The sequence below is a fragment of the Haemorhous mexicanus genome, chromosome 24 (assembly GCF_027477595.1).
Source record: "Haemorhous mexicanus isolate bHaeMex1 chromosome 24, bHaeMex1.pri, whole genome shotgun sequence".
Taxonomy (NCBI): domain Eukaryota; kingdom Metazoa; phylum Chordata; class Aves; order Passeriformes; family Fringillidae; genus Haemorhous; species Haemorhous mexicanus.
This window is the reverse complement of record NC_082364.1, coordinates 6764389-6870006: the sequence shown is the minus strand read 5'-3', so window position 1 is coordinate 6870006 and position 105618 is coordinate 6764389. Positions and strand designations below refer to the sequence as shown.

The following is a 105618-nucleotide window of genomic DNA, read 5'->3' as shown; positions in this document are numbered from 1 at the left end:
GGCCATGCTGGGCACCCTGATGACAGCGCTCTTCTTCGTGGTGAGGGTGGTCAGACAGGTGAGTCCTCCCAGAGGGAGCTTCTGCTGCTGCAGTGCTGTTCTCAACTGCCCGGGGCAGGGAGAGGAGGCAGCAGCTCCTGCCTGCCCTGCTGGGAATGGCTTCTGTGCCTCCTAAACCACCTGGGCAGGAGGGCTGGGAGCGCTCGGGGGTCGGGGAGGGCTGGCATCTCTGGTGCTGAGCGTGGCTGAGCAGCTCTTTCTGTTCCTCTCCTGTCGTTTTCCCTGCCGAAAAACCTTCCCTGTGCAGCTGGGGACCAACCTGTTCCGTGAGGAGCCCCTGCCTTACCTGGTGTACCAGCCCCTGCCCTGGCAGATCCAGTGCGTGTCCCAGAGCCGCCGCACCAGCCGGGACAGCGAGGTGAGGGATGCTGGCACTGCCAGGAGAGGGATGCTGGCACTGCCAGGTGAGGGATGCTGGCACTGCCAGGACAGCCAGGTGAGGGATGCTGGCACTGCCAGGTGAGGGGTGCTGGCACTGCCAGGACAGGGAGGTGAGACTGCTGGGACAGCGAGGTGAGGGATGCTGGCACTGCCAGGACAGCGAGGTGAGGGATGCTGGCACTGCCAGGACAGCCTGGTGAGGCTGCTGGCACTGCCAGGACAGCCTGGCGAGGGATGCTGGCACTGCCGGGACAGCAAGGTGAGGGATGCTGGCACTGCCAGGACAGCCTGGTGAGGCTGCTGGCACTGCCAGGTGAGGGATGCTGGCACTGCCAGGACAGGGAGGTGAGGGATGCTGGCACTGCCAGGACAGCCAGGTGAGGGATGCTGGCACTGCCAGGAGAGCCAGGTGAGGGATGCTGACACTGCCAGGAGAGCCAGGTGAGGGATGCTGGCACTGCTGGGACAGCGAGGTGAGGGATGCTGGCACTGCCAGGAGAGCCAGGTGAGGGATGCTGGCACTGCCAGGAGAGCCAGGTGAGGGATGCTGGCACTGCCAGGACAGCAGGCTCAGGGGGTGGCAGTGCTGCTGCAGGGGCAGCTGTGAGCCAGGCAGCCTGGAGGTTTAGGCAAAGGGGAAATGTAGTGCCAGGAGGGCAAGGTAAGCTGGAAAATGTTGGAGAGGTATTTGCAGACAAATTCAAGCTTATTTTTAGAAATGGGAATATCCTCTGGAAGACCTGGCAGCCCAGGAGCTGCAGGTTCATGGTGTGGGGGCTGTCTCCTTCCTGGTTTGAAATGCAGATCCAGTGAGGATAGCCTGTGCCAACATCCCTCCGTGGACTGGAGCATCTCACTGCTCTGAGTCTGGCTGCAGAGCTGTTTCCTGCCTCTCCTTGGAGGTCCTTCCATAAATGCAGATTAATTAATCAGCGCTCTTTAAGGGAACAACAGTAAGCATGTTCCAGTTTCCTAAAGGGAATGGAGAGTGGAAGGTTCCTGGCTGGCCTGAGCGGGACTGCCCTCACTGCCTCTGCCTGGGATAGAACTAACTTTTATTTTATTTCCCTACCTTTCTAGAGAGGCAGGAGCTCCCGGCACAACAGCATCTACTCGCTTTCTGGAGAGAAAGGTGAGTGTGGAACAGGCAGGGAGGCAGGAAAAAAAACCCCAACCAACACAAGAAATGGGTGGAACTCAGGGCTGGGAGTGTGGATGCAGCAGAAGAGCAGGCATTGCAGAACCTGCATCCTTCTTGGCATCTCTCTCCTTCCCATCCTTCTTGGCCTCCTTCTCCTTCCACAGATCTGTCTGTGATGTTATTAAGGGGTATTTGATGATGAGATATTTGTTAGTGTGTGTAGCATCAGCCAGAGAAGGTCCCAGTGCTGCAGGGCTGAATTTATAACCCCAGTGTGTCTGTGCAGACCCCAGTTCCCCTCTTCCCTGGAAATCTGCCCCACTGACTCACCTGGGGCCATGCTGTCCCATGGAACAGCCCCCTTCTCCTGCTTCTGGGAGAACCACCTGGCATTCAGCCCTCCTCCCTCTGGGCTTGTCTCGAGGCCCTGCAGTGCTCAGCAAAGAGGATTTGAGCCCTTCTATTCTCGGTGCTGGATAACGGGCCTGGGGGCTGGGGCTGCCTCCCCTCCCCATGGCCCAGGAGCTCTGCCCAGCCTGGCTGCTGGGCTGGGGCTCACTGCAAACAGGGGCAGGTCCGGGGGTGCCAGGGCTGAGCCCCTCGGGCAGGTCCGGGGGTGCCGGGGGCTGAGCCCCTCGGGCAGGTCCGGGGGTGCCGGGGGCTGAGCCCCTCGGGCAGGTACGGGGGTGCCGGGGGCTGAGCCCCTCGGGCAGGTCCGGGGGTGCCAGGGCTGAGCCCCTCGGGCAGGTCCGGGGGTGCCGGGGGCTGAGCCCCTCGGGCAGGTCCGGGGGTGCCGGGGCTGAGCCCCTCGGGCAGGTCCGGGGGTGCCGGGGGCTGAGCCCCTCGGGCAGGTCCGGGGGTGCCGGGGGCTGAGCCCCTCGGGCAGGTCCGGGGGTGCCGGGGGCTGAGCCCCTCGGGCAGGTCCGGGGGTGCCGGGGGCTGAGCCCCTCGGGCAGGTCCGGGGGTGCCGGGGCTGAGCCCCTCGGGCAGGTCCGGGGGTGCCAGGGCTGAGCCCCTCGGGCAGGTGAGCTCGTGGCAGAGCTGCCCAGCCAGGGCTCGCCCTGCCAGTGCCCAGCAGTGCCTGTCCTCAGCCTCTGCCCTTGGGCAGGATTCACAGCTGGCAGTGTCTTGTTGAGCAGGGCAGGGGGGAGCCCGCTCCCTCCTTTTATTTATCCTTTAACTCTGCAGTTTCTTTCAGGCAGGAAGGGAGATGGGTTCAGGTGGCAGCGGTGAGTTTATTCAGCAGCATCTGGCCCCAGGATTGCTGATGGCTGCTCGGGGGGTGCTTAGCAGTGACACAGTGGCTTAGAGGAGCACCGCTGAGTGGCTTTGATGCAGTTCCTGTTGAATTTCACAATACTTCCCTAATGCCACATTAAGCGGGAGTGGGGAGGGCTCCCATTTGTCAGCGTGAGAGCTTTATTGCTGCGCGGGGCCGGGCTCGCTTCTAATCTTATTTGTGTGTGCGAAAGTAAGTGAGCATCCTACGTGGTGATTAAACGTGGGGAAGCTGCTGCCTTCGGGGACTGGAGCTGGGTAAATAGAGGGCTTAGCCCTGCCAGGGAGGCTGGGCTTTGCTCTGCCTCCTGCTCCCTGCTCCTTCTGCCCCGGAGCTGTCCCTGTGAGCCGGCGGAGTGGTGGTTTCGTGCTGTGAGCTCTGCAGCAGGGACAGCTGTCCTGTCTGGGGAGTGGGGAGGCCGCTGATCCCATGGGGGTGATGCCAGAGCCCTGCCCTGCTCCGTGGAGCTTGTTCAGGGCTTCTGGCACTGTCTGTGCTCACTGTGATGCTCTGTTTGCCCCCCCAGGCGACGTGACCCCTGATGGCAGCAAGGAGAGCAAGGTCCCTGACCCATCTGAGAGGGCAGCCATCACCATCCAGACCCACTTCAGGAGGTACCAGCAGCAGAAGCAGGAGAAGAAGTAGCCCCAGCAGCCCCCTGTGGTCTGCACTGTCCCTCCTGTTTGTGTGTTCTGTACCCCAGAGGCATTTGGGGCTGTGGTGACTGTGAGCCTGCCCCGATTCGTAGCTCCTGCTGCAGGTGTAGGTTCTCTGCCCTTGTGTTGGTGCTCACAGGGAGTCCTCTGTCCTGCTCAGTCCTTCCCCAGACAGCATCACTTCGTGGCCAGGTCACAGCTGCTGAGGGGCTGTTGGGGACAGGGCACGGGTGTCACAGCACGGCTGGGAGCCTTGGCCAGCCCTTGAGTGATGCTGTGAGCCCCAGCAGCTGTGTGGGTGGGAGGGGGTCCTGCACAGCACAGTCTGATTCTGCAGGCTGGTCGCTGCCCAGTTGGGGCTTGCTTCACCCCAAGGACCCTCCCCTGTGCCTCCACCTCCTCCATTCTGCCTCTGGAGCTGGGTAGAACAGTTGCCTTTGTCCCCTGCTCTGTGTGGCCAGCAGAGAGGCCAGCAGGGTGCGTGGGGCCAGCCTGGAGTGGGACATTGCCAGGGGAACGTGCTGCAGGCGAGGAGGGGAGCAGGAGGTGAGCTGGGAGCTGCTCTTACCTTTCCTGGGGAGAGCTGCTTGGGGTGTCCTTGTTCCAGAGCAGCACTGGGTGGGACCCTGTGTCCTGAGGGTGACCCCCCTTTTCTTCTCCAGGCAGCCCCCTGGCAATGCTGGGGTTGGGCTTGGAGCCCACCCAGCCCCCTGGCCTGCTCCTCTGGGGCATTCCTGAGCTTGGTGGCTTCTTTGCTGTTGGGAGGCAGAGCTGGGCTGGCATGGCCTGAGGGGGCTGTTCTCCTTCCCACCCTGCTGTGAAGGGCAGGGGGCTCCCTGGGAGCAGGGGGGTGGCAGGGGCTCAGGGGGACTGCTGGAAACTCGTGCTGTGTCAAAATGTGCAGGGCCAGGGCTTGTGCCTGCTGGGGAAGGGAAGGGGGCAATCCTTGCTGAGATGTAGAAGGAAATCTACTAGGCAATTCCAATAAAGTTGTATTAATCTCTGTTAATCTGTTCCTCTTTTTATCTTGCTAATCTGCTTACTCTCACGGCTGAATACGCTTGCCTTTTCTTGCCTCTTCTATTTTTAATTCTGTTTTCCCCTTCTATTTCTATTCTAAGCCTGGGGTTGGTATTTTGGAGGTGCTGCCTGGCTGTGACCCTGGTTTAAGGGCTGGGCACTTGGTTTTCTTTAAAGCCTGTGTTGTACAATGGTTTATAAATGTTATGTGCTCTGATGCCTCCCCACCAGCCTGGCTGGGAAGGGTGCTGCTCCTCTCCATATGGGATCTTCCTTGACAGAGGCTGGCTCTGAGTGCTACCTGAGTAATGGCCAAAAATTATAAAAAATGGGCACAAGAAATTGTCTCAGCAGCTTGTTTCTCAAGCCCCAGAGGTGAACAGCTGCCAGGCTCTGGCCAAGGCACTTCCTGCCCTGCAGGATTCCAGGAGATACCTTTGTTAGGAAGAACCAGATGGCAAAGGAGGATCTGCTGGCCAGTGTGCCAGCAGGCTGGGAAGGGCACTGCAGAGCTGCAGTAACATCACTGTATTTGCATGTCATTTTAATTTGGGTACTCCAATTAAAAAAAAAAAATCAAGGAGAGAGAGAGGTTGAAAAAAATGACCTCTGCAGTGCTTGATTATAGCTGATGAATTAAACCCTGTCAAGAGCAACAAAAAAAAAAAAAAAGAAGGGTACAAATCTGTGTGTAGATACTCCAACTGCTTTGGGCTGAAATAGAAAATGGATCTGTTAGTAAGGAAAGAGCTGGAGCCAGCTGGTAGCCTGCATGGATGGGAAAGTAAGGGAAACTTGAGCTTATAAATTACAGGAAAAAAGGAAATTAAAGTGCAAGTAGTTAACTACACCTCAGACAGCACCAGAAGCTCCTCAGAAAGGGGAACTTCTACTTTGGGTAACTAAAACAAGAGTTAATAATGGCCTGAGCTGGTTTTTGCCTTTGGAGCAGGTAAGGAGGGCTGGCAGCCCTGGGGTTTCAAGTATTCTTGTTTTCACAACCTTTTGTGAAAGGGGGGATGTAGCAGCAGCATTTCTTTGGTCTGATATTGGCGTGGCTTGTGGTGAAAACTAAGGGGGAAATAAGAACAAATTACTGGGTGAGGCGGTGCTGGGTGGTTCTCTGTGCTGCCCCGTGTCCTGGGGCACCTGTGCAGTGCTGTGCTGCCCTGAGCCACCATTCACCAGGATTCAGGGAGGCAGAGACAGCAGGGGCAGGGCTCTGCTGGATTCCCCGGGCTCCAGGCTGTGCTGGATCCACCACGGCGCATTCCAGCGCGACCAAGGACAGCGGTGCTCCTTCTCCCGCTCCCAGCTGGGGCTGGGACACATCCCAGGGAGTAAGACCCTGCCTGGATGAGCTGCTGTGCCTTGCTGGATGCTGGATGCCATGCTGGAGCCACCCTGCACTTACCGTGAGCTGCCAGAGCTGTGCTGTGCCTCACAAGGGTTGGGCAGCCGTTCACCCCTCTGGATGAGCTGGACCAGGATTCCTGTGTGGCACCATGGTTTGTCCTGGGCTGGAGCTGGACTTGGTACTGCTCCCTCAGTGCTGTGGCACACTCTGGTCTGTCCTGCTCCATGGAACCATTCCCAGGACCCGCTCCAGTTCCTGACCCTCCTGCTGCCCTACAGCTCTGCAGGTGGATAATTGCCTTATTATTCTTTAATATTCAACCCCTTGTCTTTGTATTTCTGTACTTTGGCTGCCCTGGGCTGTCCCTCTCCATCCTCCTGCCCTGTCCTGCCCCAGCCCTGCTCTGGCTTATTCCCTGCTCACTTCACAAACGCCCCACATATAAACATAACCTTTATTGCACACAGCGCTGGGTTTTTTTTCATAGAAAAAGGTATTAACACATAAGCATTTGCAAATTGAAGCAACTCCTGCTGTTTTCAGAACAGTAAAATAGCATGCAATGTCTCGGAGACGTTCCTTTTTTAAAACCACCAACAAGATCAGGGAGAGAAAGAAAAAAAAAGTCGCTGAGTCTTTCCTTGTGCCCCTTTCAAAATGATGTGAAATATATATATATGTTTACATATATATTATATTTTTTAAATCTGTAACATCAAATTCTTTGTGCCCTGGTTTCTTTTTCTGTTCGGAGAAGAAGAAAATAGCTTCATTTATACAAAAGAGTCCGTTATGTACAAGTTTGTTAATTAAATATAAACGGCGCGGGGAAACGAGCAGCATCCGGCGGCGGCCCTACACCAGCGTGTAGGACTTGGAGTAGGCTCCGGCCCCCTGTTTTTGAGACCTGCCTACCCCCGACGTGCTCATCTCCAGCAGCGAGTCCCTGGAGCCCCCCACTTTGGAGTGCGTGGGCACCCGCGCCTCGGCGGCAGCGGCGGGCACGGGGGGCTCGGCGGGCACGGGGGGAGCCGGGGCAGCGCCGGCGGCGGGCGCGGGCGCGGGGCCGGCCGGGCCGGGCATGGGGAGAGTCCTCTGAGGTAAGGTGGTTGTGGCGGAGGCCGGGGGAGGCAGCCCCAGGGGCTTGGCGCCGGGCTCCAGCGTCATGTGCCGGGCCTGCGCGTGGTACGCCCGCGCCAGGTTGCGGATGGAGGCTTCCCGCGGCGGCACCACCGGGCACGGCTCGTGCGCATCGGGCTTGCGGAAGAAGGCCTCCGACTTGACGTACAGCGGGAGGTTGCAGTAGTCACCTGCCGAGGGAAGAGCAGGTAGGTAAGGCTCTGCAGGGACCCTACTGACCCCCACCCTATGGATGTGTTGGCGTTGGGCAACGGAGAACCTGGGCTGTGGAGAACACTTTGGGCTACGGAGAACATGGTGGGCTACGGAGAACATGGTGGGCTACGGAGAATGAGCAGGGCTATGGAGAATGAGCAGGGCTATGGAGAACACATTGGACTACAGGGAACACTTTGGGCTATGGAGAATGAGTAGGGCTATGGAGAATGAGTAGGGCTATGGAGAATGAGTAGGGCTACGGAGAATGAGTAGGGCTATGGAGAACACATTGGACTACAGGGAACACTTTGGGCTATGGAGAATGAGTAGGGTTATGGAGAACATGCTGGGCTGTGGAGAATGAGTTGGGCTACAGAAATCACATTGGGCCATGGAGAATGAGTAGGGCTACAGAGAACCTGTGCTGTGGAGAGCACGCTGGGCTACGGAGAACACATTGGACTGCGCAGAACATGTTGGGCTACAGAGATCACGTTGGGCTATGGAGAACCTGCTCTACGGAGACCCCGCGCTACAGAGAATGCGTTGGGCTGCAGAGAACGTGTTCTGTGGAGAATGTGGTGTGCTACAGAGAACACGTTGGGCTATGGAGAACCTGTGTGATGGAGAACCTGTGCCACAGAGAATGCGTTGGGCTGCAGAGAACGTGTTCTGTGGAGAATGTGGTGTGCTACAGGGAACACGTTGGGCTATGGAGAACCTGTGTGATGGAGAACCTGTGCCACAGAGAATGTGTTGGGCTACAGAGAACATGTTGTTCTACTGAGAACATGTTACGTGACACAGAACAAGTCCTGCTGTAGAGGGAGAACGTGTTGTGCTGTAGAGGATGTGCTGTGCTATAAAGAATGTGTCACATGATCATCCCAAAATTGTCCCACTCCACACACCACCATGCCTGGGATGCGTCAAGCTCTAGCATTCAACGCTGTACACAATGTCCTGTAATGTATCATGATGTAATCTGTTAATTATAACGCTAAATGTACAGTGATAGATGTTATAACGTGAGTAATGCTGAATGTGCAGTGTAACTCTGTATAATGATAATAATAATAACAACGTGATGCTGATAATAATAACAAAGTTCTGACACAGGACAGGCACAGACCCCGTTCTGTAAAGGACGGAGGGAAACATTCCTTGTGCTCTGTGTCCCACCTGTGCCAGCACCCAGCAGAGGGATGTGGCATGTCCTGCACCCAGCTGTACTCTGCCAAGGTGAGTGGCTGTGCTGCCATAAACCACAGAGACTGCTGTGTTGTGTTATGGCATCATCTATAGTTAGTGCCCTAATTTAGGGGTTTTATGTCTATGTATGGATAACCTCTGTTGTTATATTGGCTGTTATCGGTGTTATGGGGTTTTATTTCTGTTCTATTACCGCTCCCTTTGTGTTCTACAGCATCACCTCCAGCTGTAGGGCCTTAATTTAAGGATTTATATGTCCATAGATGTAAAGGCCTATTATTAGTTTGCCTTTTATATTTGCAATATATAACACCTCTAGCCATAGAGCATTGCTCCTTTAATTGTGTATATTGTGCAGTGTGTGCTGTAAGGGCACGTGCCTCTCTTCACAGGATGTGGAGAGAATGTGTTGCAGGATCAGTGGTGTTAATAGGATACAGTATATATATATATATATATATATATATATATATATATATATATATATATGGGATTATATTTATTACTACCTCAATTTTAGGAGTTATGATTATGTGTATATATATAAAGCTTTGTATTAAAAATAGAAACATTATTTATGTAAAATAAATATGATAAATAAAATAGAAATATTATATGTAATAAATACTATTTTTATATAAATGTACATATATCTCTATACAAATACATATAAATTTCTATAATAAAATAGAAAAACTTTTCTATATAGATAAGTACATTAATCTATATATAAATATATAAAAATTTACATATAAGTATACATAAACCTATATAAAAATGTATAAATTTATATATTTGTATGGAAATATAGAAATTGCTAAATGAAATATATAAATTTATATATCAATATATAAAATCTATATTAAGAATATAAAATTTATGTATAAATTTATTTTATATAAATGTATGCATTGGGAAATAAACATATAAAATATATAGTTAAATATATTAAAATTATATAATATATATTTGTGTATATATATAAAGCCCTGCGTTATTATATTGTCTCTTGCAGGTGTTGTATTGGTTTTATTATAGAACTATTGCCTTAAAACTTGTATGCCTTATTATAGGTTCTGTAAATTCCTTTTTTTTAAGGTTACAACCATGTTATACACTCTGTGCTACCTAAACTATGCCATAAAAATATGTGGTCTAATTTGAGGAGAAAGATGATCCCATTATATTGTGTGTTATATAATCAGTAAATAAATTCACTATCAATTCCCACCTATGTATTTTTTATATATCTTCCTAGTGTTGTTCTATTTTGAGGTAATAAAACTCACAGGGGTGGGAGATTGTCGGGGTTCTAGCACTAAAAAGGGGAGAAATACTGAGGAATACAAAGGAATACTGATGAACACTAAAGCAGCAGGGAAAATACTGATAAACACTGAGGAATACTCAAAACAAGCCAGGGAAATACTGAGAACACCAAAAAATGGGGAATGTACTGAGGGTCTGGGACAGTGCTGAAAAATGGGGGGGGAATAACCAGGAATACTGATGGGTATTAAAAAATGGTAATGAAGGGGAAGGAAGAGTAAAGAATAGCCGGGGATAATAAAAAATGGGATGGAACACCAAAAAATGGAAAAGAACACTACAAAACACCAAAAAAATCATGAAAAATATCAATGAATGAGGAAAGAACAGTAAGGATACAAACAAATAGGAAGGAATCCTAAAGAATGGGAAGGAAAAGTAAAGAATAGCCAGGGATACTGAAAATGGGGAAAAAAAAAATTAAAAAAGCACGGGGAAATATTGAGGGATGTGGAAAGAACAGTAAGGAATGCTACCAAATAGGAAGGAATACTGAAAAATGGGAATGAACAGTGAAATACAGGGGAAAAAATACTAAGATATGGGAAGGAATACTAAAGAATGGGGGGAAATACCAAGGAACTGGGCAAAAAAATACCCAAGATTGGGTGGAATACCAAGGAATGGATGGAATGCCAAGGAAAGGATGAAATACCAAGAAATGGGGAACATTAATCAGCGGAGAAAGAACATTACAGCACGGGGAGAAATACCAAGAATGCCAAAGAATACAGGACTGGGAAGGCCTCTTAAGGGTTTTGGGAAGCTCTGGGGTGCTGAGGAAGGGCAGGACCCCCGGAGAGCCCATGGGAACCTACTCTTGCTGGCGCGGTGAGGGATGGGCACGGCCACGCCCTTGCCCCGCTCGCTGTCCTGGGGCTTGGGCGGGGAGGCGGTGAAGCGGCAGATGCCGGGCTCGGACGGGGTGCTCATGGAGGTCATGCTGTCGGCGTTGTCCGTGGTGCCCGTGGTCATCTGGTCCGAGGAGCTGTCGGAGATGAAGCACTCGGTGATCTCGAACTTGGCGTGCTGCAGCTGCTCCTCCAGCTTGGCGTGCTCGTAGGCGCGCGCCAGCTCCTCGTAGGTGGACGAGGCGCTCTCCGTGGACACCATGCTGTTCCGGCCCTTGTCTGTGGGGAGAGGAGGTGTCACCCACCTGAGAGCTTTCCCTGGCACGGGAATGCCTTTGTCCACGTCATGGGAATGCCCAGGCTGTCCCTGCTGGGGTACACCTGGCCATCTTCAAGGCCAGGTTCAGCGGGACATAGAGCAACCTGGTCTAGCGGAAGGGTGGAACAAGATGAGCAAGAAGGTCCCTTCCAACCCAAACCAAAGTGGTTTGGGTTGGAAGGGACCTTATTAAATGATTCACATTTTTAATGATTCTATATCCCCAAAGCTGGGCAAGGCCCTGGCTGCCAAAGCCACCAAGTCATGGCTCCACAATCCCATTGATAGGTTCTGCAGTCACCCTGAACTCACAGTTTGGGGTCTCTGTGCACCCCAAAGCAGCAGACTGCTGCCAGCAGCAGCAAGGGAGGCGGTGGCCCTGCATACCTGTGTCCTGCGAGAGGCTGGCGCTGTAGCTGTCACTCTCAGTGACGGTGATGCCGTGCTGGGAGCCCACTGTCCTCCAGTCCGAGGTGAGGGTCCGTGCGGGGGTGGACGCCTGGCACTTGGTGAGTGTCCACTGGCTGGAGTACCGGTTGCGGGTGCTGTGCGCAGACTTCACGCTCTTCCTTGACACGGGGTCTATGGTACAAAGGTGGCAGAATCATGGTGGGTCCCTTCCACTCACCCCCAGCATGCTCTCCCCTCTCCCTGGAGCACAGCCTACTCCTTCTGCCCCCCACAGCAGCTGCTTTTGGGCACAGCCAGTGCTGGGGGACAGTTCCCCCTGCCCTGCCCTGTGTGTACAGCCCCAGCACAGCCAGCCCGGCCCCACACACTCACTGGTGCCAGGGCGGATGTCGGACATGTCGATGAGGGGCCCCGTGTTCTGGATCAGGGCCGGGTGATGCAGAGAGACGCCCGTGCAGAAGCTCTGGGGGTTCACTGCCTGGCTGAACTCCGTGTCGGTCACCGGGATCGTGGCTTTGTCATCCCCTGTGGGAGGGAGCTGGAGCTCAGACCTCTCCCTGGCCAGGCACCGTAGGCACCTGCTGGCCCACAGTCCATCCATGGGACCCCAGCACTCTGGGGCAGCAGGGGATGGGAGCTTTGCCTGAGCTTACCCAGCTGCTTGATGCCCTCCTTGTCCTCGATGAGGAGCTGCACCCGTGGGATGTCGATGTGCAGGCGGGGGCCCTGCGGGGGCCCCTTCACCGGCGTGTCAAAGCTGCGGTTATTCTTGCTGTGAGGTGAGAGGGGACGCAGACCCGCCCATTACCGGACAGAGCCCCGGCGGCTCCAGCCTGCCACGGGCTGGGGATTGCCACCAGCCAGCCCACCCGGGGCTCAGCTCTGCCCAGGCAAGCTCCAGTGTGGCTGCTGGGACCCTCGAGGGGGCAGGAGCAGCCAGCAGCACTGGGCTGCTGTGCCACAGATTCACTGCCAGTACCTTCACAGGTGTGCGTGCGAGAACGTCTGAAACTGAGTGAGGGCTGTACCCGGGCTTAAAAGCAGCCACGACCATCCCCAGCACCACCTATTCCCTGCCTGCCCACCCAGTCCCAGCCACAGCAGATGTGAGACTCACCTGATCAGCATTTCTGCCAAACTCTTTGCATCTGTGCAGGAGACACAAAAACCAAGAAGTTTTTTGTAGGAGAGCAGTTTAGGGCACAATGAGGCAGCCCAGGAACACAATGTGGGGTCCCGTGCACTGTGCCTCTGAATCCCATCTCACCTCGAAGCCTCTTCAGCCGCTTCTCCTTCCTCTTCTTGCGGATGATGAAGAGCAGGGCCACTCCCAGCGTGGCCAGGATCACGGGGCAGGCGATGGTGAAGAGCTTCTTCACGTCGTCACCTTCCCCTTGCGCAGACTTGATCGGGGGGATGGTGCCTAGGGCAGAGCAGGGGCGGGTGGGCACTCAGCGTGCCGGGACCCCCCTCTCTGGTGGCACTTCCCCCAGCCCGTGTCCCCACTCACTGCCGTCGTAGTCCAGCGTGGCGAACTGCGTGGTCTCGTTGCCGCAGCCGGCGCTGTTGCAGGCCTTCATGCGCAGCTCGTACCAGGTGGCCTCGCGCAGCTCGGTCAGGAACACCTCGCTGGAGCTGTTGGTGCGCAGGCTCTGCCACACCCAGTTGCCCTTGGGCCGGTACTCCAGGACGATGGCGGTGATGGGGCAGCCCCCGCTGCTCCAGCCCTGCAGGTTCAGCCGGGCGTGCGTGGAGTTGATGTGGGTGAAGAGGTGCTGGTCCTTGCTGAAGGAGGGCTCTGCGGGACAGGAGCTGTCAGGAGGGTGGGGAGGGGACCCTCGTGGCCGGGCAGGGACACCACGGGCCAGGCTCACCTCTGCCGTGGGTCTTGGCCTCGATGATCTCGCTGATGCGGCCGGCGCCGACGCTGTTCTTGGCCGCCAGCTTCACCTTGTACCAGGTGCCACACTTGAGGCTCTCCAGCTTGAAGGAGCGCTCGGAGGAGCTGATGAACACATCCTTCCACTCCTCGCTGTTGTCCACCGAGTACTGGAGCACAAAGCCTGTGGGAGCAAGGAGGGGGTCACCTCTGGGCACATGGGTGAGGGGAAGGGGTTATGGCTGGCACAAAGCCTGTGCCCACATCCAGCACAGCCTTGCAGTGACAGGGCACGCATCACACACCAATTCCTGCACTACTCTGTGCTCAGGAGCAGTGGTGGAACTTGCCTGCTGTGCCCACCACACAGAGCCAGGCAGGAGCCACGGACAAGAGGAGCGTGGGCACACCCAGAACCTCCTGAGAGCTCTGCCAGCGTCCCTGGTCACACCTTGCCTGCCCCCAGCATGCCCAGGATGGCCCCACTGCTCACTTCCACATGGGAGCACACGCTGTGATTGACTGGTGTGAGGCTATAAAGGGAAAGCCGGAATTAAGCAGCTCCCTCGGGAGGCTGCAGGGAAGTTGCTTCTGTCATTGCAGACCGCCTCCTCTCCCGTGATGAGGAGTATTAGGAAGCACACTGTGTCCTAGATGAGCAAACCTGTTACGCTGCCACCAACAAGGCACCTGGAGATGGCTGGTCTGGGCTTCCTGGGAGAGCAGGGGACACAGGGACAGCCCCAAGGGCATGGGGGCATCTCGGGACAGCACATCCCCGCTGCCTCGGCCGTGCTGACCAAACTTTCCTGGTGACAGGTTTGGCTATTTCTGCAGGATATTTGCCAATTCTCAAATAAAAATAGCAGGGAAGAGTAGGCTTCCTACCTTGCTGTGTGCATAATGAGCTGCACAAGGCAGGGCTGGCAGGATGGCCCCGGTGCCAACACCACCCAGGTACCACCGTGGCAATGCCACAGGGTTCAGGGGAAGGAGCTCTGTGAACACCCAGCTCCAGCTCGGGCAGAGCCGTGGGGACACTTCCCACACCTTCCCACCACCAAGGGCTCCCTGTGGATGGTGACACCAGGAGCTTCCCAAAGCCATGGGCATGTGATTCCCAGCAGTGTCAGCACCAGCCCTGACACCCCCACACCACCCACCCTGGTGCCTGCTACTGCTTATTTATTTATTTTGTACATGCGGTGTGTTTTTAATATTTCTAATCCAATTATAACCAAATTTATCAACAGAGTCCGCTGGAGTGAAAGGCTGCTGGCTGGGGAGATTTGCTTGTAATTACTTTCATGCTTTTAATTAATTGTAAGCGAGGTCTCCTTCCTCGCTCCCCGCTCCCCCCTCCACACGCAGCTGTTTCAACCTATAATTCATGAGATGAATCAGAGCAGAAAGGAGACTTGGGAAAGCTGGGATGCTCCTGGAGCCCTCCCAAAGCCCCCAGCCTGTCAGGGATGTGGGACAACTCCTGCTCTGGTGGGTTCTGAGTGGCACCAATGCCAGGAGACACGGAGCAGCTCTGGGGCTGGTCCTGGCCACCACCACCTCAGCACCCAGTGATGTGCCCTTCTTTAGCTGCATCAGTCCCTGCAGCTTGTCCAAAACACCTGACAAACCCCTCATCAGGGCTGGCAGCCCCTGCTAGGAGCTCAGAGGCATCAACCTTACTCTGAAGCATTTCTGAGGCATTTTGGAGAGGGGGAAACTGAGGTGCAGATACAAAAACATGCCACAGTGTGCCTGCAAATACGTTCCATTAGAATGGAACCAGTTGTGATTCTGGGATGAGCTGCTGGCAGCAGCCCCATCACCCACAGCAGCCCTACCTCGGATGGAGCTGCCCCCATTGTCCCCAGGGATCCAGGCCAGCGTGATGGACGATGCCGAGGTCTTGGAGACGGTCAGGCGGGGCTGGTCTGGGGGCACTAGGGAGGAGGGAAACCCATGAGCACCTCACACATGCAGAGTGCCCCAAACTGTGCCCCCAGAAGTGGCAAGGGTCCCTCACACTCATGCCTGGGCCAGCAGGAGCCCCTGGTGCAGGACAGAGCCCGGGCACTGGGCAGTGGGGATGGAGTGTGTCCGTGCAGGGCAGCGCGGAGCTGGAACCCTCACCTTGCACCAGCAGGTTGATGATGATGGTGTCGAAGCCCCAGGTGTTGGTGGCAGTGCAGGTGTAGTAGCCAGAGTCCTCGGCCTTCACCGAGCGCAGCACCAGGGTCCCGTTGGCCTGGATCAGGCGGTGGCCGTCCACTGTCACCGGGATGGCAGAGTCCTCGCTGCCAGGAGGACAGGGGGCACATCAGCCGTGTGTGGCACAGCCAGGGCTGGCACCAGCCCCCAGCAGGGCTGGCAGCCCCCTCCATACCTGTCCTTGGTCCACTTGATGGCAGGGACGGGCTCCCCGACGGAGTTGCACGGCAGCCTCACATCCTTCATCCACGGCGTGGTGACCGTGCCTCCAAAGGAGATGATCTTGGCGGGGGCTTGGGGGCAAGGAGGAGATCAGCCTGGGCGGCTGACCCCCCCGAGGTGTACAGACCTCCCCGAGGTGTAAGGAGACCCAGGACCCTGGTGCTGCCCCTCCTCTGCCCTGGGGTCACGCAGCCATCCCCATGCGGGCCGCAGGGCAGGGCACAGCGGCGGGGGTGTCCCCCCCAGGCTGGCAGCCCCCCAGGCTGTACCTTTGCCCGCAGGCTCGATGGTGACCTTCTCGCTGATGTTGCCGCGGCCGGCGGAGGTGACGGCGGCCACCCAGAGCAGGTACTGCTGCCCCCGGTTCAGGTGGGCGATGCGGTAGAAGAGCTGGTCCGGGCTGGTCTCGTACTCGCTGGGAGCCTGCGGAGGGGGACACGGGAAAGGGGGAAGATTCTGTGAGACCCTCAGCCCCTCGCCCTCAGTGCAGACCCCACAGCCCCTCGCGAGTTTATCCCGAGCGCAGCGGCTCGGCTCCGCTCACACCCCTCAATGCCGGGGAGAGCCGGCTGGGGTCGTGATTCCTCCGGGGAGCCGGCTGCAGCCCAGGAGCAGATGGCTGAGCATCCCTGCTCCCGGGAAAGGACGCTGCCCTGGCACCGCCGAGCTGCAGCAGCGCCAGCCTGGAGCCAACCCCAGCCGGGATGGCCCAAACCCACGAGAGGCCAAGGGGGTCCCCAAAACCCATGTGGGGTCACCTCATCACCCACAGCGCCTGCCCCAGCCCTGCGGTGGCCCTGCGGACAGGGCTGGCTGTGTGCAAGCACCGGGGACAGTCCCCATCACAGCGGGGACAAAGTCACCCTGCCCCGAGAATGCCACGAGGGCAAGGGCTGCCACCCGGCTGTGCCACCATGCCAGCAGCGGGCAGGGATGGGCTCCACGACCCCCGTGGCACAGGATGGGTCTATTAAAACATGACTTGGCAGGTACCTGTGTGCTCACAGTCGGCACATGTGTGCCCTTGCGGGGACACGGAAGTGAGTGTACCCCAAAGCAGACACACCTATATGAATATTGTGTAGTATACATAATTTTTTTTACCCAAATGACAGTTTTGACAAGATGCCAAGAAAACAATATCGGATCCCAGCGGTTTTACCAGTTGCTTTGATGAAAAGATTATGTTGCCCTGGAAACCAGAGGCTCAGATAGTGAAATGAGTTTGAGAAGGAGCTTTTGATAAGCACTAGTCTGCAGACCTCCCATCAACCTCTCCCTCACCAAGGAGGGATGGGGCCAGGTTGGATTTCTATTTAATTTTTGGTCAGCTGCTGGCATGTTTCCCTCTCTGGAGCAAGTGCTGAGCAGGGCAGATGCCAAAGAATGGGAACAGAGAGAAGATGGGACCATTCCCTGCTGCACAGTGCCCACGGATGCCCTTGGACAATTCCGCAGTGCTCCCCAAGAGGTCTTTGCTGCGGCTGCTGCCTTGCATCAGCTCTCCCTCCCGTTCCTGCTTGGCCAGCTCAGCATTCCCTGGCACACTGTGGCGATTCCCAGCCCCGCTGCCATCCCGTACCGGCTGCCCCGAGCCGGGGCTGGAGCAGAAGATGGTGTACTTCCGAATGATGCCGTTGGGCTTGGCCGGCGGCAGCCAGGACACCACCACGCTGCTGGCAGAGGACGGCACCGCCTTGATTCCAGCCGGGGGACCTGGAACTGAGGAGGGAGAGCGTGGCAGAGCTGGTGCCAGGAGGTCTCCAAGGTCTCTGCCCAGCTGGGAGATGTGACAGCACCCTGCTGTGGGGCTGGCATCCCAGCCACACCCGGGGGAGCAGCTGCGATGGTGGTGTCACACACAGGCAGGGACGGGTCTGCCTGCAGGACACCTCTCCACGGGTGCCTCTGGTCCCCGTCTGAGCCAGAGGCAGGAGGGTTAATTGCAGCCCAAGCTCTGCTTTAGAAATCATGATTGGCTTTTAATGGCCATCTCCTTAATCTGTCAGCCGTACCCTGCCCAGCTGCGCCTCCCTCCCAGCATCTGGCGCTTCCTAGGACACAGGCCCAGGGATGCTCTGCTAGCGAGCTAATGGCATTAAAGTAGGGCAGGCGGGGTGTAAATATTTAAATATCAGCACTTAAGGAAAAGGAAAGAAAGGGAAAGGGAAATGGCCTGCCCATGGCTGTACACGGGGGGTTTCCCCTGTGCCCCTGCAGCCGCTCCGGCCCCTGGGCACGAGCGGGTGGCAGAGCCACTTACTGTCCTCCTTGGTCTGGATGTAGAGCACGCTGCTGCGGACGCCGTCACCCGCCTGGGTGTAGGCCAGCACCTGCACGCTGTAGTTGGTGAATTTCTCCATGCCCCGCAGCTCCACTCGCTCCCGCGTGGTCGTGATGTTCTGCATCTCCCCCCACTCTGCAGGAGAAGAGCCTGTCAGCCCCTGTGTCCCCCAGGTCCCCCGTGTCACCCGCTGCCCAGGTGTGCTCACCTCCATCCATGTAGAGGGACCAGAAGATGACCCGGTAGCCCTTGAGCACCCCGTTGAGGGTGCTGCGCGGGGGCTCCGACCAGGAGATCACGGCCACGTCCGAGGTGATGGAGATGGCTCGCACGTTCTCGGGGGGCTGGCTGGGAACTGGGGAGTGGAGGGATGAGGAGGACAATCAGCAGGAGGCTGGAGATGCCAGGCTGAAGGAGCTGTGTCCCACACAGCCACCCTGACTGCACCCACACAAACCCCACTGTGCTGCTGGAAGCCTCAGCCAGTCCTGCCCAGCAGGGCTCTGCCTCCAACGTGCAGTTTTCCTTCTCCTAGGCCAGTGAGGTGGGTGTGAACCCTGTGCTGGTGGTGACAGGGAGGATGCTTCCCAGCGAGGGGAGAGTGGGAGAGCTGGCTGGATGCGAGGTAATTAGATCCCATTGCCCCGCAAGAGGTAACTCTAATTTTTATGAGCATTTAAATGATAATACATCACCGTAACGATCCTCTTTGAAAATGATTATTGTTTCATATTACTTAGGTGCAAAAATATAAGCACCATGTAATTAGGGACAGAGTATAATAAACTAATACAGATAGTCCGTTTGAACAAAATGAAGGTAATATAATTATGGAAAAGACACTATTGCTAAAACAGGGGCCCTTGAATACCCCGGGAGGAGTGCTAATACAGCCAGGAAACGATGGCGGTTTGACAGGCTAACGAGAGCCTTAATTAAGTCTGAAAAACTGCTGAGCAAACGCATTGCAAAACTTTTTCCTCATTGTTTTTAAAACGACCAAGGCCGTCAGTGACTGTGTCCCAGATGGAAACCTGCCTGGCACTTCAGCAGTGCCAAAATCCACCTTGCACCCTTTGGCTGTGCCACAAGCCCAGCACCACGGGTGTCCTGATAGCGCTGTGCTCCTGGTCCCTCCCAGGGAGCTGTGAGGGCGCACACAGCCACCACCCCAGACCTGTGTGACAGGATGGGCATCAGCTGAGGGTGCCCTGGGTGGGACCTGGACCTGGCTTGTCACTGGGCCGTCCTTACCGTCCTCCAGCGTGGTGGCGTTGATCTCGCTGGACGAGGGCCCCGTGCCCGCGCGGTTGAACGCCTGCACCACCACCCCGTACTGCGCAAACTTCTTGAGGTTGTCCAGCGTGTAGACCTCGCTGTCCCCCGTGGCCTTCATCTCCACGATGCTGTACTGCCCGTTGCTGCCCGGGCTGTTCTCCCGGTAGCCAATCTGGTAGCCACGGATCACCCCGTTCTGCAGCTCCTTCTTCGGGGCCTGAGGGACAACGAGGGCAGGATGGAGCAGTGTCACAGGGGTGGGAGGCTCACAGGACTCCGTGCCCCAGCCATGTCTCCCCAGGGGCTTTTCCCAAGGCTTTCAAGTTGTTTTCCCTCCCCACTTTTCCCTGAGTAGCAGAATAGGGATAAAAAAGGTCCAGCGGGTCCTCAGAGCAACCAGAGAGGAAAGTGCTGCCTGGACAGCACTAATCCCCAGCTGGAGCAGGAGAAATCCCAATTCTGGCAGCCTGGGAGGCCAGATTGAGATCAATCTTAACAATATTTCTCTGAAGCATTAACAAATCAATAGGGTTGATTGCAAATTTATGTTACAATGCCAGGGCGATCCATCTTGCTGAAATACTCCTAAAACGAAGTGACTTATCTTTCAAGTGAATCTTACTTTTCATTAATCTGTTTTTCAGTGCTTAAGGGGAGGTGGGGGGAGAAGCTGGAACCCTAAATTTATTGACTTAGCAGTTCATTCCCAAGTCCTAACTTTGTAATCAATTTTATTTTTCATTAGGCAGCTTTGGAAAAATAAATCCGATTCTAAGTTTTATTGATCTCTGCTCAAGCACTTTGCAACCCAGCACCTGAGTTTTTACATATTTATCCTCTCTGCCCCATGGTCCCCCACGGACACCCTATGAGATAATGAGCATGTTGTAAAACATGATTGATAAGAGCCCTGAGCAGTAAGGTGAGCTGCTTGCCCAGCCTGCAGGTTTTCCCTTTTCCTGGGAGATTCTTCCTGATTCTTGTAACATTGATGACATGCTGGATCTCAGGACAAGCTGGGACAGCATTTGGCCAAACCCTCATAGCCAAAAAACCCCACACACCACCCCAGCCTCACTCACCTTCCAGGTGACCTGGATGCTCTGGGATGTGATGGGCTGCAAGGTGACATCCATCGGAGGGCCATCGGGAGCTGAGAGAGAGAAACACAAAACAGCACAGTGAGAAGGCTCAGGAGCTCCTCACCAGGAAATCCCCTGGCTGTACCTCAGCCAGCTTCCCCCCAGGCTGCAGCCCCCATGTTCCCCCTGCCCACCATCCCCACCAGGAGCCCTGGGAGGCACCTGCTTCCTCGGTGCTGATGGTGAGCTCCTTGCTGGGCTCGCTGCGCCCGATCTTGTTGAAGGAGTACATGCGGATGCTGTACACCGAGGCGGGGTGCAGGTCCACGATGTTTGCCTGGTTGATGGTCGGGGAGATGTTGCGTGTAGACTGCTTGAAATCCCAGGAATCTGGAAGAGCATTGGAGTGAGGCAGAAGGGTCAGAACCTGAATCCCATCCAGGGTCTGCAGTGCTGAGGGGGCCATGATCAGGCAGGTGAGGTCCCCAGGCACCTCCAGCTCTGGTACCCCTGGAGAGGTGCTGCTTCTCTCTCTCGCTGTTGTGCGCTGGGGTTCAACTTTTTGCAAATATTGTCTCTTTTAATATTCCCTTTCAAATGCTCCCATCCAACAGAAATTTCCATATTTCATTAATGCTGCTCTCTCCTTTCTTCATCAAAGGAACCGGGATGCAGAATATTCCCTTGGAGGCGCCGGTGGGGCAGTCCCACACCTGCCTGTGCAGGCCAGCCCCAGCCCCACTGTGCCGTGGGGAGGGGACATCACTGTCACCTACCCGACTTGTTCTTGTACTCGATATCGAAGCCGGTGATGATGCTGTTGCCGTCAAACCGCTGCGTCCACCGCAAATTCATACTCCGGGCTTTCACCTCACGGATCTCCAGCTCCGGCGGGTCAGGGGGCTCTTGGGGACACGCAGGCAGGTTAGGGACAGAGGCAGAGGAGGCCCCCAGGAGCAGGGGGACCCACTCAGCAAGGCAGGGCTCAGGCAGGGGGGATGGAGTACCTTGGACCGTGAGCTGGATCAGGCCTCTGTCCTCGCCGTAGGAGTTGATGGCGTGGCAGGAGAAGAAGACGGAGTCCCCGCGGTCGGCTGGTTTCAGCTGCCAGTGTTCCAGGGAGAGGAGCCAATTCAGACAGAGCTGCCCCAGCACTGTGCCCTGCCTTCCCCTGCCTGCTCCCACCACAGTGCCGCTCACTGGAGCTGCAATCCCTCCCATGGCACTCCTAACACCCCTCTGGGCTCAGCTTTGCTACTCATGGAGCCCAGCGCAGTGCCAGGCTCTGTGACACCCCCTGGGGACCACCACACCCTCCCTGCACCTTCCCTTCTCCTCTCCCACACCCAGCGAGACCCCCGGCAGCCCGGGCAGGTGCAGGACAGCCGGCCCTCACCTTGAGGGTGGAGATGACCTCGTCGCCGTTGTCCTTGGTGGTGATGGCGTAGCGCATGTTGCGGTCGGGGTCGATGACGGTGTCCCCCTTCTCCCAGCGGATGATGATGGGCCGCTCGCCCCGCGCCGTGCAGTTCAGCTCCTTGGTCTGGCCCTTGATGGCGATGGTGGTGTTGGGGTGGGAGGTGATCATGGCCGGGACTGCGGGGAGGCAAAGCATCACCCGCGTGCCCGGGGGGACGGGCAGGTGCCACCTGTGGCTGCCGGGCCCCGCAGAGCCCACGGAGCCGCCGAGGACGCGGCGCACGCGGCTCTCACCGAGCGGCCGCGCAGCCCCGAGCGGAACCGTCGCGCTGCATTATACAGCTCAGGATCATAAAATAATGAAGCAGATAAATTTTATAATGCATAGCATTACACCGGGGTAGACAATAAAACGTGAAAGACAAATAACCAAGTGCACACTATAATGAAGAGAAAGCCTCCAGTCTGAGACGTGCGGGTATGAATTATTGACTAAGGTTTTACACTCCCGAGGATGAGAGGAAGAATGTTTTCCATCACGGATTTGCATAATTCACTCGTATAAACCTGGGCAGAATACAGAGTGTGATTTCCCATCAGCAAGGCCGCCTTTGCATTGCAGATGCCAGAGATGATTTCTTTTTCATAGCCACCCCAATATACAAACGGGGCCAGTGGGGACACCACGTGCAGTGGCCACCCCCTGGCAGGGGTGCAGAACCCAGAGGTGCTCGAGCAGGGGGTGCAGCCCAGATGGATATGGCTGATCAGTGCTGTGAGGATGCTGTACTGATCCCTCTCCTGGCTCTTCCCTGCTCCAAGAGCCAAGCTCTTTGTGCCACCCCAGTGCCATGCAGTGGGCAGGCTGTGGCAGGCACCACACAGGAGGAACGGGCTGAGGGACCGAGGGCAGGCTGGGTAAGCAGAAAAAAATGTAATGCATAAACAAACAGCAGTGCTGAGTCCTGCAGTAATGTATGATAATGACAATCCGCAAAGGCAACACACACTGTTCTAATGGGACACAAGAGGCTCTAATGAGCTACGACTCCTCGGCTTTCTGTGGCAATGTAATTCAATTAACAGCAAAGGAAACCTTTCCTCCTGAGCTGCTGGAGTTTGTGGGGTGCAGGACAGTGCAGTGCCCGTGGACATTCCTGCCCCAAGGGGGGCATGGCACTCCTGAGCTGGCAGGGATTGCAAAGAGCAGGGATGTTGTGGCAGTGCAGTCTGGCCCACCAAGGGTCACAAGAAGCAGCCCAAGACTTCTCCAAATTCTGCCCTGTCCCATCCCCAGAGCTCTGATACCTCTTCCTGTCTCAGCCCCAGGTCAGGGACACACCAGGACAGAGGCAGGCCTGGGAAGGACCAGCACCTTTGTCCCTTGGGGTAAGGACAGAGCACAGGGACAGCCGGGGGCTCTTTCACTTTCCCCAGGGCAGGGCTGACTGCACAGCACAGCACAAGGGCACACACAGCTGGAGGAGGGGCTCAGCACCCAGTCCTGGCTGGCCTTGCCAGGTTCCTGCCCACTGTCCCCTGCTCCTGCCATGGGAAACCATCCAGGGGCCACCCAGATATTTGGCAGACAGGGCCACTGGGGATGTGGTCCCTGCACTCAGCCCTCATTCAGCCCAGGCTGGAGCACAGTGCAGCAGCAGAGGGTGAGGCCATGGGGCTGAAGGGGCAGGACAGCCCCTCAGGGCTGCAGCAGCCTTGGCTACACCAGCCCCTTCCCAGCAGAGAGCACAGGCCCCGGGAGAGGAGCTCTGTTTCAGGCTCTGCTTCACTGAAATGCACTTATTGATGTTTGATTAAAAGCAGCTCCTTGGATGTAAACATATCAACTTCTCTCAATTGCCAGGGTCCCACGGGAGCTGCACGTAGTCCAGAGCAGGAAAAGAGCACAACAAACCCCAAGAAAACCCCAAGCAGCTGTGAGGATAGCACAAATTAGGCATTGGTGCCTGACACCTGCCCTGGAGCAGCTCTGCAGCTTGCAGAGGGACCACATTGCTTGGGACTGGCTGCAGAGACCTCCAAGGGTGGCTGATGGCTGCTCCTAACCAGTCTGTGATCCCTTCCTGGGTGCAGGGCATCAATAAGGTGGCATCAGCCAAGCTCAGTCTGGGCAGACAGGCTTCCTTCGAGGAGAGCTCACCTCCAACGCCGCCTGTGCCCTCCATTCTGTGCCCACCAGGGCACACCCTCCCACCCAGCCTCTCCCAGTGCCCACGGCCTTGTTCACAAGGCCACAGGCAGAGTTGGTGCCCCTGGCTGGGCAGAGACAAGCCTGGGAACAAAGGAAGCTGACAGCCAGCAGCACGCTGCCGTCCCACACCTGGCTGGGGCACGAGCCGCCTGGCAGAGCACTGGTGACAACTGAATGAGAACAGTGACAAGGGTGACAAGGGCTGTGCCTGCCTCCCTCGCCCCCCTCTTTCTTGTTTGGAGCTGGCTCTGTGATGTTAATTTGATTGCACCCGTCTCAGCTTCCTTTCTACACTGATTAGCTGAGTTTCACCTGAAGCATAAGATTAATTCAAATTGCATGGAAGCAATCAGTTATGCTCGTGCTGCGTGGCAGTGAACTTCCAAAGAGGGCTGTGCCACGACCACGGACAGAGACCCCTCTACCTGCCCCCTGGCTGGACCCCTGGCACGGAGGTGCTGGCACGGAGCAGGCAGAGGAGCCCCCTCCCCAGTGCCCAGGGGGCTGCCACTCTGGCACAGCCAGCAGGACCCCAGGGATGTGACTGTCCCCATCCCATACGCTCCTGACACCCGGGCAGGTGTGCAGCCATGTGCTAAATGGCATTTATCACGCCCTGCTGGGCCCCTCACCTGCGCCCAGCCCAGCCTGCTGTCCCCCCAGGCACACACTCAGATACTCCAGCACTCCCCACCTTCCACTCCCTGCTAGAGGCTGGTGAGTTCCTTCCCAAAGCAGGGAAGGACAGACTGCCATGCTGTGGGAACCCAGGGGCGGTGGCACCCATGGACAGGAAAGCCTCAACCCCGTGGGTGACACTCCCCAAGAAAAGCTGGTGGCTTTCCCCACCCACCACCCCCTGATAAAAACATCATCCAGCTGCTCCTGGCTCTGCCCAGCCCAGGAACTCAGGCACACGCTGCCCAGTGTGCCACCTGGCTGTCCCAGCTCACCCCTGGCCGTGGTATCAGGGCAGGGGACGTGTGACACCAGCTGGCTGGGGCACTGCCCTCTCCCCTGCTGACTGCCAGCACGCTTTGTTTGGGCTCTGATTAACTCTCATTTAACTCAGTCCGCAGTGGCCTGACTTTCAGGGAAAGCCAGTGCTGATCTCCCTTTAATTGGGCTGACATTTCGCTAAACAAACAAAAACCCCAAAATGAAACAAAACAAAGAGCCCATCTAATGCTTAATTGGCTGTGGCGCTTCGTCTACCTATTCATCCAAACCTTTTCAAAGGCAGCGAGGGCTCCGAGGGCTCCGGGAGATGCAAAAGCACTCGCATAATAAGGTTATGTGCTATTCAAGTCAGCAAGCAACCTGTCCTGGGATGCAATTACAGGAGCTAGCAGGGACACGGCACCAGTCCGGGCTCCCAGACTTGGCATGCTCACTCGGGATTAATCGCCTTGACTTTGTACCTGCACCTCATTGAAGTGCCTTGTTTGAAGTGGCTGGGTTTGATTCATCAGTCGCAGGGATAAATTAAACAGCTGACAGCCAGGGGAACGGGAACCTGGGAAGGCAGAGGCTGGGTGGGGAGGGGAGAAGCCCCTGAGAGAAACAGCTGCTGGTGTCAGGGAAGAAAGCACCAGGCTGGGGAGGGGAGGCCAGGGCATGGTGGTGACCAGAGAAGGCTGCACGTCCCCTCTGCCCACAGCATCCTGGGTGGGCGAGCAAGGGGTCATGGCTCCCATGGCTCCACCAGCAGCCTCCATCCCCTCTGGCACAGTGTGCTCACTGCCTCATTCCCAGCATGGTCAAGTCAAAGTTTCATCCTTCTGAGCCCAATCCTGACCCCAGCCCCTCCTGGAGACACCAGGAGTGAGGGTGATTGTTTTGGACCCCCTCCACCACCTCCTTTTGGAGGCTTGAATGCTCCCAGCAGCAACGAGCCCAATAACTAACAGGGAGCTGGCAATTATACATTCTGCTGATAGCAACGGGAGAGCAATCCAATAACACACACAGTTCAAACACGGTGTCTAACAACACTTCCCAGCCCATCCCTGTCAAAGCAGCCCAGCTATTTCCTTTCCTCCTGGATGATGTAGATTGATTGCCTGGTTTTATTAAAGACAAAGTGTGTTTAATAGCAAAAGGGAAGCAGGTCCCTGGAGGGGAGGAATCGATGCCCTCCCGTGCCCTGCATTGATCGTGGGGATGCGTGGGGCTGAGGCTGGAGCACGGCTGGTGTGGGTGGAACCCTCAGAACAGAGAGGGAGGCTGCACCAGACCAGGCTCTGCTGGTGACCCCATGTCCCACAGCCACCCTCACCGTGCTCCCCTCTGCTCCCCAGGTCACCGCTGTGGCCCTGCCAGGAGCAGGTCCCTGTCCCCGTGACGATGCCCCGTGGCACAGCCCTGGGTACCTACTCTTGACAGTGAGGAACATGGACTTGCTGATGTCAGTGCCCACGCCGTTGCTGGCCTGGCAGAGGTAGTAGCCGATGTCCTCCTCCAGCACGTGGCGGATGAGCAGGGAGCTGTTGGGCAGGATCTGGATGCGGCCCGTCAGGGGGATGGGGTGGTACTGCTGGGGGTTGCCACTTCCTAGGAGGGGACACAGAGACACAGAGCTCAGCTGAGGCAGAGCAGCTCTCATGAGGCTCGGAGCTGGGGTGGCCATGCCTGAGGGACTCTCCCCAGCCTGCACTGACATCCCCACCCGCTGCTGTGACCCATCCCTACCTTTAGCGTGCTTCCACATGACTTTGGGAGGGGGGTACCCATCAACAGAGCAGTTCAGCACCCCGGCTTTTCCATAAATGCCATCTTGGTTGTTGGGTTGGACCACAAAGCGAGGAGGCACTGCGGAGTTTGGGAGGAAGGACGGTCACTGCAGGAAAATCCCCATCAGATCCCCACAGCTCCCCCCTGCCTGCGAGCACAGGGGTGCCGTGGCTCAGCCTTGCTCCTCACCCTCCCAAATTCCCCCTGCTGCCCACTGTGCTGCCTTCCCTCTCTCCCTCTCCTGCCAGGAGCGGGTGGGATGTGGGGGCCCCGGGCTCACCCCGCACGATGAGCTGCCGCTCCCGGCTGACGGTGGCAGCGTCGTTGCTGGCGATGCAGGTGTAGTTCCCGTTGTGCTTGAGGGACACGCTGGAGATCTGCAGGGAGCTCATGAACTCCTTGCTCTCGATGGTGACCCCAGAGCCAGAGAGGATGACGTGCCCGTCCTTCCTCCAGGTGATGTGGATGGGCATGTCCCCGGAGGAGACCACGCAGGGGATGTAGAGGAGCTGTCCGATGGAGGCTGGCGGGAACTCGAAGGGCTGGATCAGCGGAGGGACTGTCGAGGGGAGAGGCAGAGGATGCTGGAGAGCCCATCCCAGGAAAGCCTTCCTTGAGTGGGGATGGGCTGCAGCGGGGCTTGGGGAAGATGCAGTCCCGGGAGGAGAAGCTCAGAAACTAAGACAGGCTTTGATTCCACCAGGAACAAGGCCAGGGGACAGCGGGAGGTGCCATCAAGCAGAGAACAGCAGGAAGACTTCTCCCACCTGGCAGGGCCACCCTGCTGAGATTGGGATGGAGAAACGCTGACCCTGCACTGGGGAAAGCCCCAGCCACCTCCAGCACGTGCCACCCGAAAATCCACCTCAGCATTTATCCACTCCCAGAAAAGCCATTATTAGATGGATGCTTTTCTTAAAGGTGCTGGATTCAGAACCAGCCATTATCTTTCTGATAACTTAATTAGGCAACTGCAGCAGCATCTCTGGCAATGTGGGAGGGGGAAGAAAGCAGAGAGAGGGAGACAATTAGCTTAACAAGGCTCAGCACCTGGTAGATGAGATCCTCGTTCTGCAGTCTCCATAATTAAATTAGCAGCCTGCCAATTGTCCCTTCGGCAGCAGGGAGCTCCCCTCTCGTGCAGGCACACGGGCAGTTCCCTGGACCCCCACGCACTTCCCTGGGCTCCCACCTCCACCCTGTGCCCATCCCATCACTCAGGTATCACTGCTGCCTGGTCCAGAGCACAGCAAGCAGAGGCTGTCACTGTCCCCCAGGTGGGAGTCCAGGTGGGCAGGCAGGTACAGGCGGGGCTGGCCTGTCCCTCTGCTGGTGACAGCAACGTGGCTCGAGCTGCCAGAGCCATAGAGCCAGTGCTGCCTGTTTTCCATAATTAATGAATAATTAATTGGGAATGCACTGCAGTCTATTGCAGAGCGGGGATGGGCTTGCGGACCGCGCCTCTCCAAACACGCCCCTCTGGCCCACAGGCAAGATCTCCCTGCTCCAGCTTCCCACAAACAGAGCTCACAACTCCCCTTTCCTTCCCAGATCACTTCCCACTGTGATTCTCCTTTCTCCAGAGCTTCCAGGCTCTCACTTGCCTGCAGCCTGGAGCAGCCTGCTCCGCAGAGCCCATCCCAGCAGCTCCAATGCAGAGGTGACCCTGTGAGCAGCCTCTGCCTTCCTGCAGGGCAAAGCATCACCCCACAGTGCCCTGGTACTGTGTCAGCCCTGTGCTCCCCTAAACTGCAGCTTCCTGAGCAGGGCTGTGTGGGAGCCCCCGGATGGCACCAAAACACAGGGGAATAATTAAAACCTTCAAAGAGGTCTGCAGGAGTAAGGAGCTGTCAGGGCACCTTGGAGGAGGCTGGATTTTGGATTGTGCTGCTGGGGAAGTGCAGGGAAGAGGCCCCAGAAGCACCCCTGATCAGCAAAGCCCTGTGGGGCAGGGAGGTTTGGAACTGGGATCCTGGGGGTCCCTGGCTAAGCAGCAGCAGCTACACCTGGGCAGGAGCTTCCCTCAGCACGAGATGGGGATGAGGCCTCACGAGCAGGGCTGCACATCCCCGTTCCTGGGGGGAGCAGTGCCAGAGGGAACTGTAAAGCTTTTACTGCTGTGAGATCGGCAGGACCTGCATAACTCACTGGTGGCATTTCACGTGGTCACCAGGCACTTGGGACTGTAAAAGCTTTATGGTGCTCCACGCCGCCCCGCGCTCCTTGTGCTACACAGTTATGTTTATTCACTCCCTGACTCTCTTCTAGGGCCTTTGCTATTCTTTTCCACAGGGTTTTTATCCAGGGGCCAGAGGAAATGAGGAACTCAGCCAGCGGGGCTGGGTGTAAATCTCCAGCAGGGGAATGAAGACGTCTGGCCCGTGCTGCACCAGGCTCCAGCCTGCTCACCTTCCTCAGCCCATCACCAGCCACTAATTGAGGCAGTAAATCCATGCTGGGAAGGGTTCAGTAGCAGTTGCTTCCCAGGATACACAAATCCTCAGCTGAACTTCAGCATCCTGCACCCTCTGAGGGCACCTTCCAGAGAATCCCATTATTTAAGTGCTCACAAACACCCGGAGGTGATGTCCCCACATCAGCCCTGCCTGTCCCAAGACAAGACCAACATCTCTGGCCTCTTTCCAAGCCCTGGGGCTCCACATGGACAGGGATTTATGTGAGGTGAGAAAAGCAGGGCGGGCCAAGCCCTACAGACCCCAGGGGCAAGAAGGCCTCCCTGCACCCCCCTCAGACAGGTTATCCACAGCCTCCTCTCCCCTTTGGAAGCCTGGGAGAAGAGCATTAGCTAATCAAGTGGTAGCATCTCTAATCAGCTTGCTCTCTCTCTCTAACCTGATTCCTAATAAGAAAATGGTGGCTGGGAAGGGAGGGAGGGGGATCAGAGTAAATCCAGTGCACGAAGCCCCCGCTGGGTGAGAGGCAGGATGACAATTGGCCGGCTCTGTCCCCAGCGCCGCCGTGTTTGTCTGAATGATTTACGGCCAACACCGACCCCGCAGCTCCTGAGGAGGGGAGATCCGGGAGCTCCCAGCGCAATCTCAGCCAGTCACTGGGAGGGAATGCATCCGGCTCAATTCATTAGGACTGATAGCTCCCTCAATGGGGCTGAATAATTGATGGCCTGGAGAAGCTTTTAAGATGTTCTGTGTGCTCGGAAGACCGAGAGTATTATTTTTTTAAAAGCTAGCACACACAGAAAAACATCGGTGAAGGTGATCCAAGCAAAGGTTAGATGCTTTAATACGTTATGTTTACAGCATAAATCCTTGCTCCATCACTTGTAAGGGGAAATGGATACGGCGTGGCTCAGGGCAGCTGCTGGCAGCTGGCAGGACCAGGTAGCCAAGCCAGGTCCTGAGGACTGAGCTCCCATGCCTGGTGACTACAGAGCATAGCCACCACCTGGCCACGCAGGTGCTCCTCTGCCTCCATCCCACTGCAGGGAGACCCCAAAAGCAACCTGGAAGAGCTCACCCTGCCGTCCAGGAGAAGCCTCCCCACCCTCTCTCTCACCTTTGACGGTGACGTGGACGCTCTGGCTGATGGAGAGCTGGGGCTGGATCAGCACGCTGCACAGGTACTCTCCTTCATCCATGCCTTTCTGCACATCCATCAGCTTCAGGGTGCCGTTCTCAAAGACCACTTGGCGGTGGTTATCGGGCAGCAGCAGGGAGTCCTTGTACCACTTGATGGAGTAATAGGGGTACCCGATGACCCTGCAGTTGATGAAAGTGTCCCTACCCGCGACCGCTGTTATGTTCTTCATGGCGCGGATGCTCGGGGGACCTACATATTGGGGAGGAAGGAAGAGGCAGGCTAGGTTAATTCCGAAGGGCCACTTGCTTGCATGCACATCTGCTGCTACTCCAGAGCGAGCTTCACAGGCAGAGGAGGTGACCAGGGCAGCCGGGAGCCAGCCTGGTTTGGGTGAGGAGGCTGCACAGGCTCCTCTCAGCTCGTGTGGGGACGGCTGCTCTCAGGTGCAGCCTCCAGCTACAGCTGCTCTCCCTCACCTACCAACAGGGCTGTGCTCTGGGGCACAGCCACACTTCGAACAGCAATCCCACCCCAGTGCTGGGGTAGCTGAGCCCACGCACACCACTGCTGCCCACTGTGGGAGGTTGGATGGTGTCTGTTTTCTGCTCTGGGCACTGTGCCTGCCCAGGGTGCCTCCACCTGGCTCCTCTGGCAGCACCAGAGGTATGGGAGAGATGGGGAGAGCTCCCCCACCATCACAGCCTCTCTCTGCGTCTTCCAGGAGGAAGCTGCCTGCATTGTGCCAAACATCCTTGGCAAGAGCTGCTATGGGAACCTGACTTCCACTGGCAAAACCACTTCACCTCCTTGAACCCCACCTTTCTGCGCCCCCCACTGCCAACCTGCGTGTCACTGAAAAGCCAGACAGCCACCAGTCTCTGTCTGTCTTTGGAGCTGCCTGAGCACTGGGAGAATGCTGCAGGTGAGCCTTTAAACGAGAGGTTTCATGCATCAATAATTACATTGTTCTCCCAGTCGCTGCATAAAATAGCGAAGTAATCTAAAGATTAACCCTGTCTTGACTCCTCATCCTGAGGGTGTAGCAAGATAACAGCTTAACAGGCACTCAGGATCAGCTGATGGACAGTGTTTTTCATTCTAGGACACGTTAAGAGAAGGAGCAGGAAGAAAGGAATTAGCATCTCGCTCTGTAACCACGTCTTGGGCCTGTTTGAGGGACATGCTCTGTGCCACTGAAAAAGAAACCCGAATCTTATCTAGTGACAGCCCATCAAGAGCTGAGAGAGGGGAAAAAGGGAGACAAGGGAACATCCTCATTGAAAACGCTGCTCTGGCTTCTCCTGGCTGAGGGATGAACTTCCTCCAAATTCAGCAGTAAACGGCAGCAAAATTCCGACTCTCCTGGGATCCCAGCCAAAAAGCCACTAGATCCATTTCAAACCTGAGACACAGACAAACACAGCCCTTCAACCCTCATTCTCAGCAGACAAATAAACGCTCCCTTATCTTGTCTCGCTCCCACCTGTAAACCTGGGAGCTTTAATTGGGGATTATTAATGGGCAGGGGCTTACACCACAGCCCGTGCCCGAGAGCGCTCCCCGGAACACACCGAGCGGCGCGCTGCAGCCGTAATAACACGGTGATTAACGCGGCCATGGCTTTTAGCAGACAAAGAAAATACAGACATGACAAATCAAAGCTCATTTTCCACAATTTCACGTGCTGCCTCATCATCGTTTGTCATGGAGATCCTGGTGCCACCAGGTGCGGTGGCTGCCAAGGAGTGGGGCTGCAGGGGGGAACGGGGGCAGCTGGCAGGGCACGGGGGACCTGGGACACTTCACTCCTTCTCCATGCGTGGGGTCCCTCAGGGGGTGCCTGCCCACCCTGTGCAGACCCCAGAGCAGGGCTTGGCAGAGTGAGAGTGGACCCCAGTGTGGACAGTGCTGCCCTTTGGCTTCTGCAAAGCCACGTTCCAGCTCTCCAAGCCTCTGGAATTGCTTTCCACTTTGCTGAACTCCCTGCTTGAAGCATCAGAGAAGCTCAACCCTGCAGGTGTGCGAGGAGTGGGGCAGGGCTCAGGGGGTGAGGCTGGGGTAGCCAGGGGAAGAAGAGGGAGAGGCGAGGAGGAGCGACCAGCCGGGGAACAGAACCAAAACCAAAAAAGCCCAGTAAAAGTCCTATTCTGATATTTAAAAGTAGACAGGCACCTCTTACGTTTATTCGCGCTTGGTATTCGGCGCTGCCCACCGAGTTCCGCGCGGTGCACCGGTACACGCCGCCGTCCTTGATCTGCGGGCTGCTCACGTTCATGTGGCTGACGGTGGTGCCATCAGACATGGTGTACTGGTTGGAGCGGTGCCCGCTGTCCCGCGGGATGGGCTCGTCGTCCAGCGCCCAGGTGACGGTGGGTGGCGGGGCCCCCTTGGCGGCACACATCAGGGAGAACTGCTCCCCGGGGTTGACCACCTTCTCGCTGAAGGAGGAGACGATGCGGGGGGTCCCATCTGGGGGGCACCCAGCGGGATGGGGGTCAGGGAGCGGCAGCCACAGGCAGCAGCAGTCACCCGCCAGCAGGATGGCACTGAGCTCCCACCCCAGGTTCAGCGGGGACAGGAGCCCAGCTGGTGACACATGCACGGCTGTGCTGGTGTCCCTGTGGCAGGGACATGCAGACAGGGGCGAGGGGACACTGATGCCAGCTTGAGGGGACACCTCCCTCAGCAGAGCCCATCCCTTATTCGAATACTCGGTGGGCTGGATCAGGGATGGCTGCCAGGTGAACAGGGTGCCCAGGGGCTGGGGATGGCAAGTCAACACTCATTTTGGTCCTTCCCCATCCCGGCCGTGCTGTGCTCCTGCTGACAGCACACAGGACCCAGGAACAGGCTGGCAGCAGCCTAAGGACCCCCACCCCCGCGGGTCTCCCTGCCCCCCAGCCATGCACAAAGCATCCCCTCAGAGAGGGGCAGAGGAAGAAGCCCCCAGCCCGGGAAGCCAGCTCACCCTCCAGCGTGATGATGGAGAAGTCCTGTGCCGTCTGGGACTTGCGGGTGGCGAAGCACTGGTAGGCGCCGGAGTGGCTCTTCTGGGCGGCCGTGATGAGGAGGGTCTCGTTGCTGATGCCCCGGATGGAGATGTAGTCATCCACCGCCACCAGGTCCGTGTTGCGGTACCAGCGGATGACGTACTCGGGGGACCCGCTGAGGGCACAAGAGAGGATGACGGTGCTGCCGATGCCTGTTTTGAGCTTCTTTGGTGTGAGGGTCACACGCAGAGGGTCTGTGAGAGAGGGGAGAGGCGTTGGCGGTGCCGGGCAGTGCCGCGGGAGGCGGCGCATCCCCGCTGAGCGCTCTCCGCTCCTCCTGCCCCGGGAGGACCAGCCCGGCTGCGCGGTAAATGTCACCGCACAATGAGGCAGGTGGCCCTGCCACCGTCCCCGCTGCTGGCAGCCCCTGCTTTTAACGTCAGCCCCAGGCCCCCGGCGGGGGTGCTGTGGGGAGGTGGCAGGATGGCTGGAAGATGTGGTCCGTGTGACAGGCTAGTGCTGAGCTGGGGACACACCAGGCTGGCTCCCAGCAGGCTGACGGTGCCCGGTTGGCACCGTGCTCCAGGTAAGGCAGGCACAGTGCCTCTGCTACTGCCAGGATCCCGGTGACAGGAGGAACCCCCAGGAAAACAGCACGTGATAAATACTTGGCCTGCCCAGATGGTATTTACTGTTTGGCTAGAGCTTATTTTATGTAAATCGACATAAATTTTATGTAAATCAACAAAGCAAAGCACAGAAACACCCAACACGTCGGACATGTGCAAGACAGTGGCTTCCAGCGAGCCGAGCACTGTGCCAAAACACAAGGCTGTTGTTTATACAGCTGTATAAACCCCTAAAGCTGTATACCGATAAAGGCTTTACGTGTCAGAGGCAGCAGGACTGAGCCCCCCCCGCTGCTCCCGCCGGCTCTCACCTATGACCGTGAGGGTCCCCGTGACCTCTGCGGAGCCGAAGGTGTTGGTCACCTCGCAGATGTAGGTGCCGCTGTCCTCCACGCGCAGGTCGCTGATGGTCAGCCCCGTGATGCGCTTGGTCCAGCGGCTGTCGGCGGGGAGCGGCCGCCCGTCCTTGATCCACCGCACGGCCGGGTTGGGGTAGCCCGAGGCGATGCAGGGCAGCTCCACCAGCCGGCCCGCCTTCACCTCCCGGGACTGGAAGCTGTCTAACATGGTGGGGATGGACTCCGCCGGGTCTGGGTTGGGAGAGGAACTGGGCTCAGCCGGGGAAGAGGAGGAAGGGAGGTGTCTCAGGGACACTGGGAGACCCCCTGGCATGGTGACACCGCGCCCAGTCACACCATCCACGAGAGACTGGCTCTCCCCACTCCCCTGAGCTGCTGGCTCTGCCATACAGGAGTGCAGGATGCACCCCCTTATCCTTGCTGAGCGCGGGGTGCCCTGTCCCACCCGGCCACCTCAGCCCTTGGCAGCCAGGACAACGATGAGGAAAACCAGATCCTAAATAGCTGATGGGAGGAATAAACTCAGCATCGGAGGAATTACTCAAGGTGACACCTAATTGGTGCAAAATACACAAATTTTGTGGCACATTTCAAAATTTACAAGCAAAAGGGCCCATCAGGCAGCTGGGAAAGGAGAAAATTAATCACTAAGTCTCAGGCGTGAAATTAAATTCCAGGGGAAAGAAACCTCTTTCATTACTCCCAAGCAGAAGTAAAACGCCGTGACGTGTAAATAATGACAGGGACCGGGAGGGGACCGGGCCAGACCGGAGCGCGCGGATCGGGGATGGTACACCCGGGACGCCCCCGCACCGCCGGCAGGACGGGCACAGCGGGACCCGGAGCCCGCGGGTCCCCGAGAGGCAAGATCCGACAAGCCCCGCAACTCTTCCCTGCCCTCCGGGGGGTTAATTCGAGAGGCCGGTGCGGGAGCACCCGAGGATGGAGCAGCATATGGCAGGGAGCGGGCGCGCCGCGCCGAGCGGCTGCGAGCCGGGCGAACTCCCTCCCGAGCGGAGTAATTTGGGCAGTCAGCGGAGCCGGGAGCGCCCCGAGACACCCGGCACTCCGGACTGCACTGCCTCCGCCGCAGTATCGCTTGCATGTTCGTCACATCGCGTCAGGCTGCTCACATCGCGGGCTGTCACATCGCATCGCCGCGCGCCCCGTCGCCTCCCGCTCGGGGTGACGCGTGGCACTGCCACCGCCGCGCCCGGCTCGGGGGGGCTGCGAGCTGGGGGGCACGGCCCGGGCACTGCCAGCCCCCTGCTCAGCCCCCACGGCACCTCCCGCCCGCAGCGGGATGTCCCCTCTCCGCGGGGACCCGAGGGGGCGATGCCAGCGCTCCCTGCGCGGGATGGCGGCGCTGCGGGCAGGCGGGGCAGCAAGAAAGGGAGTGGGCAGCTGGCAGGGCCGGGACCCCTCCCGGGCACAGGGGCCGCCCCCCGCTGACGCCGGCAGCCTCCCGGGCTCACCTGAGACGGAGAGGCGGGCGCCGTTGCTCTGCCGCGTCTCCCCGCTGTACTTGTGCTTGGTGATACACCTGTAGGTGGACAAGGCATCTTCCTTCTGCACGTCCGATATGTACAAACCTCCATAAGAAGTAATAAAAAACCTATTTTCTGGAGACACAAAAGGAGGAGAAGAGTGAGCGAGCCTCCCCCTGGCCCCAGGCTGAGCACCCGGGTCGGGCAGAGCCCCTGCACTCCGAGCTGGCACTGGAGCTGTGGCAGGGAAGGAAGGACCCTGCTCCACCTCCCTGCCCCCCACCACATCGGGGTGCAGCTCTGGCTGAAGTTTCAGGCAGCCTGGTGAAGTTGGGTGAGCCACAGGAACCTCGTGTGTGCAACAGCAGCCCCGGCGTTGGTGGGCAACGCCTCCCTCCATCACTCCCCCTGGCTAAGCACACACACCTGCCCAGGTGTAAAGGTGGCTTTGGGTGTCTCTACACGCAGCTGGACTCGCAGGGCTCGGATTCAGGCGGGCCGTGGCTGCGGAGGGGGAGCAGAGCGTGTGGCACAGCTCCGGCACACGCTGCTCCGTGCCACGCGCTCCATGGCAACGCGGCAATTAAAAGTGAATCCGTCCCGCTGAGTTAATAATTAGCTTAACTTACTTAGAATCATGTGAAAACAAATAAGGGCTTGAGCTGATGTTTGAGCCCCGGGAGGAGGGTGGCGGGAGAGCAGCCCCCTCAGGCCAGCTGGTTTTGGAGCCTGGCACAGGGGGAAGGAGTCTTTGGCTGGCTCCTGACCCCTGTAATTCATCATGAATTATAACAGTAATTAACACCAATAGAAAGGCCTGTGTAGTGGCTACGTGGAGAGCAGGACAAGCTGAGGCTCTGGAGAGGCTCCCTGCCCACCTGGAAAGCACTTTGCCCTGCCCCTCCGTGCCAAGCAAGGCTTTCACCCCCAGCTCTGTGGGGCTCTGGGGTTTATTCCAGCGCCAGTCTCAGCTGGGATGGGATGCTCCATCTGCTCGGCTGCACCGTGCTGCCAGCCAAACCACCCCCTACCAAACCCCACGGCTGCAGAAGGTAATTTAGTGCAGCTGAATGCTCAGAGTGAAAACCTTTAAACCCAGCCTGTAAATCAGCAACATCTGCAAATGGCTCCCTCAAGCCCTGCACAACGCTTGCTAAGCCAGGATCTAGCTGATGAGGCCAAACAACCGTTTCTACTTCCAGCACCTTTTGGAAGCACCTGGATATTCTCAATTTAGGCGAGAAGAAAGCTCCATGGTCAAACTCAGGAGTGCAGAGTAAGCACGAGTGAGAGAGGACCAGAGGCAGATGCTCCCAGAGCACTCTGGCTCCCACAGCCTGGGCAGGACCCCAGGCCCAATTCCCTGCAAATTCTGCAGGTGACAGAGCAGCAGAAAGCAGGGATCCTCACCCAGGGAACCAGGGAGGGTCCCTGGCACGAGCCAAGGCAATGGCAGTGCCGAGCTGTGCTGGCATCACCTATTCCAGCTGTGGCTCAGCCAGATGTGAGTGTTTGACTCCAATTGCTCCATGCAAGGCAGTGGGGGACTCCAGACAGCAAAGAAACAGCAAATAATTAATCATAATGCCACTCGAGTGTGGCCAACAGAGGCACAGCACCCGCCAGGCTGGCACCCTGTGCTGATACTCCCTGGAAGCAGCGGGAGCAGGAGCTGGCAGCCCCAGCCCCAGGAGCTGCCGTCCCCACACCTCCAGCAGCACCTCTGTGACTCCATCCCTGCCGGGAGGGTTCTGGGTTTCACCAGACAAACCCTCAGCCCAACCCTCCATGCCACGGCGTGTCGGCCCCAGCAGGGCAGCACATGCCCCGCAGCAGCCCGCAGCTGGCACCGGAGGGGCGGGATTTGTGCTCCACCGCCCCGGGAGCAGCCCCGGGGTCTGTGCGACCCCGCGGAAGGGCAGGGGGAGTGGTCCCACAGCACCGCAATAAGATGCAAATCAAACATTAATTTTTCATCTCCCATCAAACCAGTAAGCGGAGAACATCGGCTGCACTGGAATTTGAGCTGGGGGGAGCCGGTTTCCATGGTAACGGGGCTGTATTTTGCGAAGTGCTGGCAGCCCCAGCCCACACCCTCACACGCGGCCGTGCCTGGGGATCCACAGCCCTGGGCTGCCGTGCTCTGGGCTGGGAACAAAGCCTCGTGCCCGAGATGCCGGCTCTGCATGGGGCTCCAGCCACAACAACCTCCCCGGGGACAGGAACAGGCAGAAATCCTGCGGGTTTAGGATCCCCCTCTCCACCGTGGAGTGACGGGAGACATCTGCCTCTTGCACGGTGTGGTGACACTGTTCCATCACGTGTGAGATCCACCACCCAAGCTGACAGCACAGCTTCCTTTGCTTTTTTTTTTTTTTTTTTTTTTTTTCCCTGGGAGGGGACAAGGGGCTCTCTCGAGGGCCGTTCTGCTGGCTCAGGGGAGACGCGGGGCTGTAACTGATGTAACGGCTCCAACAGACCTCACCCAAGTGACTTCTTGTGAGTTTGCCAGGCAGATTAACGTCGGAGGGCTCCAAATAAAATCAGATCTCTCTGCCTGCCAGGAGGTGGAAAGGCTTTACAGGAAGCAGAGGATTAAGCACGTCCGTGGCCAGGCTGGAGCGATGTGCCTCTAATAACTCTTGCAGCTAGACTCGAGCTGCTGCCTTTGGAGATATCTCACCAAAGCCCTTGGATCAAGCCAAGAGCCCAGCACGAGCTAAATTCCACCTAAATTCCCAGGACCTGCCCCCCCACCAGGGAAAAGTATTAGGGTGAGAGGGGGCTCTCCTGAGTGGTCTCGCTGAGTACACACACACACCTCTCCCACATCCAGCTGCCAGTGGTGGCCCTGAAACCCCAGCATCATTCCCAAGGGGCTCCCAATTCCAAGAGAAAGATTACAGCCCATGCACGTTACCAGCTCCTGCTCTATCCAATACAGATTTATCAAGACAACGGGGTCAGGGCTGCAGGAGGGAGCACGTTTATAGTTCATAAGACTAATGAGATAACTTTCCCCTGGTACTGCTGCAGAATCAATAGGTGCCAGCGTTTATGAATTAGCCATACTCGGAGCATGTGCATCCCAAGGCATCCCAAACAAATCCAATAACTGTTTGGTGCTATTTGTGGCCGCGTTTAAAGTGACAAACGCCTCCCGGGGGGAAGGGATGGAGGGGGAAGCCCCAAGGAGCAAAGCCTGTAATTTTCCACGGCTGCCACAGCGGCACTTTTATGCTGTGGCTACTGCTCCAGGATGCCATTTGCCCGGCACGGAGCTCGCCTGGGGACGAGGAACATCCACAGAAAATCCAGCCAGGATGGGAACTCCTGCCCTCCCCACGATCACCACCTCCCTCCCGGGGACAGCCGCAGCCCTGGGACGCCGTGCCCAGCGGGGCAGGGGACACAGGGCACAGGAGGGGGCTGGCATCGGTGCCCACGCACCAGAGCTGCCTTTCATCTCAGCAGGCTGAGCCCAGCTCGTGCCACAGCAAATGCTGAGAGCAGAGAGGGCCTGGGCCGGGCACTGAGATTAAAGCTCTCTGCATCCCTCCCTGGCGGAGATGTTAAAGAGGAGCTGTGAGCTGAGCCCGATGCAAATTTCATAGGACCTGCACAAATCTGACAGATTTATTTACGTGTTTGCCTGCCGTGGGGATCCCAGGGGAGCTGTAGGGCCGTCGCTGCTCCCAGCCCTTCCAAAGGCAGTGGAGCTCTCCCGCAGCGCCGGGGCAGCAGAGCTGTGAGCTCAGCCAAAGGTTCCCACCTGGAAGAGTCACGGGCATTTGTAACGCGAGCGGCGCCAGCTGAGCCCGCAGCTCGGGCTCCTCCTCTCCTCCTCATCCTCCTCATCCTCCCCCAGGAGCAGTGGCCTCTCCTCCTCATCATCCTCATCCTCCCCCAGGAGCAGTGTCCTCTCCTCCTCATCCTCCTCATCCTCCTCATCCTCCCCCCGGAGCAGTGGCCTCTCCTCCTCATCCTCCTCATCCTCCCCCAGGAGCAGTGGCCTCTCCTCCTCATCCTCCTCATCCTCCCCCCGGAGCAGTGTCCTCTCCTCCTCATCCTCCTCATCCTCCTCATCCTCCCCCCGGAGCAGTGGCCTCTCCTCCTCATCCTCCTCATCCTCCTCATCCTCCTCATCCTCCCCCAGGAGCAGTGGCCTCTCCTCCTCATCCTCCTCATCCTCCTCATCCTCCCCCCGGAGCAGTGGCCTCTCCTCCTCTCCTCCTCATCCTCCTCATCCTCCCCCCGGAGCAGTGGCCCTTTTCCCGACAGAAGGACCTGCTGGTTTCTGCGGGGCTCGGGGCAGAGGGAACAGCAGAGGAGGTGCGGAAATCGGGGAGTCGTGACGGGCTCTCCCCCTCCCCTCCGTAATCTCCTTAATAAGCATGGCTCCATCTCCTCCCGTTACAGGATTAACACCCATCCCTCATTCTCCTCCCGCAACAAGATTTTATTTCTAATTACGCTGTAATAAAACTGGGCGCGCTCCCAGGGCTCCTTCCAAATGACTTGTCGGCACTCGGCGAGATTGAATCCTACTCGGGCCGTTTCCGGCACCTCTGCCGGCTGTTCATTAGGCATGCATGAGGGAGAGGGCTTAAGAACAGAATTACATTTAAATGGCTTTTCTGAGAGGGAGACGTGAAACAAGAGAGAGAAGAAAAAGCAGGAAAGGTTTACAAGGAGGATGTCACTGTCACCTCCGTGTCACGCTGCTGTCCAGCGGCTGTTGTGCCAGGCCCCCACTCCTGGGGCTCCGGGGATTTGACAAACCAAAAAATCCAAAAGGGAGCACAGGAGGGGATTTCTGAGCATCAAATTTTTGCAACAGGATGGCAACCAGGGACATGTGTCACCGAGCACTGCCACCCTGCCCTGGGGGTGCCCAGGACACTGCGCACCGACTGCTCTGCTAGCGGAGAGGTTTTCCAGCAAAACCAGGGATTTTCTTGTCAGGGCTTAGGAAAACACACATCAGAACAAATATGCGATGGCCGTAATCAGGAGGTGACACTGCCAATCTTGCATCCGGGTGTGAGCAGCCAGCACGCGGGAGCACCGTGTTTCCCTGATCTTTTCCATCCTCATTGGATTCACTGGCAGTGGGCAGCTTCTGCTGCTTCCCAGATCCAGGCTCACGAGTCGGCAAAATTGGGCAAACAGATGTTAGGAAAGATCTCTCTCTATTAGCTCCCTCGGAAGTGAGGTATCCTGCAGGGCTGGCAGGAGTTATTAAATCAAGAGTCATTATTTACCCAAGGGCCAGTCTTGCAAGTCATGTTCCTAGAAGTAAATCCGGAATTATGCTGCCCACGGAAATGGATTCACACCGGTGTGAGGGAGAGCACAGTTTGCCTCTCCGGGTTTTAATCCACCTCTGAGTCACCGGAGCGCTTGGCAGTGAAACCCAGCAGTGTTTGGGGACACTTCGGTTTGTTTGCGTAAGCGACTTTGGGAGTGGCACACTTTCACCGAACCAGAGCACGGAGGAGGAGGAGGAAGAGGAGGAGGAGGAATCCCCTGGTGGGGGCCACGGGGCCGGGGCTTGCCCATGGAGCAGCCCCTGTCACCAGCCACGCTGGCACCGCCAAAGGAGGAGGAATTAGTCTCCCGAGGTGGTCCGGAGCCGCCTAATACCAGCAGAAAATTACAGAACAGGATGAAGAGCATTACAAAATGAATAGGAGGGGACTAGAGATTTCCATGGCTAATCCTGTTAACGAGACAATTTCTTATCAAACTCATTATGTGGTGGAAAGCAGCGGGGAGGGAGGGGCTGGGCAGGGAAGCTGGAGAGGGGGAGGGCGATGCCAGGCAAGAGGCATTCCCGGAGCATCGGGACGCTGGCAGGGGAGCAGGGCAGCTCCGAGCCCGGCTCAGCACGCCGCACGCCAGCCAGGGCTGTATTTCTATTTCCGAGCGGAGCTGAGTATTACTAGAGTGACATTTAGCACAACACAGTGCCGTCTGCTCCGGCTCCACCAGCAGCCCTCTCCCTGCGCTGAGCTGCAGCGGGCTGGGATTACGGCAGGCATAAAAACGTATAAAATCCACCAAGAGAACACTCAATTCAAAAACGGATTTTTGGAGCGTCGGTTTTTTCTTTTTCTATTTTTTTTTTAACCTCCTGTTACGACGAGTCTCGTTTTCCTGGAGGAAGCCAAACAAAACGCTGCGGTCCACAGGCTGGACCTGTGTGTGCCCAGCTCAGGGTGGGTGTGCTGGGAGGGCAGCGCAGGGAGCCGGGGAGCTGGGCACGGGCTCTGCCCGCCGGCCCCTCCGTGCTCATCCCCGCATCCCGCATCCCGCTCAGCCACGCACGAGCAAAGCTGAGCAGCCTGGCGTGGAAAAACGCGGCTGTGGCTGAGTGATTCCCAAAAATCCTCACCAGCCCCTCCACCTCCTGCCCCCGAGAATGACGGGGGGGCTTCGCCGCTACTTTGTGCGCAGCATTTAATTTTCTTTCATTTTTCATTTTTTTTTATTTGCTATTTAAAAAACCGCGGAACTAGTCAGATTTCATGCTAATGAGGAGAAAATCTGGATCGAGGACTGTGCAAAAATTTGCATCTCAAAGAGGAAAACAGGAAGTCGCTAAGAAAGGAAATTCCACGCAGAGGTAGCGGGTATGGCCATAATTAGGCTAATGCTGCCTGTGTTCTGTCAGCTCCTTTCCATCAGCCCCGGGGTGGCAGGGGACAGCAGACCTCCCTGCCACCACGCCGTGCTCTGTTCCCTGCCACGCTCCCAGCCCGAGAGGGATGCTGAGGGGTGCTGGGCACCAGGCTGGCAGAGCAGGACGGAGGATGGCACGGGATGGAGCATGGCATGGGAGGGAAGATAGCATGGGATGGATGGCACGGGATGGAGGATGATACGGGATGGAGGATGGCATGGGAGGGAAGATGGCATGGGAGGGAGGATGGCAAGGAATGGAGCATGGAACAGGGAGTCTGGTGACCACACTGCCCTGGGAAGGATGGATCACAAAGAGTCTGGAGATTCTCTGACAGCACCCCCAATACCACGGCACCGCCTGCAGCCAAAGGCAGAAACCCCCATGGCCCCAGCCCCAGGTGCCCGGCCCAAGGCAGGTGAGCCCAGACCAAGGTGCCCGGCCCAAGGCAGGTGAGCCCAGCCCCAGGTGCCCAGCCCAATGCAGGTGAGCCCAGCCCAAGGTGCCCAGCCCAATGCAGGTGAGCCCAGCCCCAGGTGCCCAGCCCAATGCAGGTGAGCCCAGCCCCAGGTGCCCAGCCCAATGCAGGTGAGCCCAGCCCCAGGCAGGTGAGCCCAGCCCAAGGTGCCCAGCCCAATGCAGGTGAGCCGAGCCCCAGGTGCCCGGCCCAATGCAGGTGAGCCCAGCCCCAGGCAGGTGAGCCCAGCCCAATGCAGGTGAGCCCAGCCCCAGGTGCCCGGCCCAATGCAGGTGAGCCCAGCCCCAGGTGCCCAGCCCAATGCAGGTGAGCCGAGCCCCAGGTGCCCAGCCCCAGGCAGGTGAGCCCAGCCCCAGGTGCCCAGCCCCAGGCAGGTGAGCCCAGCCCCAGGTGCCCAGCCCCAGGCAGGTGAGCCCAGCCCCATCGCCTGCCTCAGCACAGAACGAGCCATCACTGTCCCCCATCTTGAGAGGGGCTGATTTGCAGTTTTGCATCAATTTTCCTCTGATTTTTTAATTGGGTTTTGCTGCTGCTGCAGACATTACTGTGCAAACAATTCCGAATGGCTCGAACCAAGATATTTGCTCATAAAAATCCATCACCAGCGCCGAGAATGACAGAAATGGAAAATGCCTAATGAAAACAAAGGGGAAAACAACAGGTACCATGGTCCTTCGCCATCCATCACCAACCTCGGATTATTGATGGGAGGGGAAAAAAATTCTCCCATCTGCAATCAAATCTTGAGAAATCTTGAAAAGCCAAACACCACATAGGAGGAAATTCTTTGCCCCCACTTCAGTCTGCAGGAGTTTCGCCATAATTATAATAAGAGTGAGGCTGCTGGATAACACGAGAATTATTTTCCCCACTTACATTGTCAAATGATCATTTTGCCCTGCAGTGAAATCTCAATAATTATAATGCCGAACCGTGAAAGAACAAAGAAATAAAAAAAGCAGTGTTTTCTTCCAGGGAGCGGGGGGAGGGGGGAGCCGCCATTGCAGAACTCAAAGTGCATCCTTCCTCTAATTATCTTTTCCAGGGCTGTGCATCCCTCACCCTTTCCCCACGGCCTGAGCCCCCCGACAGCTCCCTCAGCTGAAGGGGGTGGTGTGGATGGAGGAGCCCAGTGTGGCAGAGCTTCCCCACTGAGGAGTGAAGGGGGAGCATGGTCTGGGCTCCGTGGCATCGCCCCCCAGCCCCAACCCCAGCCCCAGCCCTGCCAGGAGCTCCCCACGAGGGCTGCCCACGGGGTCTGGGGAGTGCCATGGCCAAGCCAGCCGTGGCCCAGTGTCCCTTCACACCCATCCCGACACCGACAGCCCCTCAGCAGGGGAGAAGCAAGGAGAGAGGAGAGAAAGGGGACAGAAAGCAGAGGGGGGTGTGGGGGGTAAAGGAGGCGAACAAGAAAAACAAGACGACAGAACGCTTGCTCCACAGCCCTCGGCTAAATTACAAACCAGTTTACTGAGGTGGAAAGCTGCAGTGAGCTGAGGAGGAATATGTGGAAACCATCTGCAGATTTAAAAATAATCTATTTTACGATCACCCTCGAACATATTCTTTTGCAGAAACCAAATAGGATTTGTTGTTGTTGTTTTGTGCAAACTGTTAGGGAAAAATTACTAGAAACATGCAGGGGGTTTTGCCTTCTTGAGTACTGAGAGGCTAAATATGCCCTTCCTTATGTTTAGAATAGTAACAGTCATCTTAAAATTAACTTGGTCTGCATCAGAGCTTAAAACAGTTGCAATTCAGAGCCTGCAAAAGCAGGACAAACCTGCGCTGGGATATCTAGCGCTTGGAGCTGACAGATGTCTTCCTACATACAGTAAATATAGGTCGTCTTTTCCTACCCAGAGAACTGTAGATCTTAATTAACCAGGCCACTAGCAGCATATGTAATGATTTTTTTCAGCTTGCTAAGTAAACCCTCCCGTGATGAGACGGGAGGGAAACGAGAGGCACGTGAGAGGGACCCCCTGTCTGTGTGCCGCGGTCAGCGCAGCCCTCGCGCCGCGGCGCCCGCTCTTATTTCACGCTATAAAATCTGGCTAACGAGATGGGAAGGGTGTGGAGTGCCACATCCCCCTCCCTGAGTGCAGCCCAACCGTGCCCAGCCAGCCCTGAGCCCTGAGCCCAGCTCGGCTGGCGGTGGCCAGAGGGGCTGTGGGGCTCCGCAGACCGAACCCCGCTTGGCCTCCTGAGCCACTCCAGGATTAGATTATCCCCGGGCTCAGAGGCAAATGAGCTAATGGAATTCATGCTGCATTATGATAAAGTCGTGCCGGGCCCTCGTGGAGGGGCAGTGGGTGCTGGGGTGGGTGAGGGAGGGTGGCAGGGCCTGTCACCCCCGGGCACAGTGTCCCTGGGCTCAGGGGCTGAGCCCGGGCTGGCTCAGAGGAGGGCAAGAGCTGGGTGAAGTTTTACCAGACCCCGCCTGATCGAGGGCACCCAGCGAGCCCCCCGCCCTCCAGCAGCTCTCACATGCAGGGTGCTCTGAAATGGTTTTTAAAGCCGCTGGATTGGAAGGCAAGGAGAGCAGAGCCCACGGCCACATCCTCACACACTGTGTGTTCCTACAGCCAGAAGTGTGCCTGGCAGGGCAAGGACAGCACCCAGAGCTCTGTGAAGAACAGCACTGGGGCAGGCTCCCCATAAAAAAGCTACCCAGAGACTGTGGGAAGAAGTCGAGGTCAGAAACTCCCTCTGCAACGTGGAAAACTGCAAGAGAGCTGCACATCACTGCCCTGCACCGGCTCTGAAAGAATCCTGCTGAAGCCAAGACCTTGTTTTGATGTGACGAGAGAACCCAAAAGCCTCCCAAAAGCAGCTCTGTCACCTGAAGCTCAGGGGTGAAGCGGAACGATCCCGTTCGCTGCCGTGGTCCCACGTGCCCAGGCACGGAGCCTCCCATCCCCTCCTCCCCTCCCTGCTACTCGCTGGGGAAAAAAATTCAGTGAACGCGACTCGAACAAAGAGTAGAACTTCCTCCCTGCTCATTAGTGCTGGAAAAGCAACAGAAAAAAAATCCCCAGGACATAACCTCCTCTTCAGCTCTGAAGTCTGAGCGGCTTGGAGAGGGTGGTTGGATTTATTCTTTGCCTTTCACCTCTCTGGGGTTGGTCTGCACGCTTTGATTGTGGAGGCACAGAGAGGAGCCCACGCCGAGGAGGAGACCCCAGACCCACTCACCTGGAGTGCTGGCTCTGCACAGCCACAGGTCCCCCCACGGGTGGGCACAGCCCCAGCAGCAGCTGCCTTGGAGGCCAGAGGCAGCTTGGCACAGCTCACAGTGACCCTCCCCAGCCCTGGGACACTCTGCTCCTTCCTCCCTGTCTCCCACCCTCCAGAGGGGGTGACTCCAGAAGAAAACCACTTCTCCTCGTGTTCCCTGCAGCCAGGAGCACTCATGGGGCTGGTGGCAGGTGAGGAGGGAGGTGTGGGGTGGGACAGGGGCATCACCAGCACTCACCTCCCAGCAGGGACCAGCAAACACAGACTGGAGTGTGTGTGAGCCACAGCATCCCTTTGGAAAGGGGCCAGAAGGGAGCAAGTTTCCTGCAGCCACAAAAGCCACCGGTGTGCCACCACCAGCCCTTCTCCATCCCCTTCCATTCTCCAGTGCTGGAAAGGTTCTGAGAGAGCTGGGGGGGCTGCACACGTTCCTGGGGGGAAACAACCCTGGTGTTCCACCAGAGCCAGGGCACAAATCCTCTGCAGAGCATCTGCCAGGGGCGGGGGCTGCATGGGCAGTGGGGAGCAGGAGCAGCCCCCTCTGCACCACTCATGATCCCCTGCAGCTTATCAATAATTATTAAGACAAGGCAAATGGATGTTGACCTAGTTAGACGTCCAAGAAGAAAAGCAGCCCCGGTGGCTTTGTTTAGCAACCTGGCAGTGCTGATGGAGGCAGGCCTGGCACGGACCCTTCCCATCAAAATAATTCCCTCCTGGCATCAGGGAGCCTCGTGTGAGCACTGGGCATTGTGAGTAACAGTTTAGGCTTCAAAGCCAGCAGGGAAGTACTCTGAGAGTTCACAACGTGACCACAAAATCATTCTGGGCCAGAAGAATTAGTCAGGTGCTGTGGGATGCAGCACAACCCCCTGGACCCAACAGGGAAGAGATATCCCACGTCCTCCTGACCCTGACACAACATCCCTGAGCTCGACTTAGGCCAGTCCAGCCCTGCAGTCAGATGTGATTTCCTAGCAACGAGCGACGAGGTGCTGGGGCAGCTCACCGGGAGAGCCGCGGCCTCCACATGGCTCCAAGTCCTTAAATGAGGTGAGATCCTGTCACACCATGCTGTCACCTGCCTTCCAGAGTCCAGGGGAAAGAGGGGGCTGCCCTGGCTCCCAGCACTGCCCTTAGCCTGTTCAGGTTTAGTCTGGCCACATCCCACACAGTTAGTCTGTGTGAAAACACGGAGCAGAGCACGAGGGCTTGGCACCCTTGGGTACTGTCACCAGGCTGGAGGGGGAATGTCCATTTGTCACCGTGGTGGCACAGACAGCACACAGCCCCTGCACCCCCACACTGGAGTTCACTCAGTTTGGGTGATCAGGGAGTGCTGGGAGCCCGTAACTGTCCCGTGAGTCAGAAGGGTGACCTGCATCTCCCTCCCTGTGTCACAGTGTATGTGAGACTCGAGCTCGCTGGGTGCTGCTCCTGCCTCCTCTGCCTCCCTGCAGAGCCATTCAGGATGAATTCCCCTCATCTCGTGCAAACTCTAAAGGCTCTGGGGGTGCTCCTGCCAGGTCGGAGCATGGCTCAGGCAAGGGACGTGGGGACAGTGGGGACACTGCCACCGCCAGCCTGGGGGACACCTCCTCAGCCCCTGGCCTCCAGCCCAGGGCTCCCTCCTGCTCTGCACGGTTCAGTGGTGCCTTCGCAGCATTGGCTGTGCCAGGACAGCCCGAGGCCTCAGTGCCAGCTCCAGCAGGCACGGCTGGGCTCGGGGGCGGGCAGCAGCCCAGCCCAGGGAGCCACCGCGGCTGGGTCCCCTCGGAGGGCAGGCACAGGAGGGACACGGGGGTGCAAAGGGACAGGGTGGCATGGGCTGGGGAGCGCCTGGCTGGCACGCAGCATCCAGCCTCATGTGCCCAGCTCCAAAGGTGACAGACCCCTGGGTACAGCCCTTCTGTCGGGGCAGGCACCCAGATCTCCCCCATCAGCAGCCTGGGAACGCTCGGCACTTCTCCCCAGCCCGGGTCCCTGTGTCCCTGCAGCGCTGCAGCCAGATCCCGCCTCCAAGTGCCTCTCAAAAGTGACGGGATGCAAATTATTCCTCCCTTTCAGCTGCTATTGAAGCCTTGCTGGCCGCCGCTCCGCTCCGAGCAGCTGCTGCTGCCTCGCACACGCGGGAAGGGCGGGCACGGGGTGATTTTGGGAGCCAGGAGGGGCCACTGCAGCATCCAGCACAGGCACACAAAGAAACTCCTCCTCGGCAGCGCTGAGGAAGGCAGCGCAGCCTGCCCGAGGAGTGCAGCAGAGGGCTGCCGGGCAGGAGGAGCTTTCACTACAAAAAGCTGAGCTGTCCCAGCGAGGGTGACACGGGGACAGTGGCACAGGCCAGGCCAGGATCTCCTCACTGGCAGACATGGGTGGGTGCACAGGCTAGAGCAGCAGGGCCAGCACCCAGCCAGCTCACACATGTTTTATTCATAAAAACACCGCAAAGTTCACGCGCCTTCACTAATTACTCAACCTGCTCCTCTGTCAGGTGAACAATGAGGGGAAAAATAATCAGCAATTTGTTCAAAACCACATGGAGAAATTCCGAGTGCGTTGTGGCAGGGCTGTGCTCTGCATACTGAAACCTGGGGCTGATGTGGTGCTGTAAAAATCCTGGGGCACTCGCCAAAGGGACCCCATTGTAAGCAGTGCACCCCCAAATCCCATCCTGTCCCACACAGTCAGGGGCATTTCCAGGTGCTCCAGGGCTGTCACAGCTGCAGCTCGGAGGGGGAATGTCTTTAAAAAGCACCAAGGAGCTCCTGCCTCCTCAAAGTGCTTGGAAGCCCAGCCAGGCCTCGCTCTCTGCAGCGCTGCTAATTACCACAGCTTTCCAGAAGGCAGGAATAATTAAAGCACCTTCCCTTTCCCTGGAGAGTGAGAGCAGGAGCCTTAGTGGATGGCACAGGGAAGAGAATCCATTCCCCAAACTTCTCTGCTTTCCCCAGGAGCTGAGCCTGGCAGCAGGGCAGAGCAGCCAGGAGCCTCCTGCGGGGATGCTCCCGTCAGCGACCCCAGAAGTGGGGATGGAGCCAGGGAAAACCAGCCAGCAGCAGAGCTGGATGGGGAATCTCAGCCTCTGAGCTGAAGGAGCACTGAGGAGCCAGCACATCTGCTCCCAAGGAGCCACTTCAGCCAGGGGACTCCTGCCTCAGCACAGCAATTATTTTAAAATAAAATGATCCTCTGAAAAGGCATGATTGAGCATTAGCCCTGGAAGATCCCACTTGCCCACCCAAATATCCCAGCGTGCTGTGCCACCCTGCTGGTTTGGTGGGGAGGGGGTGGGTGTAAAGACAGGGCCACCAAGAGGGAGCTTGGCCACTGAGAGGCCTCCTCTGGCCAACACTGCCTTTAGACATGGGCTCTGCAACTGCAGCAAAGTTGCAGCCAAGCATCAGCATCTCCACAGCAGCGAGCAGGAGCGTAATCACGGAGAGGTGAGGGGAGGGAGGGAACAAAAAGCAGCAATAAATCACTTCCCTGCTGCTACCCGAGGAGATATAATTAAGTTTATGCTTAGAGTGGCATTGCTGACAGTAGTCCTGGAATGAGATAAACACATGGCATGAGGTTAAGCTGTGTGCTGAGTGGCAGGTGACACGTGTGCTCAGGAATGTCCTTGATTAGGGAGTCCCCAAACAGGGAGAGCAGCAGGAAATGCCTGCAAAGCTGCACCCTGCCAGGCTCAGGGCAGCAGTGCACACCCAGCACGGGAGAGCAGCCCCTGCTGAGGACCCACTGCTCCAGTCAGCCTCACCCCCCTGCCCGGGGTGTCCCCCCTTTCCTGGTGCCCACCATCACCCAAGGGTGCCCAGCTCACCAGCCCGAGTCCTGTTCGTGCTTAAGCACAGGCTTAACTTTAAGCACATGAAATGTCCACTTATCTCCAAAGGATTATTCGTGGGCTCAGCTGCACACACCAGGGGCTCAGCAGGCTGGGATGCTCAGTGTCACCTCCTGGGACAAAGGGCAGAGACAAACCCTGCAAAAGGGGTGTGAAATGACAGGGGTGCCCAGCCAGCTCACAGGGACAGAGGCTGGACACTGAGCTGGTGCAGAACTCCTTACAGAGGCCAAGAACACCCTGGGCACTGCAGAGCATCTACTCAAACACACCTGCACATTTTCAAATGCTTTCCTTGATTCTCTTAAGGGAAATTCCACAAGCCTGTATGAATTTCCACTCACAGAAAAGAGCTTGCTGTGAGTTTTCTGGTAGCATGCAGTAATTGAAGACAATCCCCAAACAGGAGCAAGTTTTCCTAATCTAGCCATGCAATCTATTTCAAACCTTCTTATTTTAAAGCATCAGCAGAACCCTCATTCTGCCCATCGCAGAGGTTTGGTGAACACATTTCTGCAGAGAGTGATGCTGCTCCCTGGGTGCTGCCCCAGGTTTTATTACCTGATGTCCCCTCACTGAGAGAGAGCTCAGGCCTGGCTTTAGCAGCGCTGGCCAAGGAGCAGAGAAGGACACCCCAAATGCAGCTGAGCATCGCTGGGGTGACATCTCAGCAAGAGCCTCTTCCTGCCCTCCAGACAGTGCCAGAGCCATCAGCATCCCACCTCCAGCCCCTGATCCCAGCCTGGCCAGGAGGAGCCTCCCAAAGCCAGCGCACGGCCCAGCTCAGCTGAGAGCCTCCAGCTGCCATCTGGACGGATCACAGGATTTTTTTCCATGCAAATATGAAAGAGGGGGTGGGGGAAAGCTGAGGAGAAACGAGGCTGCAAAATGAATTCAGCATCAATTATTCTAAAATATGCGTGTTAATATGGGAAGGGCTCCATGGCTGCATCCATCTCCACTTCTGTTCATTCTGAGCAGCAAAATGTGACCCGGGAAGATGACAGCATCTCGCCTCTCACTTACACAAACACGAGCCGGGCAAGGGGGGATATTAAAACGGGAGACAATGCTGCATATTAAAATGCCACAGATGGAGCTTTCTGCAGCCTTTGCAGTCTGCCTCAGAGATTATTGCTGGGCCATATTGTATTAAAAAATGGGGGGTGGGTGTGTTATTTATTTAATTTTTAAACAAATTCCATCTCCTACTCATGCCGGATGGATAAAGTGAGCTCTTGAGCTCCAGCCAGCTTTGCCAGCAAACCCACATGAAAAATGCATTTTCATTAATACAAACTGTTTGCAGTAGGTAAATTAATTCGGGAAATGGTTTTCATACATGGCAAATTATACGTTCAGTGAAAACACTGGATGACACTCCACAGTCCTAATAAAAGCCCCGTGTTTCCTGTAATGAGGCGGGATTGCCAGGTAAAGGCGGCGAGCTGGAACAATCAAACAAACAAATAAGTCAACAGGAGAATGAAAGCTGGTGGGGCTGGGAGGCTTTGAGGCTGCTGCAGCCATCCCAGGATCCAGCCCCACAGGTGGAGTTTCCCAGAGAGGAGGAGGAGGAGAGGAAGGAGCAGCCTGGGTCCCTTCCCATCACCCATGTGAGGGCTGAGGGTCCCGCCAGGGAAGGTGCTGTGGGTTCTGAGGGCTCAGGGGTGGTGAGCACAGCAGAGCTGGCCAAGGAGCCAGGGAAGGTGCTGTGGGTTCTGAGGGCTCAGAGGTGGTGAGCACAGCAGAGCTGGCCAAGGAGCCAGGGAAGGTGCTGTGGGTTCTGAGGGCTCAGAGGTGGTGAGAACAGCAGAGCTGGCCAAGGAGCCAGGGAAGGTGCTGTGGGTTCTGAGGGCTCAGAGGTGGTGAGCACAGCAGAGCTGGCCAAGGAGCCAGGGAAGGTGCTGTGGGTTCTGAGGGCTCAGGGGTGGTGAGCACAGCAGAGCTGGCCAAGGAGCCAGGGAAGGCCCAGCCAACACTCCACCATCTCCCAGACAGGGAACAAGCCCAGAGATCAAGCTCTCCCCTCTCAAGCTCCTCCTCTGCTCTCAACCCTTTAATGTCTCCCTTAGCAGTCCCGTTCTGGGCGCTGCTGGCGGCGAGGGAGGCGATCTATAATTGATGGGGTGACGCTGTGCCACGGCCCAGCCCCAGCCAGGGGACATCTGTTCTGCACGTAGCCTGCTCAGGTGCTGTCACGCTGCATTTACTGCAGCTTATCACAGCCCAGTGCTGTGCTAACGTGGGGCCAGCCCTGGGCCTGACACCCTCAGCTCGGGGTGTCAGGGCCTGCAGAGAATGTACCAGAGGTGGTGTCCATCCTGGTTTCAGGCATATTTCCACAAATTTCCTTCAGCAGCACCAAAGCTGCTGGGCACTTGTGAAGGCAGCACCGTGCCCACCCTCACTGTGCCCTTCCAGCAGCACCCCTGCACCCTCTCAGCAAGTTCCTACTCTGCCAACTGCCTTTGCCTCCAGATTCTGACTCTCAAAACCCTGGGCCAGGCAGAAGGCAGGCTCAACACCTTGGAAGTGGAGGAGCTCGGAGTGATTTGAAGAGCAGAACAAACCTCCATCCCTGCATTTGTCACGGGGAACCGAACGCCACGGAAGGAGGGGGCAGCATTTCATAACAGCCTGCCACGTTAGAAAACAAAGAGTGATAAAGAATCTTTTAGTCACCTCTTAATTACATATTCCGGGTGCATTAAGAAAGGAGAAATGTATCTCAGGTCACTGCCTGTCACTGCGACAAAGGCCCGTGATGAGTTCTGTATTCAAAATATTTGCACTAATTATCAGCAGAGCTCCCCTTTGAAAGCGCTGGGAGGGAAGGCTGGTGTTTCACCCGAGGGAATCAGCTCGCAGCCTGTGCTGCCTTGCTGCACTACACATAAATATACTCGTGCACGGGTATATTTTTACCAACGTGCCCGGCTATGTATCCATGGAGAAAAACCTATAAATGCCTAATGCTCGTCTTGTGGGGCTGGGGAGCGGGAGCAGCACGAGAGGGGCTCCGTTCCTCTCTCCTGCAGATGCTGCCTGAGCCACCGTGGGCTCTGCTGGGTTTCCAAAGGTGGGAGCAGAGACTCTCAGCCCCGGGCAATGGCTCCAGCCACGGCTTGGTCAAATGGAAAACAACCCTCTGCCAATACAAATGCCCAGGGAAGGAGAGAAACGCGCTGAATGCAAATGGGACTGACCTTTAATTAGTGCATAAGGAGGCACAAATGGGGAAAAGCCAGAACTTCCCTAGGCACCTTCCCTTTCTCAAGCACAGCAGGAATCACTGCGTCCCCACAGCAGTGACTCTGATTTTCCAGGCAGGAGCTCCCACAGAACATCCTCCCCCTCTCTGCCTGCTCCAATGGCCCAGCAGGCCCAAGAGGAGGGTGAGGGATGGGCAAACAGAGGTCCCAGGCTCCCTCCAGGGGTGTCTGCAGGAACCTGGGGTCGGCCTCTTCTCCTAGGCAGCTTCTGACAGGACAAGAGGACACAGCCTCAAGCTGCACTGGGGTGGTTCGGGGTGGACATCAAGAAGAATGAAAGGGTTGTTAAACACTGGGAGGGGCTGCCCAGGGAGGTTTGGAGTCTCCATCCCCAGAGGTGTCCAAGGAATGACTGGACGTGGCACTCAGTGCTCTGGGTGACAAGCTGGGGATCGGTCACAGGTTGGACTCGATCTTGGAGGTCTTTTCCAAACGAAATGAGTCTATGATTCTGTGCTCCTGTTGTCAGTGAGGCAAGAGAAGGGCCACAGGCACCCAGCAGGTGCTGCTTGCCCCCACGTGGCCCCTGTCACCCAGCAGGACACAGCACAGCTCCTGCCTGTGGATATCGTCCCCATTTGACACCAACTGACCCACACCAAATCTGAGTAGAGCAACCCTCGACAGCCCTGGAGCTGCCTGGGCCAGCAGCATCCTCACCCCACCCCTGGGTGACATCTTGGTGTCATTCTCATGGAATTCCACATTATTTCCCTGGTTGTTGCCACTCAATAACCCAGGAGCCCTCCCTGAACCCTCGCTCTGACCCGGCCGTGTGCTGCGGAGCAGCTCCTTCTCCTCAGCCAGCATTTAATCTGAGTGGACAGCAGCAAAACCATGCAGATATAAATGGGGCAAGGAGAAAATGGCACGCTTCAGGTTCCTCGGGGAAGCATATGGGACCAGGAGACTTCTTAATAAATTCTTCTTTGTTCTGTATTGTCTGTGATAAATAGCCACACTCAGCATCAATAACCACAAACATCCTTGGCAGAGAGAGACATGCAGGAGCCCATCGTGCTGCTGAGGGCAGAGAGTGGATTCAATTTCGGGGCTGAAGGCAAATTTCACAGCCCTAAACAAAATTATCAGAGGGGGCTGCCGTGGCCACGCAAGCAATAAATGTAAGGTTATGGCTACTGAAGCAGCAGAATGTCACCCAAGAGTTGTAATGCCTTAAGTGAGGGGAAAAGAAAGAATAGCCCCGTTCAGGAGGGTCCCTGGAAAAATAACATTTATGTTTCTGAATCAGAAGTGTTTTTATTAAGGGAACACAACACTTCTGGAAAGTTATTGCCCTAGAGATTACTCAAACTCCCACCCCTTTGCTGGCATCCAAAAGTAAATTTCCACGAGATTTTAAACACTGCTGAGACCTCAATAATTTGGGAGTAGGAGGGAAAAGAGAGCAGTAGCAAGAGACATTCCTAATGGTGGAGACATGAAAAACGCAGCTTTATTTTTTGATGATTGCATTAGATTTTTTTTTTTTTTTCTTATCACAGAGATGAAAAATGAGCAGCTACCACCTCCTAATTCACTGCCTGGGGACTGGATTCCTCTCCGCTGCCATTTGAGGAGAGGCACTGGAAGCAGCACTGAACAGGAAATGAGTTATACTGGGGAAGAGCCTGTTCCATTGTGGAAAAATGGGGGAAAATAGGGGGAAAATAGTAACCTGCTGTAAAGTGCAGATACTGAGGGCAGCAGAAAGCCCAGCACTGTGCTTAGAATGTAGAATCAAAGAGTTGTTAAGGTTGGAGAATCCATCTAAAACCATCTGGAATTACCCAGCACTGCCAAGCCCGGCCCAAACCACGTCCCCAAGTGCCACATCTTTTAAACACTCCCAGAGATGGTGACCCCAACACTGCCCTGGGCAGCTGTGCCAGAGCCCGACAACCTTTCCGGTGAGGAAATTTCCCCTAATACCCCACCTAAACCTCTTCTGGCACAACTGGAGGGCCGTTTGCTCTTGTCCCTGACCCCTCCTGTGGGGAGATGGGCGCAGTGAGGAGGCTCCTCTCGGGCTGGTCAGCACCGCGGACAGGTCAGCACCGGAGCGTTCAGCACCGCGGACAGCGCCCGGCCCGCCGCGGGGATCCCCCATCCTCTCCGCAGCCCTTAAAAGCCGAGGTTTTGCCTTATTAATTTAATTAATTTGGGCTCGTTTATTCCCAGGAGGGCGAGCAGCGGGTGCTCCGTGCCCCACACTCTCGGCTCGCCGCGGGCTCCGAGCGTGCCGGCACAGCGCAGGCAGGATTGGGCTCCTCATCCCCTCCTCCCGCAGAAACCTTTCAGCTGGCAGCGTGTGTTCCCACCCCCAGATCTGGTGACTTCCCCGGGAAGCTCCGAGGAGTAGGCAGTGCCATCCAGGGTGGCCCGGGGAAGCGTACAACCGCCCGGGAGGCGCACGTGGATGTGAGGGGAGGCGATCCAAAATTCCCATTTTCCCCAAACAGCTTCTCCCCTGAGGTGTCAGTGGGATGTACACAAAAGGACAAGGAGAAACGGCTTTAAACCAGAACAGGGTCAACTGAGAGTCGATGTAAGGAAGAGATTTTTGCAGTGAGGTGGTGAAACACTGGCACAGGTTGCCCAGGGAGAGGTGGCAGATGCCCCATCCCTGGCAATGTTTAAGGTCAGATTGGACAGGGCTCCCAGCAGCCTGGCCTAGTTGAAGATGTCCCTGCTCACTGTGGTGGGCTGGACTGAATGGCCTTTAAATGTCTCTTCCAGATGAAACAATTCGATGAGTCCAAAAGCCCAGCAATGGCCACAAGCCCCAGGCCAGCTCTGCAGGCACAGAGGACCTTCCCTCCTGTCACTCCAGAGTTTGTGCTGGCACCTGGGATTGCCTGCCCACTGTGACCGTATCAGCTCTTTTCCAACAGCATTAAAAGCTCAGCACTGCTGCTAATGCTCCCTTTGGGCAACACAAGCAAGTTTCAGGCTGTTGTCACAAAAGTGAACATGTCTTGCTGAATCTGAGCCCGACTGAAAGGCACAAGTGCTCAAGGAAGCAATTTGCACAGCAGCCTTGCATCAGGGCATCCCCCTTTTCTTTCTTGTTAATCCTCTGCTCTGTAACCACCTTTTTTTTCCCCTCATGCTTTCACTTGGAGCACCACGAGTTTGAAAGGATAAAGTACATTAAGAGTTTTAATGCTGAGGAAGATATCAGCCTGACATTTTAAGAACACTAAAGCTCTGGAATTTGCAGCATTATCACTGTAGTGCATATCTCAACACCAGTCCCTCCACTGTGGTTCATACAAGCTCTACACCACATTAAACACCACCAGTAAAGAAATCAGCCCCTTTCATGGTGCCAGGGACAATGATTTTCCAGCACCACATGCAGACATATCCCAGGAATTACCACCTTCCCTCCCATCAGGCTGTAGACAACTGCTCCTCACCCTCTGCCTCCCGAAGAGCTGAGCTGTGACAACTAAAGCAACGATGCAGAGATATAAACACTGCTTCTAGCAGGACTTTTTGTCTCAGCACAAAACCAAGCCCTCTCAAAGGCCAGTTTCCCAGCCTGCATCTTGCAGAATCACCCCCAATCCTTTGCTCCTACATGCCACAGTTCAGTTCAGCATCACCCGATTTCCTCGGTCCTTTGCCTGTGTCAAGGCTGAAATTCCTCCTAAATTCATCCAGTGCAAACCACGAGGATAGGATGAAGTTTGGATGACGCAGCGAGGGACAGACGAATGGGAGGGACTCTCTTAAAAACAAAGAGGGCCATTTCTGTCCACGGAAACAGGGTGGAAAGAGAGAGACACCAACGAGCTCTGCTGTGAGGGACGGCTGCTCCAGCGCCCACCACAGCTGCACAGGGGGCCTGGGTGGCTGCAGGAAATTCTGGGAGCTCAGGGAAAGGCTGCAGCTGCCCCATCCTGCATGTCCTGAGTCCCTGAGTCAGCAGCACCCACAGCTTCACCTTCCCCCTGCTCTCACACCTTCTGTCCAGCAAGAGGAGCAGCTAAAACTGTGTAAATCCAGCAGCAGAGACACACAGAGAAGGGAGACACTCAGTTCTGAAACATCCCCCACCTGCATCTTCTGTGTGTGCTCCAGACACCAGCAAAGCTCTGGCCATGGAACACCGGCTCAAGCCCTGGTTCTGCTTCCTCAGAGGAAACCAAATTCTGGCCCTTTCTGCCCTGCTTTTATGTCTGAGTACAAAAACCCCTAAACAGGCTACAAGCATCAATCACATCCGATGTGAAAATGTAGACGTCTTAAAAAGTTACAGCCCACAAGTCTGTAAAAAATATACAACTGAAATGCAGCCAAAGCCCAGGTGTTTTGGGAAGTTCAGACCTAGTGATGGGAGGGCAGAAACTGCTTCCTCTGCTGGCTTTCTGAAACACACACACACTGCTCTGCAAAGCCTAATGGCAACAGGCACCAGGGGACTTTTCTGGCTTCCAAAACCCCTCTCCTGTGCATGCAGCCCACACACTGGGACTGGGCTTAATGAGCAGGAATTTGAAAGCCGACTTCGACGGAGGCTAAAAACGAGCTTAAGTTTCATGTGCAAAGTCAAATGCAAAAGTAAGTAAGTGACAGGAAGCCCGAAGAGTAAATGAGACTGTTACATCTTGTGTCTAATGAGTGACACCAGGTAACGCTGGCAAATTGCTCACCTAGAGACAGCATCAGTGAATTTCTGATGGATGAACAAGCCTTTTTTTTCCCCTCATCAGCGCACATCACAGTGAATGATGGAGCATGTTTTCCTGATGGTGCTGGGGATTGTCACAATCATTTGCTAAATCCGGTTCTGCCGGTAACACTGTGTCAGGAGAGCAAAGTGGCACTAAGACAAATCCTCAGCTGGCATGAGCTGGAAAAGCTCCCCAAGGGTCAGCCAAAAGCAGCTGAGGGGCTCTCACCCTTGGCTTTCCACAGACAGCATCCTGAGGATAATCAAGGTGCACAAGATGACAACAGCCCAAATGGGCAGTGTGAGAACACTGAAGAGGCTCAGAGAGAGAGAGAGGGTTCTGCAAGGGAGAACAAGGAGATCGTGGCCAATCTGCAGCCAGAATGAGGTGAAAACCACAACGTTTTGTGGGTGCTTCCTCCAAAACAGGCCCTGAAAGCTCTGCCTGGCCAGCACTGGCACGGCCAGGGCCCCTGGCCGGTGTGGCAGGCCAGGCAGCGCTGCCCGTCACGTGGGGCAGCCTCACGGCTGAGCTGCGATGCGTAAAAGGATTTACAGATGTAAAGCCACATCTCGATAACGCTTGGAACAAATCCCTGACATTCTTCACACAGCTCTGCACTAACAGGTTAGGCTCTAGCAGAGTGGAAACGGCAGCTCCCCGCTATTTCCACGTCTCCATCCCCGTTAACTGTTTGAAGCCTTCTCCCCTCGAAGCAAGGTGGAGCTGCCTCGGCGGAGGCAGGACTCTGTGCTGACAATTATTCTCCATTCAGGACTAGCCATTTGCATGCAGTTCATTTGTGATGCAGAAAAGCTTGAACCTGTCATTATTGCTTGGCATCAGTACAGTGCTGTGAAAAGACACCGCGCGGAACATGCGCACAGCGCTGCACCCTATTTTCTTTAATCTAGGCTAAAATGACAATGAGGAAAAGCAGGAGGGAGGGAGGGAGGAAGATGGGAGTGAGGAAAGCATCGTTTCCACAAACAGGAGCGATTCTCCACCAAGCCAGGCATGAGTACTGCAAGCAGAGCTCCGGAGGTTTGTCCGGGGGTGATCCTGGCCAGGCTGGAAGCGAGGGGCTCCCCCAGTGCCAGGGCACGCAGGTGACATTGGTGTGGTCCCCTCTGCACAGCTGCAATCTCCTCGGCAGGACTAGCCCCCAGGAAGGCTCCAGGAGCCACCATTTTGCTGTACAACACCCTCTGGCCCGAGCAGGAGGTGCCCAGGGGTCCTCCCTGACACGTGCCCTGCTGTCCCCAAGCACAGAGAGATGGGGGTGGCAGTCAGGGCAGGGGAGCAGACGGAAAGCAAAAACCCCTTGAAAGCTCTGCTCCCCATGGCCATTTCCTGTCTCTTCCCAACACTCAGGGATCACAAATGCTTCCTCTCCAAGGCCACGCTGCTGCAGCCTGCAGGGAGAGGGCAGTGCCTTCCTTTGCCGAGGGAAGGGCTGCCAGGGAACAGGGATGGAACGGCTGACACCCTGGAGAGGCCTGGGGGGCAGTGGGGGACACTGCCAGGCTGCTCCAGCCCCAGCCCCTTCATCAGCAAGCACTCCAGACCCCCCCACGTATGCTGATATTTGTGGCCATCTGTGTTCCGGACGGTGCCAGCACCCAGCCTCTCAACACCTCCCTCCTCTCCCCGATCCAGCACCCGACACCAGGCACAAAAGCACAAAAAATCCCAGCCTTGGCAGACGTGGACCAGCCTGAATGGTCAAAGATCAGCTCAAGCCCTGCCTGTAGCCAAGGCTTTAACAGCTCTGTCAGAACGTCTGTCAAGAACTGTTCTCGCTCCGCAGCGTCTCCCTGTCATGTCAACATCCAATTGCTTTTGGCTAACAACTCGACCTCTGTGACTGCTTGTGGCGAGACACTCCAGATCCCCACCACAAGTGCTGTGGAAAAGCATTTCCCGGTGCCAGCGCTGGCCTGGAACCGCCCCTGTCCGCGCCGAGCCCCGCGCTGCCCCACCGGAGGAGACCTGTCCGCCCCCAGCCCAGCCCACTCCGGGAGGAGGCAGCTCTGCCATGCGCAGGTGATTTAGGAGCCCAGATCCCATTACGATTCATTGCCAGCAGGGACTCCAACTCCCTTGTTACCTTTCAAATGAGCAGAGCTACACATGAATATTAAACACCACCGCGTTCTAGTCCCAGGGAAAAAAAGCCAGTCTTTGAGAATCCCTCATTAAGATGCACTGGACGCCTTGCACAGGGAGCCCGAGAGCCAATTAAGCAGGACTGCAACAACCCCAAAACGAAGCCGTGCCTCGTTGGGTTCCAAGGGTTGCCGGAGCTGGTGCGGGTGCTCTCCCCACAGCGCCCCGGGGGCTCCCGGACCCGCCCCAGTCCGTCCCAGAACACGACACCCCTACCCGAGCTACCGGCCAGGAGCCTCTTCCCACCTCCCTGCCAGGGATGAGGCTCTCCCCAAACCCGTCCCCCTGCCTGCCAGCCCCTTCCCTCCTTGCTCTCTTTCCAACACCTTCAGCAAAGTTTATTTGCTGACTTTCAAACCCCTTTATTTCCACGCTGGATCGAGGTAACATGGTCAGGCAAGCCTGACGTGTCTCCTGACTTTGGAGCGACTTTCTCCTCCGTCTCCTCCTCCTCCTCCTCCTCCTCCTCCTCCTCATCCTCATCCTCATCCTCATCCTCAGCCTCATCCTCATCCTCATCCTCCCTGCCGAACCCCTTCTGCCACTGCCAGCAGCCCCCGCTCAAAATCAATTTCTGTATTTCAGATACAAAGGTTGTTTTACTTGAAAAATGGAGCTGCCCTTCACAGAGGTAATAGAGAGATCAATACTAGTTACATCGAGTTTCCTCCTGAAAACGAGGAACTGCTGGCATTTTTCTCCTCCTGATCCAGCCAGGTGGGCTGAGCCTGCATCCCCGACCCAGGTGGGTGCTCTGCCAGAGAACCCTGGCCCCCACAGACCTTGGGAGTGGCTCCTCAAGGTCCCCTCTCCCTGCCAGCGACAGGAGGGGGTGGCGGGAAATGGAAGAGAAAATTGTGGATATAATTTATAATGCCTCATTAATTTGACAAATGCCGCTTCATGCGTGCTCTCCGTCAGCCCGTCACTGTCCCAGAAGCCACTCGATCAGCAGCTACTTCAGATGGAAAATCCACCTGCAGACCCTGCTGTTTAGAGGATGGATTCATTGCTGCTGGTGCTCACGGGGCAGCTGGGGCTGTCCTGGGTGGAGGCTGCTGCTCCTGCCCCAGGGCTGCCACCCCTGCACGGGGGACAGCGACCCCACAAGGGATGAGAACGGAGATGGGGAAGGCAAGGATCACAAACGGCTCTCAGAGAAAGCATTTGACCAGCTGTAATAGCTCCTTACCAAGGCTTTTGTATAGAAGCAATCCCATAGGAAACGCTTCTTTGCCAAAATGAAGCTTTTGTGGAAACTTCTCATTTCAGTCACGCACTGAATTCAATTTTGTCTCCATCTGACAGAAAGTTTCCTTTCTTCAAATGTCCCCTGCCCACAGACTGTTTGTTTCTCTACTGGAAAAGCAGCGAGATGGAAAGGGAAAAAGACACTGGGCTCAGGTGGATCCTGCCTAATGCACACCTGCAGCTTCCCCCTTCCCTGGGAGGATTGCATCAGCTCCCACCGGAGCGATGTTTTGGGCAGAGCCCATGGGAGATGCAGGGGGCACCCAGGAATGGAGGTGGTCAATCCTCCCAAAGCCAGGCAGCTCCAGCTGAAATCCTGCTGAGCCCGACTGAGCTGGTACCCACACCAACGGGAGCCCAGGATTCCAATCCCACGAGGAAAACAGGAAGAGGAGGCTGGAGAAGATGTATGTGCAGGAGGCACCGTTAGCACAACTCCACTCACTCTGTGTTAAATAACTCTTCCAGGGCATGAGTTAAATGGCAGCACAGAGCAATCAGGGGACAATAAATCCCTGGTTATAAATTCTGGCACTAGACTGAGATGAAAATCATCATCCCTGGCCAGCCACAACTGGTCCTGGCTCGGGGAGCAGGCCAGGAGGAGGAGTGCCTGCTCCACTGAGAGCCTCCAGCCCCACTCACCCTCCCCAGGGGCTGCTGCTCCCTTTGTGCCCCACTCAAAGACCCCCAAATGTCCCCACGTGCTCCCTGGGGTGGTTTCAGCACAGTTCTGCTCAGCCCCACTGCAAAGAGACCGAATTCCCTTTCCAGCCCCAGAGCTCCTGGGGTGTCCTCTGGCCACGGCCCTGTCCTCACATCCCTGCACAAACACCAGCCACGGAGACAACACGTTCCCCAAGGGCTTGCAGCAGAGGGAAGGATTCGAGGTGGCACCGATTTACCTTGCTGCATCTCAGCTCTGCCTGCTGCAGCAGTTATTTCCTGCAAATATATTGCGCTGTGGGATGCCTGCGATATTTTATAAAGTTAATAACTTTTTTTTAATTGGATGAGTTTATAGAATCGTGTGAGCAATTAACAATAATTACGTTTAAGACACTTAAATTCCAGGATGCACCACAAACACTGGAATATTAAGCTATAAAAACCCTCAATTGTACATTCAAATTACATTAAGGGTCTGTTGGAAGGAATACACTCTCAAGTTTCAAGAGCCCCACTCTGTTCTGTTTATACAATGAGCTTACATCAGATGGTGCAGCAGCAGCCCTGTCCCCATCCTCATTCAGAGCTCGGGCAGCACAGATCCCACACAGATAACCCTGCTCAGCAGCCCTGGTTGCTCTGGGTGGTGAGGCCCAGGAGCCAGGGAAAGCTCCCCTTGCCTTTCAGCACAGCCACGGATGCTGCTCTGCGAAGGGACTTGGGCCAGTGCTTATTTCATTTTAATCACCAGGTGCCAAACTAAATTATTGATGTCGGTTCTCAGTGACAGGTAAGGCATTTTATCACCGTGCCTTTAATAATGCAGGAGTCATGATCCTCGGTGCTCAAATGTCAGCCAGTCCTCAGCTTGGCCCCGCCACGCTGCTGATGTTTCCCCACCCTGCCCTCCCTCTGAGGGCTCAACACCAGCCCCCATCTGCTCCCTGGGCACGCTGCCCTCCCTGTGGGACCTGTCCCCACCTGATCAGGAGCCTGGCTGGCGGCAGAGACAGCAGGAGGGTGGCCAGGTGAGAAAAGGGATGAGCAGAGCTTGGCACCTCCAAAACCAACACCAAACACCCATCGAGGAGGGCACACACCCTCCCTGTGCCCCACGCTGCAAACAGAGCCATTCCACACACCCTGGCCACCAGAAGGGACAGGCTCAGAGCCACCAAGGCTGAAGGCTGAGGAACAATAGCTGGCTGATGTCTCCATTTTGAGCCGTGCACACGCAGCTGGCGCCTGCCTCCGGGAGGGAAAGGGCCTCTCCAGAGCCGGCACAGGGAGGGATTCCGTGGGAGCAGGAGGTGCTCAGGAAGGGAGCAGCAGAGATCTGGGCATGGGCAGTGCTGCAGAGGGAAGTGGGCACCATTGGCAGGGGCAGCTCAGGAGCCTTGGGTGGGAGAGCCCACCTGGGCAGGCTCTGATCCAGCTCAGGGGCGAGGCCCCACGGAGCAGCAGAGCAGCAGCCAAGCCTGGGTGACACAAAGCAAGGGGGGTGACAGAACCAGTGCCAGGGGTGAAGGGACACTGCCAGCAGGTCCCGTGCCAGGTGCAGGTGGGCCCTGGGAGGGTCAGGGGCTGGCTGAGCAGAGGTGGCCAGCACCCTGCCCTCCCTCCAGACCCTTGCTGCACCCAGCACAGGTTTGATCCAGCCTTTGTGTTCCAACAGCACAGCCTGACATTTACAGGGGGAAATTTTATTCCTGCTGTAAATAACCTCTAATAGTGTAGGTCATTACACTAATTACAGAAGATAATTAATTTTCCGATTCTTGTTAGGCCGCTGCATATTCCAAGAAGAGTGCTGTTCATTATTTTGCTGTGCAATTATGACCTCCCTCTCCTTCCCCTGCCAGCCCCGCCTTCAGGATTTCAACACCTTGTCAAGTTGTTTATCATGCAGCCACGGAGCTGTTGTGAAGCTGAGGAGGCGCAGGGGCTCCTCTCTGCCTCCCACCCCACTGCAGGCACCACGAGAGCTCTGGAGGTGCTGCAGAACCTCCTCTCTGCCTCAAATGGGCCCTCAGCAACACTCCTTGGCCAGGACAGGAGGATCCCAGCGAGATCACACGCCCTTCCTGCAGCTCCAACCACGAGCTGGATGCAGGAGAGGCCACACACCTCCCAGAGCCATTGGGACTTTCCAGCAGCCAAGGAGGGCACAGCCTCATGGACTGCAGGAAAGCTCTGTTCAGTTGCTTGGAAAAGTCCCCTCCAAGAGCCCGAGCTGCTGGTGATGATTAATCTGCAGCAGATTGATGATGGTTCTCCCAGGGCGGCGCTCATTACCCAGCTCAGCCTGGGAGCAGAACATCTGCAGGACCTCATTGCACTGCAGGGCTCGGGGTAGGGGCAGCCACCACCTCCCACACACAGACAGCACAATAAAAACAACCTGGCACCAGCAGCTCTCGCAGCTTCATCATCCTCACTCTGCCCAGGACCAAAAAACATGGCAGGAAAACACTGCAAGGTGCTGGGGCTGTGGGATCTGCTCCCCAGGAGTGGCAAGGGAACAGCAGCTTCTCCCTGGCCAAACACCTGTGGAGAGACAGCTCTGGCAGGAGGAGAGTGCCAGACCCTGGCTGCTCAGCGCTGGAGGCTGCCTGGCCCTCCAGCCACGCTGTAAATCTGGGTATCAGACGGGTTTTAGTGATAATCAATTGTAATAACTAACATGGATCCCTCGGCCAGATAAGTGGAATATTATCAGTGCAGCTGCAATTAGCAGGGGCAGATGGATGGGAGCTAAGGCAGCAGTCCGGGTGTTTTCCCATCCCACCAGCTGCTCAGAGCCCACGATCCTTTTCCATTTGCTCCCCGCCATGAATTCACCATCAAAACCCCGCGGCTGTAGCAACCTGACACCCAGGGCCTTGCCAGGGGAGCCAGCAGAGGGGGAGGCTGCCTTCACCTGGCTCAGGTGACACGGGGAGCTCATGTCACAGGACACTCAGCAGGTCTGAGGGCACAGCCCGGCACCGGAGGGGCCTCGGCAGGGCAGCTGATAACACACACACCTGCTGTTAGAGCAGAGAGAATGAATTTTTAAAAGGCACATAAACCCCTGATGCTTCAAGGCATCAGCTGAGCGCTAAGGAGGATTAGCAGGAAATATCTCCCGTGGAAAGCTTATTCCACATGATTTCCACTGAAGGGATCCTTTCATCTCCCCCTGGAGCGTCTCTTCCCCTGGCCTGATGCGCCTTGGCACTTGCTGAGCTCCTGGAAGACAGTGGCGGGCGGATGGCCGCCCGCAAAGGTTGACAGCTGTCTCCGTTCCGACGCCGCCTCCTGACTGACACTGATGTGACAGGCGGCGTGACACGGCCTCGACAGGGCAGTTATCCATCCCCCGACAGGGCAGTTATCCATCCCCGGCGGGACAGAGCCATTCCCGGCGGGACAGAGCCATTCCTGATGGGACAGAGCCGTTCCTGATGGGACAGCAGTCCCTGGGACACACAGACAGGGTGCCTGGAGGGACAGAGCCGTTCCTGATGGGACAGCAGTCCCTGGGACACGCAGACACCGTGCCACCTCGGGGCAGGTGAGGTGGGAGCCTGTTTTGCTCCCCATCTGAGTGGCACAGCGAGGATTCGCAGCTCAGCACACAGCCGGCGGTGCTGCCCAGCGCCGGGGGCTCCATGGAGCTCCACACTTCCCCACCATCTGCTCGGAAAGGGAATAAAACCCTGCCCTGGGCATTCCCTGGCAGCTTTTCCTGCCCAGCACCTCTCGGAGCACTCGCCCTGTGCTGCTGCGCCTACAAGGAAGCATCAGCTGCCCCTCGGAGCCAGAGGAAGGGAAAGGGTTAAAAGGAATGCCATCTCCCCTCTCCTTTGCCTTGGAAGGAGAGGCACCGAGTGCATTAAAATCTGGGTTAAAAATGGCTCTGCTCTACCTATCTTATCTTCTTTGTACTAAAAGCCCTCGAAGAGCGGCAGGTTTTCACGCGGAATTTTCCCGTCTAATCCCCTTTTGTTAGCTCTGATACTGGCATTGCAATACAAACCTCGTCCCGGCGATTTAGGAGGGATTACACGCCCTCAATCCTACAGCATGTGGGAGAAAAATGTTTCCTCAAATCAAATTTTACACAAACCAGTATTTGAAAATAATCAAAGCGCAAATCCCCGCCGTGGGGATTTCTGCAGGGAGGTGAGTGGGGGGCGGGAGGCGGCGGGAGCCGGTGCCACCAGCACCAGGACACTGTGCCAGGGCACCCACAGGTGCAGACTGACAGGAACTCAGAGCACACCAAAAAATAACCCACGCTGTGACCCCGGATAGGAGAGGTTCAGAAACACGAGCAAAATGAGGGCTTGGGTGCTCCTCACCCCCTTCCCATGCCAGGTGGGTGGCAAGAGGGCATAGAAATCCAGTGCCACTGCAGCCAGGCGACAGCTCTGCCTTCTGCATGGCCAAATGAGCTCTCCAGGGCTCTGCACACGTGTGTTTGGCTCGGCTTTCCCGATGAAATATTGCTGGTGCTGCTCCTGTAATATATATGTCACAGATGCAACCTCATTTTATTGATCTCTCCTAGCTGCCGGGATATCCATGGTGGAATTAATAGGTCTGTATCACCACCAAAAAAAAAAAAAAAAAAAAAAGAAAAAGAAAAAGAAAAAGAAAAAGGTAAAGCCTGTCTGACAGTTTCAATTAAGGAAGCGTGAAAAGCGATTTGCGTAAGAGGCTGGGGCTTGGCGGGGGAGAGCGGGGCAGCCCGCGGGCAGCGCGGCTGTACGCTCACATCTGGGTAAGTGAAGTGATTTCCTACAGGAACTGATGGAGGCCAGACCCGAGTCGGGGCCGTGGCCGTCTCCGCCTGACGAGCCCCCGAGCCCGCCCCGTGCCCTCTGTGCCACCGCGTCACCCGAGGCGACAGCGGGGCCAGCGCCCTGTGCCCGGGCGGGGCACGGCACGGGGGGCGAGGGAGGTGCCACAGCCCCCCGAGCTCCCGGGACAGCCCCCGAGAAAGTTGCATCCAAACTAAGCTCCAGAAATCAGGGCTGGGCTCTTTCCTGCAGAGCTCCCTGCGATCCTCCTTCCAAACTCCGTCCTGCACCACGCCAGAGCCCTGAGACACCCTGAGCATCCTTCGCTGGGCACCGGGAAAAGCCCAGCACGGGCACCGGGAAAAGCCCGGCACAACACCGGGAAAAGCCCTGAAAGGACACTGGGAAAAGCCCGGCACGCTGCCAGAGGATGCCCAGGTGACACAGTTCTCCCTCCCCGGGCATTTCAGGAAGGGCAGCAGGGAGCGGAGCCACCGGGATCGTGGCACTCGTCAAGCAAAATGATCTCCCCACATCCATGGGCTCCCGCCGGGCCCGAGGAGAGCTGTGAAATATTCTTGGTTCTGCCACCACAGGAGAAGGTGCCCTCAGTGCTTCTCCCCCTCTCTGCAGCACTTCGGGGCAGAATCGGGGGGAAGGAGGGAGGGAGCTCTGCCACCTCCGTGCCCTCTGCATCCAGGTGCCACCAGCTCTCCCAGGTCCTTTTAGGCTTCTCAGCTCCACTCTAAGCAGAGTGGAAAGCCCAGATGAGCAGGGGATTTGGGGCATTCCTGCCATGCACAGTCCCCCACAAACCCTGAATGCAGACACACTGCATCAGCTCATTTCTCTCCCCTTCCCCCTGATTTGGGGCAAAGCTCTTAACTCCACCATAAAATTAAAAGTTGTGTGTTCAGATAAATCAATTAAGACCTTGTTTGCAACACCTACAGCTCAAGTCCCCCTGATCCAGGGTCTGGCCAGCTGTCGGAACATTTGGCTTCTTCTCAGCAGGACACACAACAACACACGAGTGCTTAAAAGAGCTCAGCTACCAGAGGAGTAAAGCCCCTTCCTAATCCACTCCCCTGCTGAACGTGGGGCTGCTGGATGGTCTGCAAAGCTGCTGGCCCCCGGGAGAGGGGAGGAGAGCATGCTAGCCCCGGGAAGGGGAGGAGGAGGAGCAGTGGGAGCTGCTGGGAGCCCCCCTCGTCCAGCTGGGTTTCCTTTGAGACCTGCGGTTCCCCAGCTGCCCTGAGCATCCTTTGCCTCCAGCCAGCTCCTGCCCAGCAGCACTTTGCCCTGTCTGGATGCTGCTCAGAGCATCACAAAGTGCTGAGTGGGTCAGCCCAGACACCACGGGCAGAGAACCAGCCCTGCTCAGCCCCTGGAGGTTGGGCTGGCACGGCAGGCTGCCAGAGTGACCCCCCTGTGGTACCTGGGAGTGTCCATCACTGCTGCCAGAGCAGGAGAAACAGAGATGCAGGTGAATTAGAAATGAAACCTCAGGTGGAGCTTGCTGGCTCTCCTCAGGCTCAGCAAATGAACACCCCAAGCCCAGCTTCCCTGGACTCCTGCAAACCAGCTGCTGCTCACACCAGCGCTGAGCTCAGAGCACTCGGGTGCCTTTGGCTTCCACATCCCAAACAGGGCACACACATCACCTCTGCAGGGCATCCTCTCCCTCATTACTGCTCTTGAGCTGTGTTAAAGCAGAACAAAAAGACCCAGAACCACACGGTGCCAGCCTGGAGGTGCCAAAGCCAGCCCTGCACCTGGGCACGGTGAGGGTGGGGACCTCAGCGTGCCAGGGTTTGGGAATCAGTCTGGAAGCTTGGACTTCTGCACAAGCCATGGGCTCACAAACCCCAGACCTGCTGCCTCTGCTCCTTCCTTAAATCCATGATTAAAACACAGCTTTACAGCTTTTACACTTGCAGAGAGTAAAGCTGAAATTCCCCAAATCTGTGGCCATTCCCTGTGGCCAGGCACAGCTCCCCTGGCAGCCCAGCTGCTCCAGCCTTCACTGGCTGCTCCCCAGCACCACCAGGGCTTTCACACCTCTGCACAGCACACCCACAAGAATTCCCTCACCTCCCACTGCTTCATCTCCTTCTCTTCCCTCAAGCCCCCCTGTGAAACTTCCTGTGTTGGACCCCAGGGATAAAAAAAAAAAAAAAAAAAAAATGGGGAGAGAAAAAGGTAAAACACAAGCACGGAAAATCCCACAACAAAACAAACCAAAAAACCCTCACAACAAACCACGTCCCTCCTGGCAAAACCCAGAGCGCCGCTTACACAACATCTTTACTCGCTCCATTATTTATAGGGCAACTGAAACATTTATTCCTACACACAACTACCCGGTGTGCTGGGGAAGGTAACGCTGGAAATCCTCCTGGAAGAGGTAACTCCATGGAAATCCTCCTGGCAGAGCTAACCCCACAGCCAATCAATAAGCAGGGCAGCAAATTGCTATTAATTATGCTTGCTGGGATCTCTGGCCCACCCCAGCCCTGCCTCTTTCTTCAATCAAGGAGAAGAAACGCTGGCTGCATAAAATAAACCCCATCCTGAGCACTGGCAAGAAATTAATTTCAAAGTCAAAGCCATGGGGTTGCAGAAGGTCACATCCCAGAGCAGCCAGTCCCAGACCCTCAGCACTTGCAGGGCCGTGGTGTGGAGTTGGTTCACAGGGACAGGAGGTCCCTCCCAACCAGGACTTCTCCCATTGAGCCCAACCCTTTCCAAAGACATTGAGCCTGATCCACCCCATCTCAAAGGCCAGGAAAAGCTGCCAGTGGCTCTTGGCAAAGCCTGGTGGCACTGCCATGCTCCTGTCAGTACAAACAACTGCGCCCCCTGTCCCACAAACATCTTTTTGTGGCCATGGATTTCAGGATGAAGTAATTACTGATGGGTTATGGGCAGGCTGGAGCTGGACTGTCTCAGAGGAAGGTTGATCAATAGCAGGCCATCAATAGGGCAATCAGTCACCTCTGCTGGGAACTGTGCCCCAAGGAGGCCCAAATGCCATTACTCGTGCCTTGGGTCAGCCCCAGGGCTGGGACCCAGAGGCATGGCTGGATTAGGGGCAGTGTAATCTGCTTTTTGGGGCACACAGCACAGCAGTCCCGTGCCAGGGCTCACAGCTGGGCATGCCCTGCCTGTGAGGAGCAGAGTTAAAATTAAATTAACACAGCCAGGAGCCAGCTCGGCGTGGGTGCTGGAAATGAGGGATGTGGGCAGTGATGCACCTGTGAGAGAGGAGAGAGGACAGCTCTCTCCTGAAGGACAGGGCTGGGCTGTGGTGCCAGGCAGCATCAGAGCCATGTGCCCTTGAGTGACAGTCCCCACTGCACCACCAGGACAATGGCAAAGGTATCCCTGTGCCCAGGAGCTGCACTGTCAGCATCCTCAGCAGCCTGCTCCTTTCCAGGTGCCAGCGATGGCCGGCGTCCCAGGACCAGCAGGACACGCCGTGCTGGAGGTCTCCCCTGCTTTAATAGGATCTGTCGTCTGGCAATCTAATTTGATCGAGGAAAACTAATGAAAACAGGCCCTGGTCTGCAGCACGGATTAGCCCAATCAGGCCAGAGTGGCTACTTTATTGTTCAGCTCCCTGGCACCAGCTGTGCCTGTGTGCAATCAGCCCTGAGAGCCATCAGGCTGCATCCGCCCCAGCTGCCCCAGCCGCCTGCAGAGCTCCAGTGCAGGGGTGGGGGGTGCAGGCTGTGACACCCACGTGTACCTCGGGCACAAGGACAGCACAGGACACTGAGAAGGAAGCACCTCCACCAGCACAGGTTTTCATTAGCTTTAAGGGATGTCCCTGGGTTAAAACCAGATCCCATTACTGAGGAGAGCAGCATGTGTGGTGCTGACTGCTGGCATTGGGAGTGGCCAGAGATATTAATGGGGCAACACATCCCAGGACAAGGCTCATCTGTCCCCTCCAGACCCCAGTGTTGGGTCTCCAGGGCTCAGAGAGGTGGAGCAGACCTACACAGAGCATCACAGAGTCACCCCAGAATGGTTGGGACCTTAAATATCATCCAGTTCCACACCCTGCCATGGGCAGGAACACCTTCCACTGTCCCAGGGTGCTCCAAGCCCTGTCCAACCTGGCCTGGAACAATTCCTGAGATGGGGCAGCCACAACTTCCCTGTGCCAGTGTGTGGAGGAATGGGGTGAAGAGGACAGGAGAGGGAAGAACCGTGTGGAAAACACCCAGACTGTGGCAGTCCTGAGACTCCTTGTCCGGAGACCTCCCTGGCAGCATGAGCACAGGTCCTGGGTGGGTCCCTGCTCAGGCTGGCACTCAGGGAGGCAGAGATGAGCTGCACAGGGTGGGAAAATACCTGTACCAGCAGGGACTGTCTCCTGCTGCCTGCACACATTTGCTCAGCAGAGCGGACACAGCAGATGCTCAGACACTCAGCCCTCCACATTCAATCACATGCACTCTGGTGGTGCCAGGAGCCCTGTGATGGCCAGAGCTTGTGGCACCTGGCTGTGGCCACCACCCAATGGGTGCCACACACCGGGGTCAGGACCACGAGTCCCAGCCCCATTTCACACCCAGGGGCAGAGCAGGAGGGAGTGCTGCTGGAAATGACACTGGCACTGCAGGCAGGACCTCGAGGTGTCCCACCAGGTGTGACAACACAGGACACCTGGCACTGCCACCTCCCGCAGCACCTGGGGCTGGGGTGAGTCTCAGGGCAAGGGCCAGGCGTGCTGGCAGCTCAGGGGGGTTTCTCAGCCTCTCTGAAGCCCCAGATCAGTCCCACCCTCACACATGGGATGCAAAACCAGGATGCCAAAGAGGTGGGAGTGTTTTACTGGCAGGGAGAACCTCCAAGCGCACAGTGCTGGCAGAGAAGTGTGAAGCTTTAGGAATTACAGCCCTGAGCCACCTGGGACACGTGCATATTGACTCAGACCCGAGCCTTTAATAAGGCAGCTAACAGCATTGCTTTTACATTCATCCCTCTTACAAGCTGAACATGCCCAGGACAAGTTCATGTTCCAGCTGCAGCACTCGCCGGGCTCAACCGAGGGATTACCCAGCCTTGTAGCTACAGCTCACTCCTCTCCCCTTTCTTCCCTGTCTCTGTTCTGCCTCGGTGTCAGGTCAAGCAGCTCTTCCCTCTCCATGTTTGGTGTGTGCTCTGCCTGCAGATCACACACCTGCCCCAGGTGAGACGCCCCTGCCCTCTCCTTTTGTAGCTGCCGAGGAGCAGGGCACATGCCAGCGCTCTTTTCAAGCCCTTTTAAAGGATTCACCTAAACACTTCCCTGACTGCCACATGGGCCAGGAAAACTCCCCAGAAATTCTGCACCTGCTCTCCAGAGCCACTCTCGCTGCCAGAGCCGGCACGGCTCAGCAGATTAATGTCACTGCCGCGCCACACACACGTCTGCTGATGGAAAAGTGATGGCAAAGGGCAGGAGGAGACTTTGCACGGACATTAACAGGGGCTGGAGTACATTAATATTATCGACGGGCTGTCAGCGAGGCTAAAGAGGCTGTGCCAGCCCTGAGCAGGGGATGGAGGCACCGCAGCGGAGTGGGGACACACGACAGTGGGGTGGGGACACACGACAGCAAGGTGGGGACACATGAGAGTGGTGTGGGGACACAGGACAGTGGGGTGGGGACACACCATAGTGGTGTGGGGACACAGGACAGTGGGGTGGGGACCCACAACAGTGGTGTGGGGACACAGGACAGTGGTGTGGGAACACAGGACAGTGGGGTGGGGACACAAGACAGTGACATGAGGACCCACAACAGTGGTGTGGGGACACAGGACAGTGGTGTGGGGACACAGGACAGCGGCGTGGGGACACAGGACAGTGGTGTGGGGACACAAGACAGTGGTGTGGGGACACAGGACAGTGGTGTGGGGACACAAGACAGTGACATGGGGACCCACAACAGTGGTGTGGGGACACATGACAGTGGTGTGGGGACACACAACAGCGGGATGGGGACACACAACAGCGAGCACACTGCCCGTTCTGGGGGCCGTGGGTGCTGGGCAGGAGGGCAGTGGTGGCAGCCCACAAAGCCGGTGGGAGCGGGGCTGTGGGGGCACAGGGGCCCGAGGAGGGGGAGGCAGCCTGCGAGAGCCCTGACCCGTGAAGGAGCAGCCCCGGGAAGGCCCCTCGGCCACCCACATGCTCGCTGTCAGCTCCGCGCAGGCCGCGGCCCTGATGCCTTCGCCTCCCCCTCGCCAGGCTGCCCGCCGGGGCTGGAGGGCGATGCTCGGGCACAGTGGCACACTCTGGGGAGCACCTCCCCGTGCCCACCGGCCTGGGGACACGCGGGGGATGCCACATCTCGTCCTGCTCTGTCCCCGGCAGCCCCAGCTCCCGGCCAGGGCTCAGTGCCAGCGGCAGAGCGCGGTCCTACGGCAGAGCTGAAATACGGCAGTGGGAAGTCCCCTACTGCTCCCTGTGTAGCATTTTATCTTAATAACATTTTATCTTGGATGACAAGCCTGTATAATGTGGTTTAAAAGCCACGGCTACGCTGACACCAGAACAGGGGGAAGGAAAAAAGCTCTTTTCTCCCGTCTGATACATTTGCTGAGGTCACAACTCGCCAACCTCTCGCTGGATCTCGCTCGCCAAGCTGGGAGCTGCTTTGTAGAGTGGCTCAGAGGCAGCGGTGGGAGCTCAGCCCTGCTCCTCCCTCCCACTCAGGGTTCCGGCTGGAAAGGCTCTGGCTCTGGCTTTCCTTTGCAGTTCTGGCAGGGGGAGGTCTGGTCTTCCCCCTGCTCCGTGCACCGACTGCTGGAGGCTTTGAAGGGGGAACTGCGAGGCTTTGATGGCGGGAGGCTGAGTCCCAGGGGTGGCCTGACCGTTCCACCTGCTCGGGGGCAGGTACAGCCTCCTGCCCAGCAGCACAGCCCTGGCACGGCCCAGACTGCCTCCAACGCCATGCTGACCGTGCCAGGGCCAGCACGTGCAGCAGCAGCCCTGCAGCACCCAAATTTCCCGGGCACGGTGTCCCTGCTGCAGCAGGCACCGCAGCCATGCTGCACAGCACGGCATCATTAGGGAGACAGCTACTCTGGTCTAATTGCCAGTGGTTCACGGCAAACATGGCAGTCTGTGCTCGGAGCAGAACGGGAATCACGTTAAAGACAAAGGATGGCCCAAAGAAAGAGTAGGAACTGACATTAAACCAGAGAGGGGACAGCAGCAGCACACAGCCAGGTTGACTTGGGGAGGGAGAAGACACTGACCCAGCAATGAGGGTTAAGCTCTTCTTGTGAGAGCTAATTTAAGGTCAGGCAAATCCTGCTGACAGATTATTTTTCACCTAAAACGTTCAGATCGGTGGCTCAGCCACCACAGCGCAGCAGGACCTGGAGAGCAGCTGGAGGAGCTGCTGGAAGGGCCATGGGCCAGGCTGGGGAACAGCACAGCCCTACCCCTGTCCCTGTCCCTGCCCAGGACCCCCTGTCCCATGCTGGGGTCCCTCTCACACCAGCCACAGCAGCCCAGCAGCCTTTGCCAAGAGCCAGGCACATCCCACCCTGTGCAGCCGCTCTGGTGGTGCCCCAGGAGGGACGGGAGTCCCCCCCACCCCAGGCTGTCACTCTGTCACCTCTGCTTTGCTGTGACAGACAGACAAGCCCCAGCTCGCAGGACCATCAATTATTCACACACACTATTTCTGAATATTGATGTTAAAAGCAAATTCCCGGCTTGCCCCTCGCCTGCACCTCCGAGGGGATTTTCACGCCACAAGGACCCACATTCCTGAGGAGCCACCGGGGGGAGGGACACACAGAGGGACCTTCCCTGCCACCAGGAGGTCTGCTGGCACTGGGGCTGGGGTCAGCACTTCTGGGTGGGATAAGAAACCCCCTAGGCTGGGGAGCAACCCATCCCACTGCTGAGGGATTCAGCCCAGCTGAAGGAGCGGGGAGGAAGCTCAGGGAATGAAAGGATGTGTCTGTCAGAGACAAAAGGAGCTTGCTCTCCCCCTCACTCGTTCATGAGAAAATATTTGTAAACAAATGCTTCCTGTTTGTGTTTATCCAACTTTGAGAGACTTCAAATGGAAGCCTGCTCCCCATACCATATCATTACCCCTCATTATTGCAATTTTCCAGGCTTTAGGTGGCTGGAGAAGGAAAACACAGGATAATGCACCACTCAGAAAGCTGCAGGAAGTTAAAGTGGGAGAGAGGCAAGTCCAAGCAACCCAGGGGCACCAGGTGGGCACTGCCCATGCAGACCCAGCACAGCTCCTGCATCCAGGGCAGGAGAGCAAGAGCGATTCTGGCCCTTCGTGCCAAGAAAGAACTGCAAAGTGTCACAGTCATGGACACCTTGACTGGCTCAAAACACCAGGATGCTCCAGCTGGATGCTTCTCCAGGCTGGACCACCTCACCCATGCCATTCCAGACCATTCTTACTCCTGCCTTGGCCTGAAGGTGCCCTGGTGATGGACCCAGTGCCCACTTATCTCCAGTGGGTGCTGGAACAACCAAAGGCCAGCAGACAAATGCTGACAGGAAAGGAACACTCTTCAAATAGGGAAGGGCTCCAAAAAGAAATCTCATTTGTAGATCACTGCCCTGATATCTCAGCATTTTTTACTTCACAATTCTGTTTTATATAGCCCTGTTTATTGCACTGATATCTCATCCTGCAGATTCATCTCGGATCGTCGTTAAGGTTCCTCCCCAGCTTGCAGAGATGCCTCTGCTCATCGTAAAACTCTATGTTGAAATTTCAGATTAATTAAAAGCTGTAAATTGCAAAGCCAGATGCGATAATTCACATCTTCACCCTTCCAAAAAATAAAAAACCCAAAAAACCAACAAAAAACAAAAAAAATTCCCCAAAAAATCCCAACCAAAACCAACCAAAAACCAGGGAAACGAGGAAAGTCTCTTGGTTTATAGCTGTTCCCTGAGATGGGTTCAGGCCAAAGCCACATCCCTCCATCCTCACTGTGACCCAGCCAGCGCTGCCACCCAGGGTCCCCAGCGACACCTGGCAGGGAGTGACACGGTGTCACCAAGGTGCCACCCCAGCCGGGCTGGTGACGCTGCTGAAGCTCAGAGCGCAGGGAGAGGGAGGATGAGGGATGCTAGGGAGGGCCCCCGGACAGGAGGGGAGCCCCCCATCCCCCCGAATTCCAGCTCGGCTGTCCCGGGGCCATGCCCGGAGCGGGTCCCGCCCCGCTGCCCACGCAGCTGCGGAGCGGGGACAGAGCCATCCCCCCCATCCCCCCGGGCCGGGGACACTGCTGCCCGTGCCCAAGGACACTCAGGCAGCCGTGACCACCATCTGCTCGCTGGCAGCCGAGCCAGCCCGGCCTCCATCGCCCGAGCGCAGGCACGGGGGCAGCCCCTGCTCCTGCCAGCCCTGCAACACCTCCACCAACACCCCAAAAACCACCCCCAGGAGGTGTTTCCTCCAATCCCCCCCAGCCTCCAGCTGCCCCCCGCTCTCCTGCAGCCTGGTTTGGCTGGGGCTCCTCCTGCTGCCCCCATCCGATCTCTCCCGGGTGCCCCAGGAGCGGGGCAGGCAGCAGCATCCCTGCCTCGCCGAGCTCCCGCTCGCTGCAGATCTCTTAATGCATTTCTTGGCCAGGGGTGAGGAGATTAAACACTCTGTAGACGGCGAGCTGACACAAGCTGACAGACCTGAATCTTCTGCACATGCATAAGTGCCAGTCCTCATCACAAGGATGCTCATTTGCCAGCCTCATACCTATCACTTGGGCTGGGAGTCAATCTAAATAAAGCAAATTCACTTCTTCTGAGGGGGAGAGGGAGTCGCTGGGCTGTCACAAGGTTGAGCTCAGCTGGCATCATTCTGAAGTGGAAGGTGCTGCAGGAGCAGGAAGCAGAGGGTTTCCAGCCTCCCAGGAGAGAGAGGAAGGCAGCTTTGCTTTGCTTGAAAGCTGCTGAGCCAGGAGAAACCACTAGCCCCAGGCCCAGGCTGCGAGGAGCTGGGCCCTGGAGTCAGAATCACAGGATCACCGAGGCTGGAAAAGCCCTCTGAGATCAGAGTCCAAGCTGTGCCCCATCCCCACCTGGTCACCCAGCGAGTGCCACATCCAGTCCTTCCCTGGACACCTCCAGGGATGGGGACTCCAAACCTCCCTGGACAGCCCTGTCCCTGTGCCAGAGGTGAGAGCAGAGCAAAGCCTGGCACGTGGCTGGTTCCTCCTGCTCACCTGAGCCAGCCCTGCCAGGACAGCACATCTCACCTTATTCCAGTCTGACACAGAGCCCAGAGACTCAGAGACTGGTTCAGGTTAGAAAGGACCTTAAAAATCCTCCAGTTCCACCCCCTGCCATGAGCAGGGACACCTTCCCCTATCCCAGGGTGCTCCAAGCCCTGTCCAACACTTCCAGGTAAAGAGGATCCACAACTTCTATCCCTCTCCTTCCCTCCTACCCTCCAGCACTCGGTTGCAAGGATTAAGACTCATTTCCAATGAAGTTTTCATTATTTTCTGCTCTCCTTCTTTATTCCCCAACTCATTTGCATTACAAAAAAATTAAACAAAAGCTGCTTTTTTGAATCTCCACTCATTACTCCCATTACATTTGTTAACATCATTATCTTCAGCTGAAGATGGCAACTATTATCAAATGTTGCAGAGCTGCTGCAGACCTCTTGCTATATTACTCTGGAAAATTGCTTTAATGCTTATGCTTTTAGTGGTTTGAAAAAACCAGCTATAGCATTAGAAGCCATAAAGAAGATAAAAAAGTGCATCATTCGATAATAAGTGCATTTTTTCCCCTTTACACTGAAATATAAATACACGGAGGTAATGCAAGATGCAAAAGCTCTTCCTCTTCCTCCTCCTCCTCAGTGATCCAGCATGGACCCTCTGATCTGACCCTCAGTGACTCTCCCTCCAAGACTTTTCTTCAGGAAAAGTTATTGTAATAAAAACTGGGATCAAAAGGAAATAACTCGAAGGACAAAATAGTTCAATTTTCCCGGATTTTGGCAAAGGATTTCTGAGAAAGGAGAAAGGCCCAGGGCACGGGTGGTGAGTCCCTGGGTTCAGCAGGGAAGGAGAGCCCCAAGGGCAGGCTGAGGGGGCCCTGGCAGAGGCACGGTGCTGAGGAGGGGTCTAGTGACAGGGACATGTCTCAGTGTCCCAGTGCCTCCCACTTGCAACTGGAAAGCACCAGGGGTGACCCTTGGAGCCCTGGTGACATCGCTGCTCAGCTCGCTGGGAGGGGTTTGAGCCAAGGAGAGAGGATTGAAAGGATGAGCTGAACGTGAGTGTGGGGAGCTGGAGAGGCAAGGCTTGGCAGGGCAGAGAGGAACTGGGGCTTCCAAATGTCCCTCCCAAGGAGATGCTGTGTCCCCAGGGCCACCAGGAAAACAAAACAGACAGAGGAAATCCTTCCCTGAGGGTGGGCAGGCCCTGGCACAGGGTGCCAGAGCAGCTGTGGCTGCCCCTGGATCCCTGGCAGTGCCCAAGGCCAGGCTGGACAGGCTTGGAGCAGCCTGGGATAATGGAAGGTGTCTCTGTGGACTGTGCTGGCCCTCACCCAGGCCATTCCAGCTGTGAGGATGGGACAGCACAGCTCAGGAGCTGGGACCATGCACAAACCCCACCCCAGCACGGCCAGGGCTGATTTAGGGCAGCTGCAGGAGAGGTCAGAGCTCCATAGGCTCCCATCAATCAGTTAATTAAACCCAGGCAAAACAAACCTAATGAAGGCCAAAATTTACAGCCCCTGCCATGGGTTCAGGTGCAGCTGGAGCTCAACCCACCCATCTTCCCTCCTAACAAGGCTGAGCTTTTGAGGGAGATCCAGACCCTGCTCTGGAGCGGGCAGGATGTGCTGCACTCCTACCTGCAGCACCAATAGTACTCCTAAACAAGAGCAAGCTGCCAAAACTGAGGCAGCACAGAGGTGCTAAACCCTGCCAGAGAGGAGCCCAGAGTGTGTGTGTCCCTTGGCACGGGCCCTGGCACGCTCAGAGGGTGGCGCGTGAAGCGTGCCCCGTTAACCACGCGCCGATGCACAGCTCACCCAGCCCCTGCTGGAGGTCACGCCTGGCCACACAGCCCATGAGAGCCACACAAAGAGGTTCAAGTCATCACTTTGTTTTCCATCAGGCTTTTGGTGTTGATTTAAGCTGCCCAAACAAATAATTACGGTCTTATCTCCATCACGCAGCAGCATTAGCCACAATTCATCATTTTTAGCTTGTTTTGGGCATTGTGTATACATGGATAAATGAAGAAGGAGCTCAGCCATTCCCATCCCATGGAATCTGGCATTGCAAGATGGGCATTTGGTTAAATCTGCTCTTGACTAGAACAAAAATGTAATCTCCAAAGAACTCTGCAGGAAAGAGAAACACGTGTGTGCTTTTAACAGCTTTGGGAAATGAGACCAGCAGGTCTGCAGAGCTGAGGTGCAGAAATGATGCTCCCTGGGGGCACACAGGGGTGTGGCCCAAACCCTTCTCCACCCCCAGGCAGGAGATCCCCCACCAGATTTCCAGCTGTGCTTGTGCAGCTGCAAACCAGAGGCCGAGCCCTGGGCACCCAGAGCCCTGGAAGAGCCAAAACCTGGCTGAGCCCAGGGCCAGGCCGGAGCTAGCTGTAACTCACAGGCAATTCCCAGATAAGACACGACAGGTTATGCCAGAGCTCTGCCAACAGAGATCACGGGGATGATGATGAAGTTAATTCTTGATACAGCCGGGCACGCGCCGTACACCCAGCGTCTGCAAGAGCCACAACAGCCACAGCTCCTGCTCAAAGCCTGGGACGTGCCAGGATGTGGGATCCATGACACAGCAGGGCTGAGCACGTGGCCGTGGTCCAAGGTGCAGAGAGAGTTCACCTGGGCAAGGCAGCAATCCCTCCCTGGAAGGAGCTGTGTGGCTTGAACCTCTCCTGGCAGGGGGAAATCCCACCCAGGCAGCCAGAGCCGGGCACCTGAGTGCCAGGAGGTGCTTCCCGAGCCCTGCTGCTGGCAGCGTGGCACAGCTCTGCTCCCGGGTGTGAAACAAGCTGCAGAAACAGCAGCGCTGCTGGGGAGGCGCCTGCGGAACCGCAGCGCCGGGAGCTGGCACCCCGAGCAGGCACAGCAGGGGCTGAGAGTCACAGGGACACGAAGTGGCACACCAGGGACACCCCCAGAGCTGGCCCCAGCTCCTGCTGCCCGCAGCACGCTGCTCCTCCCCTGTGTGAAGGGCTTGTGGGGAGAAGCAGCTCCAAGCCATCAGCTGGGGGCTGGAGCAGGGGCTGGTGAGTGCAAAGCCATGACCAGCACGGGGTTTTCACTTCAGCCACCACCAAAGCCTCCCAGGGATGGGGAAACACAGGCCTGTCCTTCCCCTCGACCAGCACAGGGATGGGGACACACATCCCATCCTTCTCCTACTCCCCAGGGATGAGGACACACAGCCCTGTCCTTCCCCTTTATTCCCAAGGGATGGGGACACACAGCCCTGTCCTTCCCCTTGACCACACAGGGATGAGGACACACAGACCTGTCCTTCTCCTTTATTCCCAAGGGATGGGGACACACAGGCCTGTCCTTCCCCTTACTCCCCAGGGATGGGGACACAATCCCTGGGACACACAGCCCTGTCCTTCCCCTTTATTCCCAAGGGATGGGGACACACAGCCCTGTCCTTCCCCTTGACCACACAGGGATGGGGACACACAGGCCTGTCCTTCTCCTTTATTCCCAAGGGATGAGGACACACAGCCCTGTCCTTCCCCTTTATTCCCAAGGGATGAGGACACACAGGCCTGTCCTTCCCCTCGACCAGCACAGGGATGGGGACACACAGCCCTGTCCTTCCCCTCGACCAGCACAGGGATGTTCTCCCTGCCTGCACCACCATTTTTCCCCAGCCCTGTGACAGCATTGACAGCCCTTGGCAGTGCCAAGCTCCAGGCACCAGGCTGGTTTGGGTGAGAGAAAGCACTTCTCCTCGGGCTGAGCCTGCCTGTGAAGGGGACCCCTCGCTGGGGATGCCTGGCACGGAGGGAAGAGCGGGCACGGGGAGGATGGGGAGGGGCGACAGCACTCAAGCAAAGAGGACCCAGCTGGTTGTGACATGCTCAGCCACGAAAAATTACAGTTTTAAAGCTGCTTTCTGTAGAAAGACCCAGAACAGGCAACGGAGGCTCTGGAAAGGAATATTAAACACTGCAGAAATAAAAGGTATTGCTCAAGAGAAAACATAACAAGGCTGAAACCCAGCGTGGTGCAGCCTTCAGATGAAATGGAGATGAGCTGCGAATGAATTGCTCCCTCTTAAGGGAATTTCTGGCTGTTTAAGGAGGGAGGGCACACCCGTCCTTCCCGAAGGGTGAGGGTGGGGCGGGCTCCAGAGGTGCTCTCCAGGGCGTGTGGAGGCTCCCTGCCTCACCATGCCAGGGATGCAGCTCCCGCTGGGCCCTGCCATCCCCTCCATCACCTGGAGAGCCAGCTGGGCACCCTCCCACCCCAGGGAGGCTCTGCATGCAACATCCAGAGGCAGGGCAGAGCCTGGAGCACAGCCAGGGGAGGATGGTCACAGCCCCAGGGCTGCCAGAGCTCCGGGGTGTTTGGACAATGCTCCCAGGCACAGGGTGGGATTGTTGGGGTGTCTGTGCAGGGGCAGGTCCTTGATGGTCCTTGGGGGTCCCTTCCAAACCAGAATATTCCACGGTGCTGTGATCCCCTGCAGATCCCCCAGCGCTGCACAGGTCCTGCCATACCCAGCCTCTCCACATGCCCCATTTCCTGTGCCATGTTACACGAGAATCTCAGTTTCCAGTTAAAAATAACACCAGTTTCTAACCCTCGAAGGTGCAGAAAAACGTGACCTCTAAAAATCCAGAAACTGAAAGGCAAAGCAAATGAGTCCCAAATTTGTCTACGCTATAAACGTCAATTTCTTTTTGAAAGAAATGAATGTTTTTGATGAATGTTTTCTTGAATGCCTGCTTTTGGCAGTGCTGCCATCTGTGAAAAATCTCTGCCACGCTCGCTATTAAGATTTCATTTCCAAGAAGAGCTCGTAGCTGCTTTAATAAATGGTTAAAAGATTGTCAGGGGTCCAAAGGGCCAGCAGCTTGTTTACCACAAGTGGCTTCTGTCACCAAGCAAAGCACCTTTGACTGATAAGCTTAGAGCCCGCCAGCTCACAGCAGCTTCCCCCCAGCCCTTGGAGAAGCACTTCAGCAATGTCGGGCACTTAGGAGCCTAATCCCAATCGACTGTGAATGAGATTTACAGTCCTGAATGGCCAGCTCGGCCTGGAGAGGTGCCTGGGGCGCACTGAGCCCTGCCGAGGTTCCACTGCCCATCCCCCGGCCCTGGTCTGGCCTTGTGACACCCCCACTCATTGACAACCGGCACAACCCCCCCAGGGTGAGCCCCAGGTGGGCTCTGGGCTCTAGAACAGCACCCAGATCCTTCAGATGGGGCTGGGGGCACACACAGCAGCCCCAGCTTGGCACTGGGGGCACACACAGCAGCCCCAGCCTGGCACTGGGGGCACACACAGCAGCCCCAGCCTGGCACTGGGGACACACAGCAGCCCCAGCTTGGCACTGGGGGCACACACAGCAGCCCCAGATTGGGCTGTGCCCACCAGCCTGGCACTGGGGACACACACAGCAGCCCCAGATTGGGCTGTGCCCACCAGCCTGGCACTGGGGACACATCCAGCAGCCCCAGATTGGGCTGTGCCCACCAGCCTGGCACTGGGCACACACAGCAGCCCCAGCCTGGCACTGGGCACACACAGCAGCCCCAGCCTGGCACTGGGGACATACCCAGCAGCCCCAGCCTGGCACTGGGCACACACAGCAGCCCTAGATTGGGCTGTGCCCACCAGCCTGGCACTGGGCACACCCAGCAGCCCCAGCCTGGCACTGGGGGCACACCCAGCAGCCCCAGCCTGGCACTGGGGACAGACCCAGCAGCCCCAGCCTGGGCTGTGCCCACCAGCCTGGCACCCTGCAGACCCCCGAGCAGCCCAGCCCTCCTCGGGGCTGCAGCCCCCAGTGTGAGCTGGGTGGGTGTCACAGGGCAGGGCAGGGGCCCGAGGAGCCTCCCCTGTGGCAGCAGCAGGGCTCCATGGCTGCTGCAATGGAGGCCTGAAATGGCTGGTGTATTTGTAGATCCTCTGCGTGACTGAATCAAGAGGAACAATAAGATCTTTTTCCAGATTCGGCAAACATCAGTATAATAAAAAAAATTAATTATATGCTTGAACACATGCACCAGAGCAATGCCCTGTATTTTCTCCTAATTGTTCTCCAAGCCTTGCAGAGCCACATTTAAATAAAAATGAAGCAGTTATTTAAACCGCAATTAAAGATGGAGCAATTTATTTTTAAACTTGAACTATCGTCAGCAGAGCAGGAGGGGGGGAGGGGGGGCTGCACTGAGACCCCTGGTGCCAGGCAGGGCAGATTCCACTGCCCACTGCAGCCACCCTGCTCCGAGGAGGGCAGAGGGACAGGGCAGAGACTTCCAACACCCCACCAAGGGCTGCTGGCTGCTCCCTCCCCAGCCCACAGCTGCTCCTGGCTGGCACGGAGCACAGCAGCCTGTCCCCGACCTCCCAGCCCTGTGCTCTCACATGGAGGACGAGGATTTGGGCTGTCCCTGCTGGGAAAGCTCAGCCCTGGCTCCACAGCCTGGCTCAGCTCCTCCCCACCCCACGGCTGAGGCGTTTTGGGAGGCATCTGCACCCCTGGGCTCCTTGCCTCCCAACCTGGGAATTGGCTTTTAGCAACCTGGTGCCCATCACCACAACCCCAGGTTCTGCACCCAAAACCCAGCCCTGGGCACTCAGCCCTGCCTGTCCCAGAGAGGTGACACCAGCGTTGGGCACTCAGCCTGTCCCAGGGAGGTGACACCAGCCAGTGTCCCATGTCTGGAGCAGGGAGCACCCTCGACAGCAGGAGGTGGCTGGGAGGGAGCTGGGGAGGGAGGGAGGGAGGAAGAGCAGCAACCACAACAAAAACCCACCCTCTCTTTTCATAAGACAGCAGAATTTATCAGCCTGCAGCCCTTCACATCTGTCTCCTCATACAAAATGAAAGAGGCTTTGAAAAGCAGAGGAGATGAAATAAAGCCGTCTGTGTGAGGAAGCTGGCATCCCTGCCACTGTCACTGTCACCATGGCAGGAATAATGACCGGGATTGTTTCTGCATCTGGGGAAGTGTGTGGCTGGGGAGGGGGAGGGAGATGCACACCCACGGCTCCCCCTCCCCTGCCCACGAGCCCCCAGCCCCTGTGGGATGAGCTGCCTGCAGAGCCCGGGCTGTGCTGGCTCTGGCTCCTGTCCCTCGCAGCCCCGGGGCAGGGGCTCAGGCTCACACGGACTTGTGCTCCGGGAGAGCTTTGACCTGTGCAGCTCTCACATCACTGGGCTTGGCTGCAGCAATCACTGCCCTGCAGGCTCTGCTCCCGGGGGAGACCTGGGGCAGCAGGGCAGGAGCCAGCAGCGGCTCCTCCCTCACAAATGACATTTAAATAGAGGTGGAAAGGACAGGCTGGGGCTGCCCGGACAACCTGCACATGCCAGCAAGCCCAGCGCTGAGCTGGCTCTGGCATTTCATTGGCATGCTGCTCAGGGCTGTCCTGGGCACGGCAACGAGCTGGATTTCAGTGGGTCCCCTCCAGCTCCCCCTTTTCTGTGTTTCCATCCTCTTCTAGGATTTTCAAGCAGATTTTGGAGCCTTCCAAGCTGGTAGCAGCCTGCAGAGAGAGGGGTCACTCCCAAGGACCCCTCAGGGGAGGAGGCCCATGGCTGATCATGGGCTGCACCCCCATACAGAGCCCCCCAGTCCCCTGTGCCCAGCACCCACACTGTCCTGCCCAGTGCACGGAGTGCTGACCACAGCCTCAGCCTGAGCTGCTCCAGTGCCTTGCAGAAACTCCCATCCCAGTGGATTTCAGCTCTCCACCAGCAGGAAGGTCTTTAAAATGCACAAAAGCATCAGAATTTAGCAAGTGCCCTGTGAGCAGGGACACAAGAGCACGGCCCTTGTGATTCAGCAGGGACCTGGAGGCTCCAGGCTCGGTTCTGGGGGCAGGCAGGAGGGTGCTGGGCTCAGCAAGGTGCACGAGGCACGTGAGGCTCCAGGTTCCATCACAGAGCTCAGCTCCACTGCGAGCTGTGCCCCACAGCCTTCTCTGGGGCTGGTGCAGAGCACAGAATGCTCCCACAGGGATGTGCAGTGCACACTCCAGGAGTCCCTGAGCGACTCCAGGGAACCTCAGACACCTCTCAGGCTCACCAGCCCCAGGCCCCTCCTGCCCACATCACTCCCCTTCTCCCCATGGCACCAGTGGGGTGCTCCAGGGGACTTCCCTCGTGTCCCCACCTTCCTGGCCATTGCCTGAAAAGCCTGTGTGCCTTTCAGTGTGACAGGAACGCTGCATCCCAGCACAAAGGGTCACCCTGGGACCCAGGAGACCAGCAGATCCTTCCTCCAGCTGATCTCTCCCTGCTCCTGCTCTCTGCACTCCAGGAGGAGATGTACAGCCCACCTGCCTCCCGTGGGATCTCCAGATCCTCAGGCACCCATCCCAGCCTCTCTGGGCTCGCTGTTCACCCCTTCCCTAGGGCACAGCTGCTGCTCAGGGTGGCTGGAGGTGCCCTAAGGGATGGCCCTGGCACAGGGTGCCCAGAGCAGCTGTGGCTGCCCCGTCCTGGCAGTGTCCAAGGCCGGGATGGACACTGGGGCTTGGAGCCACCTGGGGTAGTGGGAGGTGTCCCTGCCATGGCAGGGCTGGGATGAGATCCTCTGAGGTCACTTCTGGCCCAAACCATCCCATGAGTGTGGGATTCCTTTCGCTGCTCTCAGCCAAAGCTCCCCTGTCCTGCAGACGCTGCCATGGCACAGCAGAACTGCCAACAGCTTTGGTTTGGGACAGGAGGAGCTCAGTGTCCCCAAATCCCCACCTGGCTCCAGCTGGGGCTGTGGAATTGGGGCACAGGAGGCGACAGGGGCACCAGGAGGTGACAGGGACACCGGGGTGGTGCCTGGGCTCTGGGCTGGGCCCAGGCTGCTGTTTACTTGTTGTGGTCCCTGCGTGTGCCGTGTGTGCATGCGTGTGGAGATTGTCTCCAACGTGACTCTGCATTATCAGGGCTATAATGAGTCCTTGTTAAAGTGGATTTGATGGAATAATTATATTCCAAAAAAACCTGCGGGAAAGCGCTCTCCCCTCTTAAAGGGCAGGATCATCAAACGTTCTCGCCACATTATTTGCAGTCACACCTTCTGCTGCATCTGCTCCTTTTAAAATCTCTAACTCCAATCTGATCTGAATATATAAATCTGAATTATCACAGCAAAAGGAGATGTGCTCACACCTTTTTTTATCTGTTGCCATGGCGATTAGATAAAATTCACGCCAAGTCTCTGGGGAAGGATGAAATGATTTCAGACAGAATCTCACCCCACTTGGTGAGAATAACGCCTGGAGCTACTTCCCTCTGTAACAGGTCTGGGCACATGTCGCAGCCAGAGAGGGTGGCAAGGGGTGGGGGAGAAGGCAGGACACCTTCGGAGATCTCCAGGCCGGCAGGGGAAAGGTTCTGCAGCCCCCGCAGCCAGGGAAGGACGGGACGCCGCTCGCTCCGGTCACATCGGCGGCTCCGCGCTGCGGCTCCGCCCGTCCCCGCCCGGGCACAGGGGACAGAACGCCGCTGGCGAGGCCCAGCCGTGTGCCCAGCGGTGCCCAGCCGTGTGCCCAGCGGTGCCCAGCCGAGTGCCCCAGGGGGGGTTTCTCCCTGCACACCCCGGCAGGGAGCGGGGCAGGCGGGACAGCCGGGTCCCCTCTCCCGGAGCGGGTCACAGCCACCGGCGCTGCTCTCAGCGCTGGGGACAGCAGGGGACAGCAGGGACACGGCAGCTCCAGCTCACAGCCTTCGGCTTTAACCCAGCCGGGCTCGTCCCATTTTCGGGCCAAACCCACCCAAAACTCCGACCCTCAGCGGGTGCCCTGCGCCCCGGGGCTCTCCGCGACGCCAAACGCACAAACAAGGGCAGCCTGCGCCTGGCCGTGTTTATTCTGCCCCGGCTTTTCCCCAGGAACAGGAGCCTGATGTCCCCCAGAATGAGCCCATTGACACAAGGACAATGCAGAATTATCCGGGCCCTGCCTCATCCCCCTCATCCCTCCGTGCCCCTCGGCACGCAGCACCCGCCCAGGGGGAACGCTGTGCCCAGAAACCTCAGAAATAAACCCCAGAAACCCCAGAAATCCCAGAAATCCAGCCTCCTGCCTCATCCCTGGACTCAGCACGTCCTGGGATGGATTACAGTGGGATTTGTGTGCAGTTCCACCTCTGTAATTTCAGAGAAAAACAGTGCAGCAGTGGCCAGTGCAGCAGAGGACAGAGAACATTTCTGGGGGGATTGACTGCATGGAACCAGGAGGAGCTGCTGCCCTTTCACTGCCCAGCCACCAAAGAGCTGCTGAGGGGAGTTTCAGGACCCCAGAACCAGCCCTGGGTCCATCTGAGGATGGCACAGAAAGGGCCATGCAGGTCAAGAGAAGCTCACAGCTGCAGCACCACAAACAGATTAACTCAGGCAGAGATATTTTGGAAACTCCTGAAAGGCTCAGCCCACAACACACACAAAAACATGTCTAAAACTTCACAGAACTCCATTTTTTATTTTTTTTTTTCAGCTCCTTCCTTCTGGCAAGCTTTACGTTTTGCTTTCCAGAGAAAAGGCTTTGTGGATAACCAGTGACTAAGTACATCCTCATCTGCACAGCCCTCAGAGGATTTGTATTAGGCTGGTGACAAAGGCAGCACCCTTAGAAATGCTGGTACCTTGACAAGTGCTCTATTTAGATTTTTTCCAACACAACCCATCACGTACACAACACTGAAGCAGCAAATAACAGCTCAGCTCGGGGTTTGCCAGGCTGGTAATGCTCCCTGCTCCAAACCCCACTGCCCTCGCCAGCCCCAGAGCTGTTTTCCCCACTGGCACAGCCTGCAGAGGTGGCATTTGTGCCCAGCAAGGCAAAGCTGGACACAGTGACATCCCTGGGCCAGCTGGGGATGGTTTGGGTGTGAGTCCACGGGCACGTGTGTGCTCAGAGGGCTGTAAAAGCCGAGCAGTGCCCAAATGAGCCCCTTGAACAGCTGAGGGGCTGAAATTGCTCCAGCCCCACTTTGTGGTGTCACCAGCAGCTCCCCGGGTTGTTTTTGCAAACCCCTGGAGTGCCCTCACACCTGGGCTCCACACTGCCACCACTGCCACTCAAAATAGCAATAAAATAATAAAAGAAAAGCTGTTTACAAGGCTGAGTTCTAAAGCAGCTTGCAGCAGCATTTTCTCACTCTCACTCCATGGCAGAGGGGTGAGGGGTGTGTAAAACCCTCTGCTCAGCTGCTGAGCTCCCACCCAGCCCCTCCAACACCCACCAAGATGCAGCAGGAGCAGCTGATCTGAGGTGTGATTGTCCCCCAGGCCCTGTCCTGTCACCAGGGCTGCCCTCCCAGGCAGAGCAGCAGAGCCCTGGCAGCGGGGCTGTGTCTGTGGCAGGGCTGGAGCACGAGGCAAGATTGATTCTGATGTGAGCTCCAGCAAGGCAAATGGGTTTTTGAAAACCCTGTAATTTCTCCACAACCCTTGACTTCTCTAAACACACAGCAGCAGAGTCAGGTGGGCACTAAACAAAAATGAGCTGCACTAATGATGATTTACGTGCAGGATAACCTGCCATAAAGAGTTTATCTTTGATTTCAGGGTCTGTTACGGCGTTGCCAAGTTAACCAAAGAGCACAACTCGTCACCCACACCCCGGGGAGGGAGGCAGCAGCTCTCCAGCTGGGCTCTCACCAGCAGGGCACCACCAAGTTCTGCACCCTCCAAAAGAGCAACAAGGTCTGGCTGAAAATATGTCAGAGGATGGGAGCCCTGTAATCCCAATTAAGAAAAAAAAAAAAAAATTCAGTCATAGAATTAAAGAACAATTTGTGTTATAAGAGACCTTAAAGTCCACCTTGTTCCTCCCCCTGCCATGGGCAGGGACACCTTCCACTGTCCCAGCACCTGTCCAAGCTGGCCTTGGGCCCTGTCAGGGATGGGGCAGCCACAGCTGCTCTGAACAACGTGGGCCAGAGAAGGATTTCCTCCTGGAACCCGGGAAAGCTCACAAAAGGGTCCCCCCAGCCCCACGTGGAGGCAGAGGCTGAGCTCACAGGAGCAGCCCCAGGGGAAGCACTCGCTGCCCCTGTTTCTCAGCTGCAGGTGTTTTGGTTTGGTTGGGGAAAAGACATTTACTACAACAGTCACTTAAAGAGAGCTTTGTGCCACCAAGGAGTGTGGATGGAGATTTTCTCTGCACATCAGGACTGTTCCTTCCCTGCTGGGAAGATGCCCAGCCTCCCACAGGGAGCACCAGAGCAAAGTTTTGGGGAAAGCAGCAGGTTTGGCAGGCTGGAGTCAGGAGAGAGCAGCACACTCAGAGGCAGCTGTGAGTGCAGCTCAGAGCTCAGGTGCAGTGCTGCAGCCCTTGCACACCCAGTGTCTCACCCAGAACCCAGCACTGTGAGCAGCAGGGACTGCAGGGCCTCAGCACCACATCCCAGCCCTCCTCACCTCCACCCCGTCCCCTCCCCTCATCCTCCTCACTCAGAATCAGGGCAGACGCAGAGGTTCAGCAGAGGTCAGGGAAAAACATATTTTTGGTAACAGCAAAGCCAGTTTTAGCTCTAACACACCAGCAACAAAAAAAATAAGCTTCAGGCAGATACTATATTTGTAATCCAACGGCAAAACATGTTTGCTTGTGTTGACTCTGCACTGTAACACAATTTATATGTTCTGTCTTTAGGGTAATTATTGCTTTAGAATGTTAAAATCGTTCCACCCTAATTAAATCATCATATTAAAAAATCCACTGCCACAGCAAACAGGGGAACAAGTCTGGTTGGGATCACGCGAGTGCAGGGATGCTCAGTTGGCAAACACTGCTGAGCCCGCCGGCCACACGGGCTCCAGCCTCCAGCATCCCAGAGCAAAGGATCCCAAACCACGGAGGAAACAACGGCCCAGGCTCTCCTGCTGATGGACCTGGAGTGCCACTCACCAAAGGCAGCACCCACAGCGGGCAGAGCATCACCTGCACCACCCAAACCGCACCATGAGCACCCCAGGGGATGGGCACCACCAGCGCCTCGTAGCCACCCACCACACAGAAACCCACCTCCTGCTCCCACATCCACAGCCTGGCAAGGGCACGGTGCCCCTCTGTCCCTGCCAGAGGGTGCCTGCCCGGGTACCACCAGGCACGTGGGCTGTGCTGGGTCAGCACCTTGGCTGCACTCGGGGCGCACAGCCCACCTGCAAGAGCCCCCAGGAGAACAGGTCACCCCCCTCCAGGTGAAGCACTTTGCTCCTTCAGCTGCTCCTGCAGCCCCAGCCCCGCTCCCGGTGGGCTCTGCTCCCCGTGGCAGCACCAGGGCTTTCTGACCTGTGAGCAAATATCAAGCACAGAGCACTCACTTTGGGCCAAATCCTTTAATTCCCTCTGGATGCCCCGGGGGAAGCAGTTATTGATTGCTTTGCTAGCAGCTCACACACGCTGTGCATCGACAGCGGCTCCACGGAGGAGCCACGAGGTCACCCCGGGGCACGGGGACACGGGGCTGGCCCCACGCTGAGCCCCGAGCCTGCCACAGCCAGGCAGGAGCAGCTGCCAGAAAATCACAGGGAAATACCCAGGGAAACCTCCTGGCCCTGCAGAGCCCCTGAGCAGAGGGGGGTGGTGCTGTCCCTCCCACGCCCCTTCCCCACGCAGGGCAGTCAGCTCGGAGTGGGACATGGCCCAGGCACGAGGCAGGGGCATGGCACAGGCAGGCCAGGCAGGTTCCATCCCAGGGGACAGGGAGGTGATGGCATTTTCACCAAGTTCCTTTCCCATGGTTGAATCAGTTGTGAAAATTGACAAGAAAAGGTGGAATTTTGACTGGAGCATCATCCTGACAAGACAAACACCCGCCCTGACTGCAGCAGTCAGACACGGGCAGCACGGGCAGGTGTTGTCCCTGTTGGCCAGGTGCCAGTGCCAGGTACCCAAGTCATCCTGCAGAGACCAGGACAGGGCACGAGTGCTGCCAAAATCACACTAAGCACCCCTCACCCCAGGGACACACAGCCAGAGCACCCAGGAGAGCCTGGGCACCTCACCCCTGCTCACACCAGCAGCACTTTCCAGCCTGGAGCTGCACAATCACCACTGGAAGCCTTTGCTGGGCAGCACAGGCACAGACAACAAGCCAAAAAGCAGATCCTCCACGACAGCAAGTGTCCCACATGGCAGAGCAGGTCAGATTTCCAGAGAACAGGTGCTCCTCTCTTACCTGGGATGATAGAAACGGTGTCTTTCTCCCAGGATACAACGCTAACGTATTCCTGCACTGAAGAGGGGATGAGGCACTTGAAAACAGCCACGTTTCCACGCATCGACCTTTGGTCCTCCACCCGAACGGTGTACGGTTCCCTGAAAACTGTGGAGGAAAGCAGATGGTTGGTAGCATGACAGTGCTGGAGGAAAACACACTTCCTTTTGCTAGAATCCCACGTTTCCCAAACAAACCAACCCACCCAGCCGCACGCTGCTCTCATCCCAAGCACCTTCCCGGGGAAGGAGGGGATTCTCTGCTGAGGAATGCGCTGCTGGCCTTGGGACAGAGGCACACCTGGCCCTGCTGGGACCTGCCACGGTCCCAGTGTCACCTGAGCGTGCCAGACTCAGTGTGGGGACCGACGGCACTTTGTGGTTGTAATGTGCATTTCACCCCTGGATGCTGAGAATGCACCCTGGGAGAGACAGCCCGTGGCACAGAGCCTGGGACCCCCTCAAGCCTCTGCAGGAACATTTGAGGAGAGCAATGACAGTTTGCCATGCTCCCAGCATGTGCCCTGCTTCTCAGGGAGATGCACATCCCTCTGACAGCTCTGTGCTGCTCCCTGGACAGCAGCAGGGCTCCAGGAGCACCTGCTGGGTGAGAGGGACCCACCTCAGCCTCTCCAGCACGACAAAGAGATGTCACCAACCCCAGCAAGGCAGACACCACAAACTCCTGAAATTCTAGTACAAAATGCAGTTGGAGCAGCTCCCTTTTCACAGTGACAAAAATTGTGCCCTGTAGGGCATGGAGACGATTGCCATCATGACAAATGCACGTTCACTTTGTCATCTAACAGCTGGCCAGAGCAGGAGCAGCTCAGCAAAGCCCTCGGCAGCCCCAGCAGGAAGGTGTTTTCCCTGGGTGGGAAGTCCCTGTGGACATTGCATCCCACACCTCACACAGCCAGGCCAGCAGTGAGAGGGTGGCAGCATTTCCACCCTGGTTTCTGGGCTTTTGGGGCTCCCTGCTCAGAGGTGTGCCACGAGGGCATGGGGAGAAGCTGCCATGGAAAGGAGCTGCAGAGCCAAAGCAGATTAACCAGCAAAGGCTTCCTTAATCACCTGGAGCTGAGGTTTATTCACAGGCTTTAAAGGGCAGCAGGGACCATGAGGAACATCCCGAGTGCTCCCTGCCTCCACCAGCACCCCGGCTGGGGACAGACCCTGGGCACAGCCCCACTGCATCCCTGAGCTGTGCCAGCCCCAGGCCAGGGCTCCAGGCTTTTCCTGCCAGCAGGAATAACCCCCGGGAGGGCAACACACACCCACAACCAGCCCACTTAAACCTCTCCCCTGGCCGGAGAAATTTGCTCCATGTGCTCGCCAACAGCTTGCCCAAGACTTCCAGAGATTTTCTCCCTCATATTTTCAGTTTCCAGTGCATTTTATTTTATTGCTGGCTTTCTCCAGCTGTAATTGGCTCTCTGTGCTGCACTGCCATTAGGAAGCACTGGAGAGTGACTGGGAAGTGGGATGGCCAGGAGGCAGCAGCAGCTGGGGAATGTTCCACAGCCATTTCCACTGCCAGAAAGGCAGAGCAGCTCCAGGAGCTGGAGCCATCCTGGTGGCCCCACTGGACATCCACATCTCCTGCTAACGAGGGGGAGGCTGAGCTCCCAGCCCAGCAGCAGGGCTGCATGCAGCCCTGGATGGAGAGGGGGCTGAGAGCCAGGACTCCCTCTCTGTGATCCCAGGGCAGCTCTGGGCACGAGGGATCCCAGCAGAGCCAGCCCTGCTGTGCCCACACGAGGAGAGCAGCAGCTCCACATTTACTACACCCCATCTGCTCCTCCACCACGCTGTGGTTTATAGGTAACCCGAGAGTGCTGGTAAATAATTCACTCTGCAGAAGGGGGTTAATACCAATTTACTCCACAGTACAAGGTATTAAAATAAAAAACCCTGTAGTCACTTCTGTCACGTTCCCTCTGCTAGCCCCACTTTTAATAGGTTACATAATGAAGCCATTCCTGGGCTATTAGCCCTCCTCAGCCTGGTCAATAATTTACTATAATGGCTTTTGGAATCAGCTCTTTGCCATATTCCTCCTTTTTTTTTTATTTATTTAATTTTTTTTTTGTTCTTAATAAGCCTTGGCAAGCTGAGGCTGGGCGCTGCAGTGGAACCAGGCTGTGGGACGCTGAGGGGGCCCCCAGCACGGACAGATGTGGCCCAGCCCCTCCCACAGCTGGGAAAAGCCTCGGTAAGTGGTTGGGCGAGACAATCCCGGTTCAGAGGGAGAGGAACTCTCCTGGCACCAGGCTGCAGCCACACCACGTTCTCCGGACACTCACCGGAGACCTCCAAGCTGCACATCCCACCCAAGGCTCTGCCCTTCTCCCTGCTCCATCCTGCTGCAGGAACCCAAGGCAGCAGCCCCGGCTCTGCCCGTGATGGAGCAGAGCAGGGAGGAGCCAGCCCCGCGTGCCCAGCCCAGCGCCCACAGGCAGCTCCCACCTGCTTTAACACGGATGTTCGGGCTCCTGATTTTGCCAGCCGAGTTCTCTGCGGTGCAGAAGTAGTCGTTGTCGTGGATGAAGCTGTTGAAGGCTGATGGCGAGAAGGGGTAGAGCTGCAAAGTCCCATTGGCATGGACATGCCGGATGTGGGGCACATCGTAGATGTCGTCACCTGTGGCCAGGTACCACCGGAGGACGGCGCTGGGTGACCCTGCTGCCGGGCAGGGGATCACCACCCCCACTGTGCTGGAGAAGGTGACCTGCTGCAGGGAGTCGTTCACAAAGTAGAGGCTGGTTCCAACATCTTCAGCGCGTGCTGTGGGCAAAGCAGAGGCCACAATGGCAAGGGGTCACCGCGGGGATCGCCAGTCCTGCTGGCACAGAGACCCCCCAGGCACAGAGACCCCCTGGCATAGAGAACCCCCTGGCACTGAGACCCCCCCCGGCACAGAGACCCCCCCCCGGCACAGAGACTCCCCAGGCACAGAGACCCCTCTGGCATAGAAAACCCCTGGCACAAAGGCCCCCCCCATCACAGAGAACCCCGCAGCACAGAGACCCCTCTGGTACAGAGAACCCCCCATCACAGAGACACCGTGGCACAAAGACCCCCCCATTACAGAGAAGCCCCCAGCACAGAGACCCCCTGGCACAGCCCTGCGTGCAGAGCAGGGGAGCCCAGAGCATCCGTGCACGGCTGGAAGCACACAGGCCACCTTCACAGGCCAGCGCTCCTGCTGCCAGCACGGATCAGGGATCACAGGCAGCTCAGCAGGACAGCCAGGGGCTGTTCAGGCAGGGTGGGCACCCCGGGCAGCCCCCGAGGCTTCCCCAGGGGTGCCCAGCTGGCTCTGAGCACCCACGGCCCTGAGGACAGCATGCCAAGTGCAGCCACCAACACTGCTCCTCCTGCCAGCCCTGGCATTGCTGTGACCCCCCCATCCAGCACAGCAGTGCCAACACACCCGGTGCACACCACTGCCAGGCAGGGCAGAGACCTCCCCTGCCACCCTACCACTGCCTCCAAACCAGAAGAGGGCTGGAAAACCGGGATCAGAGCTGCCCCCCTCTCTCAGAGCCACCGGCAGGGAAGCTCAGACCCACCCTGCCCTCAGCCTGAGCTTCTCCCGGGCACCCCTGCACCTCCAAACGAGGACTGAGGTGGGTTCAGGGGCACAGTCCAGGCCGAGCTTGTGGCCACCTGCATGCCCAGGAGCAGCTCTCACTGCTGGAGAGCAGCACTTCCCTTCTTGGGAAGTAGGGAATGGACCTCTGCCCCCAGCTCCTGCCCACTCCCCGGGACCACGAGCTCCCCCTTCCCAGCCCAAGGCAGCAAAATTGGCTATAAATAAGGAAGAGGAGGCCCCCAGTCACTTAGATCCGCTTTCTTTTTTTAGCTGCACTCTTTCCAAGTGGGCGGAAGGACAGGGATCTGGGAAGGGCCCTCGGCGGGTGTATTAATAGCGCGGCTGAGCGTGCGCCCGCCGTGCCGCAGAGCCAATAAGCAGATCAGCACCGGTTCACAACGAGCCACGGGGGACCCTCCCTGACCTCGATTCCTTAACTTGGGGAGGAGGGGATGGCAGCAGAGGGGAGAAGGAAAAGCCTCATCCTCACGCCTGGGCTCCGCAGGCGGCCGCCCGCCCGAGGAAGGGCTGGCTGAGCGGCCGCGGTGGCTCCATCTCCGTGCCAAGCTTCTCCAGCCAGGTGCCCATCCTGCCTGGGAGCTGTGCCACCAGCCCAATCCACAACAGCCTCAGCAGCTCAGGATGGACACCCCGAGACACCTCAGCCCTTCTCCATCCTTCCCCTCTCCATCCTTCTCCCAGCTGGATGTACAACCTCGGCCTCTTTCGGTATCTTACTCTCGCTCTCTGTGAGCACTGCACAGCATCATGCCCATAAACGAGCAGGGCTCCTCCTGTGCCCACCCAGAGCCCTCTGTGCCACAGAAGGGATGAGCTGATGGTCAGGTCCAGCTGTGCCACCACACGAGACAACCAATTTAGAGGTCACAGAATCATCTCCTTGTGTCCCCACGCACTGATTCCCTCTGTCCACGTGTTTGTTTTTCCCTCCCTGGCTGACGAGCACCAAAGATGGATGGACAGAGGAGCAAAGCTCCAGCAAAGCCTTTGCAGAGCCACGGGGCCACCGCTGGGCCCTGCAGATGTCATTTTGTGACATCTCCAGGCTGGTTTGTCGTCATGAATCAGCATTTCCCTTCATCCCAGCAGCGCGGTGCTACTCCCAAATACATGAAAGGGAAAAAAGCCACATTTGCAGGCAGAGGAAGGGAAACAAAGGCTGCACGAGCAGCACAGAGCTATTTGTGGCTGAGCCTGAGCTGAGCAGAAGATGGCTGGAGCCAGGGCACAGCAGAAGCCACCTTCAGCCTGGCTTTGGACCAAGGACACCTGGCTGTGCTCCGGGCTCCATCCAGGATCTCTCCCCAGGTCCCACATTATAGCTGGAGAAGGCTCCTGGAGCACCCAGGAGATGTTTCCTGCCAGGAAAACACCTTCATCCTCAGCAGCACCAGGAGGGTTCAGAGCTGGACGGGTGAGGGGCTGGGGCGAGGAGTGGAAAAATACCTCATAAACAGAGAAATTCAGATTACCCATAAAGCTTTTTCGGGTCAAAGGGGGAAAGGGATTTTTAATAGAAAATGGAGGTTATGGGATTGGCAATAGTTATGTGACAGACGTATAGAGTTAAATCCTCATAATCTCCTTTACCATTTAGCATTGAGCACCATCCTAATTCCATGTTTCATAAAACTGTCTCCAAATCACTGGGAGAGATTAAAAATTTAGAAATAGCACAGCAATATTTTTAAACCAGAAATCACTGCTCACATCTGGTCAGATGTGCTGACCCTAACCTACATATCGAGGGCATTAATTCACAGGAACCTGAAGGGAGGAGGCTGGGAGAGCTGAGATGGAACAGTTTCTGCTGGGAAGGCAGCCTGGAGCCCAGCCTGGCTCCAGCTGGGAGCTGCACCGAGCCCAGCACAGGGCTGGACACTGGGGCTGGCTCTGAAAGGCAGGTGCTTTAAGTTATCAGAGCTCAATCTTCCTAAATTGTGGTAAATTACAACCTAGAGCTATTGAAATATTAATATCTCTATTCGAGCTGGGAGAAGCAAGTCATTTTGCTATCATCCCTTCAGAATATTTACCAGTGCGGATGGCTGGACTTCCCAAGCTCCAGCACCTTCGGTGGCACAGCAAAGCTCTGGGCTGCTCTGCTTGCTCCAGACAGGGGCCACAAACTGTCCCCAGGATGTGTCACCATCTCTGGGAGAGGTGCAGGTGCATGTCCTGCCTGAGCAGCTCAGCAATGCCAGCACAAAACCTCCCAGGTTCTTTCCTCCCAGAAGAGCCTGTCCTTTCCTAAGAAGCAGATTTAGGAGCAGTCTCAGACAAGGACCAGCTCCGTGCCAGCCAGGGCTCCTCCTCCCGAGATAAGAGGCTTTTCCCACTCTCTGTGCATGTCCATCACCTGTGCTGGCAGCACACAGCCAGCCCGAGCCCACCCAAAGCCCCTCAGGCCGAGCACGGTGCTTGAGCTGGGTGCAAACCAGACAGAGCCCGGGAAATGCTGGAGAATTGGTGTTTTGGGGGGTTCCCAATCCCCTGGGCAGGCACTGGACTGGAGTTCTCATTACCCCCCTGGCAGCTGCTTCCTGATGCCCGTGGTGACCCCACCCCTCCTCCCAGCCTGGTGAGGACCTGCCGGGGCTCCCCCCGGCACAACCCCACCCGTGGGGCTCCAAGGGGGCCGGAGGGGCCAGTGGGGATTCCCCAGCCCCCGGCCCCGGCGGGCTGCAGGGATGCTGAGGAGAGCAGCAGGCTAATGGGCACCTCGCAGCTCATTTATTATCCTCATTAAGGGTGGTTGACACCTGCCCTGCTCAAGGAGAGAGCGAACCAAGGCCTGGCACGCACCGCGCTGGGATTTGCAGGTAGGTGGCGAGTCCTGATGGTTCCTCCGTGCTGAAGAGGGGACAGTAATTCCATCACACCCTGCCTGCACGCGGGGATCGCTGGAGGAGCCTCCTGGAACGAGCTCCCTCCAAGCCCTCATCCCCTGGACACCTTCACAGCCTTTGTGCCAACGCAGGGAGTGACCTTGGAGTTGATGGAGCGAGAAGTGGCACTGCCAAGCGCCTGGAAGGATGAGGAGGGAAGGGGCCGAGGCTGGTCCCTTCCAAGGGGAACCCAGAGGTGCCTGGGAGAGCAGCACACCCTCCCGGGATGTCACCTCCCCCGCGTGTCCCAGCCCAGAGGGTTAAAGCCGTGACTCCCGCACGCTCTGCTCCTCAGGGACCGGTCTCAGGGGGGTGGAAATGGTGTCAGGAAATGCCAAGCAGGGCCTGGGGCGTTCAGCTGTGCCCCGCACAGCAGCAGGTGCCTGCCACAGCATCTTCCCTGCCCTGGCACTGCAATTTGGCCACCACAGAGTCCCACCGTGGTGGCCCAGCCCCTCTGGCTCGGGCACCACGGTCCTTCCCGAGGTGACAAAGCAGAGAGGGAGCAAAGGAGAGCCTGCCTCTGGTCCTCTGTGACTAAGGGCACAGCTCAAAAGTGCTCCAAGCGCCTGCTCCTTAATGCATCTGCATGGAAATTAGGGCCTGAACCACCTCCAGCGATTACGACAGCACCCAGGCTGAGGCTGTAACCCTTGCCTGGGAAAAAAAGCTCTCCCGGCCGGATTCCTGCTTCTGGAACCTCCCGTGGCTGCTCCTGAGAGGCACCAGCCCCACCACACCATCCACACAGGGGCTGACCCAGAGCTGGACATCCCCCAGCCCTGCCCCAGCTCCTGAGCCCCCAGCCTGGGGGTGAGGAACAAGCCCAGGGGACACAGGGGACAACTTCTCCCTCCCCTTCCAGAGCCACCTCCATGCCTTGGACACGCTGAACACAAACGCCTGAGGTCCCAAGGGGACATCTGGTGACATTGTCCAGCCAGAGTGACAGCACCGTGTCCCCAGGGAGGTCAAAGGAGCGGACACAAAGGGTGGGCAGGGGACACAGCAGAGGCCACCACGCCTGGCCTTGGGCTCCCTCCACAATGGCCAGGCCATGCTCCCAGGGCATCACAACCCTCTCGGTGGCTTTGCAAGGTGGAGACCAGGATTGCCACCAGGAGAACACACCTGGGCAAGCCCTGCCAGCTCCTCACCTCCTCCCCATCCCCTCCAAGCCGTGCTGGCTCTCCTCTCAGGGCCAGGAGCTGCTGCATCCCTGCCCAGGCACAGCTGGGAGCAGGCAGGAGCACGAGCCTGGAAATGGAACTCCTGAACGTTGGGTAGGGCTCTGCTGGTGGATGATGGCGGCAGCCTGCACGTGCTGGGGGATATTTCTGCGGGATCCATGAGCAGGGAGAGGGTGACTCCCAAACCGTGATTATGTAAAGACCAAGAGCTGGCCGTGACCGAGATTCCAGAGGCAAGGAACGCCCTGCACCCAGAGCTGCCCCTGCACATCCTCCCCAGGCAGCAGCATCACAAGGGCTGCTGTGACCCAGCGCCTTCCTCCTTGGTGCCCGCCGTGGAAGTGGCACCGTGAGCCGTGCTGCCTGCTCGGCGGTGAGGTGCCTCCATGCCACCCGAGGCGCGGCTCAGCCTCGCCTGCTGCCATGTCAGAATTCCTGCCACAAAGACTTCCAGCTTTATTCTCGCCCTCGGCTCGCCAGCTGCTCCAGAGAAGGACGGAGCGCTGCCCGTCCATCCCCCCAGCACACGGGGCACACGGGCAGAGGTCCCAGCACCCCAACACCGAGCTGCTGGAGCCACGGCTGCCCCAAGGCATGCCCCAGGCTCCCAGGCAGCCCCCAGCTCCAGAAGGGCTGTTCCACAGCACGTCCCTGGCACTCGCCCCTCGCTCAAGGCGCAGCCTCCTCCTGCAGAGGACAAACACCCAGGAGCACCAGGGTGGCTTTGCCCACTGCCCATGCCAAGGCAGGAGCAGCCCAAAGCCCACGCCAGGTAAAGGCTCTGGGCGAGCCGCCACGGCGGCTCCTGGTGCTGGGAAATTTTGGCAGGATAAACAAGCGCCGGGCACGGCGAGGAGCTGAGCACTGCAGGCTTCTCCTCCGTGCATTTAATGAGGTTTCCATGTTTCATTTCAGAGACAAACGAGCGCTGTGCCACACTGGGGGGCCGAGATGGGAGAGATTAGAAGCCGCGAGCTGCACCGTTCGCTGCGCCCAGCGCGGGAACATCATGTAAATATAATGCCAATATAAATCAGGCGGCAGAGCCATCCAGCAACATCACGCAGGGAGACGCTTCCCTGGCTCCCAGCCTCTCAGTTGTGGCCAGTCCGTTCCTCATCACACCACTCGCCTCCCCTCTGCCTGCCAGAGCATCTCGCTGCTCAACTCTCCGCTTGCCAAGCACCCATTTCTGTTTATTTCATCAACAGGGGCAGAAATAAGCAGCTAGAGCCCATCAAGGGATTTCTAAACTTCAGGGGTCCCTTGGATCAAATGTTTATCTGCTTTCGGTTTCTACTTGAGCTCTTGTTCTACAGCAGGAGCACGTTAAAAGGATGTGCTTCGATGCCCAGAAATATTAAGTATCTGAAAGGTTTATCATGCATTAAGCAATTCATTTTTTTTATCCTATTATTCTAATGAAACTTCCATTGTATTGCTGTCCTCTCACTGGAACCGCTTCACGTTAACACTTTGCATCACCAGGACTGTTCAACGCTGAAGATCTCTCATTTTTTTTTAATTTATTTTTTTTTTAAGAAATAAAATGTAAAATGAGGCCACGAGGAGTTGTGCTAATGGAGGCTTTTAATTTGCTCTTCTCCGAAGAGATAGCTCTGTGGGAAGAGATCCCTTTTCCAAGAAGCTGGGGCTGAAAAGATGCAAAAAGCAATAAACCAGTGCGGCTCTTCATTATTTTGACTATTGGGGGTCGAAAGGAATCATGGCATCCTCGACGGTTATTTGTTTCCAGGTTTGTTTTTTTCCTTTTAGCACGGTAAAAAATGCAAATGTAAGCAAAGCAGACGCTGGCACGTTCAGCTCAGCAGATCTGAAGCACAATAGCGATTTTGGGTAAAGCTCCCAAAAGCAGCTTCACCCCAGCTCGAATAAAGCAGCTATTCCATAATTAATAATTGATGGAATAATTGATCATCACCACACAACTGGAGAGGGTGTCCTATTAAAGCTCAGTAAATATTTTTCATTGGATTAACATTCAGCTAACGGGGTAATGGGCAGCAAGAGAGGTCTCTTGCAAGGAAGCAGCTCCGTCCCCTTTCTTTCACTTTCCTCATTTCCTAAAATTTCCCCCTTGCTGTTCTCAAATGTCAGAGACGATAATTAGGGCAAATGTCATTTTACATCCTCCGAGCAGACAATTTTCCAAGAGGTGGGCGCTTCCAGCACCCGCATCTGCAGGTCGGGTCGTGGGCAAAGAGGTAAATTATTACAGAAACATAATTAAAAATTCCCGCAGATCCGGAAATGGGCAATTCCTTTATGTAACACGGATCGATTGTTGTAACAAACGCAGTGGGATTTAAGTGCCCGTGCTCCACGCAGCTCCTGCCTCTCTTTAATTGCATCTAGAGCAGACACTCGCTTAGAGTATCACCTCGCTGGATGTGGGCAGCATCCACTTAATGCCCAACTTTAAATTAATCTGTAATCTTCCAGCGTGTGTCTCCTTGACACGCTTCTTCCATGGTTCTCCCCATCCCCCCCCCCCCCCCCATTTATGATTTATCTCTAATCTGATTGATGTCAAGCCGTTGGGTTACACTTCACACAGCATTCCTAGGGGGAAGGATGCGAATTTTTAGGCACGGCTGGGTTTCGCCGGCTGGCGGGATCAGACTGAGAAGCGCTCGGGAGACGCGGAGCGCTCGGTCCCGGCGAGGCCCCGCCGGAGGATGCTGCGCCCGTCGGTGCGGGGTCCCGGCCGCGGCTGCCACCGCCGCCCCGGGGGCTGCGCCGCGGAGCCGCTCCGGGATGCGCCGGCACCGACCGGCCCCGCTCCGCGCTCCGAGCCCCGCGCTGCGCCGCGCCGTCCGGGCCGAGCGCTCCGGGAGAGCGCACCGACAATCCCGGGCACGCGGGGAGGGCGCCGCGAGAGCGCGGCACCGAGAGCCGCGGAACCCCGGGGAGGGCGCACCGAGAGCTCAGGAAGGCGCAGCAAGAGCCCCGGGACCCCGGGGAGGTCGTACCGAGCGCCCGGAGACCTGGGGGAGGGCGTATCGAGATCCCAACAGGGCTCACCGAGAGCCCCGGGACCCCGGCGAGGGCGCACCGAGAGATGCGGGACCGAGAAACGGAGCACCGAGAGCCTCGGGGAGGGAGCAGCCCGTGCCACCCGCCCGGTCCCGCTGCCAGGGACCCCCGCCGCCCCCGCCGCGGTCCGCACGTACCTTTCGGCAAAGAGTACAGCAGGAGAAAAGTTACCAGCCACATGCCATACAGAGCAGCTCTGGCCCCGGGCTGCGGCGCAATTGCGGAGGTGCGGTGCCCCGGCGTGCCGCGCTCCTGCCGCCGCTGCCAGCCCGGCTGAGGTGCCCAGCGCCGCTCCCGCTCCGCCCCGCTCCGCTCCCGCCCGTGGGCCGGGCTCCCGCCCGCGCCCGCCCCCCCCGCGCCGCGCAGGGCTGGGGGCGGCCGCGGCCCCCGCCGGCCGAGCCCCTTCCTCCTCCTCCTCGGCGTGCGCGAGGGCTGGCAGAGCCCCTGGCCGCCACCGGCCGCCCCCGAGCTGCGCTGGCCCCCGCGCCATCAGCCCCGGTTCGCGCTGCCCCATCCCCGCAAAGCGGCACGGCGCAGCCTTGCCCCGGGTGAGCCCGGTCCGGGCCGCAGGGCTGCGGGTGAGCAGCGCGCCTGGGCCACCCGGGACTGGCACTGGCTCTCCTCCTGCTCCCCGGGCCTCCCGCACGCTGGTCCAGCGTCCGGGGGACAAAAACAATACAGAGGTTTGGGTTGGAAGGGACCTCGCAGACCACAGGGACACCTTTCAGGTTGCTCCGAGCCCTGTCCGGCGTGGCTTTGGACACTCCTGAGGGTGGGAGAGCAGGGCTCCAGCAGCCCGTGCTGCTCCCAGGAGAGGGGACACAAGCGAGACAGGGCCAGCAGATTCATTACACATTCATCCCTCCAGCCAGCAAATAACAAACAAATACCAGCTAATGCTTTACTTTGGGGTGTATTTATCCAAGGCTTAGCTCAAGCCGAAGCTTGTACTCCCCAAGACTTAGTCACACCAAAGCCAATTTGTCTGGACCGTTAGAGCATTCAGAGTGTCTTTTCTTGAAGTGATTATAGCAGGTTTTCTTTGCTTTCCAAAACAGCCTTTACAAGCCCAATTTGTTGGAAAATAAACAGAAAGAAAGATTAAAGCATTCAGATTTCAAACAAAACAACCAGCAGGAAAAACATTACGTTTGGATTTTTTAAAAAGCGCTGTTTAGATTTAATTGAAAACGCAACTATCGTCACGGAAATTGGGAAAACAACAGCCCCATGGCCATTTCCAGCCCTCCTAGATTCACTGCAAGCATTCCCACCTAGAAGTCCCCTGAAGAGCTCACCGAGGGGGGAACCGTGGGTGGGAGGTTCCCATTTCAGAGTTGGGATGTGACCAAAGGACACGGAGAAGCCGCCAGGACGCAGGGTCCTCCATGCCCACCCCGTGTCCTCTGTCCCCTCCCTGCTCCAGGCCACCCAGAGACGCTGCCATCTTAGTGACGAGCACAGCGAGGCCACTGCCACCTGATCAGTGCCAGCAGCAGAAACAGGGGCAAACACTGTGCCCGTGCTGTGCAGCTCTGCCACACCACAGCCTTCCCTCCTCCTCCTCCTCCTCCTCCCCAAGGATGTGCTTCCCCTTCCTTCATGGCTCTGCTGAGCTCGGCAGCGCCGTCACCACCCCCTCCCCAGCCCGTTCCCAGGCCACCTCAGCGGCTCGTGGGTGTCACAGCCCTCCCACGCTGGCACGTGCCAGCCCCATGCTGGCACCCCTGGCCAGCGTCCCCAGGGGCGGTGAGGCAGCAGCTGATGCACACGCGGTGCCCACACACCCCTCCAGGAGCCGAGGTGCATTTCCATCGCCACCTACATGGCCGTGCAGATGTTCGCTGGTACTTGGCAGGGAAATTGGTATGCAGGCCCATACCCAGGCAAGCGGCAAAGCCCGGGCTCTGGGGACCCCCAGCCACATGCCAGGCATCTGCCCCCTTCCCTCCCCGGCAGCTGCTGCAGGATGGCAGCACAGCCCGGCCCAGCCTGCTCACAGCGAGCTGCCAGCCTGGAACCCACTACAGCACTTTGCAAACCAGCACACAACGCCTCGGCCTCAGGTGGGACTGGTACCCTCCTACACTTGGGAGTGAAAGGAGCGGGGCTGCGTGGGCTGGGGGCACTCGCTGGCACAGCACTCACGGGGCCCCACAGATCTCTGTGTGAGGCATGCAAGCAGGGCGAGTGAATGCTGCTCACCCGTTCATTTTTAGCTCCCGTGGCTGCTCAGCAGCTCTCGTGAGTTTCCTCACCATGCCCAGCTCAGAGGATCAACCCAGCGCCCTGACCTGCCCCAAAGGGCTCCTCCCTCCAGGAGCTGCAGGCAGCAGCACCAGAGTGCAAATCTGAGGCTGGCAGGGCGAGCACTCAGCCCGGCTCACACTGGGGGAGCCCTGGCGAGTCCTTGAGCCGCCTGTGCCCTTCTCTCTGGCCCCGTTTGCTCCTCCATGGATGGCTCAGCCCAGGCCCTGGGGATGGCCCAGCCCAGGCCCTCTGCCAGCTCGCCGAGCCGGGCGCACGTGCGGGGCTGGCAGCGCCGGGCAGGCAGCCAGAGCTCCTGGAGCAGGAGCTCCTGCCAGCCCACACCTGGGGCTCAGCTCTGGCCCAGCAGCCAGCCACCGTTTGGGGACAGCAGCCTGACCAGAAGCGTTTGTGTGTCGCCTTTGCACGCGCCTTCACCCCACAAAGCTGGTGTCCTGCTAGCGACCAGAGCTGCAGAATGTGCTTCGTGTGGCTGTGATGGGGAAAGGCAGGAAATCTCCAGGGTAATGATTTGGGCAGTGCTGACCTGTGCTTCGGCAGCGCAGGCGGCTCGCAGGAAGCCAGGCCAGCAGTGGCTGGTGAGGAGAAGCCTGTCTCAGGCTCCCTGTGGCCACTGCCCCGCTCCCAGGCAGCCAGCAGCCTGCCAGAGCCAGCAGCCAGCCCAGCTGCACGGTTCAAAGGTGAAGCTCCCTCTGAGGAATTCATTCCCTGCCCCAAACTCTGCATGAGACACAGGAGAACTGATGGCAACGCATGCCCCCGCACAGCTCTGAGCCCCAGCAGGCACTGGGAGGAGGGACCCTTCCTTCACCACGGCAGAAATTGCACAGGGGGGAACCCTGCTGCCTCTCCTGAGGGCACGGGGCATCCTGCAGCCCTTTGAAAACAGCCCCCCCTTCAATCTCCCCCTTGCCAGGCATTTCTTCTGCCTCTGGGCAGAATTACACTCAGCTCCAGGCTGCCCCAGGGCTCTGGGGATTACAGCAGTGTCCCGTTAGCCAGAGAGGTATTTTCCCCTAAAGGCAATTCTTCCACTAATATTCGGAAAACCCACTCTCCATGAGGGCACACTGGGGAGAACAGCCAAAAGGAGGGTGGGCACAGCACCCCCTTAGCCCCCGGGGCCAGCCCCAGCCGCAGGCTGAGCCCAGTGCTGAGCACCCTGCATCCCCCTGGCCCGGGCGCACCCCACCTCCCGCATCCCCCCTGCCCGGGCACATCCCACCTCCCGCATCCCCCCGGCCCGGGCACACTCCACCTCCCGCATCCCCCCGGCCCGGGCACATCCCACCTCCCGCATCCCCCGGGCCCGGGCACACCCCACCTCCCGCATCCCCCAGCCCGGGCGCACCCCACCTCCCGCATCCCCCCAGCCTGGGCGCACCCCACCT

General features: G+C 57.2%; 1 protein-coding gene and 1 long non-coding RNA gene across 3 annotated transcripts; one reads left to right on the top strand and one right to left on the bottom strand.

The window, feature by feature from the left end:
• Positions 1-258: 258 nt before the first annotated feature.
• Positions 259-4386, top strand: LOC132338055 (uncharacterized). Its single transcript, XR_009489346.1, has 3 exons — positions 259-418; positions 1522-1573; positions 3388-4386. It is a non-coding gene; the product is annotated as an uncharacterized LOC132338055 (long non-coding RNA).
• Positions 4387-6334: 1948 nt separating this feature from the next.
• On the bottom strand, positions 6335-93988 carry DSCAML1 (DS cell adhesion molecule like 1). 2 transcript variants are annotated; one of them, XM_059867241.1, is made up of 32 exons: positions 93675-93988; positions 91168-91314; positions 35686-35832; positions 34163-34441; positions 33201-33476; positions 32405-32701; positions 30209-30481; positions 26955-27233; positions 26633-26752; positions 26318-26494; positions 21707-21906; positions 21318-21414; positions 21087-21215; positions 20533-20700; positions 20311-20381; positions 19205-19445; positions 18159-18305; positions 17930-18085; positions 17249-17388; positions 15936-16089; positions 15620-15737; positions 15367-15530; positions 15078-15176; positions 13229-13417; positions 12865-13152; positions 12622-12777; positions 12472-12502; positions 12008-12126; positions 11727-11879; positions 11331-11525; positions 10592-10903; positions 6335-7204 (listed from the first exon to the last, which is right to left on the bottom strand). In XM_059867241.1, exons 2-32 carry the CDS (start codon positions 91268-91270, stop codon positions 6750-6752), a joined length of 5733 nt encoding a protein of 1910 aa, XP_059723224.1. In that variant the 5' UTR covers positions 91271-91314; positions 93675-93988; the 3' UTR covers positions 6335-6749. The 2 variants fall into 2 exon arrangements, with proteins under 2 accessions (XP_059723224.1, XP_059723225.1); XM_059867242.1 differs by lacking the exons at positions 6335-7204; positions 10592-10903; positions 11331-11525; ... (20 more) ...; positions 26633-26752; positions 26955-27233 and having other exon boundaries at positions 30341-30481; positions 32412-32701; positions 93675-93809.
• Positions 93989-105618: the final 11630 nt, after the last annotated feature.

Coding starts and splice junctions, on each gene's coding strand:
- DSCAML1 (XM_059867241.1), bottom strand. CDS start 91,270: ATGCGTGGAAACGTGGCTGTTTTCAAGTGCCTCATCCCCTCTTCAGTG. Junction 32,702..33,200: donor CTCCATCATCACGCTGGAGG/GTGAGCTGGCTT, acceptor GGTGCCCCCCAG/ATGGGACCCCCCGCATCGTC. Junction 20,701..21,086: donor CGAGTACAAGAACAAGTCGG/GTAGGTGACAGT, acceptor ATGCTCTTCCAG/ATTCCTGGGATTTCAAGCAG.